Raw genomic sequence first — 112,977 nt, 5'->3', positions numbered from 1 at the left:
TGGCGCTGAAACATAAATAGTCGCATAGATAAAACATTCATACAGGGTGGAAAATTATTAATTTCCGACAAACTTTTAAAAAATACTCTTAAGAAATCAAAAGTTGACTTTTTGTAGGTTTGGCTAATCGTACCTGGAGAAGGTGAATATTGTTCGATACTTTCAGGTCCCTGAAACACTTCTGACGCTGAAACATAAATAGTCGCATAGATAAAAGATTTATATGGGTCGAATATTATTAATTTCCGACAAACTATTAAAAAATACTCTTAAGAAATCAAGAGTTATAACTTTTTGTAGGTTTGGCTAATCGTACCTGGAGGAGATGAATATTGTTCGATAATTTCAGGTCCCTGAAATACTTCTGGCGCTGAAACATAAATAGTCGCATAGATAAGACATTTGTACAGGGTGGAAAATTATTCATTTCCGACAAACTTTTAAAAAATACTCTTAAGAAATCAAAAGTTATGTTTAATTTAAAACTTTTTGTAGGTTTGGCTAGTCGTACCTGGAGGAGGCGAATATTGTTCGATAATTTCAGGCCCCTGAAACACTTCTGGCGCTGAAACATAAATATTCACATAGATAAAAAGATACAGGGTGAAAGATCAGTCATTTGCTACAGATTCTTAAAAACGTGTTCTTGTCAAATTAAATTAAAATTTACGTATATTTAATTTAAAAGTATGTGTCGGTACCTGATGGAGGAGGCAAAAATGTTTCGGTAATGTGTGAGAACTGAGGTGCTTCTGTAGCTAAAACAAAAATATAAACAAAAATTACATATAGGTACTGTTAAACATACCTGGAGGAAGCAATATTTTGGTAGTTACAGGCAACTCAGGTGGTTCTGTTGCTGAAATAATTTTCACGTTAATAAATAGTTACTTACGTGAAGGTAGAAAATTAGTCATTCTCTACAGACCATGAAAAAAGTGGTCTTAAGTACTTAAATTTTATATAATTTAAAACTATTTATAGGTATTCTTTATCGTACCTGCTGTAGGCGAAAAATATTGTGTCATAGTTTGAAACCACTGAGGTTGTGATTCTGAAACACAAATATTCACTTAGATAAAAAAAAAAACAGCCTACAGTTATTTAGACGTAACTTCCCTCGCCCCTGAGGCAGACCCAATTCTGTACGCATGTTAGTTTACTTCGGTAAAGATTCACTTATTGTTAATTTCTAATACAAATAAATATTTTAATTTTAAAATATGTAAAGGAATCCTTTTGGCCAAATTAAATGGGTCGTTTTGAAATTAAACTATCAGATGGAATGTTTCCGAAAAAACTGAAAACATATGTTTCATTCATTATTTTTGGGCATCCTCTGCGGACAATCATCTAACTAAAACCATGTTAGTAAAGTACAGAATGACAGTTCCCTTAAAACATATTTTTTAATAAACGTTGATTTTTGTACGATAGCAAATCCTTTTTAGTGAATTATTTTACCTGTTGGTGGTGGCGTCACTTTAGTAAGTTCTGGTTCGAAGGAAACTCCTAGTTCTGAAGTAAAAAATGTTTACATGTATCTATTGTTCAATAGTATATAATACAATTCATTTTACCTGATGGTGGTGACTTCACTTCAATAAACTGTGGTGTGTCGGGTACTTCTACTCCTGAAATATAAGTAATTACATATATGTAGATATTTTTTAACTGTAGTTTAATAGTCTAAGGTGAGGCTCATTTTACCTGCTGACGATGGCGTCACTGAAATAAATTCATGGGTGACCGATTCTTCTGGCTCTGAAATACAAATAGTTACATATATGTACATATATTTTTTTCACTCTACTTTAGTAGTATATAGTACGGGTCATTTTACCTGCTGACGATGGCGTCACTGAAATAAACCCAGGTGTGACGGATTCTTCTAGCCCTGAAATATAAACAGTTACATTTACCTACATATTTTTTTACTCTAATTTAAGAGCATACGGTACGACCCATTTTACCTGATGGTGATGGTGTCACTTCAGTAAGCCTTGGTGTAGGGTATACTTCTGCTTCTGAAATATAAATATTTAGATATGCAGATTTTTTCACCCTAGGTTAATACTATATGGCCCATTTTACCTGATGGTGATGGCGTCATTGTAATAAACTCTGCTCCGGTATGTGCTTCGGATTCTGAAATATAAATCTTTGCATATCTTTTTTACTCGGTTTAATAATATAATTAAACGGCCAATTTTACCTGATGGAGGTGTCGGTGGAAATAATGATTGCACTTCAATATGCTCTGGCGTGCCAAGAACGTTTGATTCTGAAATATAAATATTTACAGGTACATTTTTTTTACTCTAGTTTACTAGTATATAAAATAAAAATCTAGGAGGAGGATCAAATAAGAACTCAGCTTGCCATATTTACCTTCAATGGAATCTCCATTAATTATAGGTGATTTATTAAAAGATCTCTTGCCGGCTACAACGAACGAATTAAAATTCAGTATTGTGTAATCCTTTTTTTTAGTCTAGTTTACTAGTATATAAAATAAAAATCTAGGAGGAGGATCAAATAAAAACTCAGCTCGCCGTATTTACCTTCAATGGAATCTCCATTAGTTATAGGTGATTTATTAAACGGTCTCTTGCCGGCTACAACGAACGAATTAAATTCAGTATTGTGTAATCCTTTTTTTTTATAAAGCAAACCTTGTGGGAACATATACACTCCGTTGATTAGAACTATACTTTGTGGCACGCCTGTCACCTGATGAAACGCTTTTAAACAAAAAATTTATAAGGTTAGATCAAGAATGTAGAAATAGAATTTAGCTTTTTGATTTTCATTAATAATTTGTTTACCGGGTTGATTTGATACATGTGAAGAGGGTCCTAAATTTGGACTAGGTAGAAATACAGGTGATACATCTGGGTCGTAAGCATCCATCACGGGCAGTTCTACAAAAACTAAAGACATTTCGTTAATCTAAATGTATTTTTAACATTTAAATTTATGTTTGGAAAAACTGATATGTTATACCTTCTGATGGTGGTAGTTGTACAGGCAAACGTGGTTTTTCAGAGAGCGTAAGCCATTCTTCAGTTGGTAAATCTAGAAAGGTAGATTTATATTAGCAAAATTTAAACTTTTGTTTCAAAGCATCATTGAGCTTGTTTACTTCCAAACTAAAATATACACCGTTAAGAGTTATTTCTTTATTATTTGAATTTGTTATTGTTTAATTCATTCCATCATATCTCTAAACGGTGACAAACTTGGTATTTAGCTAAAAAAATTGAATGGAAAATACTACTTTAAAATTTTCAAAACAAAGCGACACTGTTCTGAGAAAACTAAATAATTACTTTGATAGTGACTCCTTTAATATTTTGAATACATTATTACTCCGTTTTACCTATCTCTTCTGGTAGCTCTGAAAATTCTGAAAACTCTGGGTAAAAGCCTAGTTCCTGACCAAATGAAGGCCACCTTTCTGTTGCTATTGATGAATCTTCTACAAATATATTTTTATGTTATTAGCGTTAAACAAGAGATTGTTAAAAAAAAAAATTGTTACCTGATGGAAGTGCAAAATGCGTATCTGAAGGTGGTCGTCGTTGTGGCGGTGAATAATCTACAAAGACAATTTTATCTTGACTTAACTGTTTTGTTCAAGATAACATATAAGTAGGTATATCATTAACATTACCTTCTGTTTGTGGTAACATTTGCAAGTGTGAAAAGTCTGCAGCTGGGTCAAATACAGGCGATGGTCGTTTTGGCCATGAATATTCTGCAAAGGCAATTTTATACTTAACTAAAAACATATAAACCTTGTTCGGGTTAGTCTAATCTGGTTTAATAAGAGTGAAACATAATTAAAACATAATTTTAAGAGTTTTGAATCAATCTTGAGATCGTTGTCATCGAGCTAAATAAATATGGTTAATACCCATCCATAACATTTGAATACATTATTGTTATATTCGTTCTGTTATACCTGTTGCATGTGGTTGACTTTGAGACTGGAAAAAATCTGGTTGCTGGTGAAACGAAGGCCATTCTGCGTTCGCTAGCTGCCATGTTGGTGCATAGCCTGCAAATACCATTTTATATTAATAGAGTTTAAAATAAATCTTGTTCTGATTAACTAAATCTTACTCTCAAACCGAAAGTAAGATATGGTTGAAAAAGTTTGGCACAATTTTATGTGAATAAATCTGTATTCTATTTTCGCTTAAAAGTATTACTTATCGACCGAATTTGTTTTTACTTTTGTTGTATTTTACAAAAATGCGTATCTTTTACGTTTACATCCCTTTGTTGTTGAACATTATATTCTTAAAAAAAAAGACTTATACCCGGTTCGTATGATATTTCTCTGTTTGATGCTCCTCGCTGCCCGCTGGGCGACAGTTTTGTTATTGTATCATGTGGCAAACATTTCCGATAAGTAAAACGAATTCATATTTGGTATACGTAGTCCTTAATCAAAGAATATATCAAACAACACAACAAAAACGACTAATTAGTTGTCCTTGTTGCGGTGTTTTAAAAACATTTGAGGATAGAATCCTAACTTTTAAATTTTGTTAAAACATTAATTTGCTACTAAATTACCTATTTGGGGTACTATCTCATTCCGTTGTAGATATTTCGGTCTGTTGAATTGCCTCTTCAAAAATCCTGCAAACAAATTATTACGTAAAAACTTAAAATCCTTTTGGGTGTGTTTGTGAAATTATTATTGGTCAGTTGATCTATTTAAACCAAAGTTGTACCTTGCGGGTTCAGTGGTTTGTAGGTCAATGGTCGCTTTTCTTTTCTTGTTCCGTAAACTTTATGCGCACTTCCTGTAAAGTTGATCATATATGAGTATATTATATTTATTAAAATTCTTGCTACTAATCATTCATTGGTGGTCACGTTGAGATTTCGATTTAACAGAAAGCTGCCGAATGAAAATTAAAGTGGTTTCTGGATGAATATTTAAATAATGTTTCTAACGCCGGTAAAATTTATTGAAAATATTTGTCGTTAAAATTATATTAAAAAAAAAAACACTTATTGTTTTATTATTAATCGTTTTAACAGTATGCCCCATTGCAACTTTTGTTGAACTTGCTACAAGAAAACAAACTTTGCTATACTTTTGTTTCAGGTGAGCCTTTCACACATGCAAGAAAAATATTCGTGAAACTGCACGGTGATGAAACTATGACAATAGTGTAACGAACAAAATTTTATCCACGTGAAAAAGATTTTTGTTTTGAAGATCGATGAGTGATAGTTATTGTAATGTCGAGATAAAAATCTGTCATATATGGTCAATGTTCCTATGTTTAACATTAGTTTGTTAATTTAATAACGTCGAAATTTATACTCGGTTCGGAAAGTCCGTTGTTCATTTTGGACGCTTCGGTTTTGGATGGACTAAACAGACTTCGCATCATGGGTCTGTTGGAATATTGCGATGGATTAATTCCTGTAAAAATAATTAATAGTGAATTAACTGTTCGAATAATATTAAAAATTACAACATCCACATCTTGTGCTTAATCGTTTAATTTTCGTGGTAAAACTCATTTGTTTTAAAAAAAAACATTAGTTAAGTAACAGTGTATTGTAAAACCGACATCGTAATACCCAGTTTGATCCAATTTTTAATGTTAGTGTCGCTAATATGTTAATGCGACAATTTTAAAAGTTGGAGGTTTAGGGTTCTCTTGGATGGTGCCGCGATTTCAAGAAATTTCCAGTAAAGATAATTTTTGAATAAATATACGTACTGACAATGTAACGCTGTGGCAAATTTGCTGCTGAATCATAGTGGCGCAACGTTGGTGTGTTGTTTGCTGAAATTGCTATTTTATACTCATCAACTTTTGATATTTTACATTAAAACATACTTTTTATGAATGGCGGTGAGATTCCTATGGTGTCTGTGTGTGGATGACCTAGAAGTACGTTATCGTTACACTGACTTACTTGGATGAAAAGTATGAACATTTACCAAAAGAGTCCATATGTCCCCCGAAACTTCGTCTTAGTAAATAACCGAAGTCCGGTGAAAAATGATCTCTCGCATATAGGTCATCTAAAAATGCGTTCATTAATTTGGTGAAAAAAGTATTTGCAAAAGAAGCAAGTTGTGTGAGATGAAGATAACGATTTTGGAACGAAAAAAGTGGAAAAACCAGAATAATTCTTAGAAGAAGTAAGATCTTTCAAACATCTGAGATGCTAAAACTGTTAACACAAGGTTGTCACTAAAGAAAAACATGATTGTACAAATGGAAAGAAAAGAGTTAAACACAATTAATTAGTTTGAAGCTGAATGTTACAACAACATAATTTATAACAAAAGTCAAATCAATAAAATTAAATTTTATAGTTTAAAAACTTGATTGAAAGTTGCAGAATTTCCGTCGTCGCCATTATTACAGTAGTAAATTAGATTTCACATATTACTGAACTGAAATTGTGTATTGTTTCAGTTCTTTTATTTATTTTTTATAGTTTAGCGTGGGTATAAAACAGAATAAGTTACGCCTAGGTGCTATCAATTTTGAGAAAAATAAAGACATATTTGTAAACAAAATGTGATTTCTGCGAAAAATATTGTTACAGCAGTAAATCAACACTGCTTTAAACTTAAATAGAAACAATAACAACAACCTTGGAATTTAAAAATATTAAAATAATGCTCCAAAGTTGTTAAAAAGAATCTAAAAGGCTTACCTGCGAATAACACAGTGGCGACTATACACTAAAACAGTTAATCTATAACAACAACACCACAAACTCTACTAATACTCACGCAAAGAACAAAATCAAAGGGCGCAAAAAGAGCACCTTTCCTAAGCAACATTTTTTGAAAATGGGCTTCATTTGTCCGAGGCTGTGAATTTGTAGCTAATACAGTGTGCATGTATTTAATTTTATCAGGACATCCTACATTATCCCTATGTTGTTACTTAATGGACCGAAAAACAATGATCATTTATTATTGGCTATTGTTTTTTTAAATAAATGTCTGTTTTGCTGGAATCATAATTTATTATAAATTTTTTTATTGGTTGTTCTAAGGAAACGCTCATATGACATTTACAAGTTTTTAAGAATTAAAACATCCCGACGATAACTCGAATCAGATGCCCGTAATATGTCAAAATTTTACGTAAAATGTCCCTTTTTTACACAAAAGCAAAAGCTTTAACTTTTTGCTTTCAACAGAAAACTGTCATTGTTAATTTCTGATTGTTTAATAATATACGTTTGATTACGGAAAAGATAGCATAACTTTAGAAAAAAAGTGACCCACGAGGGTATCGAAACCAGTGTCTTGGCGTTATTAAATCACGTCTAACAGCCTGAACTAATGGACGTTTGCTAAGCGTTCATCTCATGTTATTTAAATAAAATGTATAACACAATTTTCATTTTTTGCGAAAAAATGAATGCCTAGAACAAAAAAGGTGGATTTATAAACCACTAATACAGGAGTGTGATATTTTATACATTAGCTTTTACCACGTAAAATTTTGAGGTGACGTCATCAAATTGTTGTTAGAAATGATCAAACAGATTTTGGTTATCATTTTATCATCGACATGATATTCCTAAAATACCTATAAATTTAATAACAATCAGTCCAGTAGTTCTGATTTTTTGAAAATTATCTGTCTAAAAAATATCAACAGAGACGATAGACAAACACAAACGAAAAACCTAAAGTAGCCATTCGTGGGATGGACCCTATTACAATACCTTATTTTTTAGTCTGGCAATTTCAGAGATTGACACAGACAAACGATAGACAGACGGAAATGGGAGATATATCGCACTGTAAGTCAAAATTTGCGGAATCCTTAAATTTATCATTAATGCATAAAAAAGTTAATGTAGTTTTAGTATATGTAAGTATAAACGGTTTTTAATAATTGCGTAATGCTCAAATTCATCAAAATGTTTGTATTGCATTTCCGAAAATTACGTGTGCACTTAATGCAAGACTGCCGTATCTCAAAAATAAGTGAAATGCAAATAAGCTATGAAGCTATGAGATTTCAGTCGATGTTGATAATCTGATACTCCTACTAATTTAGGTACAAATTGAACACAACAAATGTATAATGTCTTCTGATATAGTTAAGAATTGACCGAAAACACGGAAATAATTTTTTTTTAAAGGTAGGAAAGTTAATTACAGCGAAATAAAAAATTTAAAATTTGTCAAAAATTCCAATGGAATTTTGTAACTTCGTATAGAAAGGAAGTATATCAGGAAATAATAGTCAATCAATTCCCGAACATCACGACAACGGCGGTATCAGACTTAAATGAAAATGATTAAACAATATTTATGAAGGTCCTTTAGCAATACGTAAAAAAATACGATGGACTGAATCAATTATCTATAAAAAAACGAATTAAATAACACATTTTATAACAATTTAGCCATAGCAGATGTTGAATGAATGAATACTGATATCGTTTTGTGTTTTGTTATATTTTTTTCATTACAATGTGTTGCTAGTTTGATCTTGTCTTAAATTTATCAACACTCAAGCCAAAATATTTGATATGGTGCACCAGTGCAATAGTCACGTAAGTCAAAATTTCTTGTTTTCTGTAACGAGTAGAAGGTTCTACTCTAAAGGAATAAAAACACGATTAATAATAGATTGACAATACGACTATGATGTATTTCGATGCCTTTGGTATTTAAGACACAAATAATATATAAAAACTTGGGAATTTTAAATCATCATACTCAAAACATGCTGTTTTTGAGTTACGTGAGTATTGCTCTCACAGTGCGATTATTTTTTCAGACAATCCTTGCTTAGGTTACGCTCTGGAAACAAAAAGAAGTGGCAGCACACGTGGTTTAGCTAGTATCAGGAAATGTCGCTTGAATATATTTCGTTATCAAAACAACAAAACAAGTGACCCCGGAGACTTCACAGTGTTAGTGGCGAGGATGTATACTTGAACCATTTACGAAAAGAATTTTGAATTTGTTCAAATTTAACTTTCTCTTGCTAACTTTGGCATCACTGATGAAACAGACGTTTGCCATAAATTTTGTGAAATTTATGCGTAAGCTTTATAACTATTTTACTATTATATTAACAGAATGGGTAGGTATTCTCTATCCGTCTGTGAAGTACATACCTACTGTACTCCCACTTTTTGAATTATCATATTATTGAGCTATCTTTCTGTAAGAAATAAAATTTAATTAACCATTGTAAAACAAATACATTGTTACATTGTACCTGATAACCGTTTCAAATTAGATTTTCAATGTTTACTTAAATGAGTACGCCCTCACGTTAATCACACCATTAGAATAGTCCTGTAAAAGTTATAAAAAAAAGCAAAAATAGAAACTAATAATGATATGATCACAGTTACTCGTAAAGATAAAGTTTGGCACGCACGAGTGGCAAGTGGGTGTGTATTTTATTGCAAGACAGCACTGCGTTGTACTTTTTCTATGTCTAATGCCAAAGGAGCAACATCCCATTAATTTTTTCGACTTTGTTTTCCCTCGTTTTGTCTTGTACTGGTTATACATTTTTTGTTGCTTATTACAAAGTTATTTAACTCATTTATTGCACTTACGTGGTTTTTTACTCGTCTGAGTTATGCGAGTAAGTTGACTGAATTTTTTTTGCAATTTATCTCTGTAAAATATGTAATGTAACGAAATGAACCCATACCCGCTCCGGTACGACGTTTATGGGTTTTCTAGTACGTGCGGCGATGATGGATGACTCCAGAATAAGCCTAGAAGCGGTGACGGCGACTGTTCGAGAAGGACCGCGTGGCTCTGGAGCAGGCAGTGGAGTCCAAATAATGGGAGAAGTAGAGTCTAGTTATTCTGTACATAATCATTGCACAATTAGTCCTGTAAATTTGTGTTACTAAGAAATATATTGTTAAGTTCTACCCACGCCGATTTTTAATCATCGACCAACGTAACACTGGTGTCAAGAATGAGATTAAGGATTAATAACACAGTAGAACAGTGTTTTTGTTACATATATTTTCCAAATATGGTCGGAAAGGTAATTTTGTGCTGAACATCTCTTAAAAGAGATAATATACCCATGTCGTCAAAAAAAAATTATTCAAATTTTTATTGTCGTCCGGGGAAGAATTAGAAAAAATGAAGTGAATTCTAATTTTACATAGAAAAACGTGCAAGAAGCATTAAAAAAATGTTCCACAGATTTCTGTCGACAGATATTTAATTATCTCCAAAAAAAAATTTTTTACAACGTAGGCATAATGTCTTATTATTATAGTTATTCAGCACAAAATAACCTTTCAGAATACATTTTCAGAATGGTTGTAACAAGAAATTTTTCTAAAATTGTTCGACTGTGATAATCGGTTTTACGAAGACCTACGGGCAGTTTCGACAAGAATTTTGAAGATTGATGCCTGTTGAGACTAGAACTCAACCTGCAAAAATGGAGGAAGAAGTAAAGCAGATGATCGCTATAGTCGCACAGATGGACTCAAGAAATAAAGAAATGAAAGAAGAAATGGACGCAAGAATGAAAAAAATGGACGAGAAAATTGACGCAAGAAATGGACACAAGAATGGAAAGAATGGGCGCAAGAATGGAAGAAATGAACCAAAAACTGAATGCAAGAGATGAAAAAATGAATACAACAATAGAAGAGATGAACGAAAAAATGGACGCAAGAATGGAAAAGATGGATGAAAAAATAGTTAAGCAGCTCAGCCTAACCGAAAAATTCCAAAAGGAAGTGGAAGCAAAGAAAAATGAAATAACAGGAATTAAAGAACAAATGAAGGAAATGAATTGTTGAGTTCTACCCACGCCGATTTTTAATCACCGATCAACGTAACCGTATTTAGAACGTCCACATACAGCTACATTGCCTGTGGTGTCTACTATGAGCACACTTACAGCTTATAATAAGGTGTTTTTCAATAAATTTTAGTATACAATTTTACTGGTGTTAATATATATGTATATATATATATATACAATTAATACCCCACCAGTATGCATGCCTATTGTGAGAATCACATTTATATAATTATGTTATACCATACAAATCGCACTCAGTGCGGGAAAATTAAAAAACTGCATCACCTATTTCTTTATTCTAAATAGTTATTACACACACATTTTTAAATTAGCTGCCGACTCGGTATAAAGGTGCACACGTCGTAACTGTTCTCGAAGCAACCTAAATTCGGGTTTGGCAGCGGCACGTGAAAGGGACTTTGCCGGTCAGGAAAATAGGACATTGTTTTTTGCCACGGCAGTCTGTTACATAAGGCAAAATATTCTTGCGTTGAAATCATAAGGGCGGGCCGATCGTTCGATCCAGAGCAGGAGAGGCGTCCGTTGTTGCTGTTGAAAAACAGGGCCTTGTGAGAGCTGTGGGCAATACATAGAACGTCGTCGGACTGGTCGTAGTTTTCAGAAAAACAGTAATCTTGAGGAGTATTGGTTTGGAATTTCACCAAAAAACCCAGGCAGAAGGGCTGCTTTGAAATCACTGTGCCCCTGCACTCGAACGAGGTGCCATCGTGGATTATGATCGATTTGCCTGAACAAAAAATAATTGTGGTTATTCTATTCATTTCTAGTGGACTACTACTTATTAATTAAATAACTCGGACGAAGACTCTTTGTCATAGTTTCAGAAAAAATTACCTGGAGCTTCTAGAATTGTGACTCCTCCTATTCCCTGCATTAATCTGTTTTTGTTGTCAGACATCTGGAGTGGTTTTAACTCATCTTCGATTCCTCGAATTATGGAAGAAACATCGGGAAACGTTGGGTTAAAATTAAATGGAAATTGATCTAAAAAAAGAGGACATTGCAATTTCGAACAGCTATAAAGACTATTATAATTTTTGTAGTTGTTTTTTTTTTTTTTAATTTTAGTGACTGCATTGTTTCTATATCTAATGTATTATGCATTTATCCCCTGCAGAAAGTATTAATCTCAGAGTCACCGAAGATCTCGTATTGTGCATAAAGCCGAATTAAACGGTGATTTAAATGCCATCGTGTGATACCAAATTCTTATCAATCATTATGTCTTAATGCTCGTTAAGGGCTTCATTAAACATATATAATGGTTTATGTGGCATCACCAATTGATTACCAATTTAAATAATCAAACATGATTTATGACTAGAATTACGTTTTTGTTTTAGACCTCTACATGAAGATAAAGAAGCTATTCACACCCACGATACTGCAAAAAAAAAATTACGACTATAAAAATTACCATTATAATACCACAATTCATGTCACATTCCAGTAAAGTGAAATTCAATATTAAGTTTTTTGTGCTTTGCTAACCGTCTTTAGAACATTTAGGTTTTTGCATATTAAAAGAAAATTATCGAAAGAAAATGAAATGTCGTGTAGCGGCACAATAACACATGGGTAAGCAGAGCAAAGATAAGTTGTCTTGTAGTGTAGCGGTTAGCATACCAGCCCGGAATGCTTGGAGACGTGGGTTCGAATCCCACCGAGGCACAACATTTTTCTCTGCTTACCTATATTGGTGACCTCCGACAGGCAACGCGCACGCAACATCCTTCTGCCACCGCCCTGTGCCCGCTGTGTTCGGGGTCCGCAGCACCGCCAGGGTTCGAACAACGACCGTACGAGTGGTAGGGGCGACGCCAGCATTTATCTCCTTCGCACCCCAGCACGACCGCGCGCTGTGTCGCTGGGGGGGGAGTACCGTAGCGGCACAATAACACATGGGTAAGCAGAGCAAAGATAAGTTGTCTTGTAGTGTAGCGGTTAGCATACCAGCCCGGAATGCTTGGAGACGTGGGTTCGAATCCCACCGAGGCACAACATTTTTCTCTGCTTACCTATAGTCGATTTCCCTTATATGTATGTTGGTGATTTTGTCTTGTCCAAAACCACAGTATTTTAACATATGGGGGTCAACATCGAAACATAAAATTTTCAGAATCAAATTTTGAAATTTTAAAGCGAGGAAAATTGTGTCGAGATAACTTTAAATACACCCTCACAAATCTCATCTGTAAATCGAAAATTTTAATGAATAAATTAGTCTCATTTAGTATAGTTTAGTCATTTGTTCCAAAGTAAGTGAACCGAGGAGAAAACAAACAGCCAACATTTGTAAATTATAGATCCAATTGAACTATCGGACACGCAATGAATCATGTATTGCTTATTTGCGTTGGAGGAGGTACGCAAATGTCACAATTAAAAACGATAGATACTCACCAAACTGTCCGTTGACCTGTAAATATAAAACTATGTACTAGTACTATATACAGATCACGATCTTACCATAGCCGCACAAAGTATCAGAATCCACAAGGTATTGGTATCCATGGTTGAAAGTTACTTTGAATATTGATATACGAAACAACACTAACCAGGAAATAATCGGCGAACACTTATTGCGCGAGTTTTATTGCACCATAACATCAGAATTAATACAATTTCATGCTGAAATTGCCACATTATTGTAGTTTGGTAAACTCGTGGACGCACTTTTTGGTATTCGTTGAATGTCATACTCATAACTCTAAACTGCTAAGGTTCATAAATTTTATACCATAGTAGTAGTAGATAATGGTTGACAATGTTTCTCTGATATTAGCAACTATAAGAATAACAGCACTTTGTTAAGTTGACAAAGTCCCGCGATTGCACAAAAATGTTCAAACTGTAACAGAAGAGATAACAGGTTAAATACATTGTAATATCTTTAGGCACACGTAATTTATATACTCGATGGGTTTTACGACTTTCCTCGTAATTGAAATAAACTGGAATATGGCGAAATATAATGTCCAATATCATTAACGGTGTAGGTGCGTAAAACGATGCAATTGACACGGTTTAACATTGTTCATGTACATACATAATGTTGATACGAAACTTTGAAGTAGTATAGCAGAAAGTGGTTTAATTGCATGCAATTACTTTAGGAAATATGAATATGACTAATGTTTATGGGTTTTAGATTACCTAAAATGTAGAGAACATTATCCAATAGGGGAAGCTTTAAAAATTTTAAAGTTGTTTGGTTTTTTATTCCGTATTGGAACTGTTTAGGTACCGAAATTCGTCACACAAGTAATACTTTCTTAATATGAATCAGTACTAACTAATCAGGTAAACCTATTTAATCCAATATAGATATGTACTAACTTCAAACATTCAAAAAGCGGTATCGTAATTGGGCCTCTTTTAGGAAATATTACAATGATTCTAAGAACAACAATATTCGACGTATAACGTCCACATCAGTAGTGGTGAAGCGTGTACCTTATAGTGCTTCAACGTAAGCACCCTTCCTCTGCATACCAACGTCAGAACACTTAATTTCGTTCCAATTAGTAAAAACTAATGTATTTGTTCGACCTTTTCAGAAACGCCTGAAGTCATCCCACCATTTTGTAAATAAATTTGTAAGGTATCTACTAAATACGGAAACGGTGGCTGAACGAATCGTATGAAGCGATTCGTTAACTTGATGGCTAGGAACAAGTCGGTTCTGTGCCACCAGATTGAATTTTTCAGACGATTAGTCAGGTGCGTTTTTTGTTAACGCGTGCAAGATTATTTTTATTTAATCCATTTAGCAATGTTTCACACGAATCAGTGTAACAATACCAGTTAGTCGCCATACACACGTACCGGTGATTGTAAAATAAAGCGTGGCATCGGATTCTATTAAAAGTGTAATAAAAAGCAGAACCCCATAAAACAATGGGAACATCGAAACGTAGGTTTTATTAATTTGGCGTGCTTTATCGCTACCGGTGATTGTACAGTGGATATGGGTTTAAAAGGAGACCAAGACTAAAAATGTGTTATTCGGACACCAGGGAGGTAATGTCCAAACTTGCCGAAACGATTCAGAGCACAGTTTACGACTTAGCTATTCGTGTAGAGATTAATAAAAATTTTGTCGAAAAATTAACATTGCCATAACCAATTGAAATTTTAATGAATTGGAACTTTTTAATTGCCAAAAAATTAATTACATCAGCATTGTAAACTACTTGTTTTATTTTCAAAAATAATCATTTATGACGCTATGAGCAATAAACATAAACAAAGGTAATAGCACCTACCCACTTCGAGAAAACAAATTTAAAAAAGAATTGCACTTATCTGAAGGAACTATACGTTTGTTTTGATATCCACGTCATACATTTTCAGAGAGAGTGAATAAACAAATTTTATGTGTGCCGTTTTCCGTGGCAGAATTTTTAAGACCATCAAGTATTTTTACCTAAGCGTTTTGCCCTCCGTCGAAATTACTCAACTAAAATTCAACGTTACCGGAAAGAAAAATGTTGCTTTTACCGAAGTCTTAAAAAACTTTTTGCTAATTTGATGATAATATATATACATATATATACATTTTTTTATTTTGGAAAAAAGAGCCACTTGAAATGTGAAATAATTTGCCTCCTTCAGTGATCGTAAATATGCATGTCTAGGTCATGTCTTGACCAGACTTACTTTCAAGCTACTCCACCCATTGAGGAATCTAGCGATGGTAACAACTATTAAATAATGTTTTGTATTATACACTATCGTTGCCGACAGATAAAATTCAAAATGTTAATAAATGATATAAACATATGCAACCAGTAATACATCGTAATGGATCTAAATAACTTTTCCAATTAGATGATCATTTCGGCCCCGCAGTTGATTTTTAATTTATTATCAATCCTTCAATAGAAGCAACCAAAATAGTAATGCAAAAATATTCTTAAAACTTCGACCAGAAATATGTAGGAACTATTTTGTGTTTTAAATTTACGGCTGGCTATTATTAGTTAATAGTTTAAGCCTAGACACACATCATAGAAAACCCTATTCTATGACGCACATCCAGACACACATCCATTTTGATTAAGTATGACATAATATTATCATTATTGCAAAGATTGTTCTAATACGGTAGGTGCTAAGTTGTACTTTGCATTTTTATAACTGCGCAAAATGAATCAGTGTCGTTTAGTTTTATCCCTCATAAAATTTTATTACAGTTTTCTATTGTGACTGGAATGAGTGTACTTAATAAATGAGAGAGTGAGGTTATAATTCAAAGCAGCACTCACAGAAACATAAAAAACTCCAATTTATATCATTCTCACTAAACTTGTTAAGCTCGTTATCACGGTGGGTTCAAAAAACTGTTGCTATAGAAAGATAGGTGGCCTAATATAAACATTTTTAGATAAGATACAGAGACCAACAGTTAACTCAGGCTTTAGTAAATTTTAAGCACTGTGAGACGTAAAATACTCCTAAATTTGTAATATTTAAGCTTGTAAGCGAATTGAAAACTATGGGCGTTAAGATAATAGTGGGACAAATAATTCACTGTGTAGCTCCTTACAGCGTTGCTGTTATTGATAGTGGGTTTGTTATCATCGATGAATGCGGAAAGGTGGGTTAACAATTGTTATTATCTGTTTTTTGATTAATATTTGATTAAAAATTCATAAATTTTGAACATGTAGATATATGCAACCAGTAATACACTCCGGTTTTCTTAACCATTTTCAGATCGCAGCTATAGGAAATGCTTCCGACTTAGAAACCACAAAAAAACAACTTAATCTGGTTGCCGAAGACACACTATCATTAACTAAAACCCAACTACTTCTCCCTGGCTTTATAGACACCCACATCCATGCTCCTCAGTACTCCAATGCGGGTTTGGGTTACGACAAACCCCTTCTGGAATGGTTAGATAACTACACCTACAACTTGGAAAAGAAATATCGCGACCAAAACTTTTGTGGGACAGTTTTTCAGGCCGTCGTGGTAAGATGGGCGTTCTTGGTTTTCACGTAAAGTAATTTTCTCCTGGTAGAGGAAGACCCTAAATCATGGTACCACCACGGCATGTTACTTTGGGTCGCTTTTCTACGAAAGCAGTTTGTTGTTGGCGACAGCGGTGGCCGAACTTGGACAAAGAGCTTTCGTTGGGAAAGTAAACATGACTAAGCTTGCCCCTGATGATTACGTGGAGACGCCAGAGGAATCTATTGAGAACACTCTGAAGTTTATTAAAGGTGTTGCAGATTTGGGAAATGCTTTGGTGCAGCCAATTATAACGCCGAGGTTTGCTTTGAGTGTTGATTTGGAGCATATGAAAAAGTTGGGAGTCATTGCGAAGGAGCGCGATCTTCACATACAAGTAAGCAAATGCGAAAGGGAGAAAATGAAGGAACTTTTTTTTTAGACACACATATCTGAAAATAAAGATGAAGTTGAAATGGTGGTTCAGTTGTACCACGACGTGTATGCGAATGTTTATGATAAAGCAGGGCTGTTGACTTCAAAGGTTAATTTTAAGATCTTTGAAAATTTGGTAATGTGAAGATTTTTGTAGACGGTTTTAGCTCACGGTATTTATTTGAGTGAAGAAGAAATCAAGCTTCTTAGCGAAAGGCAAACTTCGATTGCGCATTGTCCGGAGTCAAATGTTAATTTAGGGTCAGGGATTTGCGACGTCGTAAATTTAAGGCAAAATGGAGTCACTGTGGGATTAGGAACAGGTACTTTTTTTTCATTTATTTAGTTAACAATAATATAAAACATGCAATAAAATGTATGCGTTTATCTCCTCCAAGAATTTGATGACATCATTTCAAAAACATAAAAGTAACGGGAACTTTTTTCCCTTGAGTTTAAAAAATTAAATCTTTTCTAGATGTAGCTGGGGGTGCTTCCCCCTCCATCATAAATGCAATGAAGTCAGCAATCAGTGCTTCCACCCATTTGTCTTTCACAAAAGAAAATTATAAACCATTGAATTATGAAGACGTATTCTATTTAGCTACACTAGGTGGAGCTAAAGGTAATTTTCACAAATTTCGGTTTCTAGAATGACGCGAAAATTTTCAGCTCTTTCTTTGGACGACAAGATTGGGAATTTCCAAATCGGGAAAAGTTTTGATGCTGTAATTGTCGACTTGGACGTGGAAAATTCCAGTGTGGACTATTTGTCAGACTGCACTCCGCAGGAATTACTGCAAAAGCTGGTATTTTTGGGAGACGACAGAAACGTGATTAAAGTCTACGTAAATGGCAAAATTGTTAAATGAGTTTTATGAAGAATAAAAAGGATTTTTGAGTATAGGGTGTTTTGGTAGGGTAGCTGTGTAGAATTCTGAAAATACGTAAAAGTTTCGAGTGTGGTCGCTACGTGGCCACACTTGTTACAAGTTACTGTAGCTTTGTCTTCTGAGCGCTAGAGGTCAGGGCTAGTTGCGAATAAAATTGATTGTAAATATTATCAGCGGAACTTTGGTAGTAATTCTCCAACAATAGTTATAGTAAATAAATGAAAAGGTTGTATAAATATTTCGATACAAATGAAATCGACATTAAGGAACGATATCAGAGCGTGAAATGTCAATGACTAATAAAGCGACCTAATCAATTTAATTTTTTGCCGCGATCAATTATTATTCCTAATAAAAATTAAGGTCAACCGCCGCAGAAATTTTGATCGTTTAATTAACACCTCTCTGATTAGTGGTTAGAAAATGAAATCTGTCAGCGGCCTGACATTGACATTTCCCCGTGATTGATCACATACTTACACCTAATTTGTTCACTCAACGAAAATATTCACAATTTACTATTCAAAAACAATTTACATATTTAATCGGGTACGGCGTGGGCTGTCCACTTTTTCTCACGGCACGCTGTACACTTTTTTTCCTTTGACATTGTAAACAAAACAGTCGTTTCATAATCACATTATAAAGCGTCTACAACCTGTCAGATACCAAAATGAACTTTATTCCTTACAAGAATAAATTTTATGCAAATGGCTTACTTTGCATAGCCTTCCAGCACACCTACTCACGAAAAAACTTTGTAACACATTGTTATTGCTTGCAAATCGCCTACATTAATCTGTTGGACACATGATACCGAACTGTCTACCGGCTCGGTAAGCATTTTCATATTACGGCCCATCTAAACCGGACAAGCGCCATAAAATAAGAGCGTCCATGCGTTTTCCAGCTCGAAGTCGCTGCAGGGGCGGCTCGTCAGAAGAGTAGCGGTTTTAGGAAAGTTTTAGCATGCTAATCCATCATAAATTGTTACTTTAATCCACAATCTTCTAAAATACAAAATTTATTTCATCAATAGCAGAACTCGTCGGTTTAAAGCATGGGCAGCCACCACCCGGGGCCCCGTTTTTCACGTTTTTGCCATAAAACCAGTTCGCGCGATTGTCGCAATAATAGGTGATTATTGTTTCACTTGCGCCGGGCTTTTTTGCGGTTTTTCCTCCATATTGGATTTCCCGTTGGCCATTAAGTGCAGCCGGCGCTGATAGGATAGTCGTGGTAAGTGTTGTCATATCTTCTTAGTCTTCCTCAATATTGGTGTTATTAGAACAGCACGTGCGAATTATTGCCACCGTTTCTCGCCGGAGTTCCGATAAAACGATGAAAATGCTTCGAGAGAGAAAAAAAAACTGCGAAATGGTCTTCTCGAGGGACCGCTCCTTGCATTTGTGAATCCAGTTATTCAAATAAATTTTGTGGAAATGTGGAGGTTGATTAAGTGTGATACTGGCTGCCTATTAGCTAACATGTAGTGGTCGATAAAACCAAAGTGTTACATGTTCGTCACACGTGCAGATCTAAAGAAGTTATAGTTCAAAATAAAATCGAAAAAATGATTTTTTATCAATAAGAAAAACTATCTAGTTGTTCAGGTACACCAGATAAAAACTAACTACAAATCATTTTGTAGTACCGTTAATCTTTGGCATTCTTTGAAACAAATTCTGAGACATCCATCCAACATAACACGGCTACACGGTTGGCAACATTGGCATTTGTTTGATTGTTTGACTTAACTACGACAAGAAACAGATTAAATTTAAGTCAGCTGTTACTTTCCATAACAGGCATGAAAATGATTGGTTGCATGAGTTGTTGTGATATCCACATGTGATGGAATCCGGAATAATTTTTTAAGGGCGTGGACAAAATTATACACAAACATTAGGCTCACGTTGATTGTATTTTCAAATTGAATAAAATGTTGAATCCAGGATTAAATGTTGAAACAAATGAAAGAAAAATTGTATGAAATACGTGGACTGTTTAAAAGCTTATCGACAACAGGAGTTAGTAGCTTTTGGATTGAGAATTTTAGTGTTTTAGTTCTCTTCTACCTGAAGACAAATTATTTTAAATAAGAAAAGGTTTGACTTTTTTAGGTAAAAAATTTTTCACAGGCTATTTTTTCAAAATTTCTGAAAAATAAAGATTCTGTGGTGGAATTTGTATCCCCACGCGTGGGTGAATTCCGAGTTTGTGGCCCAGTTTGGGCGAAATCTAAAGAGTGCATCCGCCCGCCCTCCTGTAATGATATAATTTAAGGTGCATGTTGTCAGTAACCCACTACCTGGGTGGTCCAGGGCAAATTGGTCAAGTCGTTCAAATGAATCGCAACCGGCTAACCCATAATTGCGGTTATAATAACAACCTGGGCGTCTGCGGAGTACCATCCGAGCGTACAATCGCAAAAAAGCGTGTTGCACATACCTGTAATTATTTTTCGGCTGCAGACTTGCCAACTTTTTAATTACGTGCTAATAAACGCGGCCCATCGAATCGGCGTCGTCACGCGAAAATCCAGACAGTGCGCCACATACGACGTATTTCGGTTAATTACCCTCCCAGTGATCTTAAATTAACATTATTTATGTTTATGGTTTGTTAAAACGTTTTATGGACGCGTCTTTCACTACTATTCCACTAACAAATCATTTTGTTTAACTTTATGTCTTTATTATAAAAATATTCCCTGCTTCTAACTGGTTAATGAATCTTACGGGCGAATTATCATGATTTATTGCGCCGTTACTGCATAAATAATAAGTCGCTGTTGTTTAAATTAAAATTTGTTGGGTACTAGGGCTCAGTTTTGCCTAGCGAGCATCGGCGTGATTTATTCGGTTTTTGCCAACGACCAACGTTAAATGACACTGATTTATGTCTCTTTTATGGCAATTACTCGATTGTACGACCGGAAGACTTGGCGCGCCGCCAGCAGATGGCGTCGTCATGCAAAAGCTCCAAACACTTTCAGAAAAATCCAAATTTCGACATAACTTTTTGCGCTGCTGAGCACGGTGTCACCGCAAAACACGGATAAGTTCCATGCAACATTTAGGAAGAAATCTGACAACATTTCACTTTATGAGGTCAACCATTTTTCATAAAAAATGCCACTGGAGGTAACTTCACAAAAAAAAAACTCGCAATGGTGTTAGTGAAGTTGGCAAATATGGACTGTCACTCTATGGGTTGGCGTTTGCCTGTGTTGTCTAAATAATGAAAAATGTCAACACCGTAAATTATGGAGCACCATCTTGTTGAAACTAAATCAGAATAATAAGGCTTTTAGTATTTTATCGAAAAATACTGGTAGTGACGTACATACGTAGGATTGCACTAACAAGCAAACAAACAGAAATTACCGGTCCATATATTTCAAAAAACCATTTCGATCAGATGTGAAACTCAAACACGGCTTTAAATATTCATCCTCTAATTAAATCAATTTTCTTCAAATATAAATCATAACGTAACCGTAATGTTCTTGAAACGTCCTAATAAATAATAGAGCAATTCGATAACTCCTCTTAGCGCTTTTTACAATGAAAGTAAATTAAACTAATTTATAGTTTGATGCCGTTTCCAAACAGATGACAACGCTACAACTAAGATAATTTATGTCCAGAAAAAGCGAGCATTATAACATGACTTACAAAATTAAAGATCAAAGCGAAGATACTTATTAACGAGAACAAAAAGAAGAACCTCGAGTGGTACAATAACCCGCCTAAGAAAAAGTCCATTTTGGCTCAAAGCATGAGAACAGGAAAAGCCGAGCCAATAAAATAATGAAAAATGACAAAAAGAGCACAAAAAGCAAGATTACGAGCGCTGAAGGTTTCGTCACGTTCTTGTCGCTCCTCCATTACCGAAATTTTACCTAATAGCTGCGCAAGCACTGAAAAAAACTAAACCAATAATTAAACGCGTTATCGCGAACGAGGAAAATTAATATCCTAATCCTAACGGGCGACTCTTCTCCGAAAAGCGGCTTTTTTGGCACTTCCGTTTAACATGTTGACGGATCTGGATTTTTGGTAGTCACGACAGGATTGTTCTTCTCACGATCGATTTATTTAAGTTTTTTACGACTAACCGAATCTCAAGTTAACTCGTTACTCTTGACATCATTTGTAACGCCAACACGTCAAACAATTAGTCTCGGACTTGCTTGAAACAACGCGGTTCTGTTCATTTAATGAACTTAATGCTTTTTAAATCGTCGATTTCGAATTCGACGCCATGTTTTCTCAGTAATCGAAGAGTTTTTTTTTCGTTTCTTGTAATCGTTATTATTGGGCGAACCCGAATCGAATAGTGATCAAGCAGAACCAATCAAAGTCGATAACAAGGTGCGAGGCTGATTGGATTTTTTCGTACATGAAAAATTCACTTTTACAGAGTACTTATGTCATGGTGCTGAAAAAACAGTCACGGCGTGGTGGGTGGACCGAAAACCAATTTCGGTGGGAAAAAAATTCGTAAGTTGTGAAAAGTAAACACGTTTCTGAATTCTACGAAGTTTTTAGTTTAGCGTCTAAAAACGCTTTGTGAAGGAGAGGACTGTGGTGCTAGATTATGTGCTGAATTACATACAGTATACAGTCGACTCGACGCATAATGAAAAAAACCATTTGGCTTCGTAAATGTCCACAATGTAAATAACTAACGATTTTGAATTGTAACTTTAGTAATTTATTTTGGTCACTATTCTCTCACTTGTAATTCTCAAACCAAGGTGTGGTTAGCGTTGTTAAGATTGACAACCTAAGAAAGGTGAATTTACTGGTATTCCGCTACCAACATTTCTTTTCCTAGTTTTTTTTCTTGTGCATCGAGTGTATCTACATTATGTATTTATACTTACCTACAGACAAAATACTTCTGTGTATCTAAGTATTTATATTAGATAGCATTACAAATAAACATGCTAATATTCTTGAAGATTAAAAAATACTGATCAATATTTTTGAAAAAATAAGTCGATGTTTTGAATGATTCCATGAATTTAAAAAATGCAACGTTTATTAAACCTGCATCTTTTAAAATAGAATAAGTTATTTCTCTTTCCTAATTAACCTGTACTGGCTCTCTTTACAAAACGTTGAGCGCCAAAATTGCATAAAACACGTTTGAAAAGATTTTTGGAATTTACAAATGTTTTTAAAAATTCGAAAAAAATTCGAGTAATGAAAATCTATTTTTCAAGAAGCAGAACTGGTGGTCCAAGATTAAACAAAATTATCTTCACAAAAAAAATGCCAGTGTTTTTATTTTTTTGATGGTGTTAGAACTTTGCATATGGCACACACTATATATACCTACATTATTGACTTAATGCACGACATGTAAATTTACTCATTTAAAAAATAATATCTGGTTGACCGAGCTTCACTCGGCTCGTTTGGTAGTATTAGATCAGATTAGGACAGATAAATATGCGTATAGTATGCATTTTGAAGTACACGCGCTAGTTAAAAATACACATTAAAAAAGAAATTCCATAAGCAGTCTTTGTTTTAAATAGTGATGAGTGACATGTAGAGATTAAAGAATGGAAAACTGGAATTATTGCTTGACATTTTTATTAAAATCTCATTTGTTACCCAAGTTCTCTCTCTGTCGTTCTCTTTTTTTCCTAGTTCTCTCTCTCGACTCTAGAAAAAGGTCACAACCACTTTCTTACTGCCAGAATGGTTTCGCCTCTGGTGTGATTAACATACTGAGTTACCGTGCTCTTTTGCGTTATTCCTAATTTCTCAATCTCAACCCTGCTCCCGAAGATGCCACTTACGAAAGTGTGCGAAAAGTTGAGCCCAAAAACTGAAATAATACGGTCCCATCCCGGAAAACGATCACATATTGACCCTGACCGTCGAACCTCTGAAATGAATGCTTGACAACATAACCTTAACTCAACGCACTTTCGTGTGCCTTTTATCCGCTCACTGTTTAGTTTTCCGTAAATTTTGTCACCTCAGAGGGTGAATTTTAACGTCCTCTATACAGTGGAGTATGTTTCGGTACGTACAATTGAAGATAAAAAGGTACGTCAAACGTACTGTCAGACTGTCACCCAAACTTCTCTTATAAAACAATCTCGTGTTCGTGTAGTGTCATCCGATGTTACCTAGCAACGAATATAATTCACTGCCTGAAAATTGCTGAAAATGTATGAAGCTGTAATTTTCAGAAGTTAAAACTATGATGAATCGATTTCTTGACCCAAAAAACCCCCAACCTGTAAATTTCATCGAAATCGTTAGAGCCGTTTTCGAGAAACCCATTATATATATAGATATATATTTATATATATATATACAAACTTTGCTCGTTTAATAGTATAAGATTTTAGATTTTGGTATAACACTGGTTGCAATTTTGTAATTTGGACGACCAAAAACCTAATTCAAACTTGAAATAAAAAAAGAGTGCGTCGACCCAGGGACGCACGGTTGGAATTTTAACTCTGCGTTGTCAATTTATATAAATTAAATACGTAGGTATACGCGGTGAAGTCATTAATTTTCTCTTAAAAAAATAATAAAAAACAAAAATATGTTGCATTTGTATTTTTTGACAAAATGATGATTAATGATGATGATTGGGTTAATTAAAGTAAATATCCATGTATTGTCAATTGTTGTTTATTATAAAATATACTTTTTTTATTTATTTATTATATAGAAATATCATGATTAATTATTATAAGATTGTATAAAAAAAAATAAAGTACAATGTGTAATTTACCAATTAAAGTAACGAGTAAATATTTACAAATGCTAGAGCATATATAGCGCGGTTATACATGCCAATGTTCAGACCGGTCTCGGTGACCTTGACACCGACACCGACACCGACACCGACGCCGACACCGACACCGACCTCGTAACTCGAACTCGACATTCTATTCCGGCGCGCGTCGTATACGTGTTCCACATTACGACAAGAAAGGAGTTAAAACTCCAAAAAATATTTGTAGGTAAAAAAATGACAAATTCAAACTAAAAACTTGAATTAAATCCGTTTACGCAGCCATTATTTTTCAATTGCAATAACACCAAGCGAACATATCCGCTAAGTTACTTGGCTATGAAAACGCAATTTATTCTAATACAGTGGAACAAAGTTTCCCCCCGGAAACGTCTGTTAGCGAATATGTTACTTTTCCAGACATTTATTATTACAACCCTCGGTACTTACACACATTATTATGCTAATAGTACGGACCTCCGACGATAAATGACATCTAACAGAAACCACGACGAGACAAAATGCATGTTCGGTATTGTGCGGCAAAATGCATTCAGACGAAATCGTCACGAATCTCCAAAAAGCAATCAAAGCCGAAAATCAATTAAAATACTCCGGTAACGATCGGTCATACGACGCTGCGGCGTTCCTCCGGAAGATTGATTAACCGACATCGCCCCAAAATACAAAACGAAACCAACACGAAAAACAAAGGTGCATCACTGGGTGCAATAATGAAACATTAAATCTGCTTCTGATTACAGGGACAAAGCCATCTATCAATTTGCGAGGGATTATTGATATTATGCGGTCGTCGATAAACGTGGCTCGAACGCGAGGGCAGTGGCGGCGCGACTGGGTCCAGAAAATCGTAGTTATTAAATCATAAAAAAATGTTTTTCTTGAAGGTGTACGAAATAAACCGTTGTATAATAATCAGTAATATAAAAAAAATATATTACTCCACAGCCTGATAATGATAACGCTTTTAACAGAATCTAGTGCGCTGGCTCTTGTACGTTTCACGTGGTGGTATTTTATTGCTTCCGGCATCCAGCGCCTTTTATAAATAACTCATTGATCAAAATCGATTTCTCAATTAATCAATAAAAATCCGGACATAATTTATCGCCCGTAATTTATTTAAGGTCAAGTCCGCACACGTTTTGCATAACAAATTCAGTAGAGGCCACTGACTCGACCAAAATTATGAAAAACGCTCGAATGTCAACCAACAAGAAAACAAAGCAACAATTGTGAGTTTACAAACAAAATTTAATAAACCCATTGAGTGGAACTTTGTAACCACTTCAAAATTAATTTTCGCTGCAGTTAACTTCTCAAATTGCACTATCACTGTAAACAGCATCCAGCACTCTCAACACTCAATTACACATACATGCGATATGAAATTCAGTTTACCCTTGTGAATGATTGATTAATCACATGCCTTCTTACCGCAGACCTTCAGGTGTTCCGAATGTAAACAGTATTATGTATGTTCAATTGAGTTCTGGTGGGAGGTATGGGGAGAGGAACGTGTGTGTTCTTTGTGCTACTTGATCTCGAATTGCAAACACAATTTTTTTCCTACCCACAAATTTCATTTTTGAGTAAAGTCACTCAAGTTTCTTTGTTCGTAGATGCAATTTCATTTTCTAGTGTGTGTGGAGGTGAATTTCTTAGGGTTTGGGTGTTGTGGTGTAACTGAAGCATTTGGTGAAAAAACTTCGTTATGTGATGTACCGAGGAGGCCATCACTGAATACTGTTAAATATCACATGGTAACACTCCCATTGAAACAATGTGAACAAACATTATTGGAGCGTAGGTGGTACTAAATTTCAACGTTCGGATGTAATTAGGGAATTAAGAGTTCTGTTGGGAATGAAATTGTGGTTTGTTAATGGCTATAAACTTAGAATAACTGTTACCAGTAAATCACCAGCCTTATTTTCCGCAACATTTCACATTGTTTTAACTGTAAAAGCCTGGTGTATGTATATTTATATGTGTAAAGGTAATACGCCCTGACTATATGTAATACGTGTATTCAAGTAAGGACTGTTGGAGCTCTTGATGATATTAGAGAAATCAAGAGAGAGTGCTATGTCTCATCAAGAACGTGCTTATTTGCTGAAAAGTTGAAAATTCGCTGTCGTTCTACCCAAAGACAAAAATCTGATTTTTTTAGGTATGAAATTTACAATCACATCAGTCTCTTTTAGTTTCGAAAATCAAGGATAAAAAAATTACCTTTTGAGCCTTCTGACCGAAAGGGCTTAAAGTTGAAATTTTATTTTTTAACATTACGTAGTCTAGAGAGAGAATACTGTGAGAAGAACTTGTTGGGTCACCACAGTTTGTCACTTAAGTAGATTTGCACCAGTGGCGTATCATTCAGTTTCTGAAAATTCGTAGTAGGTACCACTGAAAACACACGAAAATAATGGTCAAAGGTTGTTTAGGCGGAACACCCAACTCTTTGAAATTTATAAAATTTAATTTTGCGAATTTAATTTGTTTTATTATAACCGCTGCTCTTAAGTTAAAATAGAAATACCTATACCTACGTATGTAGTGTGGAAGTAAATAGGAATGATGTGCGTATGTTTTAAGTGAGATTTTACCAAGGACACGAAGGATCAATTTCAACAGGTGTGGTTTAACACTAATCATAACAGTACTTACTGTATTCCTAAATTTTCCGGAAAATAGAGTGATTTATTTTTGATTTGATCAATAAAATATTTTGCCTGATTTATTATTTTGAGTCCTCTATATAAGTAATTCTGAAAACTAAGAATACAGTGATAAACCACAATTTTAGATAGGATATATTCGATAATCTCTCGAGATGACGTCATCAATTTTTTTGAGGGATAACAGATGTTATGAACGGCGTCATTAAGAAGTAACTTATAATTATAAAACTGGTGGTGTGGTATTCGAGACACGATATGAGGAAAATTGATAAATTTTACGTTGACACCGATTTCACGACGTGGTTAAATAAGAAATTTACTATTTGGAAGATGATGAGAGCCATTTAAAATTATCGAAAACAGCGACCGTCGCTTTTAGCGTTACTTCGTTGCTTCAGCAGCAAAAGTGGCCCAAACCTCGCCAGAATCAGACTTTAATCTCAGTCAGCAAATGGCACGTCTTCGAGCAGTTTCGCTTGCGTGTTCCTGCCGCCTGCAAATTTTCGTCGCCATTTACATAATTTACTTATTTACTTAGGCCCCGAACCGTCGCGAGCATCTGGGAAGTGTAGGTCCGATTCCACGCCACTGCCGAGGCGTGTTCGACGACGGCAGATGTGACTGCATGATGTATTCTGATTGGTAGGACAACCATTTGTTCAACTGTCAATGCTAGTGATGTGCTGTGTCCGGCGTCTTCATAGCGCTCTTTTCGCTATGTTAATGTGACACACGTGACAGCACACACATGTCCAATTAATAAAAATCGAAATCTGAATTAAAAGCAGCATTCTAAACGACTCAATCAATATTAATCATTCGCGGAATAATATTCCCTTTGAAAAATTGTGTTTGCGTTCTGGCTTTACTAGGAGGAATTCTTGGAACTTATTCAATTACCACTGCCACCTGCTACTGGCGTGTAATTGAAATTAACTATATGTACTTATAATTGAATGGTAATTGGTAATCAATCATGGGAGAAGTGATCCATTTATGTGGAATCCTCGAGGCCACAAAGCATTCGTCTTCACGGTAATTGTCGGTTAATGCGCGCTGGGATTTTTTCGCACTTTTTCGCATCCATCATGCGCGCATAACGGAAGAGTAATGAAATATTGCTGGTTTTTTGACACTGGGGCCGTCGAGGAATTCACGCATTTAAATAAATTACCAATCTGCATGGCTTACACACTGTTATTATTATCATCAACGCTACTTAATAAAAGTACCCATAATTTCTTTGTTTTTTTCTTGCAGATGAGCATCGGCTTGTAGTCAGCTTGATTTTTTAAGTAAGACTGGTATAATCTCTGTATATTTGTTTGCCTCTAACGAAACTGATAGAATATTAGCTCAGGTTAAACCAGATCAGGTCAAAGAATTTTACTTTAGTAGATGTATCTGTGTTTTTATAATGAATATTTCTGCACTATGACATGAATTTTGGCTTTTAAGTATCGATACAAAACTCAAAACCATAAAATTATTACTCTACAGTAATATACAAAATCGTACGAAGATGAAATTTCAACATTTTTTTCGTTAAAAGAGCTAAAAATGTAAGTAGAAACGCGATAAAAGTATCTCAAAAATAATTCTAAATGGAAAACCGAAAATATGATTTCTTTATCCGTAATATACCTACTTAGAAACTAGAACATTGTAGAATTAAGTATAATTTACTGACGGACTTAGACCTGAATCAAAATGTTTAAAATCAAAGTTTTTAAATTTTTTTGCTATTTTTATTTTACAAAAATTAGGAACCACTAATTGTGCAGACGACGTAAAATCATACCACTTCAACATAGCTCACACAGACTGACGAGCAGCACTATAATTACCCCCAGACAGTTGGAACAAACGTCCAACAGTTGTCTAAACCCAACCGTGCCTAATCTATGTTTAACAAAACGACTTTCCAGTGGTTTCATTTCCCTTTTCGACAAAACATCATCAAAAGCTAATATTGCGGTTAGCCTTCGTCGATAATTCCCTCTTCTATCTTTACTGTTCTCCAAAAATAGCCCCAACCCAGCAACAATTCTTCCCAATTACGCGCCACTAATGGCTCCCAGCGCCCAGATTTCCATTTTCGAAAAGCCACTGCCAGCCATCCGCTCTCCGCAAGCAATTATATCGATTCAGCCGCAAAGAAAACAATTCGCGACTTCTGGTAGCTGTTGTCTAGGCAATTAACGGTAGAGCGAAGAGAAAACCTCAAATTACATCACCTAGAGCACTCCGCAATATGGCGTCCACCGTTTGCGGCTTGATTGGTCCATGGAAAATATAACAGCTGCACATCGGACCATTAATGGGGATCATCAGAGCACGCTGAGACCAATATTCGGTTTAATGTGTTCCTGTATACCTGGACCGCCTCCCTTCACCCCAATCGGCGGGCTGCGGGCCATTTATACGCTTCTCAAAGGAAAGCAATTAGCGCGAGGGCTCGAGGGATTTTTACGCAGGGCCGGAGCGAGGACGCGGACGTTGTCTTGTTTTATATTTTTGCGGGCGGAGGCGGCGGGTCCATCTCGCCACGTTCCCATGAAAGATTGTGTTTTTCGTTTTGTCCCCGAGGGAGGGGTGGACCCTTGTGAAAGGACACGTGTGTGCGACACCTTTGTCCGTTGCGTAATGTCGGACATTTATTCCGCCCCTGGGGGATGAAGCGGCGGCGGTACGCCTCTTCGGCGGTGCCAGCCGGGGGTGTTATAGGGATGGTTATCCTTTTTATTTACAGGAGGTGTAGTTGAGGGAAGTGATGAAACTAAGGGATTTTAGTGACCCGGAAGATTCCTCTGACTAAAAACTAAAACATGTCAGATAAATACGAATATGGAGTACAGGAAGTAGTGCATTGAGGTGGAACATGTGAATTAAATTTCAATCTGCCCTAAATGGTCCACAAGATTATCCGATAAGAAATTCAGATCATTATAGCTGAAATGTCAGCTAACGCCTACAAGCAAGTTTCATCAACAGTTTTATAATCAAAACTCACATTCACTTTTAACCGTCTTATGTTTCAGTCAGGTCAGGTCGGGTCAGGTCAGGACAGGTCAAGTCAGGTTAGATTAGGCCAGGTCACTCCAAGTTAAGTTAGAGCAGCTCAAATCAGGTCAGATAATGTCAAATCAAGTCCAATTTGGATCGGGTCAGAAAATAGCAGCAGACCTAGAACGCTGAAATTTTGTAGAAGTAAGTAATTTAGTCTTCATTTTTTTATGCAGTTGTAAGTAAACATGCTTTTTCCATCATATTTGGGGATAAAAGACTTTTGTTTAAACTTGGATGGTCATTTCACTCTGAATAAATTTGACCCTCCAGTAGATTTCAAAATGTTTGTCTTCGCAAAAAACTGTGGCTGACAAAACCAGTCCTGACGCGAAATCTAAAACGTCAAGTTTCGCAGAACCTTTCATAACAAGATTACATAACCGGACAAATTAAAAAAAAACACACTGTCACTCTAAAAATCAAAACCTGCAAATCAGATAGGCACGAAAAAAGTACATTTTGCCGAATGCTCACTTTTGACACCCGCAGATTAGCTTGATTCATGTACATCCCTGAACGATGATGACATAGCTCAAAATAGTCTTCAGTTCACCTTTTCTCACCTTTAATATCTATAATACAGTTTCACAAACCACGATCTCCAAATTCCCTGCGCCATCCCAGTTTTCGGGCCGATCGTGCCACGTTGATAAGCTATCACCGACAATTTCCAATACTTGGCCCCTGGCTACATTCGATCTATCTAATCTGTAATTATTTTAATTACCGTCCCAGAGCACCAGCTCAAATTTGGGAAAAAACGTGCTTTTGAAGTGAGCCGAAGCAGAGCAGCGGGGATGTCGAAAGCGATTTCTCTATCATCACGAGCGTCGTTAATATATTTTTAATATACGTCGGTGTAAAGTGTATATTTAATAACGAGGCTTTTTACGACACACGGTATTAAATCACACAATACTGCATAGAATTGGCCGGATCAAATAGATCATGATAGCGCGCCGAGACCCATAATTTAAATAACAGTATGGATGAGTGCTGGTATACATAAAGCAATATACGTGATGGTTACACATTAGCATTATTATGTAATAAATTACATTTACATGACAGATATTTGTAATGCTAATGATATCAACACTAACCACAGCTTCGATGATGGAAACGTTAATAAATTGGAAACGATTTTTCTTTAATGATGATGTTTATGCGACACTAGCTGGGTTTCTTTTTGTGATGAGAGAGTTTACATTTATTTACACAAATTATTGACGGGTGCACCGACGACACCTGCAATATGTTGTTTATACACTATATAATAAACCTAAGAAATATAATAAACAAAAGCGGGATGTGGTAGCTACGTGTACATTAAATAAGTGTCATGACGAAGAAAATGAAAATAATAAGTTGAGTGGACGAGTGTTGTTTAATTATTATGCAAATATCGTTTTAAATGCAATGAAAAGTTTATAGAATGTGTGAATTTTATATGCATTAAATTTAATTAAATTATGCACAGTCGGATGCAAGATATGCAGATGGTTTTGCGGATGCCGATATCATAAAACGAAAAGTCGGTACAACAGATGGTTATTTTCTTCCTGTTTCTTCAAAAATAACACTAATTTATAAGTTTTTGTTCCCAGAGCTGAAAATGACATTTTTTGTGTCTTTTGACCTGCTGCATTCAAATTAATTGACTAAAAAATAAATATTTTTCAGAATTAAAACATTGATCTAAGATTATTTAGACTGTCCCTCGCCCCTGAAGCACAGCCGAACAAGTACAGCGTCTTTGAAAAATTATAAAATTTAATTTCGAGTTTTGTTGTTATTTTGCCAAAATAAAACTGAAAATTCCTGTAGGAAAACAAGAAACATGTGTAAATCGAAGTTTCTTCTGTGTAAATTTTTAAAGATGTTTTGTATTTTTAGCCAGAACTCGTCGCTTCAACCTCATGGCCGCATCACGCCATCAGTTTTACGCCTTTACAAGGGAGGATTTTCTTTATTACAGGGGGTTAAAGCTACTGTGGTTGCCAATAGAGTTCATAACGGGAGAATAATACACACAGTGGAACCCCTTTCAGACTGAATTAACCACAAATTGCAACCGTTGCAGTAATCTCTTTCTCTTGTTCTCAAGCACGTTTATTCTTTAAAAATGATATATGTGAAAAGGCGATTTCGAATGAATAGAACACCACATGCTAAAAAATAAAACCAAAAAGTAGTTTACGAAAGGGCTAAATGCTAAATTCACAGACAAACACGTGATGTATTCTAAAGTTCAAAAATTGAATTTTATTTGTAAATAATGAAACGGCTTTCAAAACTGCATACAATTAGCTTTTAAGCTATATTTATATGTTGAATCATTTACTAAGGGATTATGTAATTTCCTTCTATGGTATATTATTTTCTCTCGTCTTCATGTAACGGTACCTTCGCTCTCCCAGCACATCATTCACCCTCCACGAGGATGCGCCCAGACAAAGCCGTACCCTGGGTTCCTTTACCAGCAAGCCGCAATTTTATGTCTCCCGCTTTCCTTTGTCGTTTTCTACCTGACGCACAAAGCAATGATATATGTTTACATTGCACACCTTACAATTACTTAACCTTGTTTACCGCAAACTGTCAAAGCGAACTAATCTTTTTATGTGAGGACGGTGAAACGGAGCCGCGCTAATTTTTCTGCTCGCTTGAAGTTTCAATCGAACGAGAAGAATGGCTTTTTGTGGGGCTACAACGATGCCACCCGCAAGAAAGGCGTTTTGACTCTGCGGATAAAGGGGCGGCGTGTTTGTCGGCCGATTACAGGGCCGACGTTACAGGTATTTTTCGAGGTGGACAAAGGGCCTATTTTGACTCGGCTTGTCTAATTTATTTTCGTGGTTTCAATAAGGGTGAATTGCACATTTCGTACGAAGTTGCCAACGAGGTGCCAATTTACCAGCACGACTTCGAGTGTCCCATTAATCTGTATAAAATTATTTACAGCTCGATGGCGATTTTATTACCATTTTATAACCGACGCCTATAAATATACAAGCCGAAATAAATTAATGCTCGCATCTTCCATTCAAGCGTACCAAACCCATAAATCCAGATATTTTTATCGCCCATTTCCTATTTCAATACGTTGAAAGTAATCAAAACAGAATAAAAAAAAGTCTAATAAACCTGGCGGGAGGTTTCTCTTTAGGCAAGGAATTTTTGTGAATCATCGTCGCGAAAAACACCCAACCGCACAATAGTCCATTGTCAATTCAGAGTGATAAAAACTATTAAATTGTCATATACATAATGGGCGCAACTCTTTAATCTAAGTCGACAATCGCGTCTCAGAACAAAGCGATTTTTCTCATTCCACCATCGAGCAATAAAATGTGGCTTTGCGAGCGGCCGTAAAGCACGGTTGGTTAATTATGGGTCGTAATTTATTACGCACATTCTATACCTAATAGTATAAATATTCCGAGTATTGGTAATTTGAGAGCCGACACCCACCTCATGGTGTTCGATAACCAAATAAAAATGTTCGACACACGGAACGAGTAAATTAATCAAGTATTTAACCTTGCTCTCGGTCCTCTTGTTTGATGTCGACGAAAAAAATAAACAAAGGGAGAAAGAGTGCTCCATTGTTTGGATAATGTATGGGGTTGTTAAATATTCAATATCCTTTGTATTTAAGTCGATTTTAACGTTAAGCTCCTGTAGGCGGATTGACGCAACACAATTTGTTTTATTGACGTTCTTAAACTTGGGTCTTTCTAGTCTGCTGGGTGGAGGCTTCTTCACTGGTAGGCTTTTCTAATACAGCAAAATCAGTCAAGTTGACGGATCGGTAATAATGCGGCGGGTTTTATTGTTACATTTATTACAATGATAAAGTTGAGAGTAATAAATTCTGTTCCACTTCCTGTATTTTCCTATAAAAAATATTCTAACGACCATTTTTGCAAATAAAATACGAAGACAAATTTATCACCTAACGGGATTTTCGTCCAATTTGCTACTTTCGACCAATCTTGGAATAAACTAATTTTAATAAATCACTTTCTACCAAAATTGTTTCTTAATTTATTTCAATATTTGCATTACCTGAGATCAAAAAGTAAATTAGGTGCGATAAATTTGCCAAACTACGGCCAGAGAGAAACTTTTAACGGCAACACTTTATTTACAAACGAGATTTAAAACCGTTTCCGTTAAACAAATTAAAAAAAAACGTTTAAGTTATTACAATCCTCGGTGTCGTCAATATTTTTAATAAAGTTGTTTTCTAGAAAATTATATGTGTTACTTGTGCGATAATTATGAAGAATTTTTGCAGCGTTGTTCACCGTATGCATGTCTGCCGATAAGGAAAACTAAAAATTATCACAAAAAATGATAAGTGAAAGCCGACTCTGATTATAATGTTACATCTACTAATCATCAGTCACAAACTAGTTCGTGAGATCGTACAAAAACCAAATAAACAGTTTTATAATTACGCACTAAATGTCATCAATAATAATGTGTAAAACCATTAATAACGGCTTTTTAATTAAAGCTTTCCGGTCAATCTGATCCATTTTTTCTAATTTCGTAATAGTAATTGTGCTGGAATTTTATATAACGCGAGCAAATTTCTCTTTATAATCCAATTAATAATTCGGTTTTTACACCCACTTCACCAACCTAATGATTTATGTTTAATTGATAAATTGTTACAAATGTGTTTTTTCATGATTTAGTACGGGCAATAAATTTCCGAAACTTTCTAATTTCGTACATTGTGCACACTTATCTCACCTAGATATCGGCACATTTAGCCACATCCTTAAAGTTTTAAAATTTATTTTATTTTTATTCTGGACAATAACGCAGCTGCTCTTTGTGTTTCAGTTCGAAAAAAATATTGCTAATTAAAACGCATTTATGGCTAATTAACTGGCTAATTAAGCTTTTGTATTCAGTTTAGCTAATTTTGCGGTTTTTACACTCGATTGTTAAGATTTGGTGATGTATGAGAGGTCGGCCCTGCACAAAGAACGAATACAACTGTTTTAGCCATCGTATAGATCGTCATATAATAAAGACATTTTTTTTTTTTTAAATTGGTCAAACGTTGTTTCGACAGAACTTGCTTTAATCAATAAAATAAATTGACTCATTAATTAATTTTTTTTGAGACATCTGTTTATGCAAATCTAAAAAATTCAGGGGGTTTTATGAGTTGAGAAGATGACGGGACAAACTACAACATGCTCAAATATCTGAATATCGAAAAAATTACATAGGTACATTGTCGTTTTTAAAGTTCAAGTAGAAATTTTTTGGCAAAAAAATTGAAATCTAGGGATATTAAGCAAGCCAAAAAACGTGTAATTTGTCGTTTTTCTATGCCACAAAATCAATTTTTTACGACTTTGTCATTTTTAGTTTTTCAATTTTTATATTTAAATTTTTTTAACTTTATGATTTTTAATCGAGGGTTAATTTCGACAATGACAACAAAGAACATCGGTGTCATTCGAATGTTGTTGCTTTCGCCACGTTTATTTACATCGTGTTGACTAAGGATTTTTTAAAAATGACACAATTTTTTGGTTTTATGATTTCTCAGTTTTTAGATTTTTATTTTGGAATTTTTCAATTGTACAATGTTTCGATTTGCAATTTTTTAGATTTTTCAATTTTAAGTTCTTCAAAATTTTCGTTTATCAACATTTGATTTTTTCAGTTTTTTAACTTACAATTTTTCGACTTTACAGTAAGCTCGATTAGTCAATTTCTAGATGGTGTATTCAGTTTTTGGATTTTCCAATTTCTCGATTTCTAATAGGGTAAATGTGTACAAGAGTGCGAATATGTATAAGAGTGCGCACTGATGATTTCTGTTTATTAGTGCCATCTGGGTAATATGAAGTGATACCATTCAGAGTTTAATGCTAAACCTGAGATAAAGGTGAAAAAGTGACCTGTATATAGTTTATAGTTTGGTCGTACTGACGATTTTATGTTCACATGTTGCGTGGATGTAATTTTTACCGCTCATAGTTTTAGTTTTTTGTAAGGTACGTACCAGTTCTTTTATTTTACAGTAATAATTTTCATTAGCTGTAACTTTTAAGGTCTCGTTATACACTAACAGTTTTATACTTTCTATCCATCAAAAACTTTTAACTTTGAAAACATTAGGTTATGTACAAATGTACAAGAGTGCGCAGCGAGGTATTGTATAAGAGTGTGCATTGCTTGCGATACGTAGTCTAATAGTCTTGTACATACATATCATACGATAATGAATTATTTAACTCTACTACTTTGTACTGCTTCTCAAGTTGTGTGGTGGTGGTTATGGTGAATTTTTTTTTAATTCTTACTTTCTGAGCGTGTTGTAATCGAGTCCGTCGACCGACTCTCTAGTTTTACGTTTTCTCGACTTTTCAAGACCCCTAGAGTACGAAGAAATAGGTCTCCCGTTTTATGTGCCGTCTGTAGTTACTTATTCCCATTTATTTTCACCTTAGAAACAAAGATTTTTTCATAAAATGTAATGCGCACTCATAAGCGTTCAAATGCGCACTCTTGTGCAATGAACTGTCTAAGAGTGCGCATTTACACATCTTGACAAAAATTGAAATTACTCGTAAAATATAGTGGTCTTGGGACCTACAATTAAATATATCTGATCTCTAAACATGTATATGACGAACACATATCATAAAATTTGTCTATCCAAAAAAATTAAAAAGTTGTTGACAGTTTTACACTAAGTGCGTACTCTTGTACACATTTACCCTACATATTCCGATTTTCATATTTTCCATTTGTGAATTTTTCCGATTTTAGGTTTTCTAGAGTACAATCTTTAGTTTTTCAATTTTACAATTTTTGGCATTTTGTATTTTTCCATTTTGTAATTTTTCAGTCTCCCAGATTTTTGCTTTGCAATTTTTCGATATTTCAGTTTTGCACGTTCTCAATGTTTCATTTTCCCGGATTCTAATTTTTAATTTAAACAATTCAAAAGATCAAACTTATTAAAACTGAAAGTCACGATTTTTCAGTTTTTGAATTTTATCAATTTTTATAAGTATTTAATTTTTTTTTAACTAATAATTAATTTTTAATTAATTTCACCGCGTTTATTTATATATAGGTATATTGTGTTGACTGAGCATCTTTTTAATAGCACCCATTTTTGAGTTTTTAAAAATTCTTCAGTTTTCCGATTTTGCAATTTCTCGATTTTCCGATTTTTGTTAGATTTTACAAGTTTTCGTTTAGCAATTTTTCGAATTTGTTTTAAGTTTTCCAAAGTTTCTCTTCATCAACTCTTGAATTTTTCAATTTTCCGATTTCATAGTGACTTAGATTTTTAAATTTTTCGTTTTAGATTTATTCAATTTTACAGTTTTTCGATTTTACAATTTTTCGCTTTCAAGTTTTCTGGTTTTCAATGTTTCGAATTTTCAGGTTTTCCATCTTGCAAATTTTCGTTCCTTCAGTTTTTCAATTTGTTGTTGTTTTCACTTGTTGTTTTTTTTTACTTTATTTAAACGATAATTGAAATTTTCATGTCTTCAGTGTTTGGATTTGCAGTTTTTCTAGCTTTCAGTTTTTGGTCTTTTCAAAATTTTAGCTTTTAAATAATTAAGTTTTCGTTTTTGCATTTTTAAATTTTGTACAAAAAGAACAAACTGAAATTTTGAAAAATTGTAGAGCAGGAATTTTTTTCATGTTGCTCTTATAGGTATGTATTTTCGATGTGTTTTTTCTAAAAATGGAAACAATCAAAATAAAAAATCAAAAAACTGGAAATCTAACAAATGAAAAGACGAAAAAATAAAATATAGAAAAATTGAGAAATCTAAAAATATGTACATACTTAATAACAGCAATAATCAATCTACGAAGTGAAGCAACGAAATAACGAAAAATTGAAAACTTTAAAATTGCATAATCTAAAATCTGGAAACTCAAAAAATTGCAAATCAAAAACTCCGGAAATGAAAAATTTAAAAACCGAAAAATTCAAAACTTTAAAAATTGTGGAATCTAGAAACTGAAAATCTCCTTGGTGAAGTAACCAAAAACTAAAAAATCGAATGATTAAACTGAAAACTCAAAAAATTGCAAATCAAAATATTGGAGAAGGGAAAAATTAAAAATCGGGGAATGGAAAATTCGAAACACTGGAAAAACGAAAAAAATAAGAACCCGAAAGTTGAAAACTCAAAAAGTTGTTAATCGAAAAATGTATTTATTGAGAAATTCGAATAGTTTCATTACGGACAGCCTACATATTAAACGACATCAGTTCTGCGTACACTACAGAGGCAAGATTCGAGTCCTCTCTGTGTGATGTGTTGAAGGGCACTGTTTATTTATATATGTATTTATTATTTATTTTTATTTTATTCAATTACGTTCGCCAATAGGCCGGAGGCCCAATTACAAAGAAACGGGCAGAGGCAGAGCGGGAAACGAACCCTCGACCCAAGATGTAGCGGGCAAGGACCCACCCGGGTCCTCATGGACCTAATTATGGGGACAGCGAATATCCACCAAGATGAAAGTAACAATAATTATTGTTATTATTTTGCCTTTTTTTTTTCTTAATATATATAGCTATCTTTTCACAACAAGAAACTTAGAACATGGTTAAAATTGTACATTTTTGCAAGAAAATATGAATTTTGTAATTATGGGATGGAGCTTATTGCAAAATCGATATTTCCCTATACAAATCTATTTTAAACATGTTTTAAGTTTCATGTTGTGAAAAGAAGTCTACAGATATTAAAACAAAAAGGCAAAATGCAAGCCCGCCCACCCGCCCTATTTCAATTGTGATTTTTTTTTTCTCGTGTGTCAAGGAGGCGGAGCTTAACTGCAGAATACTTATTTCTTTACAAGGAATTAAAAACATGTTGTTGAGCATCGCATTGTTCAAAGAACACTATGTAGGTATATTAAGAAAGAAAGGCAAAATATTAACTATTTAAATCAAGGCGGGTATGTGTGTGACGGACAAACAGACAGACGGACAGACAGACAGACAGACGGACCGACAGACAGACGGACAAACAGACGGAAACGGGAGACTTATCTGTTCGTACTCAAAGGGTCATGAAAGATCAAGAAAACATAAAAGTAGAGAGTCGGCCGACGGACTCGGTTACGCTCGGGAAGTAAAAATGAGAAAACTAAAGCACCTCTTGTGGAAATTTAATAGTTTACAAACATCGTATTATCAAAGGAGATCCGGTGTAGCTTTCCATTTTAGCCCCACTAATTTAGTTCGTCTACTAAGCACAACTTGCAGAAAACCAATACAGTGTCCAAAAAAATGCGGAAAAAACCCAATAAATCATCTTCTTCCGCCGACTCCACTCCCAGAGCCAATAACCTCCCAAATCAAACGCTAATTCCAAAAATTCGAAGCCGCTCCATGCTGTGCACCCACCTGTGGCAGGCAATTTTTCGGCCACCGCCACCTCGTCCCTTTCCTCTTCGCTGGCCAAAACTCAAAACTCCTCAATTTAAAAATTCGTTTCCCTCCCGCGCCGAATAATAAGTTCATCTGGGATCGACTCGCCGCTTCCGCCATTGGCGGCACGTTCCGCTCGTTGAGAATCACAAAGCACGTCTTCTCGAAATGTTTATATTGCGTTAATCAGCGCACATATTTTTTATCACCTGAACAAATACCCCAGCAATTACGGTGCGCTCGTTTTTTTCGGCCTTCGGGTATTAAATCACGATCCGGAGAGGAACCAGGCGATCCGGAGAACGCTATTTCGGGGGCCTTTGTAACGTAATGATCCTACCAGCGAGAGGCGTAACACGAAAACATATTAATCAAAAGGTGCGTTCCGAGCCAACGAGGTGTCCACGTCCCCGACAAAAGGAAGATGCATGTTGCCTCCATTGTGACCCGGGCCCGATCGCCAGGGCCGGCTCTAACGACCGCCGTCGCGGGGGCAGGGAGAAGCGAATAACAGATCACATTACATCATCCTTTTATACCCAAATCACCTAAAAAAGACTGTCCAAGACTAAACAAAATTATTTTCAAAAAACAATGATACCATCTTTGAACAAATAAGACTCGCTTCGCTCTCGCCGCAAAGTGCACCACCCCGAAAAAACCGTATCAACTTGCGAAGTGTTTCGTAACCATGGCGACGAAAGAGACAACAATGGGACTAGCGTGTGCTAAAGCCCCCCGCCGCCCCCCGCCACGAGAATAACTTCATATTGTCTCAGCGAAAGAGCGAAGCGTCGGAAATAATTCAAAATTCTTGATATATTTATTCTCTTTCTGTGCGACCACGGGTCATAATTTAAAGCCGAAGACAGCGCTGCAGGTGTTGCGGGTGTGCATCGAGCGCGCGTGACTTATGAGCGGCCGCCATCGCGGGGGCGGCGAGCGAGGGCGATCGCGCCCATCCATGCCAAATTTTCCCAATTTGGCCCACGCTAACGATTTAATCGTCCCATTAAAACGACAAGAGTCATTTTGTTCTTTCGGGTCTAACGCCAGGTGACCGTCGTAATTTCACCCGAAATATTTCCTGTCAAAATATTTAGTGCCGGGGGGCCAGGCTATTAAGTACAGTCGGCTGGAAAGCGGCCGGATCTGGTCGGCCGGAGTGTACCATGATGGTGGCCGATCAGGGGCGGGTAAATTAGGGATAGTTTTTGGTGGGTCGAGAAAATTTATCTCTTCCGTTGGCGTCCATCTTGGATTTGGGTAATGAAATCATTAGGAGAAAATTGCGGTTATTATAAGTTCGTTTTGGGAGATTTTGATGAAGCGGTTAGAACAAGGCCGCCATTAGATCCCGCATTAGTATTGGGAAGATGTCGGATTTTGTTTTTTTTTTTAATTGGCGGTTTTCGACTATGAGAATAATGGACGTTTCGCGTTCGATGGTACGCTTGTTTCGGAGATAAGGGGGTTATCTCGGTATCTTGGACAAATTCGGTGCTTCCTCTCTAATTATTGGACTGCAATAAAACAATTTTCGTAATTAAAACAATGGGGTTATTATGCTAATTGGAACAGACAGGTAATTAGCTGGGGAAATCGCCGGCTTCCATTGGAAATTCGGTTTTAATTGCCACACAAAAAGTTATTATGGATAAAATTACAAATTCATAACAACAGTTACCGAGGACTATAATTCGCTCCGAATTTATATTCAAATGGTTTAGATATAGAGATAATGTTCACTCGTGAACGCCTCTACATGCTTCTTAAATATTCAGATGAGCTGTTGCAAAAAAAGTTATAAATAATTCTGTTTCGGCGATGGTGCCGACACTTTAATCTCGAACGTAGTTTTTGCGGGCTCGATAATGCTCGAGGATTTATTCCCAGTGACGGAACCGCAGCTTAAAAAACTTCCAAGAAGGCAAAACCCGTCTAACCCTAACTTCTTCCTTACATGATGTCTATGGTTTTCTGTTTCTAAATCTGAAGCAATATTTTATATCTTTTCTGGCACAGAAATATTTCTTTTATTTCTTTAAACCCACTGTTATAATAACAGCTGAAAAGTATTAAAGCTGTGTCATTAAAATGAAAACGTGGTTTTCTGGTTGAATTCTGTTTATTCGAATTATCTGAAAGTCTGTGAACATTAATTTTCATATTTTACTATAGGTATGATCAGAAAATTGAAAATAACAAAAATTTCAGTTATTACTAACTCAATAATTTTCTCACTGATTTTAAATTCCTCACCCCGAGAATCCTAATTGTACAACACGCAATTTATTAAAATTTCATAAAATATTATGCTTTAATTAAATACTTAAACGCACCTAATTTATCTCGCAAGTCACCTAATTATTTTAATGAGTGGTAATTAAGAAAATTTTGTTCATTGTTGGTATTATTTAAATTTTTTAATCGTTTACAGTCTACAATTTACTAGAATTTGCGTAACTGTATTTAATAATAACAGTAGCGTATAAGATGTATTTAATTAACGTATGGTTAGCCACTACTTTTTACTTGCCGGGCCTGTAAATAATAAGATTTTTTGGGGAAATGTTTTTTTGACACTGCAGAAAATAAGAAAATGGCCATCTTTCATTTTAGATTTTTTCAACTTTTCTATAAGATAGGAGCTAAACTTGTTTTCATTTTTAGCCTTTACGAATGCTTAAAAAATAAAAAATATTTTTTTTTTAGAAATAGTCGACCAGCTTTTTCTTTTACAAGGGCCTATATAATTTTTCCAAAATTAGCAAATCAAAATATTGTTAAGTACGATAATCGGTGATTAAAATCGGCGTAGGTAACACTCAACAATTTATTTCTCAGTAACTCAAATTTACACAACTAATTGCACAGCGATTATCTACAAAATAATCACGGTGCAATTTGACTGGCTTCTCTTAACATTCGCTGGACTCGCCTCGAGTGAATAGTAATCCGTTCCCGAAGCCGTGGCCTCCATTTAAAGCCATACATTCCTCTGGATTTTCCTAATTTATTCAAAATCACTTCGATGCATTCTAATAAAACTCATTTAGGTGTACTTATATAATTTTAAATTTACCACTACACAGGGCAATGGAAGCATAGCCTATAAGATCCATGGTACGTTGTCAAAAAGGCTCTGAAGAACCAGAAAAAAATGGTTAAAAAATCTTCGAACCGAATTTTTGAAAATATTAAACTTCAAACTTAAAGAATTAACTTCGTAATTCTCATATATTTTAGTGCGAATTTAATTGACAGTAGAAAATTCTTATAAAAATTGTCAAAAATGATATGTGTCAGCAAATTATTATTAAATTTCAACTTTAACATTATTTTGAAAAGTTTGGTGCACGGATTTTTTGACCATTTTTTCGAGAACTTCAGAGCCTTTTTCGTTACAAAGAAAGCAATGCAAATTTTGAAATATATGGACGTTTGTTGTCAAAAATACTCATATTTTGTAAAAATAAAAATTATTTTTTAGACAACTATAAAACAACCAACACAAAAAATAGAAAGTCGAACGCTAAAAAAAACTCCTGAGATTGTTAATGTCAAACCACTCAGGACTGTTTACAGTCAGAACCCCTGTCATAATTTTTACATTATCAAAGAATGTTCATTATAAATTTTCAAAAAATCTTTACGTTATAATGTTTTTTGAATACCAAGTAAGGTAAATAAAGAGAAATAACTATTTTTTTTAGATTTGTCGGAAACTTGACTCAATGATCAAATTTTTGGATAAATTTGTAATATAGCACTGACTTATGAAAATTATGGGTCTACAGATGTGCCTAAGCCGTCTCAGAACCGAAAAGAGACAACTTGAATCAATTTCGACGTGTTCCGACGGCTGCAGCTTTAGTGTGTATGGATAAAATCAGTGTCAGTTTCAGTGTTTTATCAGATTTTCTATATAGCTACAAATGCCCTAGGGGAATGAAACTAACCTAAAAAGCTAAAATTCGAACTTGAATGAGTTTTCTCATTATTCGGCAGTAGGTACAGCAGTATTGATGTACGAAAAGAAAAAAATACAAAAAAATTAAACTTTGCTATTCATAGTTAAAAGATTTTATAATTAAAATATCCGCAAATAAAAAAAAAATCCGTTCAGCAGTTACTTTTAGTTGTTAAAATAAAAAAGTACCTACTACAGTTATATTATTTAAAATCACCAGGAAATTGGCGCAGAAATTTCCAGTGTTTGACTTAATAACACTATGTCAACTGGGAGCAACAAAATCTAGTCCACCCGGTGTATCTGGAGGCCTGATCAAAATTAATCGTGGGGCACTTTTTTCCGGCCTTGCATCCAACAGGTGCTTATCGCCGAATCTGGCTCCAAAAAATGGCCCGATCCCCCTAAAAAAATCTAATTTACCCACCATCAGGCCTTAACGACGTCGATATTTCTTAAATTTCGGTGGGAAGAACAGCGCGCGTTTAATTAAAAAGGGCCATTTCTCACTGACAATCCATCGCATCGAAAATAAAACTGGAAACAAATTGACCGCGATAAAGCACTTAAGTGTTGGTCTATAAAAAACGTCGCCAATGTCTTTCGGTACGATATCGGGTTCCTAAAAACACTCAATTTATTGCTACTTTGGGCTCCCTTTACCGATGTGAACACAGATACGGCGGATTCAAGACGTTCTTCGAAACCAGTCAGCTTTTCTAAAAAATGGCGGCCGCTGCGGATGGAATTCCTGTACGACATGGATCACTCTTTGCAAACCCGAACCTTCTATTGTGTTAGGCCCTGTTGGCATCTGCGGCGAGGTTTTTGTCGGCTCGGAATAACTCATGAAATATGTACGCTTTTCGGCGGATCTGATACCGGAGGATTTGTTTATGGGGTGGCCGGGAAAAACCTGACGGACGGCCGAAGGAGGACAGGTGCTCGATTATTTTAATTATTGTGTAATTTTACTTGAGAGAGTGTTTGCGGTTTTTTGGGTTTTTGGGAAAGTTTCATCTAAGTGATAGTCCAAGCTTAAAGTATTTGCTGAAGTAGTTAGAACTGGCTCGAATTTCTCTTCATGGTGAGCCTACACACGTGCGTATAATATCAATAACAGAAAGGACTCACGCCGACAAATTATTTTAAGTGGCCCAGATCGCACGAAACTAGGCCAATAATTGCCTTCGTATTCGTGCCAAAATCGTTTACTTTTTCTAGCCGTTTCTCGATAAAATCCTGCCATTCCGTAATCTACAAATGTTGTTACAAAATGGGTTTCGTGCTCATTTTTAATGGAATAGCTCGTGTCCGTTATTATAAGATTAAACAATCACGGTGGAGATACTATCAAAAGGAATGTGTATTTGGTTTTAGTAAAAAATGCGTGTATTAATTAAATTACTAATTATAAAGAGTAAATAAAAGTCTAGATCTGTGCGATTTAATAATTATATATTATTATTGTCGTTATTTATTTCGTTTTAGCTTACATTTTATCGGTTATCATCAAATTTTGTTCGTGTAGCTGACTCGTAAGTGTCCGCCGAAGTGGCCATAAATAACAATCATTTTAATGGAGCTTTTTAATATGAATGAAACCTAATATCGTAGACCGTTTTGAATATTTTTAAGGCGTACGGTATTTATATTTTTCAACAAATTCCTACAATTACCGGCAATTAAAATGCCCAAACGAGCGACGTTTATCCGATTTCATCGAGACAGTGTCCGTGGTAGAATTACAACGTAAAAATGAGAACAAAAAATAAAATGACTGCTTTATGATCAAAACTCTACAATTCTATCAGTCTAGAGTGTCTATACTGAGTAGCTATATCTTCTAGAAAAATATATAGGGTAGGTATACAGAACTTTATGCGGGACTACGATTTAAATGTACAGTTAATTTCAAATATTCAAGATGTTCCACTTAAAAATTATCCACCAAAGTTTTATTTTTGAAACAAACAAGTTTCCAAACTGATGAGGTACCTATAGGTCCCGATTTGGTAGCGACAATAAACCATTAGCTCATCCATGATCTACACTAGGACATCACATCAAGTTCATCACTTTTATGAATAACTTATTCCATCAAATTTTTCAGATTTTATGAAAATATTTGGCGGTGACACAAATATTACTCTATTATTATTCATTATACATAAAAAGGGTGCATTTGTTAACAACATTCGTGAAATTCATCAATAAATTAAAATAAAGTGCATGGTGGTAATTAAGATGGTGTCATTTTGATCCACACACACGAACTTACATTACGTCGTGATTTATTTTTTGATTTACAAAATAACAGTATTACTTACGACGTGAATAAGTAGCTGGCGTGACTGTGGTACTTATCCTCATTTAACGCTTGACCAAAAGTATTACGGTACACGTTTTCAGAAAAATGAAAACTGAAAAAACGCTTGATCGCTTTTCGTACTTAACGATGACCGAAAAAAGTGTATCAGCTTTCTTCGTAATTAAACCATTAATAACATCGTTCATAAACATTTCCTGTTTATTTATTGCATTGATTTCTATCGGTCGTAGTGAAGGTAGAGCGACGAGCCACTGGCAGTTCATTTAATAGCACTCAAGTTTAATAGTCCGTTAATTAATGGATTAGGGCGGGAATAAAGAAAATATTGAATAGCTTTATTTTTAGCGTTATTAAGACATGAATTACTTTTATAGATTTCCTTTAATTAAAAATCGAAAAGCCTACATCTATGGGAACCTTCATCTACAGCCGACTCTATTAACAAGAAAAATTTACGACTGCGACCTTCGATATTCACACGGAGAAAAATTTAACGAATATGATAATTAAAACTAATTTAATTACAAAATTTTTGTCGAGATAAGCCAAACATAACTCAAATGTACTTCAATAAATAGATTAAATCTGTGAATTTTTATTTATTATTCATAAATTCCGGCCAATTAAGAACGACGAATACGACTTTTTCAAATATTCGTTTACATAATAATAAATAATAACAATAATTCAAATTTGATTTTTCGTTTCCGGGACGATACTTTATGTTTTATTTATGGAAAAGCAGAATTAATAACGCACGCTTAAGTGGTCGAAGTAAAAACTCCGTAATGTCAGCGCAACACTTCCAGCCCGAATTTAAATAAAATTAACATATTAAAAAGAGCGTTTTGAGGAAATATAACTCAGGTATGTTATGTACTGCCGCCTGCGTATCGAGTTACGGCACAGTTTAAGGTCGTAACGACAAATTCTGCATTTTCGCTTTAAGGAAATACGTTTATTAACATTAAATAATGAAGCTATAAACACCTGTCGTAAATTTTTGGAAAAATATAAGTTGGTACACCTTTTTCTCCCTCGGGATGCAAAACCCGAGCGAAGGTTTCCCGTCTTTTTGGCGCACACCGACAAGGGTTATTCAGTATTCCAAAAAGACATTTATTTCGGTGCTGACAGTGTTGATTTCGAGCAGATAGGGATACCACACAACTAGACTCGATGGGGCGCCGTGTGATACTTAAATTACGGCCCACTAAGGTCGAGAATGGTCGACCTTTTCGTCCGTTTTTGACGCTAAATGCAGGTATTTACAAAACTACAGGTGAGGCGCAGTCAAAACATGGCATTCCTTTTTCTAAACGCCGCCCTTTTGTGTGGCAGTGCCTTCGGAGATACGTGTCGTGATTTCCAAGGACCGAAAACTGCTGGGAACGAAAGCGGGGTTTCCGGTGGCAGAGCACATTTTTTTTTCTCGGAGTGCGTGGTTTTCTTCGCTGTTATCTCTGCCGATAAATCGTGACTTGTGCAAGAGCTACGGCCAGCGTTGCTCTGTCATTAATTATTTCATTGAAACGGTGGTGCGTATTAAATCAAACCCCGCAACCCTTTCACCGACAAGTCGACAAAGAGGAGGATAACTCGCCGCCACCGGGACCCCATAAACTATGCTTATCAGGGGAACGCGACCGCGCATTAATTAACTAACTAAAAGCTGAAATACATTCTCAAACATTTTATGCGGATTAAAACAGCATTTGTATTTAAATCCACATATCTCCGGAAACATGTGTATTTGAACAGCTATTCATATACATTCTAATGATCCTGCTTCTGAATGTTTATTATCTGGGGATGACGTCACCTTGAGGATGATGATGTCGGCTTGGAGGGACGAGCTTGCTCGTATTTCAGCCACAAGTTTCATCGCCGGTTTTTTGTTCGGCGCTTTATCTGATTGTAATCGATTTTTCTAGAAATGTTGTTATAAAAAAAAAGTAAGTATAATCGAATAAATCCAGTTCTGATCATCCCCACTAACAATGTGATGACGTCACCTCAAATTTGTTTACCCTAGGCAATCCGATTTTTAGAAAAAAAATCAAAATTATGTGCAACTGTATTTCAGGGGGAATCGAAATTCTGTCTAAATAATCTTAAACCATGTGTTTTAAATCTTCGCTTGTTGTTTGTTTCTCAATTATAATGATCCTGGTTTCGTCCATAATTTAAATACGATCTTGTATAATTTTGAATTTTTTTCCAAAAACTTACAAAGGTTAAGGTTAAAGTTAACAACATACTCGTTATCGTGGTAGAGCAATTACCAGAAATTGTCTCAGGGCATAACTATAAAGAAACCTATTATTCTTCAGAATCATATAGCTCTAAAATACTGAGATTACCTTCTCAGTTTTGTATTTTTAGTCACTGATTAACTTGGAGCCATCCCAAAGCAAAAAACAGAAAATACAGTAACCACTCTCGGTTAGTAAATGTCAAGTGTGGAAAAAGTACCTATACTGAACACGTTGGAAAAGTCCATGATTTTCATGGAGGCCTTCCACAAAACAGTGTAATTTCAGTGACTATTTCCTTCAAAAAAAGTGATCCAATGAAATGGTTTATATTTCTGCATGACGATCGAGAAGAATTGAATTTCAGCGATATTAATTATCCAAATTTTCGATCTGCAAATTTTTTTTCGGTTTTTTTTTCTTTATGTTTCAATTATTCGATTTTACAATTTTTTGTTTTGACAATTTTAATTTTTTCTATTTTTCGTTTCTTGAATTTTTCGATTTGGGATTTTTCATGTTTTCATGTTTTGTTCCTGCAGTTTTTAGATTTTACAGTTTTTCGTTTTAAAATTTCTCGAGTTTTCAATTTTTAATTTTTCTCAATTTTTCGTTTCTTTAATTTTTCATTTCTTCAAATTCTCTACTTGCAATTTTTCGTTTAGGTTTTTAATTTTCTTTATTTTTACAATTTTTAGATTTTATAATTTCTTATTTTTTCAATTTTTCGTTTTTTCGATTTAAATATGTACCTACGAATAATTACAATTTTTAAAATTTTTCACTTTTTAATTTAATTTAATTTTCATTCTTTCAGTATTACAATTTTTCGATTTTACAATTTTTAATTTTTCCAATTTTTCGATTCAATTTGTTTTTTATCTTTCCATTAATTATTTTTTCGATTTTAAGCTTCTCGACTTTTAGTTTTTCAATGTTTCAGTTTTCGTTTTTTTAGTTATTCGATCTAAAATTTTTCGATTTTGCAATTTTTTGTTTATTTGGTTTTTCGATTTTTTAATTTTGCGACCAAAAAATGAAAAAATTGTAAAATTGTACAACTGAAAAATCAAAAATGAAAAAACGAAAATGCATAAAATGAAAAATCTAAAAATTGTAAATCAAGAACTTGAAAAATTAACGAAACGAAACATTCAAAAATCGAAAAAACGAAATATTTTGCAAAATCGAAATACTGAAAATTAGAGAAAGCAGAAAATCGGACACTTGAGAAATGGAAAAATTGCAAATCTGAAACATCAAAGATTGAAAATTTGAAAAATTGAATAAACTAAAAATTAAAAATCAAAAGCAACATTGAAAAAAATAAAGTAAATGAAAAAACGAAAAATTGTGATATAAAATCGGAAAAATGATAATTAAAAAAATTGGGTAAATGAAAAATTAAAATCAATAACTTGAAAAATTGAGGAAAAAATTGAAATATGAAAACTTCAGAAACTGAAAAATCCAAAAAATGAAAAACTGTAACATCGAAAAATTGAAAAATTGAATATCAAAAAATTAAAACAAATTGAAAAATTTGGAAGTCGAGAAATCGAAAAATTGAAAAAATGAAAAATTGTGATATCAAAAAATTGTAAAATCCAGGTAAAGGGAAAAACGGAAAATTATGATTGATATCACATTTGTCGATGGTAAATAAATACAGTAACAATACGAAAATTTATAAGATTCGTTTCTTCAGTTGTTCGATTTGAAATTTTTCAATTTTGCAAATTTTTGTTTTATTGGTTTCGAGTTTTTATTTTTTCCGATTTTTTAGTTTTTCGATTTTTTTAGGTTTTCGATAAAAAAAAAGAAAAACAGTACAATCGAAAAATCAAGAATGAAAAAACGAAAAAACTTAAAATGAAAAATCTAAAAATTATAAATTAAGAACTTGTAAAATTAAAGAAACGAAATATTGAAGAATCGAAAAAACGAAATACTTGTTGTAAAATCGAAATATTGAAAATTAAAAAAGCAGAAAATCGGATAATTGAGAAATCGTAAAATTGCAAAATTGAAAAATCAAAAATTTGGAAACTCCAAAAATTGAAAAATCAGAGATTGAAAATTTGAAAAATTGAATAATCAAAAGAAACATTGAAAAAATAAAGGAAATGAAAAAACGAAAAATTGTGATATAAAATCGAGAAAATAAAAATTTTAAAAATTGGGAAAATGAAAAATAAAAATTGATAACTACCTAATCGATATATTAAAAATTCAGAAACTGAAAAATCGAAAAATGAAAAACTGTAATATCGAAAAATTTAAACAAACAATTGAAAAATTTGGAAGTCGAGAAATCGAAAAATTGAAAAAATTAAAGTCGAAGAAACGAAAAATTGTAAAATCGAAGACAATGGAAAAACGGAAAATTGTGACATCAACAAATTTGTCGAAGATAAATGCCGCTCTTTCGAAAAACAACTTTTCGGGAAAATGGGGTGAGTCTTGATTTAATCCCAACCCAAATTTCCTTATTCATTCATTTTTTTGGGTCACCTGTACATACAAGTACATAATTCTAAAAATTATAAGTGCATTGATAAACCACGAGTATAGAGTCATAATATTTTGCATATTTCAGAGAAGATTTATTCGTCAAAATTTTGAGATGTCGTCATCAATTTTTTGATAGGGGATAAACGAATAACTTTTGATTAACCATTTACCATGACTACGATAATTTTAAAAAGTTCACAAGATTTCAGATCGTTCGATTTTGCAGTTTCAAAGTTAAATTGCAAAATTTTGTTAAAAACTCAACATGGATTCATACTCTACAAGTACAGGAGTATCTTATTTTATAACAATAAAAACAAATTACTCTTGTAAATTTTGAAGATGACGTCATCAAACTGTTGGTGGAGACGATTAGCCAAATTTTGGTTAGCGATTTATCGACTACATGATAATCCTAATATATACATACAAAATTTGACAACAATCGGTCCACTAGTTTCGGAAATTATCTATCTAAAAAAATCCGAACAGACGGCAGACAGACAGACGGAAACGGCAGATCTGTGTTTCGTAGTCTAGAGGTCATGAAAGGCGAAGAAAACATAAAAGTAGGGAGTTGGCCGATGGTCTCGATTACAATATTTTTTTAGCACAAAATACGCTCAAGCATGAATGATAAAAGCTAAATTGTTTGATAATTTAGTTCATTCAAAATGTCTAATGCGTTTCCACTCGTCCTTAATAACACGTTATACTTCTTCACAGACGACAAAATTATGCTTCGTATGGCTGCAAAGTATACATGTCCTCCAGCAATAAAACCGCCAACCCGAAATCACATTTTTGCAAAATTAATACTATTTGCGTAGATTACCGAAAATGTGCGGTTAGCTAACGACCCTTTAGTCTCCAAACAAATTAGCTCAACTCGCACTTAAATACAAATTACGATTTCGGTGTAAAAACAAAATGCACGCACTCTTTGCATGCAAATCATCATTACGTCGCTAATGACACAGTTTTCAATAGCTGTGTAAATAGCAGCCGCCACGATAATAAACGAAAGAAACAATAAACGCAGCTTATAATTATCTCTTTATTCTTCGTGATTGACACCGCAGGCGCATAAATTATACAAACATCTTTAGCGCGACAAGCATTAATTACAACCGGCGCGGTGTCATTTCGTTTTGACAGCACCTCCACAAAACAAATCAACACGACAGAAACATCTCGTACACGTGTTCGAATGCGCGGTCCCGACTACACAAAAGGAGTTCGTATATCAATGTGACCGGGGCTTACAGAAAAGCCAAAATGGTAATAACGACCATCCCTGTGTAAATTTCTTGTCGCCCGGTGTGAATGGGCCCTAATGGAATCGGCTAATGCGCGCATTGTGCAAATGCGAATACAATGTCACAATGTGGATGGATGATGCCACCACGACGAACATAGATATGGATTACGACACCTAAGCCACTTTACCTACAGGGCTGGCCAGCGGCGCACTACCACTTTTTATCCACACATCAATTGCAGAAAGAATCGCAAACGAAACCAGCTTGGGAAAAAAATGTAGAGTGATTATAGCGTAGACTACGGTTTTGTTAAAGATTAACGAGATGTTTTTATTTTCACAAAAAATGCGGGTGAAATGGATGTACGCCACTGGAGAGGAGCACAAAAAGCTTCCTCTGCTAATCTGTGCAGGGGTGATGATCCGCTAAAGTTAAGTGATCCTATGTATACACATGTTTTGTGCTTGAGTTTTTGTTAGCAAACAGCTGCAAAATTTGTAAGAGTTTTCTCAGGTTCCGGGGATGAGATCAATTCTGCTCACCTTTAATTGATGAGATGGCACAGCAGGAGCGGATCTTTTCAGTTTGTTTTGTACGATGTCGTACACTTGAATGATTTTATTTAAAATTTAGGATCTTGGTTGTTTTATTTGCAAAGGTGATTTTTTCATGACGCTGTTTGAAATTAATGTTAACAGTTACCTATGGCTACTTTCAAAGGTCACCCTTTCCAAAAACTTGATGACGTGATTTAAAAATTATCTTAAATAAATCTCGCTTGAAATTTAAAAGGTGAATGACGTGTCGTTCTGTTTATAAGTCGTTTCAGATGTATTCATATTTTTAACGATATGTACAGTATAACCTCGATAATCCCATATATCCCAATAATAATTTAAATTAATTGTGGAAAAAGTGTGTTCAGATTAGCGATTTGTTCGGATCAGCGAATTTCCCAAAAATCTGAAAGAGAATTGAATAAGTCTTCATACATTGCTAAAAACAAACTGCAAGAAATAAACCTTAATTTTGTTAAACAAAAATAAAGTTTCCTTAAGTAACAATAGACGATAGATACATTCGAAAAAATATTATTCCGTCTATTTTTGAAATCAGCACTAGAGATCTATTAACCCTGAGTTTTTTGAGAATTTTTAGACCACTTTTTCAAAAATGAAATTTTCCACAATGTAGTAATTTGTAAAAATTTCAAAAAATGCGAATTTTACTCCGAATATTTCAAAAATATTCTTTCGTGGCCCTAAACATGCTGTATGAATTTTTACACGATTTTTTTCAAATATCAAATTTTTCACTATGTACTGGGTGTCTGGAAAATGGCAGATTAACTCTCCGCTACACTCTTAGGTAACAATATGAAAAAAATAGTAAAAAAGGTCCTTCTCACATTTTGGTGGAGTTGTAATGACTTTAAAATTGGTTCTTTTGGTACGTTTAACAACTAAACAACACATTCATTATCACAATAACTAGTCCTAAGTAATAAAACTTTTACTTATCAGTTTGCCTAATATAAAACGAAGGTACAAATCAGCAAAAATCGAGTAAGCACGTATCAAATATTATCAAAGTTTACAAAGTTTTAAAATGTTCACAATTTTTTTTTGTTAATAATTTAAAACAATTTTGGAGGACTTTGGTGTTCTAATTTTGGAAAATTATGACTTGACCTGTTTTTGAGTCAATTTTAGGACCCGTTTTTTTTTCGAACAATTTAAAACAATCTTGAGGTTCTAGGTATTCCTGCTTGGACAGAATTTGAAAGTGCTTTGGAGCCTTTAGTATCTATTTTTATAATAATTTAGTTAAATTTCTCAGAGGATGTCATTTGTTAAAACCAGTCTTATCTTAGCAGATACTAGCCCCGCCCACCCGCTCTTTGTTTTCTTAAAGAGTAGGTCATTTGCCAAAATCAGTCTTATTTTACGAAGTAGGTATTATCCCCAACCACCCGCCCTTTCTTTTCTTAGAGGGTATCTCAGCTTTATCTTAATAGGTACTAGACCCTCCCATCCACCCTCTTTTTTCTTACACGATATGTCATTTGCGAAAATCACTTTTATCACTTTTATCTTAGCAGGTACTAACTCCACCCTCCCGTCCTCTATTTTCTTAGAAGAGTCTCATTTGCCAAATTCAATCTTATCTTAACAAGTACTAGCCCTCTGAGAAAATAAAGGGTGGGCGGGTGGGGATAATACCTACTTCGTAAAATAAGACTGATTTTGGCAAATGACCTACTCTTTAAGAAAACAAAGAGCGGGTGGGCGGGGCTAGTACTTGCTAAGATAAAACTGATATTACCAAATGGCAGTCAGTTTTATTAAATTTAATAAAATAACCTATAGTTTTGGAAATTTCATTATACCCTATAAAATTTTATTGACGATAACGAGACGGACAGTAGTACAATTGTAAGAAATATTTATGGCTCGCACCAGCTCACTCGAATTTGTCTGAGAACATTTAGGAGGTAGTAATGGTTATTTCCGTTCATGAGTAACGATGGTCCCTGTCTGGACCTGGATTATTCTGCTTCCTAACATCTGGGGATTACCGGCACGCGACAACTTTAGTTGTAAATATCTCTTGCTATTGTACTACTATCCGTCTCGTTATTGCCAATAAAATTGTATAGGGTACAATGAAATTTCCAAAACTATACTTCTGTACTTGTGGTTTATAAATCTGTCTTGATTTTTTGCTCTAGACATCCAGAATTTTGGGAACGTACTGAATGTACACAGTGTTTATAGATCACTAACATATAACTGCAAATCCAAAATTAAAAACACGAAATCGACAGTATTTACATTTAAATAAAATTTTCTTGTCTCTATATGCAACAAGTATTTCTCTGACGTTATCAATTTTGTGCTGGGGATAAATGTAATTAGAACATGCCAGTGGAAATGACTCAGTGGTATTAAAAATGAACAGCTAGAAAATGTATCCAACGAACTGAAAAATAAAAATAATTTTTCACGATTATACCGGGTGTCTGGAAAATGGCGGATTAACTCTTCAGTACGTTATGTACGGGGGTTTCGGGAGTCCAAAAAAAATAATAAAAAAATTCTTCATGAAGTAGATTACGAAAAAAACGTAATTTTACAAAAGTAAAATTGGCAACACTGCACGCACCTAATGTGTGCTCCGGCTTACTTTCTGATTTCTTAGTAACGATGGTGACTGAAATCCACTTTTTATTTTTTTTAGGACAATAACCACAATTAAACCAGTAGTCATTAACCGTTGTACATTATTAAGATGTTATTTTTCATTAATAAATCAAAAAAAATTAATAAGACATTTTATGAACAGAAACAAAACCAACAAAAGAAAAATCCATTAAAAGATAACCAACTAAACACTTGAGAAGATGTTCAAAATTCCTGCCTTGGGTAGTATAGGTATAAGTAAGCTCGTGATGTTTCCAAATTTTGATCATTTTTTATAAAAATTAGTCATCAGTACCTGCTTGCTAAGATAAAACTGATTTTGGCAAATAACATACCTTCTAAGAAAAGAGAGGGTGGGTGGGCGGGGCTAGTATCTGCTAAGATAGGAGTGATTTTGGCAAATGAGACACCCTTTAAGAAAAGAGAGGGCTAGTGGACGGAGCTATTACTTGCTAAGATAAAACTGATTTTGGCAAATGAGATACTCTCTAAGAAAAGAAAGGGCGGGTGGGCGGGGCTAGTAGGTATCTGCTAAAACAAGAGTGATTTTGGCAAATGACATACACTCTAAGAAAAGAGAGGGTGGGCGGGTGGGGCTAGAATTTGTTAAGACTGATTTTGGCAAATGACCTACTCTCTAAGAAAATAAAGAGCGGGTGGGTGGAGCTAGTAATCGCTAAGATAAAAGTGGTATTACCAAATGGCATACCCTTGAATAAAATAAAGGGTGGATGGGCGGGGCCAATACTTGTCAAGGTAAGACTGATTTTGGCGAATGATATAACCTCTACCGTTCATTTTTTTTTAGAGAGTAGGTCGTTTGCCAATACCAATTTTATCTTAGTAGGTAGGTACTAGCCCACCCACCTTCTCTTTTCTTAGAGGGTTTGTAATTTCCCAAAATCGGTCTTATTTTAGCAGGTACTAGCCCCACCCACTAGCGCTCTATTTTCTTAGCGGATGTGTCATTTGCCAAATAAGCCAGAGGTATTTAGGCATTAGGTGCAGTGTTACCAATTTTACTTTTATAAAATTACGTGTTTTTCATAATCTACCTACATCATAAAGAAATTTTTTTTGGAACTCCAGAAACCTACTTTCCAGACACCCGGCATAATTTCGACCCATTTTCGACAATTTTAGAAATTTAACTAATTACATTTTTTTGGCCGCTTTTCTTCGATAACTCCAACCGTTTTCCCAGAATCGCCCATTGAAAATCGTAATTTTTAAAAAATTCAAAAAATTCGAATTTCATTCCAAATATTTCTAAAATAATGCTCCGTGTCCCTAAACACACTATATTTTTGAAATCACCACGTCAAGATCTATAACCCTGAATTTCCTGAGAATTTTTAGACGACTTTTTCAAAAATAAAATTTTCCACTATGTACATTTTAGTGTTGTTTTACAATCTGAAAACGAACTTTTTTGTAATTTTGGCAAGAGATTAACACAGAAAAAAATGATCTGCTAGTCGAATCGGCTAAGAATGGTGTAACTCTCGCAAATATTTTTTTGCAGTGAAACCTTGAAATTTTAAAAGTACGTCTCTGGCACGGGATTGTGCCTGCCACCGGTGCAGTGTCATTTAGGCTTTGCCAACACCCCTTTGACTTCACAATAAATAGTCGATTTTTCCTGTTAGCCTCGATATTAAATCGTCAAGGAGCTGATCGCTAATCCGCGCTCTAATCCCAGCAAGAAAACAAAGAACCTCGGAGTCCGGCACGTCTCCGATTAATTTAATCCGGACGGCACAATGCGCGTTTGTCCGTAACGGACCGGTTGCATTATACCTGACGACGTCCGCGGCCATTTTGAATTTTTCACGTTTTGAATAAATAAGCTATTAAGTTTTTGTAGGTCGCTCGTAGAGCATCCCCTGTCGTAAATTATGTTGTTTTCGGCCTCTATTATATACCACAATGGTCTGGTCGGTGAGCCCGCTTTTTCTACCCCGCCCCCCGCTCCCCGCCCCGCCGACCACGTATGCGTGCCGGAGTACAGCCGCCCCATAAAACGCCGAAACAAAGATTTTATGGAAAGACGTCGCCGCAACAACTCTGTCTCTACTACATAAAATGTAAATGTAACGACCGGAGATGTCACGGACATGGGTTTAATTACTTACGGGGAGATGGTCGGGACGCACTTAAACTACCAGATTATTAGGAAGTGACTTTTATGGCGGGCCGTTCCGAAAACAACAATTAGACGGCGATGGCGAGGTTTTAATTAGATTTATAATGAGGAGCGTACACAAATTAGGAGGTGATTAGGAGGAGGAATGGAGGATGGGCGTGGGCTTATTAACGGCGGTGAGGAGCTCGGGAAGAAACCGTCGAGGATGCTACCAATGGAGGACATCTTGCTGTACACACAAGAGGGAGTTTTTTTTCTAAAGACACTACTGTTCAACAGAATTTTTTCTCATATACCTAGATCTACGCCGGTTTTGAAATTTTTACATTTACTTACTTTACAGTAGAACTCGCTTTATGAGAACCTAGGCTGTCTAACGCCATTTTTCGTATCAACTTTTAGTTATAAATAGAATATTTAAGTGGTACTGCCCTGAAATAATAAATTTAGAACTACGTACACCATGGAACAGTTTTTAACAAAATTAATTTTAATTGTCGATAAATTGTAAACCTATATAATACATATTTCAAAAAGACATCCATAAAGCCAAAAATTTGATAAACTTTGGTTAGAGTTTACCATGAATACGATATCCCTAAAATTGTAATATCTAATAAAAATCGACACAGACGACAGACATACAAACGGAAATTGGGGACCTACTTTTTCATATTTTAGGGGTCAAGAAACGCCGAGAAAGCATAAAAGTAGCCATTGACTAGGTGGGTCCTATTACAATACAAAAAGTCAAACTTGCATCCAAATTATGCAATGACGTATCAATTGCAACCAAAAAGTTTAAGTATTTCATTTGGTAGAAAATTGCAAAAACTAATAGAGTAAATTAAGAAAAAAATCCATCTTTAATGGACTTTTTATCAGTAGGTCTAGACTGATCTGATCTTGTTTTACTTAGAATAATTAACTTATCTCATCTAAACTGGTCTATGTTGCTTTGAACTGATGGCCTGACCTGATTTAACTTGGACTGATGTGACTTAATATGATTGACATGATCTGACCTGACCTGACCTGACTTAATCTAATCTGCTCTGGTTCTCTAACCTAACCTGAACGCATTCAACCTGATATAGCCTAATCCTAATCTAAACTGCCCTAATTTGACTTACTCTGATCTGACTTACCCTTGTTTGACCTCTGCTATATCGATGCTTAAAAAAAACATTTAATTGACTGTCAGGTTTTACTCATAAGTGTAATTGAGTTAATTTTTACAATTAAATGTATTTTTTGAGTGATTTCGTTCATAGCGTCAAGCTTTTTAACCCAATTAAGATTTACCAAGATATTGTAGTCAGCGTTACATTACCACATCACGGATTTTTGTGGTGTAAACAGTTCCCAACGCACTCTTTCTTTTCCCAGCAATGGCGACTCCTTCACGACTCCGAATTTCTCCTCGGCATTATAATAATTACATTTTACTAATAACGGGGAGGCCGGTTCTCCGGTCACGGCCCAAATTACACTTCCACATCGAACGCGGAAATTATCTTGGCGTTTTAGCCGCCGCAGCGCTTCGAAAAACCAAATTCTAATTACCATAAAAAATACAGGTAAGCAGCACAAAGAAATCCGGTGTTAGATTTTGGGCATTATTGATGAGAACGTTACGTCAATATTACGGTCCGATCTTAAATTATCTCTTCGCATCGGACCTATTTCAGAAGATTTAAAATTATAGGGTTCGCGGCATCGTAACCGCGGCTTATCCGACAAAAAAACCTAGAAGAAAAAGGGAAAAAACGACGGCGTGGAACAGGAAGGCGTTCGATTGGTTATTTGTGAGGCGCGCTCGAATTCGCTCATAAAATGTCTCGCTGATTGCAAAATCGATAAAAACGTTAATTGTTTTGTTTAATTTAATGCGGTTGGAAGTTTGAGGAGCTAGAGGTTCATTAGAATAATGTTCGATTGTATAAAAGTGGAAATCAAAAGAGAATTAGATACTAATTTTATTAATCATTTACTGTTTTAATCAATTCATTATTCAAACGACGGACGCTGCTAATAACGTTTTATTGTGGGTAAATTGATCTTTATTACGTTAAGTAAATGAAAATGCTAGGCTCGTTAAATTAATTCTGGGCTCGATAAAACTTGCCGAGCAGTTATGCTTACAGCTGAAATCCAACAAGGTTAAAGACGTACTTGGGGCGTAATTACCTCTATGTACCTAATCATCATTAGTCGTAACTCTGAGGCATTAAGGCAACATATTTATCTGAAGTCGTTGTATTGACAGCAAAGGTGTACACATTATGTAAAGCGGCTCTTATGCAAAATATTTACTCTATACATAGGTATTCTTTCAGTTATGCTACTGACGCTTCTTTAAACAGAAACTCTAGTGTTTTGTCACATGTTTTACGAGAAGAGATAAGCTGCAACTATAAAAATTACAAAAATTTCTTTAAGTTATTTTCATATTTTTTAACTCGATTGATAAGTAAACCACTTTGGGCATCAACCGATAGGTATTTATATGATTTTTTAGAGCATATCATATTTAACTTTTTGTCAACCTTCATCTTTATCCACCATGAAAGTATCGATCATAACAAGTCTCTCGACGTAGAATCTTGAGAACCTCTTGTGTTTTCGAGAATTAATACGTGACAAAGATGTTTTCCGAAAACCAAAAGTGAAAGAACATGGTCAGATTGTATAGGTTTCTATAAATGATTATAGGGTCAAAGTGGGTCATGAGCACGTGCCGCCTCTCAGTTTTGGACCATTTGTTGCAGTTAAACATCACAATAAATGTTAAAAATGTTCACCATTTTGTTCACTCTCTTTTTAATTTCAAAAATATTCTTAATTGCAAATTTTACATTTGAGAGAATACGAATATTCTTTCGCTAATTTTTCGCAAAATAGTCCATTTTCAACAATACCATTATACCACAAACATGTTTCTCTTGGTAATTTCTTGTACAGCAATATAGACTTTGTAATTAAGCTCCGCACCCTGGTCTCACAGGGAATAAAAAATTTAGCACAATTGAGATCGGGGCGGGTGGGTGGGGTATAATCTTCGTCTTCTTTTTCTTAATATATGTTTTTTTTTTCAACGACACGATATTTAAAACATGTTTCACGTTTTAATTTCTTGTAGAGAAATATAAACTTCTTAATTAAGCTCCGCCTATCGTCTCATGACAAATAAAAAACATACCTAGTTACAATTGAGATGGGGGCGGGTGGGTGAGGCTTATCCTTTCACTTTTTTTTCTTAAGATAGGTACATGGTATACAACGAATTAGTTAAAATATCAAATGCTGAATTTGAGGTTAGAATTATATCCAGAGTTGCTAGATCTACCGATTTACGCTATAAATTTACAGAAAAGTGTAATTGTGAACACTCAAAGTTTTATTTTCTTATAGTTTTATTCTTCTTTCGATATCTCCTTTTCGTTTTGAGAGAATTAGAATATTCTTTCTCTACTTTTTGTTCTTTTTTAATTTGCTTTACTTTTTTTACGTAATTTCTTGTACAGAAATATGGAATTTGCAAGTAAGATCCGCCCCCTGGTCTCACAACGAATAAAAGATCATCACAAACTGTGTCCCCGATCTCAATTGTAATAAATTTTTTATTCGTTGTGAGTAAGTAAGTCTCTTGTGCTAAAAGAAGAGTATGTATCTTACGAGAAGAAACTCAAAGGATAAGCCTCACCCACTCATCCTCATCTCAATTGCGATTAATTTTATTATTCGTCGCCAGACGAGAGGCGGAGCTTAATTGGAAACTTTATAATTCTCTACAAAAAAATTACAACATGAAACATGTTTTAAGTATCGTGTTGTTGAAAGAAGAGTGTATATATTTAGACAAAGAAGCCGTCAATATCCAATGTTCAATTTCATGTTGCAACAGGAACTCCTGACTGCTGAGGAAATTTTGTCAAAGATGTTTGCGGATTCTGTTCAAGTCGTCTCAAATCATCAATAACTTCCGCAGATACTGAAGGTCTTCCACAAGATTTCTCTTTGTAGACACTGCCAGTTCAAACAAATCTGTTAATTACATCTCTAATCTGAGCTTCTAACGGTATTTGTTGAATTATTAAATCACGGTATTTGGCCAGATATTCTTGCAAACGGTTACAGAATACACGCATTCCTCGTTTACGAAGTCCCATTGCGATACCAAGACCCAACAATTAAAGTGTCTTCTTCAACAGAATAAACTGCCTAGAACGAAGTGGGAAAAACGAGAACACAGATCTTGTTTCTTTAAATTCTACATGGCTGCCAACCAAAGCTGTCAATATAATTAAAAGAAATTAATTTATTTTCATGATTTTTTAAATAAATATGTTAAATTTTCCTTAATAGAAAAAACTCTATAAAAGAAACTTTTTTATTAGGTCGTTGTTACAATCGTTCTTTACAGATACTCGCCAGAAGCGGGTTGTTTTACAAACTTCAACTCGTTTAGTACACTGTGGTGATTAATAGGTCTAATATTTTGTCGAATAAATATAGTGCATCATTGTAAAACTATTTTCTGCTACGGTTCTGGACCTTCGTGGCTAACACAAATCTCTCCTTTGCTTTAGGCGTGTCATAAACAACCTGAAAATTTAAATAATTCACATAAATATGTGTGCAATATACCATTTTCATCTGCTAAACCAATATCCTTATTAAAACTGTATTTAATTTGATTTTTCCCGCTAGATTTGAAGGCCACTTTTCTAACGTTACCATTCCAAACTTTGATTCATCTCACTTCAAGGAATGTTTCTTTATCTTGTCTCTGATTACTAAATGTTTTTTTACCAATCTTTTTGATTCCTTTATTTCGTGTTTCGCCCGATGCGTGTCTTACTATTGTTACTTTAGGAAAATTGCAGGTTCTGAACACTCATTAAGTCCTTGTGTCCTTTTGATATAATCGTCGGCAGCTGTTTTAATTCTTGCTCACTCTACTCTACTATTTCTCTCTAAAAAATATTCGATCCGATTTTAGAATCTTAGTTTAAGCCTTCAAAATTTTCACTAGTTGTGTGCTAATAAATTGTGAGATTTGCGCTCAGTTTTAGGGAATTGTTTTGAAAGAAATACTCCTAACAGTCTAGCAGAAATTTGCTGTACAATTTTTATATCAGGCAACTTAAGAATGTTTCGACCGATTTCAAGTTTATGTGTGACGACTCTAACTTTTGAAAAATTACGACCATGGCAAAAAGCTTTCAATAAAGGCGCAAAAAATGGAAAAATCAAAGAAACATGAAAGAAGTAAACGCAACAAAATTATACAAGACGGTCTCGAAAACACTACAGGCAACAAAAACTGTCCATGCACTTTTTGTCAGCAAAAAATTGAATTTAAAGTAAGTTCTAAAAAACAAGAAACGAAAAAGCAACGCCAAGTGCGAGTCCCGTCTTCTGCACAGCACTTGCTCCCACAAACTGCACAGATTGAAAATAAAGCCCTCATTAAATCCCGCGAATCCGCGTCCGGTGGCTGGGCCGTCGGTTGGCGACATCGTCAGCCATATGGTATCCAAAGTAGCCATAAAATGAGCGATAAACCGTCTCATCAAATATACATTGGCCGGCATCGAGAACATGGCGATAAAAAGGAATAAATAATAAAAAATGAAGAGGCCACACAGCTAGAGCTCCACGCCAAGATCATTATATCCCATTGATAGATTTATCACCCATTTTGGAGAGTGCGCGCACAATATCCATAAATACACATACCTTAGAGTTATCGACTAGTTAATTGGCAGATTAAATTGTTTATGAACTCGGCCATATGCTGGTAACCCAATCGGGGCCTGTTATTACTGCTGTCTCACCGTAATGGTCGAACATCTCTCCTCCTTTTAGCTAGTTTTGGCAGGTATGAGATACTCAACGCGGACGTTTATTAGAGGCCGCGATCGACGCGAGATACCATGCTTGCACGACTTCGGGGAACCGACCTGGGGGAGGTGGTTAACGCATAATTCCTACTTTACGGAGTTTCGGCGGTTACGGCTCTATCGTCAACCCCACTCCACGGTGACGCTCTGTCACATTAGACAGCCAAGATGTCGATCAAGCGTATAATATTTCATACAAAAAATATGTGATTTGTTTGACCTTCGTGCCCCCAAATATCGTCAAAACAAGAGGAAATATCCATTCAGTTTACAAAGGAATTCATACTAAAATTGAAACTAAAGATCGCTATAAAAACATGAACAACATAATTTGTGATCGAGTCGCCCTTGGAAATGATCAGTGATAAATGTCAAAAAATGACAAATGTATTTTTATTTTTTGCAGAATCAGTGCGAAGTTACAAGATAGAAAATTGTTTTCGTTATAAAATAAATTATTATTATTATTAGTTGAGGTCAGTTGTTCGCGCCGTGGCGGATTTGGCTGGGAAAAAGATTCCCAAATTGGTGTTTGCTGATAAATTAGGCGATTAGGTTTCGCCGTCGCAGGCTCGTCATCCCCCAGATCGGTCCGCCGATAGGCCTTCCGTGGCCGGGCACGACAATGTAATTTTGGCAACGTTATGATTAATTCCGGCGTTGATAAAGAAATCTTTTTGTGCGGTGCCAGGGCGAAGGCGGCAATCGATGGAAAAGTGCGTGACGTTGTCGATCAAAAGTGGGCCCGCAACGAGACAGAAAAGGAAAACTCACAAATAATTAAAATACCAAAACGTTATTCCAAATGCAAATTGTGCGTGCGTTCGGGACATTTCCTTGAGGCATAAAAATATTTATATATTTAACAGTGTTCGGACGCCTATAAATTGCCTGTTGTAAAACAGTCTTCAAAGCGTTTATATTGCCCCATAAGTTGTAATTATAATCGCATTTTATACTAGAATTAATAACCTTTCGAAGTGAGTTCTACGTAAGAGGGTGCTTACACGTTATGAACTTGTTTATTATTCAAAACATTAAGGCGAGTATTTACGTGTGGCGCTCGTAATTGGTCGAGAGGGAATTATTCGGGTTCAACGCCGAACTTTGCTTATTTACGAGATGCTTCCGGTGAAAAGACGTTGCTGGTGTTAAGTTTGCACACTTCGGCTGTGCTCGAGCTGCAAAAAATTTAAATGATAAATTTGTTGCCGAGTCGTTTTTAAGCGCGCAACATCTGCGTGATGTATAAATTACGATGGCTAAATATTTATGTGTTAATTAATGGGAAAATTATTAGTTGTGTTAATTCTGGCCCGTTTGTATGCGTTTATTTGCTTGTTTTTGAGGCCTTGGAGATTTTTTTTCTTAAATGTCACATTTACATTATGTAATAAGATTGCTACACTTGTAAATACGACGCGGTTTATAAATATTTCATATATGGTTATTTCGAGAATATGGATCTCGAAAACCTACGAATTAACTTCATTAATTGTAGAGCTCTTATATACTTTACCCGGTGAAAAATGTTTACATAGTTTATTGTTATCATGTTACATCTAAAAACTACCTAGTTTTCTTACTTTCCAACATAGAGAGTTTGTTAATTATTATAAAGTTAACACTAGGGACAAAATACATTGTTCGGAGAAAGAACTAACATCACATAATGGTCCATAATTTTTCATTCTTTCGACCGTGCCTTTTTAGTTCTTAAATATTTAATATTTTTAATCCATTTGGAAGAAAATTCTCAAAGCCTCCTCTAAATTGAGCTGTGTGGCTTTGAACTGACCTGACTCATACTCTCTAACCTGCTTAGCCCTCCTTGATTTTACCTTTTTACCTGATCTGACCTGACCTGATCTACGCTGCCTTGATCAACTATAACCTGACCTGGGCTAATCTGAGCTTACAGAAGTATACAAACACCAGAATCTCAGAAATGCGATTTGACTAAAAATTTGTTTCATATACGAATTTTCAATCACAAAATGCATTTTTAACTTTCGCATCTAAAAACTAAGCAATTTAAAATGAACATTTTTCTTCCAAGAAGAATAAATCCCTGACGGTCAGTCCAGGTACTTCCAGACTACCTGCCAGCGCTTATTAATCAAAAATTCTTCCATCTATTTCTCCCCTTGATGATTTTTCAGCGAAGCTCATCGTAATTTACAACTCATGCATTTCGTTGGAAAAATTACCACGACCACCCAGGCGACGGGGCAAACGCAGACATGCCCTTACGTCATCACTTGTCAAACTCACAATGCTAATGTTTTATGCATTATGCCCATATCTCGCTCAAAATCTGTCCCATGCCGTACCTGCCAATCACGACCCACAACACCACCTTCCCTCCTTGGCAGCGCTCCCATTAGACGAAGACGGCCGCTCCGACGTGCGTCAAAAACCCCTCAAATTGGGCGCGTTTTGTGCCATTTAATTTATATGCTAGTTAAATGTGTTCAGTGATTTGTCGTGCTGTGTTCGCCGGCTATCGAGATGGTAAATATCCGCGGACAACAAATGGAGAAATTATATCTCCAATAACATCGTTTCCCAAAGTCATTATCTACTCCCATATAAAATTTGACGAATGCCGTCTTCGGCTTGTTAAAGCTGGCGATGGTCGCGGCGACTTTTTGCTACTCCTAGCTTGTTTCTCCACGATGATGATGATGCTCGATTATGAGCAAAAAGCCCGAGCTGGACACAAGTAACGATCTTGTAACGCTGAAAAGGTTTACATTTGAACGACTCGTTTTATTTATAATTTATTCATGGAAACCTGCTGGCTGCGTTTATGCCTTCATATGGGGGCAACACGCACGAGGACTCGCATTTTCGGATTGGTGAGGCCTCAACGCACGCAATCCGGGGAAAAATGCCACAAGAAATCGCCCGTCGGAGTAATCGAAAAGCGGATCACCCGGAGAAAGTCCCTTCCAGAATAAAGAAATAAGGATTTTCCGGTTGTTAAGCTTTTTTTAACCCGGCAACTTCAAAAACGTAATAGAGTGTTTAAGCCAGACGCTGGCTTCATCCTCACCGACAAAACGCACATTCACTCTATTTTTCGTGTTCTAACTTTGAGCTTTCGCAAAACAATCTCGCCTTATTTTCTTCGTTGTCGGACCGTTATTCCGACGCATGTTCGCTTGTAGGACTTTGTGAGCTTTTTTGAGTGCGCTTTCAATTGAACAACTTGTTCCGCCGGTTCAATGAGGACATTGCTTGGAGTCGCTTTCCTAACTTATCTTCTTGCCGGGATGGCTCTTTGTGTTGTCCAATAAATACGCAGCGTCGTTGCAGTTGTCAATTTTACGACTAAATGGCAAGCGCGGAGAATCGTCAGAAAAATGAGACTCTTGCAGAAGAGTGTTAATTCTTGGCGAGGACAGGTGGATAAAAAAACTTACGTCTGTATATGCGGGGTCAAGTTCAAATTGAGTATCATTCATTGCTGTTCAAGTTTACGGCCTCCGAGCTGTCGTGGCGGATTTTAATCGACTGCGGCGCACTAAGACGCAAGATCATTTATTGGAAATTTAATAATAATTAAAGACAGTCGTGGCCGTAAAGTTTATGTGCAGAGGATGGATTTTACTTTTAATGAGGTTTGTGCTGATGGGGTTTTGGTTTATGAATGTGTGATTATTTGCTGTAAAGCAAATTAATGCAAAGTAATATGTAACAAAAATAATAAGTAGTTAACAAAAACAAAATTATAACCAAAAATGTAGTCATAGTAAAAAACTATAATTCATAAAACAACCTAAAAATCAATTAGTTTTTGCCAAATCCTTATGTCAAATGTAAACTTTTAACCGATTTTTCAAAAACTGTTTCCTTTTTGTTAGTTTTACTTACATTTTGTTTAATTAGGACACAGTCTTAATTTTAATGTTGATTTTTATCTACCATCATTTTTGAAAATAAATGTACGTCCCCTCATTATGAAAAACTTCTTGAAATTTTATTTTAATCTTTCGATAATTTTCGTAGATTTGATCCACATGAACGTCATTAAGTAAATAACATCTTTATGCGCTTATTGCGTGTCTTTCATACCGACAAGAACAACCACGGTTTCAGTACCTTCTGTTCTTGAAACAGTAAATACTTTCTTAACGGCATATCGTGCACAAAACCAAAGTAAATCAATCCTTTCCATAAACTTTACACGCATAAAAATGGTTAATGCCCATTTGCACCAACGTTAGCAGTAAGCATTGCTTAGCTAAGCAATTCTTAAAAGTAACTACTTCTTAAATTGTACAGTTGTTGCACCGTCACTGCTTAGACTCTACTTAACCAAGTAATACTTAGTTGGGGAATTGTGTAAAAGTTTCATTTCTATTGGCAACACTGACGTTTGTTGTTATTGGAACATCAAAAATTTTAGGTTAGTTTGTTGTGTGTACGACAGTCAATGACACCGCGCGTATGTAGTTGTGATATTGTTGAATTAATTTTATGTGGTGTTGAATGTGTGTTTAAAAAATGGATGTGTTCGACGCGTACGAGGATGACTTAGAAGTCATTGAAATTGTTGAGATGGGAATTCCACGGCAGATGTACACTAGAGCTGATCATTTCTATGGTTTACCAGAGCTTCAATTTTTCCAAAGATTTCGACTAACAAAACCAACAGTTTTACATTTATTAACGTTAATTGAAGAACGTTTGGAATTTCCTACAGACAGGTAAAAGTGGTTAAAAAATTTAATGTGTAAATATATTATGATTTGATCATTACAGAAATCAGGCGGTGTCACCTATAAATCAGCTGCTTACTACATTACGATTCTTTGCAAGCGGGGGCCATTTGAGTACAGTAGCGGACTATATGGGAATGCACATCTCAACTGTGTCGAGAATAATTAGACGTGTATCGGACGCTATAGCAAGGCTTTACCACCATTTTATTAAGATGCCCCAAACTCTCATGGAGCAAAGGCTTATTCAAAATGGTTTTTTTGACATCGCGAGATTCCCAAGAGTGATTGGGGCCATTGATTGCACTCATATCAAAATTGAATCACCAGGTAAAGATTTAAAAAACCAAAAACACATTCTTTTCATTGGAACGTTTTTAAGGTGGAGAAAATGCTGAAGTTTTTCGCAATCGGAAAGATTATTTTTCAATTAACGTTCAAGCCATGTGTAATGCGAATATGGAGTTTACAAACGTAGTTGCTCGGTGGCCTGGTTCTACTCATGATATGACCATTTTCAATAACTCGATTTTACGAGCAAATTTTGAGAATGGAGATTATCCAAATTGTATAATATTGGGTAAGTTTCAGTTTTTAATATGTGTAAAAATACATTGCATTTGTTTTCAGGTGATGGTGGCTATGGTGTAAGACACTATTTTTTTACACCATTATTAAATCCACACACTCAAGAAGAGCAGTTGTATAATGAAGCTCATATTCGTACAAGAAATGTCATCGAAAGAACTTTTGGTGTCTGCAAACGAAGATTTCCTGTGCTAGCATATGGATGTCGATTAAAAAAAGAAACTGTTTTGAGTATTATAATTGCGTGTGCAGTCCTGCATAATATAGCTCGACAAATGGGTGAAGATGAACCTCCTCTCCCAGCTGACATTAACCAGCATGAACTGCAGCGACTTATTGAAGATGGTCAAATACCAGAGGTCAATGTTATTGACAACCAAAGGAGGGGCAGTGAAATTAGAAGAAATTTTATAACAAATTTTTTTGGAAATTTATAAATTTAACAAATAAATGTTTTATTAATATTTTATTTTATATTTTATTGTTTTTCCGTATTATCCTGTTTCAGTTTTCTCAGCTGCTCCTTTTTTATTTCAATATCTAGTTCTAAAATTTGCTTTCGAAGCAAAAATTCAACTTGCTTTCTTTCTTCGTCATGTTTTTGTCCTTCGAGTTGTGCCTCAACTAACTCCATTTTCTTTGTAGCTAGTTCGTCGTAAGTTTTCGACAAATGGCTGGAATGTAGTGCTGTTATTGTTGGCCTCCTCCTATTAATGACTGTTTGTAACTCCTTTGATTTCTTTTTTTTCAGGTGTTCAACTTTATAATCACCCCAGTCAGCTTTAAACTGCAATTAATTAATATATATAACAGATGATAACCAACACAGAAAAAGCTTACATTTGCATTTTCTTCCCCTTGGTCATATGTATCAGAAAACACTCGTTTTTTTGTTTTGTGAACCTCATCCATTGCTTCAGGTATGTGTGGAGAAGAGGTGGCAATGGGCACCACATTATCGTTTTCATGGTCTTCGTTATCTTCTTCACCTATAGTTTGCTATAAAAAAAAAAAATAAGACCAATTTTTATGATGCTGTTCAACTTACAAATAATTCACTATCCCCGCCGTATTGAGTTTCCAGTCCATACACTGAATTCTCATCCATGGTGGCTAACGTTAGCTGCAGGTATGGATCCTCACATTTTGAAGATGAAGGACCACCTCCTGTTTTTCGCATAAACACTTTTTTATCGGCCACTTCTTTTCGCACTTCTTTTTTTTTATTTGTGTAAAATTTTTGTAATGAGGTTACACTCCTCATGGCACCGCTAGGACTACATGAATTAAATTTATTCGTTAGTTCTTCCCAGCACCGCTGCTTCTCCTTATTTGTAACAGCGTCCGTTTTTTTATTTTCTATAATATGACGCTGTTCACTGATTAATGTTAAGACAAAGGTCTTTTCATCTGCCGTAAAATTTGCTCCCCTCTGGCGCTTTGTACTATTCATCTGAAAATAAAACATATGTACATAATTCTTTACAACAAAACGTTGTAATTGTGGTACATACCTTCTTTATATTATTTTTTGTCTTGTTAGAACTTTATTCCACACTTTTCACCGCTGATTACAAAACACTCACGAACGCTGCTACTGTTGAAAGGTTGAAATGGCTGAAATGATTGCAAAATTGCAAATTTTCGATTTCCAAAACCATCATCCAATAGAAACGAAGTATTGTTCCGTTACTATGGCTACCGCACATGCGTTGTATCGTTGTGTCTCGTTAAGCACTGCTTACAAATTTAAGCCACAGGTAAACGGGCACTTAAATTAAGGATTTCTTAGAAGGCTTTAAGAGAGAGTTAACCGTTGGTGCAACACATTCTTAGTTTTAAGAACCGCTTAAATTTTAAGTATCTGACTTAAACGTTGGTGCAAATGGGCATAAATAATGTAAGAACTGTGAGCATCAAATTATGGAAACCAATTACAACATCACTTCATTTTCTCCGTGGCCGTGCTGGCAAAGTTGTTCGAATAATGAATACATTACATTATAAATCACATCCTGAAACCCCGTAGGTGTATACGCAAAAAGAAAATTTCCTTTTTCGATTTCATTTAGCGTAACAACCTGTTCAGATGCTATCAGCAGTCGTCTTTTACCTTTTTCATCATCGACCAACTCTTCGTTGCCTACTTATTAATTACAGGTTTGGTAAAACGCATAACAAAATTATCACTTAAAGTGCCTTTTAATATTTTGATCACACTGATATTTTAATTTATGTATATCATAAAGACACCTGCGTCTTCCTCCAAACAAAAAATAAATTAGCCAATTATCCTTCTCTTTCTCCTAGAGGTTTTCTAAAATAATAGGCTTGGTTAGTAAGCGGATACGTTCTGAGATCATGGTTCCAGCAGCAACCACCGACGGGTAACCGAAATGGCCGGCGTCACCTGCAGGAACAGGAAAAATTTAATTTGAAAGATTTCATTTCAAAATTATAAAAATAACTTGAAGGGATCGGCCGAATAAAATAGACTAACGAGTTAATTTTTTCGGCATAATTTAGTAATATTTCAAGTTCGTAGTCGTGCTTCGGCGTTGCGGCAATAACTCATTCCGAGTGCGCCCCGCCGCCGCCGCCGCGTTGTAATAAGGAATCGGAATAGCTTTATCGGCCAAAACCGCAGGCACGAAAGAGTTCTTCTGATGTTAGTTTCGACATTTGGCTGGTATTTTTGCTGTTTAATTTTTGATGTTACTTAACTCGGCTATCAAAACTGTTGGAGAGAATGCTAATCTTGGTTTCCTAATGTTATTGCAAAATTTAACAATAAGAGTGTGTTAGAGAATTATCGAAGATGAAGAATGCGTTACATTGAGCTTTGAAAATTGAACAACCTAGGAGGACCCGAGAGGACTTTATTTTGATTTGTGAAATTATCAATGAAAAACGTAATACCTAAATGTTGAAACATGCGTTTCGCAAACATTTTACAAATTTCTTTGGCATCCTACTTTTTAATAATCGCTGGACAATAAAGTCTGTAAAATAATTTATATCCACGAAATTTTCTTCGCCTCTGAAACATAACAGTGTGAAGAGTACCTATATCATGGCTATTTACTTAAAGATTTATCTTTTTTTAATCATTTTTACAATTTCGGGGAAATTAAATGAACCGTTTTTTAGAAATGTCAATTCTAACACCCTCAACAGAAGAAACTAGAAATGCCAACGTTTCTTGTCTCAATATTGAATACTCCTAGATATTTATTTTATTATGAGTTTATGTGACGGAGTATGGACGATTAATTAATTAAGTCCATACAAGTCACATAAATTCACTTAAAATCCGAGTGAAATACAATATTTTATTTTCAAACGATTAATATTCTTTTGAAATGATTATTTCCTGCTTAGCATGGTTACTATGGTTGACAACCACGAAGATTTTCACATTAGAGATCTGATCAGTCTCCTGGAAGACCTGCAGTAGGTATCTGAGAAAATTGTTGATGATTTAAGACGACATGTACAGAATCCGCACACATCTTTGACAAAATTTCCTCACCAGACAGGAGTTCCTATTGCAACATGAAACTGAAAAATGGGTATTGACGAAAGGATTACAGAATATTTTTTAAATTAAAAAGAGAGTGAACAAGTGCCTTGAACAAAATGGTGAACATTTTCAACATTTACTGTAATGTGTAACTGCAATAAATTTGTTTCTTTTTATTGTAATGAATCAGTTAGATACATTTTTTAATAAGATATGAAACATTTAGGCAACCAGTTATATAGATGCATGTGGTCTTTGTCATGCACCCTTGGGCATTTGGTAAAGTGCAAATCTTAGAGGAGGCAAGTTTTCATGACCTACTTCGACCCTATAATCATTTATAGAAACCCTGTATGTGTTAATTATGTGATGTTTTAAAATAAAATATTTTATGAACTCGCAAAGAAACTATAAAATTTTATGAACATAGTTCGTCAAGTGCATCATTTTTTTCTTTTTTATTAAGTATAATTTTGATGAAAAATTTAGTTGGCTCAAATTCAGTAGGTATTGCAATTTTTCAAACATTATAACCTTTGAAACGATATAGTAACATTCAGTCAGGAAATTTTAATTTTTATTAATTTTTCATACTATCATTAATTTCCTGTGTTCTTACTTTGATTTTAGATTGTTTTGAACAAGTTGTGGAGAAATTGTGGGCAGCAAAATCACCACAAATAATAAAATTAAAACGAGACCATAAAAACAAAAAAAATATTTTTTTTGACACATAAAATGTTTCGACAAAGTACAAGGCTTTTATTGCAAAGTGAGTAGATTATACTGTTTTATTAACAGAGTCTTAGCTAGTTTAATTTAACACTATATTTCATTACTTCTTTGTTTTGTAAATTATTCCAAGAATTATACAATTTTAAAAATTACGTATTTAAAAAATTGCAAGAATTATTTTGTCCAATATTTAAACTACTTATGGAATGAGTTTAAAACCAGCAACGAAAACTAATAAAATTAGAGCGTTATTCAGATTTTGTTTAACAAGAGAATAAGGAAAATTGATTTTTTCAAACTTTCATTCACAATGATCTCCAATATTTTTTCTACTATCTTTAAACGATGACTCATTTTTTATTTTGGATTGGGAAGTAAACAGGCTAAAAAGTGCTGTTCAAAAAGTTATTCTTGAAATAAGTGAAATTAACTAATTACTTAGCACTGTTCTGAAATGACGTCACCAATTGCTTGGAGTGGACGAAGACGTAAATTTTGCCTAGCGTGAAAGTGTTCTAGCAGTAGTATGCTTAAAAACCATTCAAAATTGAAAAAACAATGGAACCTAAAAGGAAATAAAACCTTAAATGAAGAAAATAATCAACTTTAACCAACTCTTATATACCTCCATACATCATATCTACCTCATTGTAATTATCTTCGTCTTGAAATTCCACTCCATTCCTCTAATAATTCGCAAAGAAAAAAGAAAAAATATTGGTAAAATTAAAATACCTACTTACATATTTACACAAACATAAGGAGAAATGTTTGAATTTTTTGGAGTAACTGTTCTTTATTTAAACCATTTTTTATCTAATGTATAAAATATATAAATATAAAATTCTGTTTACCAATTATTTTTTTTATTTGATACATTCTCTAAATGTTTCACTATTTTACAACAAAATGAACTTTAATAACTTTGTTGCTTTCCTTTTTGCAGAATTTTTGTCATTTTTATTCAACCAAAATTTAATGATTTCTACTTTGTTAATTAATTTCTATTTCTATATTTGCTTCAAAACCTCGTTACTTTTATTAATGATTTTTCTTTTCATCCTAGAAACCAAGAATTTAATTTAATTTTAAACCCTAGTCCGAGTAGACCCCATGTGACTATTGCCCCCCGTGGTGCGGGTTGGCGGACTTTATTTTATTATATACAACGCGATGACTTTTAATAGGCTGCTTAAGAGACATTTTTTTTCCTAGAATTTAGTACACGACCCCCGCATGCACCTAGTATGTCGTACCTATACATACTACGTCAAACACAACATTCTTCCACAATGTAGCAAATTAATTATCGTAGTTTAGTTGCATAATAAGCCAGAAAAAACTACAAACCAATCTGGGCTATTTTCGAGCCACCGGTAGCCAAAAAATCCGGCGGATTTATTACAGCTTCGCAAAAAATTCAACCGCAAACCCGAAACAGCCAATAATTACATAATTAACACTCATCTACATAAATTATACACAAGAACATAAGCCCCGAACGAATTTCCCCGTCGGAGCTCCGCTGCTCCCTGCCTCCGACCCCGCCGCCGCCCGCCGCCGCAAAAGCCGCCACAAACGTGCTAGTTGTCGTCACGTTTCGCAAAAGTCGTTTGGCAATTTAATAAAGGCACAATTCGGTTTGTGCGCCTCGGAACGTACGTTTTTCTCCTCCATGGCAAAGTCATATGCCACACATGGTGTTCTCGGTCGAGACGTGCGTGTCGTTTTGGTGAGGGTTGGGCGGGCCCCGGGCCCCGGCCCCACGCCGTTCCACCAATGGCCGATCTTGAACCCCTGCTGCCGCCGCACAACACTAAACACATTATTATTTTTTAGACATCTGTTAATCACCTGCTTCGGTGTGCCGCTGAGAGCTATTAAGGATGGACGGGGTCATGCACGAGGTTGGAGGAGAACCGGAGGACTCGGCCGAGGGGAAAAATCGCTTTATGGGTAAATATTGAATTAGCGGCGGCGATAATTGCGAAATTGGATTTTTTATTGGATGCTGCTGTCGTTTGATGATTGCAGTGGCAATGGGTTTTTTTCTTTTTATACGCCTAAAATCTTCGGGTCGATTGAAAGAACCTTTTGGAAGAATATGAAAGAACTTTGGACAACTGTGTGTTTTCTCTGAGAAATGCTCTGGAAAATCTTGGAAACCCTAGCATTTTGGTGACTCACAGTTTGTTTAACTTCAAATTCAGAAATTTTGCAAATGCTTCAAGTAATTTACAGAAATACAGTAAAATTAGTATAGTCGTCATACTTTCAAAAACTTTACAAGTTGCTCTGTCTCTTTAAGAGTGCCATAAACCACCCAAATTTTTTAATAATTCGTATAAATATGTGCCACTATACCTTCTATTTTTCCCGCTAAACTACGATACTTATTAAAATTTTTTACTCTAGATCTAAACACCAGTTTTCTGGCATTTGTGATTGATTATCAGGCCAAATCCTGATTCTTCTGACTCTAAAGAACATTTCTCCATTTTTTTTTTCTAACTGTTGTTTTTTATAAAACATTTTGATTCCTTCATTTCGTGTTTCACCTGCGTGTCATTTTGATATAATCGTCGACAGCTGTTTTTAATTCTTTTGCTCACCATACTTTACTTAAAAATATTTGATTATATGAAACGCGAAGGAAATGTTACAAGGGGACACTCATCTCGATTTTGGAATGTCTAGCCTCCATAAATTTTGAAAAAAATCCATTAATTGTGTGATTGCAATGTTAATGTAAGAGTTGGGCTCAATTTCAATGAGTTCTCTCAAAGAAATTATGCATTTTTAGAAATTATGCCACGTTCCAAAAAAATATTAAACATTTAAGTATAGGAATTAAGATACAAAATGGCTGCCGCTTTCCTGTGCTATCGGAGGAAAAAATAAAGGAGGAATTTTCCGGTAGATTCTAAATTCCCAAATTTACTTTATTCATTTAATATTGCTGTGAAATGTCTATGAAATTGCATAATTTCCAAAAAATTCTCAGCTTAATGAAGAACAAGGTCTACACTCCACCCAGATATAACATACACAAAAAAAATCAAGGCAGGTGAGCTGAGAATATGATGGCCGACTATTGCTTGCACTTAATCCGAGGAACACCACAAAAGGCCATCCATTAAAAACGCACTTGAACATGATGATGTGTAAAGTAATAATGCCGCCCTTGACGTAAAAATATGTGACTTTTTTATCTATTTTTGATTAGACAATTGCCATTAGATACTTCACAACTAAAAATTGTGTTTTATTTGAAACGAAAAAGAAAACTGAGTATAGATTAACTGAGTTTCCATTTTAATCCATTTTTGGGTAATGTTAAATAAAATGCTTATTCCAGCGAAAATCGCTTACCACCACTGACAGTCAAAAAGGTCGCAGTATTTTGGAAGTAATTTATCTTCTACCATAAAAGGTGAGAACACATTCATGAGAGGTCAATTTAATTATACTTTCAACAAAAATCTCACTAACGCATTCTTACTCCATTGTATTTTGTCTCTACTTTTTTTATTTTGTCCTGTTATTGGGGTTATACCTGTTGGGCAATAAAGGATTATTATTATTATTTACTTAATTTATTTTTTCTAAATTAGATACCTATTATTAAAACTTACTTTCAAACTTTCTACAACGGAGAATCTTTCCTTTAACTTTTCGTTGATTTTGATGATTTTAATTGCTTTGAAAAAAATTAACTAAAATGCGAATTGACTAAAAAAGAAAAAGATAATTTCATATTCATTTGAACATCTCTCTCGAAAAAAATTACTACTAAATTCAGATTTTTATGGCCAGTAGACTTTATTACCGTAGAACAAAAAATATAATTTATATATTTTTCAAGCAGCTAAAACTTTATTCCCATGGGTTTTGTGATTTTATCAGATCAATTTCGAACATCTGAATGAGAGCTTAGAAAAGTGCATCATCTGTACTGATTTAACTTTAGTTAAATGATGGCACATGATATTTTCATGTTGATTAATGCTTAAATAGAGATAAAAATCCCACATAAAATTGATAAAATTACATACTTACTTGTTTTCTCTAATAAAAAATAGCTTAGGAACAGCCATAGAATCCAGTGGCGCGTAAAGGGGGGGGGGGGGTGATCCGCCAATCAAATTGCAAAAACTTGAGATAATGAGGTCCACTAATATTAAGCCATTTAATCACCTGTTCACCGAAACTCTCATATTTTAAATAGCTGCCATCATTTTCTACACTGTAGCTTTCTAACAGTGCTTATGCGTTGTTAAAGATAGATACCTAGTTATCGACGTTTAAATCGACAAGATTCATTGCTATTCGTCTCAAAAATAGATTAGGTATTGTAACTACAAGGGCTTACATTTTGCCATTTTTTCTTAATATGGCTGGTCTTCTTTTCACAACGAGAAAGGTGAAATATGTTTAAATTTTTTTTATTAAAGTATTGATTTTTCAATTAAGCTCCACCCCTCGGTCTGACAACGAATGAAAAATTCATCACAATTGAGCTCGGGATGGATATGGGTGGAGCTTAATTTTTGGCTTGGTTTTTTCTTAATATTCTTTGAACGACACGATACTCATAAACATGTTTTTTACTTCTTATAGAGAAATAAGGATTTTGCAATTAAGGTCCTCCCCTTGGCTCACGCCGAATAAAAATATCATCACAACTGAAATAGGGCGGGTGGGCGGGGCTACATATTGCCTTTTTTCTTAGTATGTGTAGACTTATTTCGACAACAAAAAACTTAAAACATCTAAAATACTAAATTTTTGTAATAATCAACTTAAATCCTCCACTTTTCTTCGACAACACCTTTAAAAACGACAAAAATTGAACATCAAAGTTACTATGAACCCCAACTTGGCAACGTCAGCGGGAACATCAACTCCAACAGTAAGTTTATAAATCTCACTGCTAACGTCATCAAAAAAAGGATTATGGAATATTTTATTCCAAATCTGGCAAAAATCTAAATCTACAATGAATTTTCGTCAGAGGACAGTTCAGTGGACTGCATTGGAGCTTTTCAGATTCATCGGAAACTGGGGCTATTCTTTCCATTTTATCAATTGAAAAAGAGAGGAACGTAAATTTTGATAACGTCATAGAATATTTTGCCAAAATAAAGACCCATAATCACGTTTAGTGTTTGTTGTTTTATTATATGGGGGGGGGGGGTGTTGTTTGATAGAAAACCCGCCTTGATGCCAAAACACGCTACGCCGCCACTGATAGATTCATAACGAAAACCCGAAGAAATTCAAACAAAGTTGTTAGTGTACAGTTTACCAATTAATATATATATAATTATATATATGTTACTTTAAAGCGGCCATCTATGAATCTAGAAATATTTCTCAGTCTAAATATAATTTTTTTAAATTTGAACTAGCACTGAATACTTACTTACAATAAAAACCCAGGCCTGCAAAATGTAAATGTCAAAAACCTGTTTGTTTTAACAACTGCCTAGGTATTTGTTGTATTCCCAATTAATTACGAATATGAACTTAATTTTTTCTATCTCGTAAGGTTTAGATATTTGGGAAATAATACAAAAATCTAAAATTTAAGTAATATGAACAAAATAAAGAAAAATTAGATAAGTATTTATTTTGTATCTGCATTTTTTATGTAGGTATATATTAACAAAAATACTGTTGTCTACTTATTAAAAATCTTTGTGAATTCGTTGTCATTTCTCTTCAAAAGTTATGTTTAATCTTTTTCTCGTGAACTTTGTGTCGTAGGTACTCATCGTTATTACTTAAATTTGACACTATTTCTTCCTTTCTGACTTCCTCAATCATCTGACGGTCACCCTACAGTCCGGCGCGGATACAGGAACTCTTTTTCACATAACATGGGTGACATTTGGTTCTTTTGATTACACGTAGAGTGTATAGTAGAACCTCGATAATCCTAATTAAATGGAAAAAAGGTGTGTTCTGATTAACGATTTGTTCGGATCAGCAATTTTCCCAAAAAGGGAATTGAATAACAACTTCATACACAACTGAAAACAAACTTCAAGAAATAAACCTAAGTTTTATTAAACAAAAATTAAAGAATTCTTAAGCAACAATGGATAATAGATTCATTCTAAAAAATATTACTCCGTGACCATAAACCCGCTATCTTTTGCAATAAACACCCCAGGATCTATACCCTGAAATTTTTCAGAATTTTTAGATGAATTTTTGAAAAATGAAATGTTGTATTACCTCCATTATGCAAATTTCGACCCATTCTCGACGATTTTCGAAATTTAACTAGGTAACTATATTTTCTTGTAGATTTTGGACCTCAGAAGTCACTTCTGGCTTCATTTCTTCGATAACTTAAACCATTTTTCCAGAATCGTTTTCGACGATTTTCGAAATTTAACAAAATACTTTCTCTTTGTAGATTTCGGGTCTCCGATAGCTTCAACCGTTTTTCCAGAATTAGTTAATTAATTCAGTGCTTTGAAATACCGCAATTTTTAAAAATTTCAAAATATTCCATACAACATATGCAGAAAGATCTTGCGTCATTTTTGGAAGTAGATCAAGTTCAGATCGGATTGCAGAGTTTTTGTTCGGATTAAAGAGGCATCGACTTCAAATAGCCTCTGTTCGGATTACTGGATGTTGAGACAATCGTGAATTCGGATTATAGAGGTTATACTGTATTTAAAAAATGAAATATGATTTCAAAATTTTGAAATTGGTCAAAATAAAGTACCTCGGTCGTGTGTCCCCCCCTGGATCCGCGCCTGCCTACAGTGCACTTCAAATACATTATTCCATTTCAAACCCCCAAAAATCTACTATCGTATTTTTGCAACTTGATAACATAGTACTTACATGAAATTTTCTTTTGTTTTTTTTTAACTACGTGATGGAATTTTTTAAGTAGTTTTATGGTAATTAGCATGTGAAAATCGATCAAATTCATCTGTTTATTTTACGACAGGTTTTTCATCACAGACCTGATGTGTAATTATTACCTATAGTTGTGATCTGCATTCAAAGTTTAATTATTTCTCTTCAAAAAATATGAATACTAATTTTTTCAAAAGTTATTGCGCATATTTAATTCAATGGAATGATGGTAACAGTGAATTCATCTAAGCATATTCTTTGATGTATCGTGGAATAAAGTACTTTTATAGTAGATATATTGTTTCACTTCTCTAAAAAATGTATTTTGTTAAACAAACATTTCCATAACAAGTTATTTTCTGGTTGCTGATTTTTGATTCTTCCCATGTCGTGTATGTACCTACGTATTATCACCCGAAGATCTCTTTTTAATTACGACGTCGTCGGGCACCTGATCGCAATGAGAGCTTTCCATTTATCGCTCGAACGTCCGCAATATATTAAATATTCCTTTTTTGTCCTCTGCAAGTCAACAAGACGTTCCTGCGACACACTTCTTACGTCTTACGTAACCTACCTGCGAAAGTCGCCCGAATCTGAAACTAGGATCTAACCGGGCTATATAATTATGAAAATGGCCGGTGCTTATTTTTGACACCGCTCTGCGTTAGGAACGGGAGATAAGAGTAATGCAAGAACGCCATATTTGCATGCAGATTAGGCACTCGGGTTGGTTATGAATTATTTATTAGGGTGGGTCTTGACTGCTTCATCCTGACAAAGGACATAACGTATGGCCGCTGCCTTTTACTTTTTTCAATGCAGGGAAAATTATGCAATTTAGTGATTGCATGATGCGGACAAAACCAAAGCAACAAAGTAGCCGAGAAAATTAAATTAAGTGCTCCCAATTATCGAGAAAAGGTTGTTTTAGTGTGTTTTCAAAAAGTTATAACCAGCACCACACAGTAATGGAACAATAGTCATAAACGTGAAAACATTTACTGCAGAACCACACAAAAATGGACTTTTTCTTGTTAACAACACTGCTACAAGCAAAATTCGTTTCGCACTCTATCGGATCTATAAGCAAACATGCAAATCAAGCGTCCATAAAAGCATTATTTATGTACAACGATTGGTTTCAGCACGTTTCGACTTTCAGTGCGAGCCGTCGACTCTACCCGAGAGCCCGTAAGACCATATGCAATACTTATACCGCAACGCATAATTTTCATATTCACTCTACACGAAGTCAAATAGGTACTTACGACTGCACGCACAGTTAGGTGACAAAATAATGATAACTTGCCGGATATGTATGTCGTAATGGCCGGTTTCCATGTCGAAATTACTTGGCTTTTAATAAAGCGATTTTTTGTGTGTTATTTCGAGTGTCCGGGTAATTACACGGTGGCGCTTTGCCGAGCGCTTCCTCCGATTGTTCTAACACCCAGCTCCGAATAAACGTTGATTGTAATTTTTTCTGCATCTCTATAAGTAACTAAGTATAACAACTATGTTATCAAATGTGTGTTTAATTGTGTGTTTTCGGTCACAATGTAAGGTGTGAAATGGCAAAGCGGAGCGACGACGCGGCGGAGATAAGCCGATTTATCTCTTTGATGATGGTCCATCTCGATGAAGACGCGGCGTTACAAACAACACTAATCTCGATGCAGGCTGTTAACTGCTCCTCGACCAATAAGGACGCTCTGGCCACAATCACATATACATTCAACTTGGGTGGTCTGCGTTTTGTTTTACTTGTTCCGATGCCTCCTTTCGAGCTCGCCGAATTAAGCCGGTCGGGAACTAGCTATCTCTTACCTATCATCTCGCTCCTTTATGTTATACATCTAATTATGGTGTAGCGTGGACCAGAGGCGGCGCATGCGGCGAACGCCGGGTTGGTTACCATACGGACAGGATCGGGGTGTTTCAACCAACGCCGCCACTGGTGTTACCCACAGCGCGATGAAAACAATGACCGGTGTAATGTGTGGGGATTTTTACACATTCATAACAAAAATAAACCAGTCCCACTTCAAGCACGACCGGCTACTTAACAAGTTTTCAATAGCGCCTCGCTCGCCAACAATTAGCTATTGGCCTTCCATCATGCTTAGTTAATATAGTTTCTTAATTAACACTTTAACCGGAGCTTGTGTGATTTACAATTAACACGGAAGATGGAACGCCGAGATATGTGTGTTGGATTAATTGATGCTGTTAGGAGTGATTTAAATTTATAATTCGCCGTATTTTTTTCAGACGTCAGCTGTCACTTTTTGTTGGCTCGGAGATTGCTCTGCCTTTTTCTTCGTTTTCATAATATCCTCAGGTTCTGAGAATAATCAACAAGACGATGCAAGAAATAAAATGGACTGACGTATATTTAAATGCTTTTTTGATACGGCTAATATTTCCACTACAACATATCGACTCGAACTAATTTTATTAATTGTGGACAAATGACTTTCAGGTGGAAGAGTTTTTATGCGCGATTGTTCCAAGTGGCGTCAAAATTTTCAGAAGAAAACGATTTTTAATCCAGTGCTGGTCAGTAATTCTCGATAACGGGGTTTCCTTTCGAGTTCGTCATAGTGGGGTGCAATAAATCCACTGGAACACCTTTTCCATTGTAATAAAAATTATTCAATCCTGGACCTCCTCAATTTTTCTCCCTACGAATCCCCGACGGTTCGAATGTTTCGCTAGTGGCGAAAGCCCCCGTCGTTGCTCATCCCGACCGAGTATTGCCTCGTCAGTGCCCCTTAAAAGGCCATCCTGCAGCATGCAGCAGGCGAGACATGATTGATTGAAATAGGACGTCACGTGCACGAACAAACATATCGGCGGTCGGGTTAGCGACCTTGAGTTAATCAAGCGACCCATGATGGGGTTATGTACGAGGCAATCACGAGTGACAAGCAAGTGGCACCTGTCAAACAGTACCATTGTCGACGAGCCCAGCGCCATCATGGTCCGCCTAGACCGAAACTTGTTGATCTTTCAATCGCAGCCGACTTTTATATAATCGCAAACGCAAAATTATTTAAACATTGCTGATGCGATAAATCAATCGCAAATGGTAATTTATCGAATAAATATATCGGGAGCGCTTATCGACGTACTCGCACGGTGGCAGCGTCCGTTAAACGCTGTGCTTTTTGATTGATTTATTGACGACAATTTACGTGCGCTAATGGAATGTTGACGTATGCGACTCTACAATGCTGGGTGTTGATTTCGTCCGAAAGTAATTCAATTCGAGATAATCGCGCTCGGTTATTGGGTGATGGATGGATGGGTCGTTAAAAGGTCAATTGCTTGAGATATCGACCACGGCCGCTCCCAACAAATCCGCAGGCCGGGGGTCGCTGCGTGAACTGTCAAGTACAGATTCACGATTATTTGCAAGTTTTTCGGAAAGAGAGCGTCACAGTGAAACGGTAGCCTTCGTAGCCCATCACAGTTTTTTTTTCCTCCCCAGGTTGACTTCGAAGTTATAACAGAGTGCATTTGACGAATTGTTGATGTCATATTTCCTCGACGTTTCATGGCTCCTAGAATATGGAAAAGTAGATCTCCAGTTTTCGAGTGTTTGTTATATGTCTACCTCTCTAAAATATGCAAAATAATACATTTGTCTTATTATTATTGTCTTTAGCATTAGGTCTAGGCCATGGCTTGAAAAATACGTCGTCCCAATTCTTCCTTATTTCTAATTTTCTGTTGTCATTGGGTAATGTCTACACTTCCTACGCATTTTTCCACACGTTCCTTCAACGTTTATTTTTCATTAACTTGCACATTCATTCCATTTTCTTTCATGCAGTGGCTGCTCGTGACCTTTTGAAATGGGGGAACACAATTTTGTTGATGAGTTAAATATGTATGAAGATATAAAACAGGCAATTGATAGACGAAATTGTATGATGGAACTAAATACAAAAATACATTCAAGAAAATTAAAAAAGTTCAACTTCACTCGGGTAGTAGTCGCTGTTCGAGCAGAACCCAATTCCAGCTGAATACAACGACTAGACGCACGGTTTCCATGGCAACGGTGTAAACAAAACGTCTAAATGAGGTACGATTTAGTTTCCGCTTTTATCAGCACTTCAGCAACGTATCATATATCCAAGACATAACATCTTTAGATGTAAGTTTTGATACATTTTATACAAATGGAGCGAGATAAGACATTAGTTTTGATAATGATGATACAAATTACCAGATATTTTTTTAAATTATTGAAAATTACTATTTTGCTATGTCCAGTGCATTTGCAGACGTTGCAATTTTGGAGGGCACGTGCTCTTGCGCCCCCTGGCACCAGCCGCCCCTGCTTTTATGTGAGTTTTTCATACTGGATACTATTTCTCACGATTTAAATGTTTCCACTCTTTTCAAAGCAAAAGGCATTCCATCTTCTGTTATAATTGTATATTTTTTATTTCTTTTAAAATTCTGATCATTTCAGAACATGTACCTATTTGGTTTTACTGTGATTTATCATCAAATCTACCTTATCTGATGCTCTAACAAATACTTCTTGTTAAAATCACAACATCAATTGTCCCAAAATTCTTTCAAACTCTTTCAACACCAAATCACCAGTGGTGACAAAATATTTTCGACTTCTTCCTAAAATAATACACCAGGAGTTCCCAAAATTGTTTCAAAATTGTTTCTACACACGGAGCCCTCAAGATTCTATAAAATTTTATGAAAAGGAAGACACCAGGGGCACCCAAAATGAAATTTTTTCCAAAACAATACACCAGAGGCCTCTCCTAGATTGTTTCGGATTGCTTTAAAACCGAAACATTGGAAGCCTTCAGGATACTTTCAAATTTTTCCTAAAACAAAATACCAGAGACGCCCAAAGTGCTTTCCATAATTCTTTCTAAACCAACACACCAGGACACCAGGGTTTCGTCCAAAAAACACCGACACACATGGATTGTTTCAAATTCTTTAAAAACGAAAACACCAGAGGCTCCTAAAATGTTTTCAAACCGGCAGCATTTAATATTCTTTAAAATTTTTTATTCTTTGATTTGCCTTTTGAGTGCGTGTTTTACTACTGTTACGTTGAGGACACAAAAGGTTCCTGCGCACTCATTAAATCCGTTACCTTACTGTGCATACTATTTTACGAACAAAAACTAAATCGTCGACAATGATGTAAGCACACGTCCTCAAAACTACCTATAAAAGAGATTCAAAGAGGAACAACAACCATATTCAACGAACTCTAAAACGTAAAGGTTTATAAACTTCTTAGTGACGTATTACACAAAACCCAAGTTCATCATGCATATGTACATATTCGAAGACATTAACTTAAATGTTTTCACTTCGCTCTTTACAACCGCAAATTAAGCGCCAGAGTATTCACACCAGCACAGCTTTCCAGTTTAAACTATCAAGAAACGATTTACAAACATGAGTTCTTGAATTGCCCATCATCGACTGCCTTGCACAGAAACATTTTTCCAAAGCCGCCGGATTCCGACAACCTCCTCCGCCACTGCGTGAACCAACCGTAACCGCGCTTCAAGCTCTCGGCTCTCTCTCTTCTTTTATTCCCCCTCTCCCTCCTCTCCTCCAAAAAAACCCCAACACCTCCCGTAAGCCACACCACCTTGACACCTCACCCGGCCCCAATTATCCAATTTCCGATTCGGCGTACGATTTTCCCTCGTTACCCCAAGACGCAATAACCGGATGGATGTGACGGTCTCGAGTCAATTACGGTCGTCCAGGCCGTAATAAGCCTTGTCAAAATACTACTTAACAGCAATAAACCCGTTGCGAGCGATCGTCGACAGTTTATCGGCGCGGCGTGCACGAGCGCCGGCGGCGGCGAAGGGCGGCGCGGGGCGGCGAGCCTTCGAACCGGCAGTCATCTTGGCCGCAACGGCAGGATCGTGCCTTATCTCCGGCCATACGTAGCACCGCTCGCCATGAAAGAGATACGGATGAAAATATACGACGCAAACGGAAAGACCGAGGCGGCGGCGGCGGCGGCCATCGGATGCTCTAATTTTGCAGGTTATTGTGTAAACGGTTTTAAAACCTCCTGCAAATTCGGGGGGATAATGCGGCCGATTGTGTTTGACGGGGGCGGAGGGCGGCGGCCGAAGGCCGATAATTTGCATGCAGATGTGGGGGCGGCGATCTGGCCTGCGGGAAGTGGGAAAGCGGGGTTGGGGGAGGAGAGGAGGCGGTTTGGGGGATAGAAAAATTTGTCCTTTTTGAGTTGAACAATTTTGGCCTTCTAAAGTAGGTAGAGTACACATTTCTAGGGCTGTTGTTAATTAGAAGTATGAGAAATTTTTCTATAAAAATAAGTTTTTCTGTCTCACGAACTTCAATCATTTTAAAATAATTTTGACATGTTGTTTTTGATAAAAATGGATAAAATCTTGAAAACCCCCGGTGTTTTATTTTTGTGTTCTAAAAGAATTTGAATGAAAATTTTTGACAGAATTTAAAGAATCTCACTGTTACTGGCTAATTTTTGAAAAAATTTGAAATAATGTCAATTCTCAATTTTCCATTTAAAACATTGAAAAATTAAAGAAAATGAAAAGACGATACATATGAAAACATTGGTCCAAGGTAAATAGATAAATCCAGATTTTTTGAAAAATAATAAGATTTGATTTTGTGAATTTTATTTTTTATGATCACCCTTATAAATTGAAATAAAGATATATAACAGTATAATAACATTTATAAATTTCTCTATTTAGCATTCAAACGTCACTTGATTTTGACGTTTATAACGTCAAATTTCACATTGAGGTTATGTGACATAATATCTGAATTTATTTAAGATGTATCCTTAATTTTGCAATAATGTCATTCAGTATTCTTTAACAACAAACATAACTTTCGCCAGAATAAAATTATAATTTTTGCACAACAGACTTTCCATGAATTGTGACGAATTTCTAGTAAATTTCAAAAGAAGTTTTACCCCCTCTCCAACAGCTCCAAAAATCCTCCTAAGAACCCTAAAACAACTGCATAATTTCTACATTTTTTCAAAAAAAGTATCCCATCGACAAAATCGTCGTAATAATTTACGTCTCCCACCTGCGTCCCCGCCGCCGCCGCCGCACCCCGCCACTGGCGAAGCCTTAATAGCGGCCATCACTTCATTGTCAATACGCATTAAGGCGATCGCTGGCAAAGAAATATCCGCAATAACCCCGTCGATAACGATAATAATGACATCCTTAACAAAGTGGTGTGCACTTAAACCGCATAATGAGATGCCGCCTATTCCGCGAGATAATTCCCGAGAGAAAGAAAGAAGACGTAGCGCGCTGCTCTTGTCGGCATCTCCATAGAGGTTTGTTACGCGGCGCTCGTGAGCAGGCGAGTCGCTCACCTCGCGGACCACACACGTCGATATGGCCCCCGCTCCCCTACGTCCCGGTAGTACGAGGAGGCGCTCATAGGTGGCGCCAGATGCAGCAACCGGAGGGACTGGGTGTCGGAGTCCGACGGCAAAGCGATCCGGGTTTGAGTTGCTACCAAAATTACAGAAAAATCACGAGGAAATGCGAAGAAAACGCCGTAAAAATGAAAATTATCAAGTATACAGGGTGTTCAATCTACAACCTGTCTTTTACATTTTTCCGAATAGATTTGTAATATTTTATTTTACCACATAAGTGAATCTACAATTTTACGAAACTGTAGGTACTTCAAATTCAGTTAAATAAATTAACCGGTAGTTAATAAAAATTAATTTAATATTAAATTTAAGGAATTATATAAAAAAACAGATTTTTTTTTATGCACAGTTTCTGAGATAAACTGTCAAATATTTGTTGGCAATTTTGTTTAAACAACCCCTGTGAAATTAAAAACAACTGATGCTTTCTCACATCACAGTTCAAGTACGATTTGCTAAACAACACGTTTTGAAGGGGATGAACAGACAAATTTGTTTCAAATTTCAAAGTGCCTTGATACTTAAATTAAATTAGTTTGACACCCTCCGAAATTATTTGTTCACTAAAGAATAAATAGACGATAGACGGACTGAAACGCGAAACTTCCCTTTTTTTCATAATTTGTCAAAAAATCTCATTTTTATACTATATTTACTTTATTATTTTGAATATGATATCTGTTGAAACGGCGTTTAAATCTATTTGGTGATTAATTAGTTTATGATGGTTTTAAAATGGAAATTAATAGTTTTTGAAAGTCTCTGATAAATAAAAATGTTTGTACATTAAAATATGAAACAACTGTATCTTCTGTTGACACAATAATAATTAGAGTTAATTGTACCTAATCTCATTTCCATTATAGAAAAATTACAATTATTAATAAAATAAGAATTTCCAATTTTTTTCTGGAATGATGAAGAGAACAGAAAGACAGAAGGACAGAAAAGCAAAAGAACAAGGCACAATACAGAAAGACAGAAAGAAGAATACAGAAGGCTAGAAGGACAGAGAAGCCGAAAGAGACAGATGAATACCAATACCTACAGAAAAACATAAAAACAGAATTACCAAAAGACGGAAGAGCAGAACCAAGACAAAAGGACAATGGGGCAGAAGTATAGACTAATAAGCTAAGGTCAGCTAGTCGTTGTACTGAAACTTTTGTGTTAAACTTTCATAAGACTAACTATGGTACTTACTGTTGTATAATCGACAATATCCCTCGAGCAATTAATACCCTCGATGTAAATACAGATGTTATGCAGCTATCTTTAAGTTCTTTGGTTAGACAATTAAGAAGTTAATAATTAACAAAAACAGTATTGTTTTCATTTTTATCTTAAATCTATTAGGAATAGTGCTTTTTTTTCAAATTTTCACAATTGGATGTATTCTGTTTGACAATAAATATGATTATTATTATTATTATTATTAATAAAAGAACAGAAACAGAAAAGCTGAAAGAAGAAAGAATAAACTGACAAAACCACACAAGAACATAAGGACACAAGGATAAACGGACATAAGGATAGAGTCAGGACAGAGAACAAAAGAAAAAAAATTACAAAAATTTTACTTTACACAATTTTGTGATGACGTCATCAACATTTTTGCATAATTATATAAACTTGGATTTTTGCAGTGTAATACTAAAGATAACAGTATTGTATTCTCAAAATTTTCTGGGGAAATGGAGTGAGCCGTTCCTGATTTAATCAATAAAATAAATTAACTTATTCATTTTTTGGTGGAATTTATTCGGCAAAATTTTGAAATGATCATCAATTTTTTGGGGGATAAGTAAATATATTTTGATTAAAAATTCATCATGCTGGTCACAACTTTAAAACATCTGCAAAATTTCAAAGTATATTTCCAAGCATTCGGTTTTGCAGATTCAAAATTAAATTGCAAAATGTTGTTTTATAATTTTGATTTTTTTTTTCAAAAAATCTGGACGTTTTAGGTAAAAATTCAACACGGCGTCATAAACTACATGTGTAGGACTATGTTATTTTATACAATTTAATAGTTATTTACTAGGTACAATTTTGAAGCGACGTCATCACATTATTGGTATGAACGATTAGACAAAGTTTGGTTAGTGGTTTACCATCTACATGATATTCATAATACACTTATAAAATTTAACAATCGATCCAGTAGTTTCGAAGATTATCTATCTAATAAAAATCCGTGTCATGAAAGGTCGGGAAAACGTAAAAGTAGAGAGTCGGTCGACGGACTCGATTACAATACTTGCGAAGAACAAAGGGGCTCAGAAATAAAGAATAGAACAGAAGGACAGAAGAATATAAGGATACAAAAACAGTATAGAATGGCACAAAAAAGAAATCCAGAAAATAAATCAAACAAATCAAACAAAGAGGCAGAAAGACAGACAAAAAACGTCGTAGACTACTAAAGAACAGTAGAAAATCAAGACAAACGATAAATCAACCGACAGGGAGATGATAGAGAAACCGGAGCAAGAAATCGATGTATTCTACGAAGTTATTTTCATTTTTCATCTCCTTTCAACACAGTTACCGAAAATTTCAAGTGTGACCCAAAACTATTTTTCCGTAAGTACGTAATTAAAGAAACAATGTATAAAAAAGGAAAAATATGGAAACAAAGAACGTATTATGCAAAAGTACAAAGCCAAAATTAAATAATCTCAGGGTTAGATTAAGTTCAAAGATCGGCTTGGGCGATAATTCCCTGTTAAGATTTCTTCGCGATTATGTCCAGAGGTTTTATAAACTCTTATCGCGATTAACTGATGTTTTTTGATATTTTGAGGTACAAAGGTTTTGATTGTTTTAAGATAATTGATAAGAATTAACTAATCAGTCTCCACCAATATAAATTTTATAATACAATTTTTTAACGTCACACAGTTAATTCTATTTTATGATTATCAAATTCTTTTAAATTCTAGCTAGAATAAACTTCTCTTTCCAAAGTAACTAAGGTGAGAGCACGATCGTTTAAGCCAGAATGTTGAAATAAGTGTTACGATTTTGTCCAGTTTCATTGTGTTCCTGTTCCGGTTAGGGAGAAAAGAATTTTTAACTTTTACTTGAGTAATATAATGTAGAACACATAAAACGCAGTCTTAAACAAAGTTTTAAAAATAACTCTCAACCTAAAAAGTACTTTTACTAGCAAAAAAGGTGTCAAAAAAACGCATTCAAATTTTAATTTCGTATTTTCAAAATTTTGAGAAAATCAGCATAACCTGATACAGTCGGTTTTTTTTTTTAGCAAGGTCATAACATATTAAAGCCTTAACAAACATAACTTCGAATGTTTTACTTAGCTTACACTAAACTCAAACAATTTTTTTTTATTACGACGCAATTTTACCTTACGGTGGTGGCGTTTTAATTTTCCCATTTCTGGAACTGTGGAAAAACCACCACAGGTAATAAATCTCGAAAGTTTCGGGTCATTCTAAAAAACTCCAATCAAACACAATAAAATATTGTCCACCGATTATTTACACCGTGGACATAAATTTAAAGCACCTTTTATCGGCAGTTAATGAGGCATTTCTGGGAATTGTGTTTTTGCCGCCGAACTTTTTACCCACAGCAGATAGATACTTCTGTTATTAACAACATTAATAGAGCACTGCAGAGTAAATTGTTACTGTGGAATAGATCCGCTGACAAAGCGTGAAAAATGTGTTGGAATTTTGATAGGACGCCGATGCTAATTTGACACATTACATTTGGTCGAGCGACCAGTCGAGCTGAAACTCCAAAAAAAAAAAACAATTTCAGAAGCGCATTATTCGCGAACCGATATTAAAAAATACCACTTCTGCACTATCTGTGTCAAACGTTTTGACGCTTCCGTTTCGTTTTACGTGTTCATTTTGCCGTCGTGTTCGTCAAAAAGAAATATCACCTCGAGATCTCGACGCGTTTTAAAATTAGGATGATGGCGTTCGGCTACTTTACATATCAGCTTTCAAAAATGTCAAGAGTATACATTTGAATTAATCACACCGCTTAATGGTAATTTAAAGCACCTGCTTTTGAAACGAGTAGACTAGAAATAATAATTTGTGCGTTTTAAAGACTAGGTGAAAATGTTTGACTCTGTAGGTCGATCGAAACCGGCGATATGGCGATTATTTATTTCTGCACGTAGAGGTTTATTATGTCAGACTAATGGTGGTAAATTAACGCAAATAGGAGTAATAATGAGCTGCCTGAGGGGGCGATAATTTTTAACAAACGTTCTGCTCGCTTTTCCAATTAAAATGATTGCGTTTGGGAGATTTTTAACTAATAATAATAAATGCGGGTTCTAGCAGTAAGAAAAGTACTACCTGGGAAAATCACATTACCACGGTTTAACTAAAATAGATCTTACAGACACCTGAGGGTGTTAAAGTTCTAAAGATTTTGATAATTTTAAAATTGAAAGATTTCAAGTTTTTAAATATTCTCAAAGTTACAGATTTACAGAGAATCCAGAAGTCCTTCAGTTTCATGGCATCCTAGAGATCTTAGAGAATACCTATAAAAATTGTCATTATTTCAAAATTTCCAAAGATTCTTTATATCTTTTAGACCCTAAAGCTCTTGGAGATTTTTGACATAAATATAGGTAAACCCTAGAAATGTGTGACGATCCTGTTGATCTCAAAAATTCTGATTCTGATGGGAACATCTTACAGATATTAAACATATCGACATGACTAAAATTTTAAAGATTCCGAAGATCTTGAAGCTTTCGAAAATTTTTGAAGATTCTTGAGACACACATAAATGTTATAAATTTTAAAACACTAGAGATTCTAGAAATCATGATAACCGTTAACTGTTTGTCCGTAATTGGATAATTGCTGACCAACTTACACAGTGATAATAATAATATATCACAGACCTCCCCGCGCCCCCCCTAAAATCCGTTCCAAGCTCCAAGTCCATCAAACAAGACACACTTCACGACCCTCCAATAAACTTCTCATTTTCCGCATGCCTCCGACGAATTTCCCGTCAAATTCCACATTTTCATCAAAACGCAAATAATCACCCCTCCCTCCCCCGAGCGCGTGTTTTCAATATAAACCCCTGTTTGCGTTCCCATCGATCCATGTCTTTTCTGAGCCCGTACACTTTGATTTTATTTACAAGTGATGTAGAAAATTGAATTCCGCACCCTCGCTTACAAGGTGTAAGATTCCACCCCACCAATCAATCGATAACAATATCACCGTATCCAGGGGTGGATAGGGGCCAATCTCGCGTGGAAGCGTTATGGCAAAAACTCAATTCGCTTAAAACTAAAGAGTGAGCAAGCGTTTCGGTTAATCGGATGGAGGACGCGGGAGGGTTGATCATTTTATGGGTAATTTCGGGCGGCGGGCTCTTATAGCTTGATTCCGGGAAAAGCCGAGCGCTCAAAGTGGCCGGAGAGTTAATTAAAAGTGCGATATGTCGGAAAAAGCGGCGGTTGGATTGAAAAACGCGTAAACAATATAAGTCGGGCAAATCCGTGGTGGCTTTCTCCGGTCGCCTCTTCGGCGTGAATTTTTCCAGACGAGCGGCGATTCCTTTTACGGGTTAATTTACGATTGGTTCGCAATTAAACAGTGCAGGCATCTAAAGGCGTGTGTGCATGATGCTATGCGGATGGAGCGGCTGGTCATCTTCGGTCGAACAAATCCAAAACGAAAATTTTCTTTCATGTCGCTTGGTATGTGGAGAAAATGCAGGAAGAAGTCGCCTTCGGTGTTGCCGAGGTCACCGCAGGTATTCAGGTGACGGAATTTTCATTACGCGGGATAAATTAGCAATAATTTATGAGGTACGTACCGATAAACGTCCGACTTAATATAGATTTAAATTGGTGTTTATTTTTATACGAGGATCTCATATTTACCTTCGCGCTATTTATTGTTTTAGATTACGTTACTATTCGATGGGTGTTAATAATTCACGGATACGGGTGACCCAATGAAATAAGGTTAAGTCATTCTTGAATCTGGACGTATGAGTGTATTATTAACAATTAACCCCGGAGAAGAACACGCGATCGGAAAACGAAACGTGTTCTACCAGACAACTCTGCTTGTTTTGTTCCAATTTTAGAAAACTCTATAAAAGAACACGGCACGATGTTATTTTCGTGTAAGCCGGCTTTTGACACTTTTTTACGAAACGAGAACACGTAGGTATACGCGTACACGTTGCGTATACCTTGAAAATAGGTCATTTACGAACTCGATGTGGTGGAATTTCACAGGTTTTTCAGCGAATCGTTACTATTTTTTGATGCGCTTTCAAAGCTTAGATATATTTCGTTTGTACTTTGTTACTAATGCCAGTTTCAAAATCCATTTATTTTTCACTCTATACTTTTATGTTTTTTTGACGTTTCATGACCCTCTCCAGTTTGCGTCTGTCTCTCCGCTGTCTGTGTCGATTTTTGTTGGACAGATAACCTCCGAAACTATTATGTCAATTGTTGTCAAATTTTATAGGTATGTGTAGGGGAAGGGGGCCTAAAGCGGGCATAGAGCCTAAAGCGGGCACTCTCTTTAGTTTTGGCGTTTCAAAAGATGGTGCGCCCTAACCGCGCGGACATAGTGCATCCCCCCCGCATACTTCACATCAGTCGCCCGAGCCTCCTGAGAGTACCCAATTATGTGCTGTAATAAATAAATAATTTTCACATGATTTTGAAAAATATTGCAAAGTGTGTCACATCTGTTTTTTCTATGTTTGTGATTTTTAAGCTAAGAATGAAATTCGTTAATCAATTTGTGTTTATTCGGCCACCATAAGGTAGCAGTTAACTGCCACTTGTCGCATCATTTTGAGTTTAGATGTTGTTTGCAATTTTAATTGTCGAAATGGGCAAAGCGGGCAGGGCAAAGCGGGCACTTGTCCGGTTTGTCCTTCTAGTGTATTTACTAAATATCTATAGTTGTTTCGAAAAGAAGAACAAAGGCAATGTGGAGTCTGTGAAACAAATTATAAAAGAGGAACTTGCTGAAGATAAAACGAAGTCTAAGAAGTGAAAAAACCAAAAAGAAAAATACGAGATATATCGCTTTAAAAAAATTATATTTCGAATTACCAAACGTCACTCCAGGGGACCTTCATATTTATATTCATATCTAGTCTACAGTTTTTACAAAAAAAAAAATTATAAAGTTGAGCAACTTTTACATCACACTTTAATCGGCACATTGATGCATTTTTTGACGAAGTGCTGAAGAGGTTTGCATTTTGAGATAGAAGGTCCTCTGGGGAAAAGTGTCAGCTTTCTTTTGATACCATTTATAATCCTAAAAAAATCCATGACTGAGGTAAATAACTCTCGAAAAGTCAAAATCTATTAAAATGAGCTTACTTAACTTCTGGTTTGGTTGCAGACTTTCAGTATTTCTAAAATGCAATTCCGGAAACCCCGACAATGTTTTCAATGTATTTAGTATAGAGCGAAACCGAACCAGACCCCAACCTTAACCATTGCCTGGTTTGCCCTAGTTGAATGCCCGCTTTAGGCCTCCCCGTAGGGCAAAGCGGGCAGTTGTAAAGATTTAGTTATCTGCTTCTAACTTTTTTTTTAATAAACTTTCTTCAATTTTAGTTATGCATCATTGAAAAGGGTTAAATCAAGCATTATAATATAAAAATTTAAAGGATCTAGATTATCCATAAACTACTTTTTTTAATATTTTTCCTTATGGTGCCCGCTTTGGGCCCTCTTCCCCTACCTATTAGGAATATCGTGTAGATCGTAAAATGTTAACTAAAATTTATTTAATTATCCTTTGCAAGAATTTGATGACATTTAGAAAGTGTCGAAAATGCTTGAAGTGTCTATAGAGTGTATATATTTTTACAGCCACTAAAGTATCTAGAGTGTTTAAAATGTTTTGAGTATGTAAAATAAATTAATTGTCTAGGGTTTCTAGATTGTCCGACTTACCTAAGTTCTTAGAGTCTATCTAAAGTAATTAATTGATTAAAATGCGCGAAATCACAAAATCGTGCATAAAGTATTTATACTGTCTATAGTTTATTTTTTTAAGAACGTGAACAAAATTATCCAACATAATATATCTATATACAAACTAACGGTGATGTTGATTATAACGGGTGTTCATCGGAAAAATCATTCAAAGTAGGCGTTGGCATTTCATTTGACACAAACGGCACGTCTGCTCTTACAACATCCATTTGGCAGAAACATAACCTGTTATATGTTACCTATGTGTTATAAGAATAGACATATCCTTTGTGTCAAATGGAATTCCAACGTCTACTCTGAGTGAACTTTCAATTGAACACCCTTTATTTTCAATTAGAATAAAACGTGTACCTACTTAATCCAAGATTACAATACATATTAAAAACAAATGAACCAAAAAATTTTAGGTTAACAATAATGTGACGCTTTATGAAATCACCGTTTTGGGCAAACGTCAATGTTGACGTTATTTTTTTTTTTTTTACAAAACCTACATTGATTCAAAATTGTTTAGAACATACGAAAATCGTCGAATTAACTGTGAAATGTTATTTTGGGTAAGAGTGAATATTTCCACCCCCCACAAAAATGAACTATATATGTAGGTATAGAGTGTTCAAAAAGTCAAGAATGTATGTAGAACTATTATTTTGTTTAGGGTGCTATAGAATCCTCCAAAGTTTTAACGTTGGTACCTAAAGTGTCTAAAGTAGGTATGTAGAGTTTCTAAGGTGTACAGGCTGTTTAAATAATAATATGTTTTTTTAATTTTTCTGCAATAAGCTAATGCCTGTTAGACGTTGAAATATTTTGAAACTTTAAAAATATTCTGTCATCCGATAACCTGCCTTTGAAGTAAGTATTTTGAGAATCTCAGGGATTTGAGAGAATCTCGATGACCACTTGTGTTTTGATTTTGAAATAATTTAAAAAATCTTGCCCTCTTGGGTTTTGTTTTTGAAATATGTAGTTTCAAAGAAATTCGCCCGTTTTTGAAAAAATCTTGGGGATTCTTTGCTTTGTTTTTTAATTAATTTGAAAGATTCTCGAGGACCCTTTGTGCCAGGTTTTTGAAGTAGGTCATAGTTTTAAAGATTCTTGGGGATCCCTTGTGTCTGGCTTTTAAAGTAGGTATAAGTAGTTTAAAAGAATCTCAAGTACTCCTTTTGTTTTGTTTTTGAAGAGTAGTTTGAAAGAATCTTTGGGATCCCTTGTCTTGTTTTTGAAGTAATGTGAAAGACTCTCTCGAATCCCTCATGTTTTGTTCTTTGTAGTAATTTGAACAAATTTCGAGGACCCTTGTCTTTGTTTTTGAATTAATTTGAAAGAATCTTGAGGACAGATCACTTGTGTTTTGTTTTTGAAGTAGTTTAAAAGAACCTCGGGATCCCTTGTTTTATTTTTGAAGTAATTGGAAAGAATCTCAGGAATCTCTGTGTTTTTTCTAAGTAGGTACATAGTTTGAATTTCAAGGATCCCTTTCTTGTCTTTGCAATAATTTGAAAGATTCTCGGGGATCCCTTGTGTTTTATTTTTGAAGTAGTTTCAAAGAATCCCGGGGACCTTTTGTGTTTGATTTTTGACGTAGTTTGAAAGAATCTCGAGGACTACTTTTGTTTTGTTCTTGAAGAGTAGTTTGAAAGAATCTTTGGGATCCCTTGTCTTGTGTTTAAAGTAATTTGAAAGAATCTAGGGGATACCTTGTGTTTTGTTTTTGAGGTAGTTTGAAAGAATCTTGGGCACGGCCGCTTCCGTTTTATTTTATTTTTGAAGTAAGTAATTGGAAAGAATCTCAGGAACTTTTTGTGTTCTTTCTTTGAATACATAGTTTGAATTTCAAGCATCCCTTTCTTGTCTTTGCACTAATTTGAAAGATTCTGGGGAATCCCTTGTGTCTGGTTTTTGAATTAATTTGAAATAATCTCGGGGGCCTTTTGTGTTTGGGATTTGAAGTAGTTTGAAAGAATTTTTTCAATCCCTTGTCTTGTTTTTGAAGTAATTTGAAAGATCCTCGTGGACCTCTCGTGTTTTGTTTTTGAAGTACATAATTTAAAAGAATCTCGGGGACTCCTTGTGTTTTGTTTTTGAAGTAGTTCGAAAGAATCTTGGGGACACACCACTTGTGTTTTGTTTTTGAAGCAATTTGAAAGAATCTCGGGGACTCCATGTGTCGTGTTTTTGAAGTAATTTCAAAGAATTTCTAGTTCCGTGATCAAGGGCGGAAAAAATTTCGCTTGAAGGGCCGAAATTTTACGTGACGGACTTTACGCCAATCAGACGTCGTTAAAAGCTTTTTACATACCTACGTGATTAATTAATCTCAGTTAAAATATTGTATAAACTATCCCTTTAGCGTCTCTATATAAAATTTGGATTTGGACACCAGCGTTCTGGTGTACCACGGTTACTGCAAAATTCCCAACTTTCAGATGGTACCATCCTCCCCTGTTGGTACATCGGATTTTTCAACCATCAACTACTACATTTTCAGTAATTTTCTGTAGACCATTGGTACTTTTATAATTACTTAATTACCTTAGAAAATAAAGGTCTGACATAGGTTTAATTACCTTTTTCCACGCTGTACCTATGCGAAATCTTTCCATTTTAAATTATTTCCAAAAACCTTCTAATTTTGTACTTATTTTCTGCCACAAACCTGAGAAAATAATTCAAGCCCACTTTAACGAGACCCCGGATCCAGATCTCGCTCGAAGTTATTTAGTGCCATAATTTTTGGACCAAACACGATCTATACTTCATCGATTGCGCATCACCGCCGCCACACTAATTAATTATCAGCTCCCGCCACTCCGCTATAGAGATATCACTATGAATAGCCCCGGACTGAATAGAGGCCTCACTCCATTCAACCTTAACTCATCCAAGAAGCAATGGTTTCATGTTTAGCCACGTCCTCGCTTCATTAATCCGCCTTTATCTTGGCCCCACGGAATGGTCACTTGGCGACGTCGTTTCGTATTTGTGGTAAAGGTCAACAGCACGCTCGACTGACAACTCTGAATGAATCCTTCTGTCACCGAGGGTCCAAATGACAATGCGACATTGTAGGAGATAGCGCGTCCGAGGGCCCACCTGAGTCGACCAGATTTACGACAAGCCACAATCGCGACTTTTTCCTTTAAATGTGATGCCGATTTCGAAAAAGTGGTGTTTGGCTGTTGCCGGAATCGGTTATGGGTGACACAATCGACACATAAATTCGACCGCAACACGATATTTGATCTTTCGCTGGGATTCAATTTGCGGCGATGGTTTTAAACGGGGGAGGTCGGCGCCAGGGTGAAAGTTTCTGAAATTTTGTTTCAGAGTTCGAGGACAAGTGAACGAGGTTTGTGACATCTGGTCTAGTTTAAGCGAAAAAGTTGAAGATGAAGGTGTTAACAACTGGTGTTTTGAGTAAAAATAAATAAAAATGCTTTAACAGAAATATCCCAGATGGATTTAATGGGTTCCGGAGCGAATTTAAACAAGATATTACTTGTTGGTTTCAATTCGATCGCTCCGAAAGCTCTGACAGGAAAAGAATGTTTATCCTATCCGTCTTGTCAAAGAGAATGCTAGGTCATCCGTTCATGCTGAATCACTCACAATTTAACTTATCATAAATTTAAAATATTTATCTAACAGCGTGATATTTAAATACAATAATTATTGTCCGACGTTGTGTCACGTATTCTGTTATTCGAACTACACGATTGGAATTTATATCGAAAATTCCTTTCAAGGTAAAAATTTGAAATTGAAATGTCAAAATTTTAAAAGCGGAGTTACTTCCATGCGCAAAACGTCGCCTTCACAAAGACCAACAACAGAAATGAGGTAATATTTATAAAATACAATCTTGATATTTCAGCTTTTTTTAACTTTTCGGTGCTTCGTATGGAAATTCGCCAAAACTGAACAGTTATGAATGTCACTAAGCTTAACAAATTCAGTGACCTCTATCACGCCAACTCCAAAACTGGTAGAACATTTAAATATTTTTCTTCCTTTCGTACTCATTTGAATTTTATGTTTATAGAATTCCCACCGTAAATAATCTTCACACTTTCAGGAATTTATTGACGAAATCCCGTTCTGTGGCCATTATCGGCGACGTTAACAAAATCGTCTTCTCGCCTCTGCCGACCAGTTCTCGGCAATTATCTTCGCGAAACAACGAAAGCTCGCACAGGGGCGGACTCGCCAATTTCAAAAAAAAAAAATCTCACTCAGACACCCCTTCTCCGACCGATGAAGATTTCCGGCCGTTTTTTCTCTCCACTCCGATGGGAATCGCAGCCCTACGTGCGCTGTCATGGATGCTTTATAGCCCTCGTTTAATTGTTTTACCTCCAAACGGAGAATTGTTTTGGTCCGTACCTTCGACAACAGTTTTATTGCTCGGCCTTTTGTCACCCATGCAAAGAATGCCTTTGTAAACCTCAAGGCACACATAAAATTCGCCATAGATTGTAAATCTCGTCCGGCGTTGACACGGAAAAAAATCCCTTTCATTGAGTCGAGGTACCTAGACGAGCTCCGTATTTCGACGTCGAAGTATGCCTATATCCGGCGGATTGCTTCGCTAAATAAGCCGTTTAGACACAGTGTGTCAAGGATTTCCTAGAGTCCTTCGACGCGCTCAATACGACCCGGTTATTTTCAGGGACCTGTTTGCTTTGGCGCTTTTTGTTTGTTATTGTCCGATTTTCCACGCTTGCGAATGCACAGGTAAGTGCTGGGAATTGGATGGTGTGACTAAACGCCGGAATAAATTAACGACGTGTGTTTTTGTTGCAAGTTAAATATTTTCGAGTGTTTTGACAGGTAGGTGGGGCCGTTAGACACGGGTGGCGTGGGGTACATTCAGCATTCAGCGTTCCGGGAATCTTTAAATGTTGTACTTAGTGTAAAAAAACACTTCACAATATAATTATTTAGTTTTCAAAGATCGCGAAGCGCTTTTGCCTAAAGTCAAAAAGCATTTGTGACTTTTAAACCGAAAGAATGATGACTAGGTATTTAGGCTAGAAAAAGTAAATCTGATGAATGCTAACTATCGAGATCTCGCAAAAATTATCAAATTGGTTTTAAAGAACAATAAAAATCTTCGGAGAAAAGAAATGGCTACCTATTGGTTTTATACATGACTTGATAATGCTTTAATTTCACACTCATATGCCATTGTTTGAATACTTGCAATGAATGGGAAGTTTAGAAAACATTAAAGCAAACAAATTTCTTGAAATTAATTCACCGTGGATTACTAGGTAGGTACGTTATTGACAAAATTTCATTTTCTATGTCTCACTTAAACAATAACCAAAGATAATCGATTGTAGTGATAATTCAGAACCATTATTTTGTGTGGGTGTCATATGTAACACTGCTTATTGAAAGTCGTCAAATGAGAATTTTTGTATTAAATAAGTGTATTTGAATGTTCTTTTTATTACTTATATGAAACTCTATTCAGGATATTTTATTACTTATTTTACGACCGATTTAGGCTAGTGACTAGCCATCTTCAGGCCTTTATATTAACAAAAATTATCACTAATAATATTACTACATTTTTCTCTCCTTCAGAGCATTTATTGTAACGGCTTTAGTTGACGAGAGCTTCTCCCGATTCAGATTTTTAGTTTTGTAAATATAGAATAATATGATCAGCTATATTTAGCCAATAATAGAAGGGCTAACCAATTCAAAACCAACTTCATTAATTTGCTGTAACGTAATCAAAGACTTGTAAATGAAAATTATTCCATGGAGTTTCTGCACACTTTTTTCTGGAAGTCTAGTTAATAATAGATACTTTTTTCCCATAATTTTACTCTACTCTGAGTCGTCCAACATAATTATTCCTTTCTTGTCGGAAAAACTGATGCGGAAACTTTTCCTACCGATTTTTGGACATGAAATTCACTGTAAATAGGTACGGAGGGAACCACTGGATTTTAATTCTGTTAATAGTTCATTTGTTTCCAAACTTTAATAATGGATTCTTGTTTCCTTCATAACTATACAATACGATCTAAAATATAGGTAAGTACTGTGCATCGTTTTTAAAAGTGGTCATAGAAATTTCCATCTTAAATTTTATAGCTCAAGTTAACTTATTATTGGAATAAAGAGAAGAATTTTTTTTCTATAATGACAAAATCACAAATGAAAAATTTCATCTCGATAATGGACATCAAAGGCGCAATTTTAGTGAAATTATCTTTTATTTTGTTCAGTTCTCAGTATTTGAATACCTACCTATTTCTTTTCTAAAAACTGAAAATAGAGGTGTTTAATGAGTAAATAAAAATTATTCTGTCAAAAATGACCAGTCTAAATAATAAATTACAACCTTGTACGATGTACCTATTTACACTTAGGTATACCTAATAATAATTTTTACTTTTTAAAACACAAATTAACAGTTTACTACAAAAATGGTTTTCACCCTAACAAAGGTTAACATGAGGTCTAAAATTTAACATGGGAATCCCCATGGGTACTTTTAAAAAAGATGCACAATATTGGAAAAATATTCTTCACACGCTTTTCATCAGTTTTCAGATCTTTGGGCACCCATTGGGCAGATATTTTTTTATTCAAAAGTAAAAACATTAGATTTTATTTTTCTTTTATTAATTTAAATAAATATTTTCATTAACGATTCTGCGCGTCTACTGTTAATTAATATATAAATTAATCGAATTAGTGTCACACCACATACCTACCTTCAAAACGAGCAATAATGACTAAATTTAATTAATTAATCAATACGAAACCAAGCCCGCCCCCGCCCTCCACTAAAATATTAAAATCCGCAGCATTCCCCAAACCCGACCATCCTCAACCCATCGCCCCATCCCTCCTCCTCTTCCCTAATTAAAAAAGCTCAATTATATCAGGTCGTCTCGCAACCGGCCCGCTAATTACCGATCGCTTTCCATCATCGCGTCCAGAAATCCGTCAATTAACGACGCCAGATTGATAAAATCATTATCTAAACCACTTATTAATTCATACCACTTGCGTATGATATTGAATTACCACGTTTACAGTGCAGACTCCGCCTCGGATCAACAAAAACAAACATACTTACGTCTCAATCTGGACGCTCGCCTCCCCTCCACGCCACTAAACCAACCAGATTTGAATTTATCCGGCCACGCCCACCTTGCCATTGGCAGATATCGCTGAGTGAGATGTCGACCGGACGTAAACCGCCGAGACAGAGAGGGAGCGAAAATCAATATGCGGAAAAGCGGAAAAACGGCACAGGGGAAAATCGCGAAAATCCGTCAGCGGAGATGGGTCGCGGGCCGTGCACGGCCCGCCGGCTCTCATCAAGTTCGGGTTGGAGAGAGAGGGGCGCCGCCGCGGCAGACAGAGACAGGCGCATTGACCGGTGGGCGTGGCCAGCGGAGACTTCAGTAATAAAGATGACTATTTTGAAAACTTACTCAGTTTGACAGCGTACTTTTCGAGGTAAACACTCCGAGTGCAAAGTGAGTGTGTGCAGAGTGCAACTGGAGTGCTGGCGTGTGCATGGAAAGGTAAAGGCGCACGGCTAGGCATTTAGGCAGGGTGGCGGCCGCCGGGGGCGGCGAACCGGACCGCGGGGGCGACCGGGGGCGGTTTCATAAAAAAAAACACTTTTTTATTTTTCCAAATTCGAGAATCATCGACGAAACCAAAAAATCAACAATTTTCTTCCATGGCAAATTATTTTTTTGCACTTTTTGAAAACCGGCGTATGCCTAAAGTTTTTAGACTTTTTAGTTTTAGGAAAATTGCTTCTATAAACGGTTTAAATTGTAGGTTTCGGATTTTAAAAGCTTTTTTTACTCTCGCTCAACGGCGCCTCTCCGTAAAGATCAATTTTGCTTGCTATTTAACTATAAAAGTAAATAAACCGTAATTAGGAATTACGAGGAATCTTTCAAGCATTTTTTTATTAGCAAGTATTTTTTTTAATAATTTCTTCAGGTTCAAATAAAAAAGTCTTCCAAAACTCCTAATTTATGTTTTTTCTTAATATGAATTTGCTATTTTTTGTTACAAAAGTAACTCAACATTTCTTTAGGGGCTCCTAGAATATATTTTTTAAACTGTTTATCATAATAAAAACAGGCATGAGTTTCTGGTGCCCCTAAGTCCATATCTCTGTACCTAATTAAATCTACCATCAAACAAAATTCACCCTAACAGCGCTGGTTTCTCTGTTTTCCAAAAACGCACCCTTTTTAATTTTTCAAAATCTTGGAATAATGAGAAAATTAAAAATCAACAATTTTGTTGAACCGCAAATGTTTTTAGCACATTTTGAAAATCGTTCTATGTCTAAAAGTCCATAATCCTTTTATTTTTGGAAAAATTGTTTCGATAAACATTGCAGATTTTAGTTTTCGATTTAGAACGCTTTTTTAATTTTCGGCGAAAGACCCATTTGCCTAAGGGTCAGTTTTGCTTTCTATCATGGGTACTTTGCAAAAAATAGATAAAATCTTAAATACGTAGGTACGTAGTAGAAGAAATTTAGAAAAATTAATTTATTCCATTTTAAAATAAAAAAAAACAACTTTTACTAATCTCCTAATTATTTTTTTATATATTTTTTTAATATGAAATTGGTGAATAATAACTCAAATCAAAAATTTTTCCATCACCCTTAAAACAGGAACATGTCCCTAAGGCTTCCATATCTTTATAATTAAATCTACCATCAACCGAAATCCACCCAAACCGCTGATTTGCAGCTGCCTTCGCACCCCCCGCTACCGCTGCTAACCCAGAATGGCCTTCGAGGACAGATCCAGCCCAAGCACGGCGGCGCCCGCCGCCGCGCCCAACTCCCCCGAGTCCTCCAGGACCTCTCCGTACACCTGCACCACCATCTCGCAGGACTCGCCTAAGGACTTCTTCCGCATCACGTCGTTCGCGCTGAGCCCGCGATCATCGCCGTCGCCGCCGCCCGAGCCGGAACCCGCCATCCAGACGCTCAAGTACTCCATCAGGAACATCCTCAAGCCCGAGTTCGGGAAGAACGCCGTGCAGAAGACGCGCGCGAGTCCCAAGATCGGCTTCCGGCCCTACGAGGTCAAGGAAGAGACCAAACCCTTTTCGACGGCCCCGCTGGGCAGCCTGTGCCAGGCCGTGTCCCAGATCGGGAGTCGGCGGAGCCCCGAACCCGCGCCAAGGGTCGCCACCCCGGCGAAATCGCTGCTGCCCAACCCCGAGGAGGTGAAAAAAGACGAGGGGTCGGTGCCTACGCTATGGCCCGCTTGGGTGTACTGCACTAGGTACTCGGACCGGCCCAGTTCAGGTAAACTGGCAATTTCAGACTCATAAATTTCCGGGCAGGAATTTCTTCCAGTTGATTCTGCCCACCAAAAATTAATTGAGGTTTTCTTAATCTACATCTTGCACGGAGCCGGGGCAAATATTTGAGATAGCGACCTTATACCTGAGATATTCCGAATAAATTTCGGCGATTATTTCGTGGTTTTTGTAATGACGTCATACATCAAATCCGGTCTTTATCTCGGAATTAATTCCGACCAGAAATAAAGAAACACAAGACCATGACAGAGAAAAACTGAAACAGGCGGCGCCTTATCAGATCTCATAAGAATACGGTAGCCGAGGCTAATTGCTTGAAAAACGTCAACTCGAAAACAATAGAAATCTCGATGATGGATCTCGGACGTTAGGGTGAAAAATATCGCTTTTACCTTTGGTGATGCGGTGACGACGTGTCGATACATCAGATCGAAGATAAATGCTGCTGTATGTTTGGTTGCATAATTATCAATTCGACGACTTTGGCATTTCAAAAACTGTGGGTTATTTTATTTCTGTACATAAAAATAAGACATTCAATATTAGTCAGTTGAAACTAGCAACTCCGGAAGTACTAATGGTAAAAGTAACCTCCAAACAAATTAATCTAAAGAACGAACATATTTAAAATCAGCATTATAATTTACTTGCATCGTTAAATGACGGTGTCAGGTGTGGAATAAAAAATTTAATTTTTATCTTAATTGGTAACTAACCGCTGTAGTTTTTTTATTGTCGACTCTTCAAAAAAAATTATTTCATAATTTGTTGGTATTTCCTTCTGGCACTTCTTAAAGAAAAAATAATTAAAAAAGACAAAAAAGTACAAAATTTTGAAAAAAGTTACAAAAAAAATGTCTCAGTTGCTCTGGATATGCAGGTAGTTACCTTGTTTCAACTTCTATTTTTTAACTTCAGCATTAGTTTCTTTATTCTTAAGCGAATAAAGCGTATTTTTGGCTTTTGAGTACACGATGCCTTAAATGAGACAACCTATTTTTGAAAAAAGGTGGCTTTATCGTACATCTTGTATTTCGTTTTTTTATCAGAATATCTTGTATAAATAAATTGAATGAGTTGTTTTAGAGCACAGAAATTGCGTTTTGTTTAGACGAATTTACATATGCTGTAGATATACTACTGTAATATATTTTTTCGAACATTTAATCTTCTTGTTTTTATTAAAGTTTTCGATTATCACTTTTTTTTCATACCTCCACTTTATGTACTTTGTTTATTATATTGCTATTCGCAAAATTTTATCATCATCCAGTTGTTGGTCACTGGGGAAGCCAAATAGCAAAATCTTGTAAAATATGCATAGTAGGTAGTAGGTAAAACACATGTTCAAAAATTTCCACAAGGAATAATGTACATAATAATAAATAAAATTGTGACAAATTAGCATATTTAGGTATACCTATATTAATTATTTTATGGTCCAGTGGATCGTTTTCAACCCATGTAATATTTTATGATATAGATAATACCATAAAATATTCAGATTTTTTTGTTTTAACTTAACCCATAGATTTAGTAACAATATCACATCATTTCAAATAAGAATTAAAAATTATAAAAATCATTAACTTAGAGGCCAAAGTTCGCAAGGTTGAAAACAATACCTACACTTATTAGTAAAATTAAGCCAATGACAATGCCGACGTTTCGAGGCCTGCTGCACTCATCTTCAGCCTACAATATCGAAAAAGACTACTAATGAATTTTATTTATTTTTGATGGTATTCATTTTGGCGCTATGATTTATAAGATTTTGGACTTTTTTTCTATGATTTTTACTTTGCAAATATAAATAGGGGAAGTATTTGATGTCTCCCTATCGTTTGCTGAATTTATTAAGTAGAAACATAATGTCCAGATCCTATTAATTTGAGATTTGAGATGTAATTTAACATTATTGTGGATTTCTCAGTTTATCCCTACTAAAAAATTTGTGACACAAAATAAAATAAATTTCATCTATCGATATATGTACCTATATGTGAATCCTAACAAATATTTCAAATTAGGTAAGACATTTCATGGAAGAGTGAAAGAGTGATCCAAAGATCAAACATTTACTAAAATTTATTTAAAAGTCTTCTCTCTAAATGATAACATCTTTCCAAAAATTATTAAATAATTATTTAATGAAAATTAAACTCTGAGATACAATTAATTTTCGATACAATTATCTCAGAAACGACATATCCATTCTCTTTGACATTGTTGTAGGACTTCAGCGTTGATTTATTAACTAATACATATTTATTTGTCCCTTCCAGAAGGATGGTAACGTCATCTCAGAAAGCGAACAAAAATTTGTCCTCTATAAAACTTTCGAAATTTTTCCGTAGCTTCATCACACATACGTAAAATGTTGAGAGTTAAATTTAATACAGTGAGCAGTGACTTGATATAAGTCCTTCATACAAAGAAATTATTTAAGTAAATATTAGTTTGGTGTAAATGCAAACGTTGTATCAAGCTTGAAGTAAAATATTTCCTTTGAGTATATCCACAGTTTAAATTATGGGTCCATAATTCCAGTTCTAGATAGTTATAATTTAATAAGAAGATGTATGTGTGCCGTTAGAGCTTTCAATTTCTCCCAATTTCTATATTTACTCGAAATCAGTACATCATCTCCTCGCTTAAAATTAAAAATAAATCGTTGGAAAACGCGTTTTTGTGAATTTATGTGCCTCTGTCAACGGCCTCGTTAAGTGCTTTTTAAACGGTGTATTTTTAGGGCCCCCAGTGGCTGGTCTAGAATTTAATAGCGAACATACACCACTAACAAGCCATCAACAATGTCTCTCGCTCATCTTAAATGGCCCCATAATAAGTTGTCCCTTCTGTCCCCATATTTCAGCCGAAGTTAATACCTCCCTAATGTCCTCTCTGCAGTTCGCTAACTGCGCCACAATTGCTCTAATTAGAGACAAATGTCGACCTTAGCTCCACTGTCATGAATACCCTCTTTAGGGAGGTACGAACGGCTATTGATCAAAACCGGAGCACAGGACCGTAACGGCTAACGCACGTCTCCCGGGCATTCCAGCCGGCAGATTTATCGTTCCCTCGATCCCAAAATTTCTAGAACAGTTTTTGTGGTTGCAGGCCCCCGCTCCCGTCGCATGAAGAAGCCGACCAAGCCCAGCAGCGAGGACAAGAGGCCGAGGACGGCCTTCTCCAGCGCCCAATTGGCGCGCCTCAAGCACGAGTTCAACGAAAATCGCTACCTGACCGAGCGCAGAAGGCAACAGCTCAGCGCCGAACTGGGCCTCAACGAGGCCCAAATCAAGATCTGGTTCCAGAACAAGCGCGCGAAGATCAAAAAATCCTCGGGTCAGAAAAATCCGCTGGCGCTGCAGCTGATGGCCCAGGGCCTGTACAACCACTCGACGGTGGCCTGCGACGAGGAGGACATGCCTCTGTCCTCGTAATCCACCCCCGAGTAGCCTCGAAGCCGATCTCATTGTATTTATTATGTACAAATTATTTATATCGTTGTTGTGTAAATAGCTGCAGAGTACAGGTTGACAAAGGCGGCCCTCATACGTAGTTATGTAATTTATAATTGTATCGCTTGGATTTTGCGTCGAAGTAACTGTAGTTATGTAGATGTAGATGCTATGTATGATAAAAGCCTTAAAAATAGACTGATTAAATATCTAGAGTTTAGGAAATCGTGCAATGTTCTCTTAAGACTTTCTTGTATATATGAAACAATAAATATTGTTCTTCCACTGCGTGACTCATTCCAACTTACCCCTACTCCATCAAGACCGAAAAAGTATACACAAACACAAAATATAACACTTTAAAAGAGAAAAAGTTACGAATTTTGCTTCGCAACAACAGTTACGTAGATGATGAGATCCCTCGTTCGATAAAAGCTTCAAAAATAACCCGATTAAATATTTAGATTAAAGGAAATCGTGCGATGCTCTCCCGACTTGTGTATGTCAAATAATAAATATTGTTCTTCCGTTGCGATTGTTTTATTCCGTCCTTTCAGCAGGGGATTTATCACGACTCTTTTGACTTCCTCGCTCGATTGAGAGATTGAAAGAAGGCATGCGAAAAGAATGAGATACGATTAAGATCTTGTAAGGTTTGCGTTAACGATATTCATAAACAACTGTCACAACCCAATAAAGTAATTAACGGTGACTTAATTGACCTTATCTTTTCAACATCTGTGGTCGTACTTCTTGCGTAAAGTGGGATTTCAACGTTTTAATGTTTATTTCTACTTAGCAATTAAGCGATTCTACTTAAAAAAGGTCATTAATACTCGGTACTCGACACTTACCTTATGCTATTTTTCTGTAAGAGTAAATTTAAAGAGCTGTTCAGCTTGTAGCGTCCATTTATTTACCGTTAAGTACCTAGCCGGCGTTGTGAAGATAATGTTACAGATAGTGTTACACTTAGGACAAATAATAACTCAAAATGTCCGTGTCGGTGTACCTTTACAGTTTGGCGTCATGGAAACCGGAAAAACGAAAAAATATAGCCGAGAGGTTCGAAAAATATCTACCAATAAAACTTCTCTTAAGGAAATCAAACTTCGAATGGTAATTCTTAAATGCTTCAAACAATTTTTATTTTTCAGTAGAACTGCCCTCTCTTTGAACGCACTTAAGCCATTTCTTCTCCAAATGTTCAACATCAGTAAATTAAAATTCTTTTGATTGCTCTTATATCGCTAATTCAGATCTCTGTTTCTTCAACTATTACGAGAAGATTTGTCCGGGAACTGCTATCTTTTTGGATCATTACGTGATTGCCCAAAATATATGGGGACAGTTTTAGTAAAGAACTCAGGATCAATTTCCAGTAGTTAGATCAAGACTGCGTCATACCGAGAAGATGAAATTTCAACATTTAACCTTTTCTATTAATAAGAGGGAAAAAATAAATACCATGCCAAAAATCTAGGTGGGCCTTTTTTTTCTAACCACAACCTGTGTCAATGAAATGTGCACCGTATTTCTAATGGTGTAAATAAACATATTGCTGTTATATACTCATAGTCAAAATAAGTATATATTGATGAAGCAAAAGAACCAAATTAATGAATAACTAATAATAACAAATGGACTGAATTGGACATACGTGAATGTAGATTTGTTTATGGATAATACAGTATTGTGTTGGACAATTACTTGATAGTTATTTTTAGGCTTCATTTAAAATTCTTTTATACCAAGCGCTATTCACATTTGTTTAAATATTCCACCACTGACTCTCAATATTAAATATACAAAAAAAAGTGTTTACAAATAGATTACAGCACGTGATAAGTATAATTTGTGACAATATCTAAGACGAGGAACCTCAAATTCCAAGTGTCAAAAGCAATTTATTCGACTAATAAACGACTTGAAATAAATTTTTATTTGCCAAACTGTATTTTATTGTGTATTTTGCCAATTTCCTGAAACAATAAACTTCTTTTTGCGAGTGCATCTAAATACATATTATTCCGACGACACGGTCATGCACAGTTATGTTTTATAAATAAACACATTGTGAAACAAGAGAACAGCACTTATCTCTATTTTTAGCACTCATAATAAAATAGATTTAGCACGCATAAATTGTTGTTTCTGTCTTCGTGAAATATTTTATTGTTTCTAAAAGAAGAGATTTAGCGTAGAGGCGCCATCACCACGCGAACAAAATTCAATTAGAAAGTTTAGCACCCACTTATTTTTTAGCAACATTAAAGAGCTACTCGCCTTTTTTGACAATGTCGAAGCTCGTAAAACAATGTTCTCTTTGACGGGCTGTTTACATTAGTAGAAATATTGCTTAAAACGTGTACACACTAATTCAGCTACAATTAGAAGATCACGTTGTAGTTTCATTTAATTAGTGGGTTTCTGCTTATCAGCACTACGTAACCTGATTAGTACAATTCTAGAAATTATCAAACTTAGTACAGCAAAGTCGTCGGTTGTGGAATACGTCCACTTATAGGTGAAATATACACAATATTCATTTTTAAAGCCATATGAAGTAATTTAAAAATCGTCATAAAACACAGACAGTGGAAACTTACCACTAACAAAATCCTGTTACTCGGTTCTCCCACCAAATCCACGAACACCAAAAACCAAAGGAACTATGTATTTTCAAAAACCGTTTACGATGAACTTAAACTTTTATCCACCAAAAACCAAAACAATTTTTTTTAAAATGACCGAACTTTACCTACTAATTACCAACTGAAGAGACGCTTCCGGTTCAGTGACATTATGAAGACTGGTTTCGATGCATTACACCCCCTCCCGTCCCCCTTCGCGACCTATATTCCAGCCGGCGAATTCTAAGAACCGAGTGGCGCAATTTTTCCAAGAAATTTACCGAGGTTTTTTTTTCCGAGAAATATCGATTTTATAAATTCACACGAAACCCTAATTTTACGCCGTAAAAATGTAACGCTTAAAGCAAAAAGTGTTGAATAGTTCCTCGCCTCGAAGGCACCACAAATACCGAACGAGTTGATGCCATTCACTTGAGATTTTTCACTTTTACAGTTTTGAGTTTAGTGTTTTTTATTCTCTGACCGAAAACTAATTTAAACGACTGGCTACTTTTATGTTTTTTCGACGTTTCATGAACCTTAGAGTGTCTGTCTCTCTGTCTACCGTCTGTCCGGTTTTTATTAGGTAGATAATCTCCAAAACTACTAGACCGATTATTGTGAAAGATTTATATGTATATTACAAATATATCGTGTAGATGGTAAAACGCTAGCCAAAATTTGGATAAACATCCCCACCAACAATAGCATGACGTCATTTCCAAAATTTACATTAGTAAATATTATTTCAATTTTATAAAATAAGATACTCCTTCGCATGTGGTTTGTGCATCCGTGTTCAGTTTTACCCTAGACATCCAGATTTTTGGAACAAAAATTCAAAATTTTATTACATTTGCAATTTAACATTTGAAACTGCAAAACCGAATGCTCTGAAATCTTGGAAGCGTTTTAAGGTTATCATAAACATAATAAATTGTTAATCAAAATTTTTTCGGTTATACCCCCCTCAAAAAAGTGATGACGTATTTACGTATTTTTACAATTTAAAAATCTGTGTTGAGTTTTTACCTAGATTTTTAGCGAAAAATTCAAAATTATGTTTTATACATAATTTAACTTTAAAAATGCAAAACTGAATGCTCTGAAATTTTGCAAAACGTTCTAAGGTTATTGGAAGCATGATAAATGGTTAATTAAAATCTATTCGTTTACGGCCTTCCCAAAAAATTATGACGTCATAAAATTTTATAAAATAACATGCTCTTGCATGTGATTTATGAATCCATGTTGAGTTTTTACCCTTGCATCCAAATTTTTTGGAAAAAATCAACATTTTATAACAATATTTTACAATTTACCTTAGAAATTGCAAAAACCGAATGCTACGAAATTTTGCAAATCTTTTAAGGTAATTGAAAACATCGTAAATCGTTAACCAAAATTTGTCCATCATCTTACAATTTTGTGAAATATGTTCTTCAGATTTATGAGTGTTTTGGGAAAATACTGAGTGTGATTAATTAATTAAACAGTTCACTCTTTTACGTTGAGGAGACAAAATTAAATTTCAATTCCTTTAGCAGCTGATGCTGATAACCTAATAGTCGAATTTTTTTTGAAGTACAAACATAAACAGTCGAAGTTAAGCATGTACAGAGAAAGTGAGAATATCTGTTTTTCCCGTTGCTTATTTTATTATTTTTAAGAAACGGAATTTGTCGGACCACACTTTAAGGGCAAAGGAATTTCTGTTGAAATCATTTCCGATTTTTTTTCTAAGAATGAAATCTTCTCGAGATACAATTTTTTTTTAAGAATATGAAACCTTCTCGGGGACCAAACTGTCTTTTTTAAGAAGGTGAAACCTTCTCTAGGATC

The 112,977-nt window shown here is 35.3% G+C and overlaps 6 protein-coding genes and 1 long non-coding RNA gene across 10 annotated transcripts; 4 read left to right on the top strand and 3 right to left on the bottom strand.

Annotated features, from left to right (window-relative positions):
* Positions 1-250: 250 nt before the first annotated feature.
* On the bottom strand, positions 251-6,838 carry LOC135126063 (histone-lysine N-methyltransferase 2D-like). The gene is made up of 29 exons (XM_064051853.1): positions 6,788-6,838; positions 6,709-6,736; positions 5,981-6,064; positions 5,877-5,924; positions 5,757-5,822; positions 5,351-5,452; positions 4,749-4,820; positions 4,588-4,653; positions 3,968-4,063; positions 3,677-3,760; positions 3,545-3,601; positions 3,383-3,481; positions 3,007-3,078; positions 2,829-2,933; positions 2,676-2,744; positions 2,565-2,618; positions 2,392-2,445; positions 2,216-2,284; positions 2,095-2,148; positions 1,974-2,027; positions 1,844-1,897; positions 1,711-1,764; positions 1,581-1,634; positions 1,465-1,518; positions 1,001-1,054; positions 809-859; positions 702-758; positions 512-565; positions 251-370 (listed from the first exon to the last, which is right to left on the bottom strand). The coding sequence occupies exons 1-29, from the start codon at positions 6,836-6,838 to the stop codon at positions 285-287; spliced, it is 1,902 nt and encodes a 633-aa protein (XP_063907923.1). The 3' UTR covers positions 251-284.
* A 4,265-nt stretch (positions 6,839-11,103) lies between these two features.
* Positions 11,104-111,134, bottom strand: LOC135126384 (uncharacterized). Of its 2 annotated transcripts, none has more exons than XM_064052401.1 (5): positions 111,112-111,134; positions 13,317-13,698; positions 13,251-13,266; positions 11,682-11,831; positions 11,104-11,574 (listed from the first exon to the last, which is right to left on the bottom strand). In XM_064052401.1, exons 2-5 carry the CDS (start codon positions 13,359-13,361, stop codon positions 11,150-11,152), a joined length of 636 nt encoding a protein of 211 aa, XP_063908471.1. In that variant the 5' UTR covers positions 13,362-13,698; positions 111,112-111,134; the 3' UTR covers positions 11,104-11,149. The 2 variants fall into 2 exon arrangements, with proteins under 2 accessions (XP_063908471.1, XP_063908469.1); XM_064052399.1 differs by lacking the exon at positions 111,112-111,134 and adding an exon at positions 16,118-16,161.
* Positions 15,871-18,147, top strand: Dhpd (Dihydropterin deaminase). Its single transcript, XM_064052397.1, has 9 exons — positions 15,871-15,956; positions 16,046-16,178; positions 16,237-16,449; positions 16,569-16,829; positions 16,879-17,205; positions 17,251-17,352; positions 17,401-17,566; positions 17,722-17,868; positions 17,916-18,147. Exons 3-9 carry the CDS (start codon positions 16,348-16,350, stop codon positions 18,113-18,115), a joined length of 1,305 nt encoding a protein of 434 aa, XP_063908467.1. The 5' UTR covers positions 15,871-15,956; positions 16,046-16,178; positions 16,237-16,347; the 3' UTR covers positions 18,116-18,147.
* LOC135126380 (putative nuclease HARBI1) lies at positions 67,952-69,522 on the top strand. The gene is made up of 4 exons (XM_064052394.1): positions 67,952-68,453; positions 68,509-68,795; positions 68,848-69,045; positions 69,096-69,522. The coding sequence occupies exons 1-4, from the start codon at positions 68,251-68,253 to the stop codon at positions 69,488-69,490; spliced, it is 1,083 nt and encodes a 360-aa protein (XP_063908464.1). The 5' UTR covers positions 67,952-68,250; the 3' UTR covers positions 69,491-69,522.
* Positions 68,220-70,943, bottom strand: LOC135126381 (uncharacterized). 2 transcript variants are annotated; one of them, XM_064052396.1, is made up of 4 exons: positions 70,568-70,943; positions 70,102-70,506; positions 69,894-70,052; positions 68,220-69,840 (listed from the first exon to the last, which is right to left on the bottom strand). In XM_064052396.1, exons 2-4 carry the CDS (start codon positions 70,504-70,506, stop codon positions 69,532-69,534), a joined length of 873 nt encoding a protein of 290 aa, XP_063908466.1. In that variant the 5' UTR covers positions 70,568-70,943; the 3' UTR covers positions 68,220-69,531. The 2 variants fall into 2 exon arrangements, with proteins under 2 accessions (XP_063908466.1, XP_063908465.1); XM_064052395.1 differs by having other exon boundaries at positions 70,102-70,943.
* On the top strand, positions 75,019-82,775 carry LOC135126034 (uncharacterized). Of its 2 annotated transcripts, none has more exons than XR_010279993.1 (3): positions 75,019-75,267; positions 82,471-82,588; positions 82,682-82,775. It is a non-coding gene; the product is annotated as an uncharacterized LOC135126034 (long non-coding RNA). The 2 variants fall into 2 exon arrangements; XR_010279994.1 differs by lacking the exon at positions 75,019-75,267 and adding an exon at positions 82,319-82,405.
* On the top strand, positions 103,170-108,741 carry LOC135126383 (homeobox protein engrailed-1-B-like). Its single transcript, XM_064052398.1, has 3 exons — positions 103,170-103,249; positions 104,453-105,018; positions 108,159-108,741. Exons 2-3 carry the CDS (start codon positions 104,490-104,492, stop codon positions 108,482-108,484), a joined length of 855 nt encoding a protein of 284 aa, XP_063908468.1. The 5' UTR covers positions 103,170-103,249; positions 104,453-104,489; the 3' UTR covers positions 108,485-108,741.
* Positions 111,135-112,977: the final 1,843 nt, after the last annotated feature.

The sequence above is a fragment of the Zophobas morio genome, unplaced genomic scaffold (assembly GCF_036711695.1).
Source record: "Zophobas morio isolate AGI-343-1 ecotype UQ-CSIRO unplaced genomic scaffold, CSIRO_AGI_Zmor_V1 ptg000010l, whole genome shotgun sequence".
Taxonomy (NCBI): domain Eukaryota; kingdom Metazoa; phylum Arthropoda; class Insecta; order Coleoptera; family Tenebrionidae; genus Zophobas; species Zophobas morio.
The sequence above is the reverse complement of the archived record's forward strand: the minus strand, read 5'-3'. Positions and strand labels throughout refer to the sequence as shown.

Coding starts and splice junctions, on each gene's coding strand:
- LOC135126063 (XM_064051853.1), bottom strand. CDS start 6,838: ATGTTGCTTAGGAAAGGTGCTCTTTTTGCGCCCTTTGATTTTGTTCTT. Junction 5,925..5,980: donor GGGACATATGGACTCTTTTG/GTAAATGTTCAT, acceptor ACGTACTTCTAG/GTCATCCACACACAGACACC. Junction 5,823..5,876: donor CTCACCGCCATTCATAAAAA/GTATGTTTTAAT, acceptor TAGCAATTTCAG/CAAACAACACACCAACGTTG.
- LOC135126384 (XM_064052401.1), bottom strand. CDS start 13,361: ATGGATACCAATACCTTGTGGATTCTGATACTTTGTGCGGCTATG. Junction 11,575..11,681: donor CACAATTCTAGAAGCTCCAG/GTAATTTTTTCT, acceptor TTTTTTGTTCAG/GCAAATCGATCATAATCCAC.
- Dhpd (XM_064052397.1), top strand. CDS start 16,348: ATGGGCGTTAAGATAATAGTGGGACAAATAATTCACTGTGTAGCTCCT. Junction 17,206..17,250: donor AGCGCGATCTTCACATACAA/GTAAGCAAATGC, acceptor CTTTTTTTTTAG/ACACACATATCTGAAAATAA. Junction 17,567..17,721: donor CACTGTGGGATTAGGAACAG/GTACTTTTTTTT, acceptor AATCTTTTCTAG/ATGTAGCTGGGGGTGCTTCC.
- LOC135126380 (XM_064052394.1), top strand. CDS start 68,251: ATGGATGTGTTCGACGCGTACGAGGATGACTTAGAAGTCATTGAAATT. Junction 68,454..68,508: donor TTGGAATTTCCTACAGACAG/GTAAAAGTGGTT, acceptor TGATCATTACAG/AAATCAGGCGGTGTCACCTA. Junction 68,796..68,847: donor TATCAAAATTGAATCACCAG/GTAAAGATTTAA, acceptor AACGTTTTTAAG/GTGGAGAAAATGCTGAAGTT.
- LOC135126381 (XM_064052395.1), bottom strand. CDS start 70,521: ATGTTTTATTTTCAGATGAATAGTACAAAGCGCCAGAGGGGAGCAAAT. Junction 70,053..70,101: donor GCGGGGATAGTGAATTATTT/GTAAGTTGAACA, acceptor TTTTTTTTATAG/CAAACTATAGGTGAAGAAGA. Junction 69,841..69,893: donor AAGGGGAAGAAAATGCAAAT/GTAAGCTTTTTC, acceptor AATTAATTGCAG/TTTAAAGCTGACTGGGGTGA.
- LOC135126383 (XM_064052398.1), top strand. CDS start 104,490: ATGGCCTTCGAGGACAGATCCAGCCCAAGCACGGCGGCGCCCGCCGCC. Junction 105,019..108,158: donor CTCGGACCGGCCCAGTTCAG/GTAAACTGGCAA, acceptor TTGTGGTTGCAG/GCCCCCGCTCCCGTCGCATG.